This window comes from Stegodyphus dumicola, chromosome 2 (assembly GCF_044657685.1).
Source record: "Stegodyphus dumicola isolate Sdum_Otavi_A_Nest chromosome 2, ASM4465768v1".
NCBI classification, from domain to species: Eukaryota; Metazoa; Arthropoda; class Arachnida; order Araneae; family Eresidae; genus Stegodyphus; species Stegodyphus dumicola.
The window spans coordinates 226,406,123-226,543,544 of NC_140769.1; the positions used below are offsets into that span (position 1 = coordinate 226,406,123).

At 34.2% G+C, this 137,422-nt stretch overlaps 1 protein-coding gene across 3 annotated transcripts; it reads left to right on the forward strand.

Moving 5' to 3' along the window:
* Positions 1-842: 842 nt before the first annotated feature.
* mtSSB (mitochondrial single stranded DNA-binding protein) lies at positions 843-66,262 on the forward strand. 3 transcript variants are annotated; one of them, XR_015039792.1, is made up of 7 exons: positions 843-1,054; positions 1,236-1,296; positions 26,882-27,001; positions 38,898-38,985; positions 49,461-49,549; positions 65,838-65,937; positions 66,125-66,262. XR_015039792.1 is itself a non-coding variant. In XM_035350266.2 (6 exons), exons 1-6 carry the CDS (start codon positions 989-991, stop codon positions 59,107-59,109), a joined length of 456 nt encoding a protein of 151 aa, XP_035206157.2. In that variant the 5' UTR covers positions 843-988; the 3' UTR covers positions 59,110-59,963. The 3 variants fall into 3 exon arrangements, 2 of the variants coding, with proteins under 2 accessions (XP_035206157.2, XP_035206156.2); XM_035350266.2 differs by lacking the exons at positions 65,838-65,937; positions 66,125-66,262 and adding an exon at positions 59,078-59,963; XM_035350265.2 differs by lacking the exon at positions 65,838-65,937 and having other exon boundaries at positions 844-1,054.
* Positions 66,263-137,422: the final 71,160 nt, after the last annotated feature.

Here is a 137,422-nt window from a genome sequence, read left to right on the forward strand (position 1 = left end):
TTTTAGGACAGAAAATTCTAATGTCTAATTAGAACCTCCTTACATAAGAAAAATACAATTTTATAAACAAAAATGTATGCATTATTTTGTGAATAATATAGTCTGCTTAAAATTTCAGGTTATTTTTTTAACTCATAAATTTAAAAAACAAACTTTCCATGCTTTAAAACAGGAGGAAGATAAAAGAATCAGAATGAGGTAAGACATTAAAATAATCCTAGAAAACTGTTTTTTCATACATATATACTATTATAATGTGAATTTTAAGAAGAGAAACGTAATTTCTGTAATACTGCAAAAGATATTTTATTCTCAAATTACATGAAAAACGTCTTAAGTATTTAAAGAATAAAATACTTCTTTAGATAAATATGCACATAAAGTATTAAAACATTTGAAAAAATTAAACTACTTTAGAAAATACCTTTCACCGAAAGGTAATCAATAAAGTTACTACAGAGCTAAAAGTTAAACAATGGATAAATAAATTATATTCTTTTAATTTAACTTTCATCATGAAATGCAAAGTTAGCTGATATATCTCAGGTTAACTTAACTGCGATAAATATCCAGGGGAACAAAGGCAGCGAAGAATAGTAATCTCAAAGTATTAAAAATAATAACTTGAAACAAAATTATAAAATTTTTCTTATTCCAAAATATTTGCATCATTAAAAACGGAAATAAAATTAATTTTAAATATAAATTTTAAAAAATTAGATAAAAACAGATTAAATTTAAATTGTTAGAAATAACTTTTAATTTATTAATCGATTTTAGTGAGAAAAATACAGAAATAATATAATTTTTCTTTCTTTAATTAGTAATCAAGTATTTTCGTTATTTCTATGGCTGCAGCTGTAAGATTCCGAATTTCGCTGTTTTCTTTCAAATGCCAAAATCGCGGAAATTCAAAAGAGAGTCCCCTGTTGGGTATTTCGTTTCGAATAATTAATATTTTACATTTGCTGTTCAAATCTAATCAAATATGTTTCGGCAACCAATTATAAACAGTTTTTCTTTAACGCGCAGTCTTTTAAAGAACAGATATAGTGTAAGCACGCTTTTACTGCAGTGAAATTATATTTACATACGATATTCCGGTTTTTATTTATAATTTTAAATTACTTTTTCATTTCCTGAGATAATCATTTCATTATTTATGTTTATATTTGTACAAAGTCAATGATATATAATAAGAACAGTCATATGTATATGTTTGTTTTTACTCTTAGTTGTCTACTGGAAAAATTAGACAATTTTGCGATGATCCGCCAAGGATATATTTAGAAAAAAGTGAGTTATTTTTATGTTTAAAAAATTAGTATATTTCATGCAAAATTGTTTAAAAAAATATGATTTGCAACATTTAATTCTGTAAATTCTTGTTTGAAATTTGTTACTTATAAAGTGTGGGCGAAGTGCAGAATTGCACACTTATTTGGCGCTTTTTACAAGAGTAAGAAGAATTGGATTTTTGACCGTTTTAAGTGAAAATACATCGATGTGTGCAGGGACAAAGTGAAGGGCGTGAGCAATGGCGAATTTGTGCAATTCTTTGATGTTTTTTTAAGTGAAAATAGGTCGATGTGTACATGGATTTTGAGTTTGTGCAATTCTTAAAAATGCGCCAAGCAGTGGGTAAAGTGTTTCTTAAAGAAATGTGTATAATTTTTTTTAATATTTTAATGTCCAACTTAGTTATCATATGACAAACGTAATTCTGTGCTGGTCATGGTTTCACACTTATTAGTAACTTATACCATCGGTGGCCGAGTAGTCAAGACTGCTGAATACTGATAGTTCGACCTTCTTTGGGCTTTAACCTGGCAAAAGGCCTGGCTGCATTTTTGGTTTTTATGGTTTTTCAGATCTGTAATATAAATATAAGCCAGTTTCCTTTAGAAAGTTTTTCACAATATCATCCCACATCTTAGTCAGGTAGCACTTGTGGATTTGCTTCATTCAAATAACCTAACCCAAACTGGCTGGCCTTATGCTGCCCTAAAGCAGTTACACACAGCTTGCGAATTATATATTTGTAGTAAATATATAATTCGGTGCTTTTAGTTTTAGTTTTAAGAGATGTAGAGTTATGGACTGTGTTTATGTGCTCAATTGCTGTTGAATGAAAAAAAGATAGAATGGAAATGTTGGGGCTTTATCATTGTATGCTTGTTTAGCAGATTATGTAAATGAGATAAGATGGAAGAGCTTCCAATGTTGGTACAATCAGTATATTTAATTGGCCGGCTGATTGCATTGCTTCGGTATTCTGATGTTTCCAGTTTTTTCTATAGAGTTAGTTCTTCTGGTATATACTTTTCTTGAGGCAATGACTAGTTGGTTGCATCATATATGCAGTTCTTATTGCTCTATAGACAGTGCAAAACTAACATTCGACTAATAAATCCTGTTCATGCTTTTTATTAGGTATATCTTGTTTCAGTAGCGATGTTTGAAACTATACATAACTTTTCAATAAATTAAAAATGTAGTCGACAGAAATTTCTTGTAGGTACCAACCTTCAGATAAAAAATACAAATTCTTTTTTTCAGATAAAACAAATATAAATTTCAAGTTTTTCATTATGTAATTAGTGTTGTTTATGTATTTTTTAATAAATATTCAGTAAATGAAATTTTAAATTTAGTTTAATTTTTGTTGTTAAAAAACATTATTTTGCTTATGTTGAATTTTAATTTGGTAATGATGAGAGCTTTGGCATAGTGTAAAACTTAGGGTAAAACTGGACATTACGATCCAGTTTGGCGCGTTTTCAAAAAATTGCCAAGTCGCCAAATTGGTTGTTTTCGTGTGTTTTAGAAAATTGCTAACTTATCATATCGCCATATTAGATGGTTGCAAATTTGAATTAATTCTGTAAACAAGTAAAAAATAGATCATGTAAATATGCAAAAATATCTAAACAACTTGTAAACATGCAAAAATATCTAAAACAGGACTTCAAGAAAACCAACGAAAAAGGGGGGAAGTGCAGAATCACCCACTGCTTGGCGCCTTTTTAAGAATTACACATACTCGATGTACATGTACATATTGACCTATTTTCACTAAAAATAAAAAAATCTCTGGTTTGCACAAAAATGGCACTGTGCATTCCCTTGGCTTTATCCATGTACACATTTTCACTTAAAAAGTCAAAGAAAATTGACAAAAATCCAATTCTTCTTACTCTTGTAAAAAGCAGCAAACAAATGGTTAATAACTATTTTTTATAGGATCAATAATATTAAAAGTTTTCATAATATCATATCCCACTTTTAAGACAGTAGCAAAATGGAGTAAAGCGTTTTATAACAAAATTTAAGAAAATGTAGTAAGTGGTAAATAAGCAATAAATGATCGGAAAGCATTGATTTGTATTTAAGCCCCAAGACGTTACCAGAGTTGACGCGATTTCGCTTCACTTGGCGACTGGACTGTAATCTCCAGTCTAGCCGAAACTTAGTTCATTACCAAAAGAGCAAAGTGCTTAATATAAACTTGAATAGGTATTTTCCTTGAATTTAAAAAGCTGACAATCAGGGTGAAGAAGACGAGAGAATGACTTGATTACAGAAACCAATTAACTTGTTTGGTATAGCAGGTAAGTAGTTGGCAGTAACAATTCCATGCAATACTTCAAATAAATGTTGTTTGGAACATTCAGCTAGATTCTTATTTCTATTGTAATCTTCGAAAGATCCTTCCCATGTCAGAATTCTATACATCAGATTGCCATACAATACTAAACATTCTATTGAACAATGCATTTTCCCTGTTAGAATACACTTAAAATAATCATTCCCAAATAAAGTGTGCTCCTCTGCTTTGTCATTATCACTACTGTTGGATAACTCACATAACTTATTTATGACCTCTTTAGTTGGCCTCACTATTGTATTAGAACGTAAGGTTTTAATTTCGAGTGCTTCAGTAATTAGAGTTGATACGCTTTTACTTTAATGCAAGTCGTTTTGGCAGTTCTTCCTTTCTAGAAATGGATTGATACATGTAAGATCTTTTGGATGCAGAATCGCACAACGATCTAACACAAAATATGGAATTATTTCCAACGAGTTTCCTCTTAAGAGCTGTTCCCACTGGGGTTTATCTGAGCTAACACAGTTCCATGTGCCGACTAGCTCTGCTATGCCTGCAGTTCAGATTTTTCAATTTTCAACTATGGGAAAAAACTGGTTTTGGAGATGGGTTGGCTATGTCAGTTGTCTCCATTAGCTCAGATAAACCACCAGTCGAAACGGCCCTTTCAAGGTTGGTAATAAATAGAATCATTAGGAATTTATTTACTCAGCATTGCAAGGAATAGTGAGCTAATGTTTGTTTTTTTTACTCTGCACAAAATCTGCACAATTTGGTTGGTTTTGTTTTCTTCCAGGTTTCACGATTCGCTCAGGCTCTCTAAAAGCGACTGAGATTTGCAAATGTTACATTTAAAAACATTACACAAAATTTGTAATGTAAATTTGTTGCAAAATGTTTTACACAAAAAAACATTTTGCATGCAAAATGGTATTTTGTGACCTTTAAGTGATGTTTGCGCTTGAATTGGTTGCATAACCAATTCTGTAAAACTTAAGTTTCAGTCTCAGTCTTTGGAGGGGTGGGGTGATTTGGAACAAACACATATATTTTTCAGCTGATATATTAAATGTTACTGCTAAAGCCATTTCCTTTTAATTGGAATGAAATTTTTATGATAATTGTCACTATTTCTTTCATTGTTTCTCAGAGATGTTAGTTCAGACCAAGAGTTAAGGACTTTCCAAGTGCTTCTTTCTTTAGAAATAACATTAAATCTGACACTCTTGAATCTCTGCTAAAATTTTCTTCTCTAAACTCTAATATTAAATCTTGTGGTATACACTTATATAAAATGAGCAGTAGTAGATTACTATAAGTATTAAAATTAATACAGTACAAAGTCTGTAATCCAGACTCGTCGGGACTTCGACTATTCCAGATTAGGGGTTTTTCCGGATTATAGATCATCAATTTAAATCTGGTAAGATGGCATGCAGAAATAATACAATTAAAAATATGAAACCATAATTTATGAAATAAAGAGCAATTATGATCTAAAGGATATCAAAATTTACAAAAAAAAAAAAAAAAGAAGCGGTTGATCTTTGGATTATGGTAACTTGGCGATTTTTTTGTGAAAATTTGGCGACCAACTCTGCTACAGCAACCCTCTATTTTTTTTTTTTGCACCGCCATTTTGTCTTCACGAAGTAAAGACATGTTTCTTTTCTTTTTATTTACTGAACACTTTTTTTCCAACAATCTACTAGCCGAATTACACTTATGCTAGAAATTTTATGTAACAAAACTACTTAATCATGACAAATATTAACTGCAAAATTTGTAAAAAGTGCACAATCGCAAACTCCTTGCGCGTTTTTCAGAATAGCACATACACATAAACCATTTACACGTCGACTTATTTTTACTTAAAAAAAAATCCCAGGTTTGCACAAAAATGGCATTGCACACACTCTTAACTTTATGCATCTACACTGCTATTTTCTCATAAATTACAAAAATTTGCATGAAAATGCAAAAAAATTCTGTGAATCTTTAAACTCGGAAAAAGCACATATATGAAATTACCTGATCGCGAAAAAGTTATACCCTTTCCAAGGATGAACATTTCCACGTATAAAATAAATAGAATATCCAAAAATTTTTACCTCTAAATTATCTATTATATTATAAACGTCACCAACGAATTCATACCACAAACATTACAAATGGTTACAAATACTTAGTGTCAAATATTTAAATTATTTCCATACACGTTTATTTCAACTAAAACGTATACTAAATTCCTACAAACATAAAATTCACAAAATAACTATCATTTAATTAAAATATCACTAAACCATGTACACATCGACTTATTTTTACTTAAAAAAACATCCCAGAATTGTACAAAAATGGCATTGCGCACACTCTTCACTATATCCATGTACACTGCTTTTTTCTCATAAATTAGAAAAATTTCACGAAAATGCATGAAAATACTCAACTTATTCTACTCAAACGTATTCCAAAATACAACAAACATATAACTCACAAAATCACGATCATTAAATTAAAATATAATTAAATTAAAAAACACTACTTAAAAATAAATAAGCACATACATTAAATTAATAAAAATTAGATTACAATCCTAATTACTTTAAACTAAATCATTGCTAATAACAATTTTCCAATAATATCATATTAATTTATTTACTCCTTACATTTAGAACAATGCATAAAAATAATATCCTCAAATGATTAAAAATACTAACTTACCTAATCTTCAGAATCTTCATTATGTGGCACGCACACTTCAACTATTTCACACAACGCACAATGAAGCTTAATACAAAATAATACAGTACTACAGTTTTCCAAATTCCCCCCCCTTTTCCGATTAAAGAACTGTAATTCGTCCATTAATGTCACATAACATATCTCATGATCTCTCATTTCCCTCACGCAAAATAATGCGTAGTCGGAACTGAGTACTTCTCACATTATTAATTACATTTTCAAAGTCCTACTTAGGAACCTTTATCGCCTCCAAAATGTCGCCAAACTACCAGTTACCATATTCCAAAGATCAGCCAAAAAAAGCTTAATATTTATTTGTTTACTTTAGTAAACATTTCATTATGTAAGTTGTTTAAGTTGCTTCATTTTTTGTCCTAATACTTTCTCTTTAATTCTATAAACAAACATAATTTCTTGTTCAGTTATAAAGTTCCACTGTTCAAGCCCTGTAATTGCTGTGTTGAGAATACTGACTAACTTGTTAATTGAAATTTTTTTATATTCAATAACGTTCTCTGTTACTTTCTTCGCTATTGGAAGCGCGCATGGGTAAACACTTTACTGGCATTATGCGCATGCGTAAGTTTGTGGCTTTGAGGTCCGGATTATAGATCATTCCAGTTAATGGACATACGGATTAGAGACTTTGTTCTGTATCTAATATTTCTAAGCTTCAAGTTTGAACTATTATTTTATAATATAATTTTCTTAAACTGAATATATCACTGGAACAATGCTGGCTGCAAGGATAGGAGAACATTTATATGTGCATTAATTTTCTTACCAAATCGACAAGTTAAAATTTTTATGGCTTTTTGCAGTTTTTTCCTGTTTACGATAACCCACTTATACCTTTTGCAGCTGAACCACTGAGTAGTGATCTTAAGTAGTTAAATTGAATAGACATTGAAAAGTATTGTAGTTAAATACACATTGAAGTGTATTGTTTTCGTAAATGGGTAGGTTGTAAATTTACTTAAATCACCATTAAAGGTTTCTAAAATAATATGAGGTAATTTAGTATTACACTTAGTTTTAATTTCAGAAATTTATGGAATAGTTTTGGTTTTAATTACATTTTCAATGTACCTAGTAACTTTCAATTTACATCTAATGATAGTTTTGCTACATTTTAAAGAAGAATGTTCTACTTTCATTTCTAATTTTTGCACGGTGCTTTGTGCATTAATAACTTCATATTTTAATAAATTAACTTCTCTCTCGATTAACAGTGCAAGTGATTCTTGCAACAGTTATACATTTGAATTTTTATTTTGTAATTCGCCTTCAATTTTCTTAATTAATTTTTGACAGTGGCTCACATGCAACCTCTAAATTTCATATTTTATTCAACTGTTTTTTCAAGACTCATTGTAATTTCCAAAGATACACTGCTGGCCATTAAAATTGCAATACCAGGTCTTTGAGTAATACCAGCTACAACTCAGCTGTGTTTAAGTATTTATGTTTTGAAAAATAAGCTCTATCATTTTGTAAATATACTGCTTCTAAATTTTGTAAAAATCTGTAATAAAATGTTTTTTCATAGTAAATCCATAGTTATCTTTGAATCTTTTAAAATTCTGGCATCCATGCAATAGAACTATGGATAATTTAAAACGTGAAAGTACACTACTACAGCGATTGTTTACAACTTCTTTGAAAGAAGTGGAAACTGTTATAAATGATAAAGCAGTAAGTAAGATTGATATGATACCTGTATTTATTTAATATTTTTAATGACAAAGCTGACACAGATTATTTCAATTAGATGAAAAAATTAAAGTAACATGGCTAGAAATGGAAAACTTTAACCCTTTCAGGACGGGCGTCCCATATACGCATTCCCTAAGAACGTCTCTTACAGCCAGGCGTCCCATCCACACATTAGTCAAGATCGCATTCAGAGGACGGGTGATGCGTATACACATTTTAAGAAGGAACGTTTTTCTGAAGGCCACTAGATAGCATCCTGTGTCCATTACTTTTGAAATGAACACAGTTTTAGGTTTATGACCTTGAGTTTGATATATTCTGCTTGACTTCGGTATTTTACTCATCAGCTGTTCGAGAGTGGGGGGAGCGGAGGAAAAGCGTAAACAGAGGTGGGCTCTTTAAATCGCTGTGTGCTAATGAAAACATTCTCGTATCTGATTTATATTCAATTCCTTTTTTTATTCTATTTTTCCCTCTACTATGTACTGTCTTTTAGGGTTACTGTGCGGATTTTTTTTTACGTTTTGCATTGCCTTCTGATATATTTCCGTTTCTCCTTTTTTATTTAGGAAAGCCTCACCTCCAGTCTATTATGACGGGAAGGCACTATTTATCAGAGGAAGAATATCCTAGTATGGTTAGTGAACCATTTAACTAATGCACATGAGAGTACTGATTCATTTTCTAAAGAGTTAAAAAGTGATACTTTTTCTAAGAGTTACAAAGTGATACTTCTCTGTGCTTTGAGATTTACCACACTCGTTTTCATTTTAAATTTCGTTACTTCTTACTGTAAATAGTCTTTATTGTGTTCTTTTTATTAATTTTAAACTTTATTGATGGATTTTATCAATTAAAACTTTGGAATAATTTGAATAGCACTTCCGAAAGTTATTTTAGAAGATAAGCAATTTTTTAAGTATATTTTCATGTAAAATAAAGAAAAAAATGTTTTAAGGGCTAATTTTAACATATATAAGAGCTCAAGTAATAATCTAAAATGATACCAAAATTACGTTGCTAGAAGCGAAACACTTTTTTTTTTTTTTTTTTTTTTTTTCTGATTTGTGTTATAAAATTAGGCGTAGCGATGCAAAACCTCCGTCCTGTACGGTGACTGCCTTCGATTCTCTTCTGTCCCGCATGAGCGTCTTAAACAAAGGTGCGCCGTCGCGAAAAGGTTTATGAAGATTTCTAAGGATATGGATTTAACAGAAAGCAATCAAAATCAGTGGGTTGCTATGAAAACAAAAGTTGATTAAGTGTTATCAACCACTGAAAGAAAGGGCAATATTTCCAGTATAGTAAATGAAACTAAGCGAAATTTAAAGTCTTTCTAAGTGAGAATTGAAACGTTTTGACAATAACATTAAAAACTGGATAGGATTCTGGGGACAATTATAAAATTTCATGATGATGATAGCATTGACGAAGATGACAAATTTTAATACCTTTTACAACAAGCAACTGAAGAAGGTTCATTGGCCAGAGATTTATTTACAAGTTTTTCATCATTTGGCAAAAACTATTATAATGCTATTGACCAGCTGAAATCTCGTTTTGCTAAAGCTTAACTCTTAATTCAAATTTATGTTCGTGAACTTTTAACTCTAATTGTAACACAAGTGAAAAAAGGGAAAAATTTTACTTTGCGGGTTCTTTATGATAAATTGGAGACTCAGCTGCGAGCGTTAAAAATTTTAGCGGCAACATGTGAAAAATATGAAGCAATGTAGAATAGCTTCTTTACAGTGGCGTAGCTAGGGGGGCAAGGGGGTGTGTGATGCCCTGGGCGCCGCTTGCAGAGGGGTGCCAAATGGTCTCAAAACAAGATTTCATAATATCACTGTGTTTTTTCCTCGGGGGGGGCTCCAAAAAGGTATGTCTCGGGCGCCAGTTGTGCTCGCTACTCTACTGCTCCTTTAGTAGAACTTCTTTAATAGAATCAGCTCTACCAGAAGTTCTTATAAAGGAGTGGGAATGCACACATAACCATGTAGAAAATAAAGACAAGATGAACATGCTTAGGAAACTTAGTAGAATTTCTTTATTTGGAAGTCGAAAGTGAAGAGCCGTTACAACTTGCTCGATCAGTGCTTGCGAATGATCAAGAATTTGAAAAATTTATAGTGAAAGAAAAACATCCCACTGCAGCTTGCATTATATCTAATGAAAAGCTAAGATCTGAGAAAAATGGCAAGCATTGTTTATTTTATAATAAGTCGTTTCATAATTCATGAGAATGCTTTAAGGCTGCTTAGATGTCAATGGAGGCGGAAAAGGAAACTTTGAAGAAAAGGGGAGCTTGTTTCATCTGTTTGAAACCAGGACACAATTCTAAGCTTATTTAAAGTGTATTATATGAAGTAAAAAACACCACAGAGAAAAGAGATTGAGAAACTAGGATTGAAACCTGTAGATCAAGAACTGATGAGTCGTGGACTTTTGGGGGATAGCGAAATAAACAAGAGTCCCTCAATGTCTACAGTATTACATTACAAAGCTTGTGTTCAAATTTCGAGTACACAATTTCAGTTTTGGATGAAAAGAAGATATGTGGTACAATTCCATGTGTAGAGGATCCTGATATTTATCTAATTTTGATAAAGAAAAATAGACGTTTAAGTGATACAGGAGAATATATGCCTGAAAATTTATTAATAGGAGCAGATTTTCTTGGTGCATTATTGACTGGGAGAATCGAGACCTTTGATAATAATTTGGTAGCTATTAAAACAAAACATGGATGGATGCTTCAAGGTAAACAAAGAAACTAGTCAAAATCTTTGGAGACTATAGTATATGCTACTAATTTAGATTTGACAGAATTATGGAACCTAGATGTCAGTGGTATAAGATGTCCTGCAGAAGTAAAGTCAAGGTAGGTATCCGATGAAAAAACAGTAGATTTTTTTTTCTGTAAAACTAAAAAAAACGAAGAACAAAAGATATGAAGTATGTTTGTCATGAAAAAGTGTACGTCCAGAATTAGAAAGGAATAAAGAATTAGCCACTAAACAGTTAATATCAATTACCAAAAATCTCATTACATCTGGACATTTAAGAGAATACGATGATGTGTTTAACCCCTTAACGCATTTGCCTGTGCCTCACACGGGCGAAAGTTTCCGGCAAATTTGCACATGCCCGTGTCTCACACGGGCGCCCTTGTATCTCGCGTTATTTTATTTCTAATGCTTGTCTGAGATCCGTTCCAGTAAAAATAAATAGGCTAGATTATAATTAAACTTATTTGACATAGATGGCACCACTATTCAGCATTTTTCTAAACTACCCACGTTGTAAACCACGTGGCGCATTTTGATGATTAGCTATAAGTTTGCTAGGAATTCTTTGCTATAAAGTAGTCGTTTGGTGTGGAAAAGGTAATATATCCATTTTTATTACATAAATATAATAAAAGTAAGCAGTTAACTGCAAATTATATTACTAAGTGTTTTTGTAATTTAAAAAAAGTTATCTGATAATGAGCGACTCTGACTATGACAATTTTGAATATGCCAATTTATCAGACAGTTTCAGCGATGAGAGTGAGGATTTCTTGAGTGATGGAAGTGAATTGGAAGATAATGACAACGAGATTTTGGATATAGCAAGGAATTGGTATCAAATTAGTATAAATCAACCAAACGTTGCACCACCGAGATTTCGATTTGAAGCTAACCCTGGCATGATTATGCAAGAAAAAAATAGGTGATTTTTTGACCGAAAATTAGAAATTAATGTGTGCCTTAAGGGGTTAATGAGTAGTTTAGGGATGGAATTATTGAAATTGTAGATAAAGATGAGAAAAAGGACACTATTTACCACATCATCTTGATATAAAAACTGGTGTAATAACAACAAAAATTCGCCCGGTTTTTGATGCGTTGACTAAAGCTTCCAAAGGGAATTCCTTGAGTAATTGTTTAGAAAAAGTGCCAGATTTATTATAGTTGGTACCCAAATTGATATTGCAGTTTCAGAAAAACGCAATTGCCGTAACATCAGACGTTAAAAAAGCATTTTTACAAATCAGCTTGAATCCAGAGGATAGGGAATGTTTTAAATTTCTGTGGTGGAAAGTGTTATCTAGATGAGAAGAAATAATCACTCTCTGACATTGTAAAGTGGTATTTTGTGCTTCTCCTAGTCTAGTTTTACTAGAAGCAACTATAGCTTACCATCTAGAGAATGCTCCGGGTGAAAGGAAGCAAACAGCTTGTCGACTAGAAACATCTTTTAATGTGGACTACTCTATTACGAGTTTAGACACTAAAGAAAAGGCACAAAAATTTATTTCTGAAGCTAAGGAGCTGATGTCTTCAGCACAATTCGAACTATGAGACTGGCTTACGTCTGAAAAAATTGTAGAAGAGGTGAGAACTTGGGTGAAAACTGATGAACTTCTTTGCTGCAGTATTTTTGAAATTCCAGAAAAAGGAATTACCAAAATAGTTCTGTTATTGGCAGCCCAAAGATTATTTAACCCTATTGGGATAACATGTCCCATTAACATATGCAAAAGGAAAATTAATTGGGACAATTTTCTGCCAATAGATACAGTACAAAGTCCAAGAATCTGTTTAAGTTAATAGATTTCAGTATTCAAAGAGTCTTTCTGACTAGACATATTAACAATTTAATTCTCGCAACTTGTGAGTTCTTAAAATATTTACTGCTAGTAGCTTCTCGCCAAATTGCAAACAAAAATCTTTGACTACAAGCTATTTACAACTAAGCTCTTGCTATTCGCAAATTAATTTTTCTTCTCTTAAAAACTTTAGCAATTTACAACAGAAATGACATAAATTGAATTTTATTCAAAGTAAAATAAGCAAAGAAATTTTTCACTTATCTTTTTCTTTTTCTGAATTTCTCCATTCTGATCTGACAGAATTGCTGAAATGTGGGATATTTGAGGACCTTCAGCCTTCTCCTGCAACTTCGATGCTCCGTGCCATTTCCTTCACTCCTTTTCTTTCCTCTTCTGTCCTCAGTTAAAGAATCTCGGGTTTTTGCGGGACAGCTGCAGGTTTTGGAACTGCAGTCTCCTCTTGAGCTCTTGTGGGGCCATTCGTTCTTCAGGGTCTTTGAACTTCTGCTTGGACCTTCTAACTTTTTGGTCATGCGTGGCTGTATCGGCTGGTGTTTTATCTCTTTTCCATCTCAAATCTGGACCACCTTGGGCCTCCCTCAAGTCGTTGCCACTGGAAAACGGGGCTTATGTCTTGTAGATTCCGCCCGTTCTTGAGTTTGTTGCTTTGCTGGAACACCCTCAGCAGGCCTTGCTCTCTTAGCCGGCGGTACTGGTGTTTTTCTTGCATCCTCGGTTCTCGCTTGTTGGTCTGTGGGCATTACCTTCCTCCATTTCTTTGAGCCTGGACCTTTTCCAGATTGGATCCGCTTGCCCAGTTATTGTTGTGGCCTCTCCATCTGTTTCCTTTTTTGTGTTAGGGGACACCAGCTGGGCCTCTGACCTGGCGGAATTCTTTGTTCCCTTCCAGGATCCTGTAAAACTTGAAAATCATTATGGCTGTAGTAAGGTTTTGTTTGGTCAATATTTGCACAACCAGTTGTTGGCCATTTTCGGGCTTTAAATAAAAAGTGGCTTCCCATATTCTCTCAACTAAATATGGCCCTTCAAACCTGGGTTCAAACTTTGCAACCCTGTTTTTGGGTGCGGATGATAATGAGTGTTTCAACTTGAGTACTTTCTGCCCCATTGTATATTCCATTTTTGGTATAGACCCTTCTTCTTCTCCCATGGGGTCCATGTGCACCTGAAATGTATAATTCTGGAAATTAAGATTTGCGCCATCTGCACGTAAGAAATCGACTCCTAATGTTACGGATGTGAGTAAGTTTTTGACCATTAAAAAATTAAATTTGAACACATCATTTTTACTTTGTACATGCAGTGCAGTTTTCCCCAAACATACACATTGTTTGTCTTGGGCAGCTATTAATCTTTGTCCTGTGGTTCTAAATAGTCTATAACGACGAAAATGTTTCTTAAAGAAATCTTCTGAGAGAAATTAACACTGAGCTCCGGTGTCCAGGAGGGCAGTGGTTGATACATTATTTACAATAATAAGTATCTCCAGCATGGCTAGATTTTGCACCACCACTGTGTTCAGACGAATTTCTGAGGGGCTTTTCTTCACACTCGGTGACCGCGCCCCCTTCTCGATCACCGCTTGTTCCTTTAAATTTTCCTTTTCCGCCCCCTCTTCTATCCGAACGCCTTAGATTTACTAGCGCTTTTGCTATCGGCCTTTCCACCTTCTCCCGTCTGCTGATACGCACTCTGCCGAATTTGCGTTTTTTCTGCGGAGTAAACCTTCAATGTTGGCCAAACTGGTTCGCACACGCTTTCTCCGAGTTCCTTCTGCATTGGAACTTCATTGCAAGCTAGAAGAGATTTTCTAATGTTTGTGGGTTATGGACTTCAAGAAAATCTTGAACTGACGGTAGTAGACGGGGTAAAATCACCTTGATAAGTTCATTATCTGGCCTCTTCCCGTACAATAAATTGAATATTCCGTAAAAGAAACTCCGTCAAGTCATCGAAATTGCTTAGATATTTGCTAAACAATTCTGATTCTAGCTTCATACAGTCTTTAACAACTGGAAATCCTTTTGATAATGCAGACTTGGAGTTTTCCCAATCGTGCGATTCTGAACCTGGGTCTCCCAACAAAAACTTACCAATTTCTTTATACCAGGTGAGGGCTTGACCTTTTAAGGCTGTAGTCATGATTGTAATTTTCTGCAGCTGGTTCACTGGGTATAAGGTAAAATGCAGGTCCAGTTGCTCCAGGAAGGTCATCACTGAGCCTGTGCCGTCAAATGTTGCGGCTGGCTTCATAGCGGCACGTGCCGTTTCTACAATAAATCCGAATCCTTTATTATTCCAAGTAAAATTTAACAGAACTCCGTCTTTGGAGTTTTACAATAAAGCCGACATCCGGGGCTTGAACTTAGGAAACTAATAACTAAACTGAACTAATCTTAGCTAAAAAGATATAGCCCAAGCTTATCAAGATTCTAATGGAGTTGGCCCTGTGATGCTTCTTTGGCGAAATGAAGCAACTCCAATGATGGAACACAGCAATAACTTTTATTTAACACTAAAAAAAATGGCGACCTACAAACAAGAAAAGAAAACATATTCTATCATTTAAAAATAAATTACATTCTTCGTGCGAGAGTCGCACGAGGCACTCGAGTCTCAAATATTGCCATTCACAAGTACCTTAATGTTCATCTATTTAAATTATTTAAACTACAAGATTTTAATATTTTTTAAATCTGTTACAACCTATCCCCCAACGGAGAGACTTTTACCGAAGGGAAAAGTTCTGTAAATTTCGAAAGTTTATAAGCTCGGCTTGCTCAATTGCTTAAAGAGAAAAGATAACTTCTCTCATAAGTTTTCAAATTTTCAGGCCGAAAATTTTAAATTTTAAACAAATATTTTTACACCACATTTAAATAGGAAGAAAATGGAACAGTGTTCAAATTAGTCTTCTTTTTTTTTTTCTTGACGGCGCCTAGATCTCTTCCATGGTGGACCAGTTCCTCGGCTGTAATTCACAGCAAAGCCTTTCCTCAGTTCATCTGTGCCTTTCGGATAATATTCATTTGTCATTTGCTTTCAACAATTGTTTTCTTTGTCTATTAGTAGCGGCTTTGATATTAAATCAAAAGCCGAAAAATGATGATAACTCTGCAATGCAAAATGATTCTCAATATTAATTTCTTTATCGTTTTCCAATTTTTCTTGAGCATCTTCCACGCCTAATTCCGGTGATTTAACTTTCTCTTTAAAGACATCTCTGGATGCTTTATTTTCTTCCTTCATTGGTTCCAAGATCTTCTCTTCTGCTAATTTTCTTTTTCTTTGAGCTCTAGTAGAAATGGCATTAAAATGGTATCACTAAGTTTACGTTCAAATGATAAACTAATAAAATAAGGCAGTTCAGTGTTAACAGGAAGTAATAACCTGATATCACTAATATTACGTTCAGTGATGAACTAATAAAATAAGGCAATTCAATATCAACAGGAAGTAATAACCTGGTATCACTAATATTATGTTCAGTGATGAACTAACAAAATAAGACAATTCAATATCAACAGGAAGTTACGTTCAGTGATGAACTAATAAAATAAGGCAATTCAATATCAACAGGAAGTTATAATCTGGTATTGTTAATATTGCGTTCAGTGATGAACTAATAACATAAAGCAATTCAAAATTAACAGGAAGTAATAATCTGGTATCACTAATATTGTGTTCAATGATGAACTAATAAAATAAAGCAATTCAATATTAACAGGAGGTAATAATCTGGTATCACTAATATTATGTTCATTGATGAACTAATAAAATAAAAATATGCACGATTATTCGATCTCGGTCGGTGCCTCCAAAATAATTATGACTGTGATGCTTCTTTGGCGAAATGAAGCAACTCCAATGATGGAACACAGCAATAACTTTTATTTAACACTAAAAAAAATGGCGACATACAAACAAGAAAAGAAAACATATTCTATCATTTAAAAATAAAATACATTCTTCGTGCGAGAGTCGCACGAGGCACTCGAGTCTGGTTTCAAATATTGCCATTCACAAGTACCTTAATGTTCATCTATTTAAATTATTTAAACTACAAGATTTTAATATTTTTTAAATCTGTTACAGCCCCTTAATGCTAATTGACTGCAAAGCTATTAAGGGCCTAAAGTATGGCCGAGCGTAACAATAGCTTAAGAGAGAGTAGCCTAAAAAGGCAGACACGTGCCAACCAGAATCTCTGGTTCTCTGTGATTAAGACAGTAGAACTTCATGGTTAAATACCACTCTTCCTCAATTTACATTCAGATGTGATTCTAAAACTACGTTCTGGCCGGAAGTTGTAAGTTGAAATTAAGAAGCGATAGGAAAGGAAGTTTAACCCAAAATTTAACTGTTAATAAAATTAACGTAATTCTTATGATACTAAGAAGAATTTTGGGCATAAAAATCTTGACTATGAAGAGTTGGAAACCATTCTCTGTGACTCCGAAGCTACAAAAAACACTATGCCACTTACATATATTGAAGATAATTCGGAAGGTCTGAAACCATTAACTCCCGCTTGCTTCTTACGAACTATTCCCAACAGAGAAACAACTGATTTAGGCGAAATCAACGGTAAAAGCCTAAATATACGATTTCGTTTTGTACAAAAATTAAGGCAGGATTTTAAAGGATGAGATTTCAGAATGAGTATTTAGCAATGTTGAGTCATAAAGGCAAGAGCAGGGAAGAATTTTGAAGAGTTTAGGAGGTCATTCTCGTAGAAATTTATGGCAAGCGTATCAACTGGCCTTTAGGAATCATCATTGAAGTCTTTTCTGGAGCAGATGGGTACTCAAGAGTTCCCAGAGTGAGAAAAGCTGAGGAAGACAAGTTGAGACCATTCCAGAGACTTTATCCATTACAAATCAACATTTTGGAAAAGTTACCATTCATTCCTCGAGATGCTCGAAGGGATGAAAGTGACTGTACTCTCTGTAGCTAATAATTCAAATTCCAGTGAAGATGATGATTCATCACCCAAAGTCCCAGATTTTGTCACTAAAGCTGATCGACATGTTGAAATTCCCAATAGACTTGATTTATAATTTTTGTTGCAATTTATAGGTGTCCTACAAATTGAAAGGTAGGAGGTTGTTTGAGTAATACCAGCTACATCTAAACTCTGTTTGAATTTTATGTTTTGAAAAATAAGCTCTATTGTTTTGTAAATATACTACAGTCAAAAGTCGTTAATCCGGACCTCAAAGCTACAAACTTTCTGAACATGCGTCAATGCACGTGCATGTGCATTTACGCTTGCTCATAATACCTTTACGCATGCGTATATGCGTGTACGCATGCGCATAATGCATTTACGCATGCTCGTTTGATGTATAACGGACGATATAAGCTAAGCTAAAATTATCTAATTATCTATTTCAGTTAACGTTGCAGATTGCATTGTTCCTTAATCTTCGAATTGGATCCCCCTTATTATTTTTTGCAGAATGTTAGAGCAATTTTATAAAAGTAAGCTTGAACTTTCGATTATGTCAAATAGAATTTCCGATGCTGGATACTGCCAAAGGAGCGAAAGCATGTTTCGATGTCCATCAAACAGAAAGTGGAATTGCTGCAAAAAATAGATAAAGGCATGTCCTTGTTTCTCTAACCATTCCGAAATCTGTTTATCAATTTCACGCTGTTCTGCGGGGGGGGGGGACGTCGCGGCACGCAATGAACTGGAAGTTGATCTATCAGCACTATCCTTATCTTCAAGGCAGATGTTTCTATTTTATTCGGCTTACAGTTCATTACTAAATGTAATATTTCATCTTGATGTACTCTGTCTTTGATATGATTTAAATCAAATTCATTATAAATATCACGAATACACATCAAATAGTTTTCTGGTTGTAATTTTCTAATTTCGACTATGTATGCTTTACACATGCGTGCGTTGAAAGAAATGTTTAATAAAGTAAACAAATAAATATTAAGCCTTTTTTTTTTGTAAATTTTGATACCCTTTAGATCATAATTGTTCTTTATTTCATAAATTACGGTTTCATATTTTTTATTTTATAATTTCTTCATGCCATCTTACCAGATTTAAACTGATGGTCTATAATCCGGAATCGCCGAAGTCCCGACGAGTACGTATTAAAGACTTTTGACTGTGCTACTAAATTTTGTAAACATCTGTAATTAAAGTGTTTTTTCATATTAAATGCATAGTTATCTTCGAATCTTTTAAAACCAGAAAGGAATGATCTGACAAACGTCAAAATCACATGAAAGAAAGAAGTTGGGATATGCAAATGATTAGTATTTCAGCGCATTTAGATGACGCAGGAGTGAGAAACGACATCTAAAGCACTGCATAAAAGAAAAGTTGTGTTATGAATTTCTCATTCAGAAAGTGCTTTGTAAAGTTAGAGTTTGCTCAGAATATTGTGTTATGCCTCAAATAAGAAGAGCAAATGCTTACCAGCAAGTTACGAAATTCGGTAGAAGCAGGATCGTTACCTATCAAAAGTGTAAATTATCGTTTCGTGATATTGGAGGTCTCACTAGTCGACATCCAACCACTGTAATGTGAATATGGAATCAATGGATTGCTAATGGTCATACAGAACGGCATGCAGAATCTCAACATCCTCCAATGAGTAATGCCAGAGAAGAGAGACATATTGTGAGGTCTGCCTTGCAAAACTGTACGACCACATCACGGGCTGTTAGTCAGGAGATGGGCATGTTTGCAGCACACCCAATTTCAGCTCGTAAGGTGCACCGACGTTTACAGCAGCATGGACTGGGTGATCATTACTTTGGCTTCCCTTGACAATGCTCCCTCAGGATGGGTGGGGCAATCCTAGCCCTTCAGGGGGTCATCATCTTTGTGAGATGGGTGTCATTGATCCTGGAGCCCCAGTGAACTATCCTTTTTTCCGTCTCCTGTGAGCTGAAATTTTTGGTAGGGAGTGGCAAGAAAACTGCCCACGTATTTGGCATGCGTCGATAACTGTGCCGCTGGAAAGGAGGGTCCTCGTAGTTGAAGCACGAGGTATTGTCCCCAACATGCTGCCTGGGGCTCTGCTTCAGCTAAACGGGTGGCACTTTGTCATCCTCACGGGTGTCAATTGGCTGGCCACTAGTCATTGGCTTGGGGATATGCTCTCAGGAGTACCTGCTTTCAGGAATGCTGACTGTGGAGCTTCAGTTTGTGTATAAGTCTGGCTAGCCCTAACACTTGTCTTAGGGCTAGCCAGACCTTACGAATTTTTTCTTTCTTCACTATGGCTAATTCACAGACAAAGCAAAAAGATACCAGTTCACAAGGAAGACAAATTGAGCAGATAATTGAAGATCATTGCCTTTGTCTCCTGAATAATGGACAGGACACATGCTTCCATGAACTTACAAGGCCATTCTACACTTTTGATCTAAACATCTCTGTTACGATTTTGCATTTTTAGTGTTGGAAGTGAGCTTTACAGTAGCGATCATTCTCCCATTCTTGTATCTCTTGCACAAAGGGGAGCAAACTCCATGTCGAAACTCTCTGGGTTTATACTTGATAAGGCAGACGGAGAACTCGTCTCTTCCTCTGCAGAGCTCACAGAGAAAATGGTAGAAGATGTGCGTATTGATGATGCAGTGGAAGCAGTTACAAATGCTATTACTCGGGCAGCTACACTCTCAATTCTTAGAACATCAGAAAAAATGCTAAAGTCTTCTAAACCATGGTGGAATCATGACTGTCATGAAGCACAAAATAAAAGCATGGGGAATTTTTTGTAGATACCTTACTCTGCGAAACCTTATAGCATTTAAAAGAGCCGAAGCAAATGCGCAGAAAGTAAGAAGGCAGAGCCAGAGGGATTCCTGGATTTCATATGTGTCATCAATAACATCCTCTATGCCAAGTAAGCGGGTTTGGGAAAGAGTTAAGAAAACATGCAGAATATATAAAGACTACTCACTTTCCTTTTTGGAAAAAGATGGTCGAGTGATTAGCTCCATAGAAAAAATTGCGAATACTTTGGTGAGACATTTGCTGCCGTTTCTTCAAGCAGAAACTATTCACCTGCATTTCTCTCTATTAAGCAGCGCTCTGAAAGAAATCCCATCGCATTCAGCTCTTCCAACTCTGAGCCGTATAATAGAGACTGTACTGTGCTTGAGATAAGGAGAGCTTTGTTACAGACACATAGGTCTTCTCCGAGTCGTGATGGCGTCAATTACGATATGCTGAAGTATCTGTCCTCTAAGTCACTGACTGCCCTTCTCACTCTTTACAATAGTGTGTGGAAGGCATGAACTTTTCCCAGTGCATAGAGGAGAGCTGGTTGTGATTCCTATTGCTAAGCCAAGGAAAGATCCAAGGAATCCCTCCAACTATCAGCCAATTGCCCTTACGAGTTGCTTACGCAAGCTGTTTGAAAAAATGGTTAACAGCCATCCAGTCTACTTCTTGGAAAAGAATAAAGTTATATCGCCTTATCAAAGTGGTTTTCAAAAGGGGAGAACAACCATAGATAACATTAGAGACATCCATTTGAAAACCTTTTGTAAAAAGAAATCACCTTATCTTTGTATTCTTTGGCATTGAGAAAGCTTATGATAAGGCATGGAAATATAGTATACTTCGGGATCTTCACAACAGTGGCTTGCATCGGTAGTGGACACTTAACCGACACCAATTAGCCGACAGGGACACTTAGCTGACAGGACATTTAGCCGAAATGGACACTTAGCCGACAGGACATTTAACTGACACGACACTTAACCGACATGGACACTTAGCCGACAGGGACAGTTAGCCGACATGGACAGTTAGCTGACAGGACATTTAGCCAACAGGGACAGTTAACCAACAGGACATTTAGCAGACAGGACATTTGGCCGACACAGAGAGTTAGCCGTCAGGACATTTGGCTACGGGACACTTAACTGTCAACGCATTTAGTGAACAGGGCACTAAGCTGACAGTGATGTTTAGCTAACACATACCCAATAATTATTCAAACTTACTATCAATTACAAAATTTCTCGACTTCTCCATAAGTTCAATATTTAAGTTATTTTTTCATTATCAGTAAAATTTATTTTTCAATTCTTAAAGATCTGATACGTTCTTTTAATTATTGTGTTAATTTAGCATTGTTTGATATTTATCATGCCGTTTGGTGTATATTCACCAAATTGAAAAAGCGCTGAAATTTCTCGTCAGGGAATATGAATTAAATTTCAAAAGGAAAAAAGAAATTTTTTTAGCTAAGTATGGTGGTCACTTAATTACATTTTAATATGATCTTTAAAAAATATCTGTAAAGCTTGTTGATTTAATCAATTGGGTTCTTTTGAACACCTTCACATCATTAATAATTTTTCTTGTTTACTTAATGACATTAATTTTCCAATCTCGCTCTTCCAAATGCTTTCAAATTTCTAATACCTTTACATTTCATTACTATTTTACTTATCACATCATGTTACATTCTTTCCCTTACAAAAGCGTTTGGCTTCTCCCACTAATGAAATTTCCTTTCCCTGTCATGAAAAATCTGAATAATGCAATACAAATTATTTCGTATACTTTTTTAAAGAAACGTATATTGGTGAGGGTTAGTTTAGCAAGTATATTCTGTTATTAAAAACAATTATAAAAAGAGAACTTTTAAGACTAGGAAAGGTATAATTTATTTGAGACCTCTACAATCTAAAGTTCATGCCACCGTTCTTGAGATAGAAATTCTGTAACCTTTTATTGATCACGCCTCTCGCTTAAAATACTTACTTAGGTTAATGTTTACTGCACTAAATTGGTGCAAAATGTTTAATTTAGGAGTAAAATATTCTTTAAGGTTTTGTTTTATTCATAACTGAAGCTGCAAAAGGAGAGGGCCACAAACTAAGTCTGCGGCCACCTAACAGAAGTAGGTTTGGTTTACGTAATTACGGCAATGCCAAAGGGCTATCTGGCCAAAGGCAGGGATACCATCATCGAGGACTTTCTAATGAATACTGGCTCGTATACATGTTACACATGGGGAAAACCACAAAAACACCCATGCAGCCTGTCTGTTCATGAGATTCGAAATTCGGACCGAACTGCCAGGGTTCATGACTCTAAAGTTTGGCCTCTGCTGAACCTAACAGAAATAGGGTGACCGTTTTAACATATAGAGTCTTTTGCAATGAAAATTGCCTTTTTAGGCTAGAACTTTATAAATGCATTCAGAAAAATGGGCACAAAAAATTTTCCCATTACTATGTAGTTAAACCGAAAACTAGAAAGAGAAGGAATGAAAGAGGGAAAAAGAAATAAATTAATGAAAAATGAAATGAATATTTATACATTTTAACAGGTATTGCGAAAAGTTATATTTTATAAGAACAACATTAATATAAGATATTATACTGAAAATTACACATTGCCACTTTCAAAACATAGTACATAATATTATGTAGTTACATGACTAATCTAGTTAAATCCAGCATCGATAGATAGCACCACATTACGAGGATTTTTCAGGATGTGACGCTTTGCTTCACCTACTTGGTTTGTAGCCTGCTCCTTCTGCATGGATTCAGTTATGGATAAAACAAAACCTTAAAGAATATTTTACTTATTAATAAATCAAACATTATGCACCAATTTAGTGCTGTAAACATTAACATAAGTATCTTAAGCGAGAGGCGTGGTCAATAAAAGGTTACAAAATTTCTATCTCAAGAATGGTGGCATGAACTGCAAATTATAAAGGTCTCAAATAATTTATACCTTTCCTTGTCTTAAAAATTTTCTTTTTATAATTGTTTTTAATAACAAAATAAAATATATTTGCTAAACTAACCCTTACCACCATATGTTTCTATAAAAAATATAATTCAAGAATAACAATAATTTTTATCGCATTATTCAGATTTTTCATGACAGGGAAAGGAAATTTCATTAGTGGGAGAAGCCAAACGCTTTTGTAAGGGAAAGAATGTAACATGATGCAATAAGTAAAATAGTAATGAAACGTAAAGGTATTAGAAATTTGAAAACATTTCGAAGAGCGAGATTGGAAAATTAATGTCATTAAGTAAACAAGGAAAATTATTAATGATGTGAAGGTGTTCGAAACAACCCAGTTGATTAAATTAACAAGCTTTACAGATATTTTTTAAAGATCATATTAAAATGTAATTATGTGACCGCCATACTTAGCTAAAAAAAAATTCTTTTTTCCTTTCAAAATTTAATTCATATTCCCTGACGAGAAATTTCAGCGATTTTCAATTTGTTGAATATACACCAAACGGCACGATAAATATCAAACAATTCTAAAGTAACACAATAATTAAAAGAACATATCAGATCTTTAAGAATTGAAAAATGAATTTTACTGAGAATGAAAAAATAACTTAAATATTGAACTTATGAAGAAGTCGAGAAATTTTGTAATTGATAGTAAGTTTGAATAATTATTGGGTATGTGTCAGCTAAACGTCACTGTCAGCTTAGTGTCCTGTTCACTAAATGCGTTGACATTTAAGTGTGCTGTAGCCAAATGTCCTGACGGCTAACTCTTTGTGTCGCCTAACTGTCCATGTTGGCTAAATGCCCTGTCGGCTAACTGTCCGTGTTGGTTAAATGGCCTATCGGCTAAGTGTCCTTGTTGGCTAAATGTCCTGTTGGCTAACTGTTCGTGTCAGCTAAATGTCCTGTCCGCTAAATGTCTTGTCGGCTAAATGTCGTGCCTGCTAAGTATCTGTTTCAGCTAAATGTCCTGTCGGCTAAGTGTCCGTGTCGGCTTAATGCCCTGTCGGTTAAGTGTCATGGACCCGGCTTGCGTGACAATCTACAAATTTTCATTCAGAATTTCTTGAGCACTAGGATTGAAGTAAGGATTGCCTCTGTTTTGTCTTATGTTTTTGAACAGGAAGAGAATGTGCCTCAAGGCTGTGTACTTAGTAGAACCCTTTTCGGCTTAAAAATAAACTCTGTATTAAAAGAACCTTGTTCCTTTCCTGGGGTCTTTATATGTTGATGATCTACAGATTAGCTGTCGAGGGGCAGACATGAGATACATAGTTAGACAATTGCAGATCTCTTTGAGTAAGTTCCATGAATGGTCAGAAAACAGAGATTTACATTTTCGAAACAGAAGCCTTTGTGAATGCACTTTCGTAGGAAACGAGGTTTCCATCCTGAGCCTGAGTTATATCTGAATGGTACAATTATTCCAGTTGCACCTAAAGTAAAATTTTTAGGATTTATTTGTTCGGCCGAAAATTGACTTTCCTTTCTCATGTCTTAAACCTGAGAAAGACGTGTTTAAAAACACTAAATATTTTAAATTTTTTGGCGAACACCTCCTGGGGTGCAGAGCATTGCTCTGTGCTTTGCATTTACATAGCACTTATCTGCTCTAAACTGGACCGTAACTCAATTGTTTATGGATCCGCTCGGTCTTCTGTTTTTGTTAAAATTAGATCCTGTTCATCATCAAGCTCTACCAATTTGTTCTGAAACTTTCAGAACATCTCCCGTCCAGAGCCTTTATGTTGACTCTAACAAACCATCACTTCATCTGAGGCATTAGCAGTTGTTTCTTTTGCAGTATTTTAATATTTTATCGCAACCTGAACATCCTAATAAACTGTGCTTACTTAATAATGTGTAACACTTTATTTGAAACATGTTCATCCTGTGTGCCTACCTTTCCTTTAAGAGTTCATCCTGTGTGCCTACCTTTCCTTTAAGAGTTCACCCTGTAATTTAGGAACTCTTCCTCTCTGATATTTGCCCCCAAGCAGCGCAGAATTTTAAAATACGATGTTGGGAAAATGCACGGATCCAGCTTCTTGATGTTTTTGACCATCATGTGAAGGCAAACACTAATGACATTGGTTATAGACAACTCTTTGCTGAGCAGAGCCATAAATATGGTAGTTATTTTCCAGTATATACAGATGGATACAAGTCGAATGTTCATGTTGGAATGGCATTTGTAATTGGAGATCACGTAGAGGGCAGATGTTTGCATCATGCTTTCTCAGTCTTAACATCTGAACCAACTGCAATATATTATGATCTTTTGTACATCTCAAAGCTCTGCCACAAGAAGTTCATTCTATATACAGACTTGTATAGTACACTGAAAGTGTTAGAAGCTTTTTTCCAACACTCAGAATACTGTAATAGTGAACACTCTGAAGACACATATAAGCTTAATGAGTCGTGGATATGAAATCCTATACTGCTGCCCCCTTCCCAGTGTTGAGCAAGTATTGTAATTATTTTTTTGTAACAGAATAAATGTTAAATCATATTTTGTTGAATATGTCAAAAAAAAATTTTTGAGGTACTCAGTTTATCATAGAGTTATAATTAAACAAAAACTAAATTCAGTGGTATAACAGCCCTAGTGGGCCAATGCCTGCAGTGCCCCGAAATCTGCTTTCTTGACCGTGGGCCCTGGGGTGAACAAGTGGTCGGTTTGTCGCAAGACCCCCCAGTGTTTAGTCCCCAAGCGAACTTGGTACTCATTTTATCTACTCAAAGATGGAAATCAAGGAATGAAAGGCTGAGTTGATCTTGCCAGACGGGGGATTGAACCCCGGACCTGTGGTGCTGCTGTGCGATGCGCTAGCCACTGTGCCACCGGGCCTAGAGTTCTTCCTCCATTTTGTAACAAACTAATTTAAATTATGCATTTTTGGAGAATTTAATAGTTAAGGGGTAATTTTACATTTGTCAAACAATCAAGTCAAATTTATTTAAATTCAGATTCAGTTTAAATACAAATTTAATTCATTCTGATGATAAAGTTAGGAAACTTGAAATAAAAAAACTGGTAAAACATCGTGAATATTGTTAAAATTGAAAATTTTGTGGTTTACATTTGTTTGACAAACTGAAAGTGAATCTGACTGGATAGTGATTTGCCAATAAGGACAAGTGCAAAGAATGGTTCTACAGTGGTTCCATGGCTAAAAGCAAATTTTTCTTATCTACAGTCAAACATTTAATTGGATGTTTCAGAAGGTAAAGACTGAGGTCTTATACTGAAAATAGTGTAGTTTATCTATCATTTTGTATTGCTGTAATGAAATTGTATCTAATAGTAAGAATAATGCTATTGTAACAAAATTTTCTGGATCTATAATAGTCAAACATAACGTATGTTTTAATCTTTATCAGCTATTTTAAAATATTTTCATTTAAACATTTTATAACTTAGGTATAAATCAAGTTATTTTGCTGGGAAGAGTTGGGATCAATCCTCAGCTTCGAGGCACAGAAAGTAAACCTGTTGTTGTCTTTACCTTAGCCACCAATACAAATTACAAATATGATTCAGGTAGTATATTTTTGTGTAATGCATTGTTGTTAGATTTAAATTAATGATGTGCAGAGTGTTTCTGAAATGCTATAGAATTTGAATTACCTTCTAAGATCAAATAAAATTAAGAGTTTTTTTTTTACTTGACCAGCATTAAAAAATAATACAGTGCATTATACATTTAAGAGACTGCATCATTACTTTACAGAAAAACACACTGTATTGTGTAGTATAGTGTAGTATTTATCTACTTTATCTGTATAAAAACACACTCTATACATTTAAGAGACTGCATCATTACCTTACAGAAAAACACAGAATAGATAAGTTTATTAGAAAGTGCAAGTGTAAAAAAAATATGTACATTATCAAATAATATAATATTAATATTTTATATAAAAGATATTGATTTTATTTTAGTTAAGTATAGTTTTGTCATAAAGATAAATGGGTATTAAATTAAGTATTAGCACACCTAACTCACAGTGGTGTTAAATCATGCAATATTTTGCAAATTTTCTACTTTTGACAAATCTGCGCAACTAAAATTTATGTGCATGCGATTTTGCAATTTTTATGGCACTCCATCATTTCCTTGGACCACTTTTTTGCAGTTTAAAAATATCTTGATATGTCATAAAATGATTATATGCTAAATATATTAAAATAATGTATCTGTTAAAATTAATTTAAAATAAATTCATGTAGGCTTAAATAGAAATTGGCATCTGGCAATCTTAAGCTCACAGAGCATAAGCAGTTTTACAGTGCTAGTCACTGGTATTTTCATGTATTTGATTGATTGCTTTGTTTAATATTTAAAGTTAGCAGCAGGGGAAAAAAAAAAAAAAAAAAAGGATAAGCAGGAAAAAAAAGGTATTTTCAAGAGTCACCTTCGACTAAACCAAATATCAAAGTAGAATGCATTTGGAACTCTTAAATTCCAGACTTCAAATGAAGATGTCATTTGAAGAAAAAGAAATCTGCTCTGTTTACTTTGTACCCTAACCACCCAGACATACATATAGTTAAGACATACATATAGATATTTATGCATAGAAAGAAATGAGGATAACAGGCATAACAGACCGAGAAAAGAAACAGGATGATGAAGAGCTATTAAATTTATTTTTCTTTTAAATAATTGGAAAAAAATATGCATATTTTATACGACTTTTTTTTTCCTTCTAAGCACTAGTAAATGAATCATGTATGTTATGATAATATGTTTCGTAATATATTTTATTTTAGTTCAAGTCCTAATCCATTTATTTTTCAATGACACTAAATAAGATATCTTCACAATACAGTAGAATACAAATACAGTTGATTCTTTCAAGATAACCACTTCTGAAAATGGTCTGCATTTATAAGAACATAAATTTACATTAGCTCTATAAAATGGTTGCCTTCACAGAAAATCAAAATTGTCTGGAATCATGAGTCAGAGAATGTTCACTATGTTTGTTCTATAATATATTTTATTTCAAATGTTAGATTAATTTCAAAGTGAAATATTTTGAGAACTAGCCCGTACTGTTTAAGCAAACTGGAGTTTAACTTTAGAAGTTAAAAATTGAATGTCTGTATATAATTGGAATAATTATCTCATTGTACCTATAAAATTCCAAGACACCATTCTTAACCCATTTCCTATTATTAAAATCTTGTAAAAAAACAATGATAAGTACAAAGGGCAACTTTTATTTACCATGTATCTTTGGTAGAGGTGATTATATATATATGATATATGAAATTCGAAAATTAATGCTAAAAATATTGTGAAAAAGCAACTCTACTTGAGGTTGTCTTGTATATAAGGCAATTTTTCCCCTCCTCATGGAGCAAAGATTATATTGGATTGTTCATTTTATTGGGGAATTCCTGTAAAACAATAGTAATAAAAGGGAAAATATTGCAAAAGAATATAAAACAGAGTTATGCACTTTTATACTAATATTGATGATTTAATTGCTCTGCAAATTTTCTTCTGAAGTCAGTGTTCCCCCACTTCCAATTCGATGGTGATAACAAAGTGATTTGTATTCTGAATGCCATATATTAGACATTCGAACAGAGAAAAAATGAAATTTATTCTTCTGGTTATAATATTGCTAAGAACTGAAAAATCAAGATGACTTAAAAGTCAGTTTTCTGAATAACAACATGAAATTTAACAATGAAGGAACAGGGGTTTTATTAGTAATCAGAATCTGATAAAGTGGAGCAAGTCAACAAAGCAGAACAGAAAACTCACTGAAAAGCATTAACAATTAAAATAAAGCAAAAATTGGTAAAATTAAAAGAAGAAACTGCCAACTCAAAAAAATTAGTACAAAATCTGTAACAATCCAAACGTGGGAAAACACAAATTAAATTTAAAATAAAAACCTAAATTAACTTAGCAATATAGTTATAAAATTTTCATCAAAACTAAGATACATACTTAAAATGACTAAGAATCGTCTTACTGTCTGTGGCTTGTAGAACCAATGGAGAAGACTTATAAAAGAATACAGAGTGAATTTTTGATGAGATCATTTTATCTCTAATGTCATGCTTCTTTTTGCTATTTTTTTATAATCTCCTGCTACTTTAATTAAAAAATTTGACAACACTGCCACCTCAGCACACAGCGAATTTTTTGCAGGAAAAAAAAGAATCCATTACTATGGTATAACTGCATAAATTATTCATTATGTACATACAAAACTGGGTATGGTGTATAACTGCATAAATTATTATGTACATACAAAACTGGGACAAGGGAGTGGCATTTATCTCAGGTGAATAACTAGAAAAGGCACCAAATTAGTTATGACAAGTTAAAAATTTAAAGTTATGAGTGTTATCAATAAACATCAAAGAACATCAAGAAACATTGTTTAAAAATATGTTATAAGTAATAAAACTTTGTCAGCATTATTTGTTGCAGCGTAAAACCATTATATTTTTTATGTTCCTTTCATTCTCTGTAATATGTTGCTAAATGATTCCCATTAACAATTTTTAATAACCATTGGACGGCTTCTCTTATTTTACATTGGACACAGCACAGCATCGGTATAATACCAAGTTTCTTTCATACGCATTTTTATTGCAGTCTTTATTAATTCCTTGAAAGGAGTTAAGAAAAAAAAAATACTTTTTATAAGTAGTTCAGCCGTGTTAGAAAAAAAATCACATTCATTTATTCTCAAAAGTTTTAGGTTTCACAATACAGTACGCATTGAATCTAATATTAAATTATTATTATTGGATTTAAGATTTTGATGTTGATTTTTATTTATGGTAATAAATTATATTACCCAGAAAATGCCTTGCTGTGATTTTGCACTCCTCCCATTAATTTGTATTAGAGTTTTTACTGCAAGCTTCACCATAACAAAATTGCCTAGAGTTGCCATGGTTGCCTAGAGTTTGTTTCAGCAGAGCTAATGGAAAAAATTGTACTGAATAGCATCAACAGCGATGTTTGAAATTAAATTTTACCTTGTTATCAGGTTCTTGCTTTAGTCTTTGAGTAAAGTTAAACTCGCTTCATTTTTCACTATGATTTTCTACAAGGTAACAAAAAATATTCTTGCCGTTTCTGATATAACATTGGAAGAGGGAACTCCAACATAAAAATAGTTACCGAACCTGGCGATGAAGTGGTTAGGATGCAAGTCCAGACATTGGCCAAGAGTATAAAAGCGTATTGTATCGGTACTTCAAACATGACTCACACAGTTGACTTATTGAAATGGATGCTCCAAAGGCACACATTGAGTTGTTTGCTGTAGGATTTTAAAGTGGTCTTGTCAGCAGCAGAATCAAGTCGCCGAGTTCGCCAGGCCTTTGGGGATGATGCCGTTAATGAACGAACCACTAGGCTATGGTTCCAGAAGTTCAGGTCAGGGAATATGTCTCTTAGTGGATGTACCATGTAGTGGTCGGCCATAAGCGTTGGACGATGAGGCCCCGAGAGCAGCCGTACAGAGTGACAGTAGCCAAAAATGTGGTGAGCTTGCTGCATACTTCCAGGTATTTAATGAAATGATCAGACTAGACTCCATTTGCACCGCATAGGAAAGGCATACAAGCTAAGCAAGTGGGTACCCCACTCACTTTCGAATGCAAACAAGCAACAGCATGTCGCTGCCTGTTTGTCATTGCTTACTCGGCACTGCAGTGCATCCGTATTTGATCGAATACTCACCAGTGATGAAAAGTAGGTTCCATATGACCCACCCAGGTGTTCCAGACATTGATTGTCACCACAGGCCCCTGTGCCTCACACTGTGTAACCTTCTCTCCACCCGCACAAGATTGTGCTCTGTATCTGGTGGACTAGTTGCCAAGTGGTGAACTATGAGCTCCTGCAAGTGGATCAAACCATCATGGCAGGCCTGCACTCACAGCAGTTGCAACATTTGCATCAGGCCATGATGCATAAAGAGCCAGCATTAGTTAATCATAAGAGGGTACTCCTCGTTCATGACAATGCGAAGCAGTATGTTACTTGGGAGGCCAGGAACACAATCCAGCGACTGGGCTGGGAGACACTACCCCAGCTACCATACTTCCCAGATCTCGCACCAACAGACTACCACCTTTTCCATTCCCTGGGCAACCATCTTCATGGTAAATCCTTCAATAACTGGCCAGACCTGGAAAATAACCTATAAACAAAGATTAAAATAAAGGTAATGTATTGAAATATATCTTTGCGTCCAAGATTCCTGAGTTTTACTGCAATGGCATTGCACAACTAGCCACTGGTTGGCAAAAGGCACTGGGTGCCAATGGGGATTACTTTGATGATTAGAGGTGATTATTATTTGTTTTATGACTTATTTTTTTCTGACTGTCCAAAACAGCAAGAACATTTTTGGTTACCTTGTATGAGTAGTTCACTTTTCATTTTTCACTCTAATGTTCTATATAGGGTTCATATAGTCTTTAAGAGTCTTCAAAAGTCCTTAAAGGTTTTTTGGAATGGATTTTTGATTTTTAAAACTCCTTAATTTTGGTCAAAATCAACACTGTCGTTTTGAGCGTGAATTAGCATTTTAGAAGAATATTTTTGGCGATTCACTTACAAATATGGTTATCTTTTGAATGGGTTCATGGGTTATAATTTGTTCCTATTTCTAATATGAATGGTGGGATACTCGAGTTTTTGAGAAAGAAGTGAAACATATGCATTTTAAAATTATTTCATTTTTTCTAATGTAAAGCTTTTAAACAACTTTTCACTTTTGGGGATGTGAATTCTTTTATTAAACGGTTCTAAATTTGGCGACTTAATCAACATTTTGACAATTTTAAGATTAGTTATTAGGCTATACAGTCAAAAGTCGTTAATTCGGACACCCATAATCCGGACCTCAAAGCTACAAACTTTCTGCGCATGCGTCGTGTTGACACATGCGCATAAGACTACTATTTACGGCTGCGTATATCCGTGTGCGCAAAATACGTTTACGAATGCGCGTTTAATGTATAAAGGACGATATAAGCTAAGCTAAAATTATCTAATTCAGTTAATGTTGCAGATTGCACTGTTCCTTAATCTTCAAATTGGATTCGGCTTATTATTTTTTGCAGACTGTTAGAGCAATTTTATAAAAGTAAGCTTGAACTTTCGATTATGTCAAACAGAATTTCTGATATATATTTACTAATATGTAAAGGATCTACAAAGCGAAAGTATGTTTCGAAGTCCATTAAACAAGAAGTGGAATTGATGCAAAAAATGAATAAAGGCATATCCTTTGTTTATCTAAACTTTAACGTTTGTTTATCTAAACTTTCTTTATCTTTAACGCCGCAGCGCGCAATGAATTGGAAGTTGATCTGTCTGCACTATCCTTATCTTCAGGGCAGATGTTTTTATTTTATTTGGCTTATAATTCCTTACTAAATGTAGTATTTCATCTCGATGTACTCCGTCTTTGATATGATTTAAATCGAATTCCTCGTCATTATAATTCGCTTCCGATAGCAAAGAATGTGACAGAGGTTATTGAAAACAAAAAAATTTCGATTGACAAATTAGTCGCCATTCTCGACACAGCAATTATAGGACTTGAACAGCGGAACTTTGTAACTAAACAAGAAATTGTCTGTTTGTAGAATTAAAAAGAATGTATTATCACATAAAAAAACGAAACAACTTACATTGAAAGAAATGTTTAATAAAGTAAACAAATAAATACTAAGCTTTTTTTTTTTTGTAAATTTTGATATCCTTTACATCATAACTGTTCTTTATTTCATAAATTACGGTTTCATATTTTTAATTTTATTGTTTCTGCATGTCATCTTACCAGATTTAAACTGAGGATCTATAATCCGGAATCGCCAAAGTCCCAACGAGTCCGGATTAACGACTTTTGACTGTATTAATTAGACTATAGAAATTTTTAAATCCGAGATCTGGGAATTTTTCGACGATTTTTTTTTAAAACATTGTAACATTAAATTCGACTAAAATAAAGGTAATATATTGAAATTGTATTTAAAAAGTAACATTAAAATAAAAAATTTTCATTTTTCACTGTCATATTATAAAGTTCCATTTTGCCTACTTATTATACAATATTTTGAATATGAAAAATAAATAAGGCATAATGCTATAAAGCACAGTTAACAAAATAGTTCTTAGCAAAAGCAAAATAGCTATGTAATTAATTAAAAATGTCTTTTAATGTTTTCATGGTAAGCATTTTTTTTCCATGCAATTGTCTTTAAATATGCAACAGCTTTCTCTATAAAATTAATTTTGCACTTTTCCTTCTGATTTTTTTCTTTCCAAAATATTTCTGGCTTTTTGCTGTTATTGAATTGGTAGAGGTAATTTTTCTTTAGGATTTTAAACATTGCAGCCTGAAAAAGTTTAGAAGGATTTGAAGCCAAGGTTTAAAGACCCACAGTTCTAGACGATTCCAGAAAAATGTGACAGAATGAAAAATGTCTTCATGGTATTAACACATAGTGGGTGTATTTTACAGAAAGTTTGCGATGAATTTCTTACTTTTTGGAAAGCGTCTGAAAGAACAATAAAAACATAATATTTGAATATTTTACTTCTGATACTAAAAATTTTTTCTTAACATGTTTATCTTCCCTTTATTTTCTCTACTTTTTACTAGTTACAAGCATGGAAAATATCAAAAATGCTTCTAATCTTATCACATGGACAGGCATTATAGAGAGGAATTTTTTTATTAATAAAGAAATTGAAAACTGGCAATTAAATTATTTGCCATTTCTAGATGCTCGATGTGTCACTAAATTCTAAAAATGCTACCATACCAGCTCTGTAACTGGCCCTCACCATGTATAGTTAATATTTCTTCTGAATGTTCTTTTTTCTAAAAAAATAAAATTAGCAGCTTTTTCTATACATTCTAAATGTATTTAGTTTTTTTAGAATAACAGAAATCTTTAATGAAATGGAAAAATTATAAAATGAAAAGGAAAGGTGTTGAAGAAAGAAACTGAATGTATAAAGAGAAAGAAAAAGATATGTGCAGTTATTACTATGTAAATTACGCTGTTGTCTATAATTTCAGCGCTTGTCTGTAATTTCCCATTTAATATTTCCTCACCAGAATGCAAATCACTTAGACAGTTTTTAAACTGTGGATTTTGGAGTGTAAGACAGAGTGTATTTCTTACCTTCGCTTACTCGCTGCATTGGTTCCTACCAGCTCTGATAATTTGTAATTATTCATCTTTCCATTATCACTGCCGACATTTCAATTTGTTATGATAGAGTTACTGAACCAGCTTAAATTAAATTAAACTGTATGGTCTTTGACCACTAGTCCACATTTTTAGTTGGAATTTAACTGTTCTTGTTTAATTATGTTACTGTAAGCGGTAATTGATTTTGTTAGCAGAAGAACATGCTTTTATTTCATATATAGGCAAAATTTACTTCATGGCTGTCGGGTGGGAGGTGGACTATTTAACTTTTACCAGATCAAGTAAACCCTTTTAGGTGCATTATGGAGAGATTGAAAAGTTAGGAGATAAAGCTCGCAGAAACTAGTGAGAACATTGGTTTGCATATTCAAACAAATTTCTTATTTTTGGAAAATATGCTTAAAGAGAAGGAAATCGATATAAATTAGCCCAAATATCTGGGAAGGCTTCAAATTAAAAAGACGTATAAATATTTTGTTGAGTGTTGTTGCTACTACAAAACATAAATGTTTTTTAGCTTTTAAAGCATTATTATCCTAATAGCATTTAAGAATCAATGTCATAGATTACATGTATTTTAAACTGTGAAATTTTATTAGATTGTGATTTTAATAGGGCTTTTTTAACAAATATTGTTAAAAAATAAATAAAATTGGCTAATCTTTGGAATATGGTAACAGGTAATTTGGCACATTTTGGTAAGGCGATAAATGTTACTAGGTAAGACTTTAGCAATAATCTGAGAAGTACACAGTTCGAATCACAGATTATTTTATCTCAGAGAAGTGAGAGATCATGAGACATGTCATGTGACATTTTCCGGAAAATTCCGATTGTGATTTTAGCTAATAAGCACTTAGAAACAATTTTGCTGTTTAAGTGCAGAATTGCCCACTTATTTGTTTGGCACTTTTTACAAGAGTAAGAAGAATTGGATTTTTGTCAGTTTTCTTTTACTTTTTAAGTGAAAATAGGTCGATGTGTATGTGGATAAAGTCAAGCATGTGCGCAATGCCATTTTTGTGCAATTCTGGGATTTTTTTTAAGTGAAAATAGGTCGACGTGTACATGGATACCACATATGTGCAATTCTTAAAAACGCACGAAGTGGTGGGCGATTCTGCACTTTCTCCCAATTTCGCGCCTAATCTTCATCATGTTTAAGCACTTTTGTTCCATAAAAGTTCTAGCTTAAGTGTAATTCGGCTAACAGATTGTTGGAAAAAGTGTTGAGTTTAAAAAAAAAAAAAAAAAACATGCCTTTACTTCAAGAAAACAAAATGGCATCCAAAAAAAAAAAAAAAAAACTAGCAGGTTGCTGTAGGTTGGTTGCCAAATTTTTGCCAAAAAATCGCCAAGTTACCATAATTCGAAGATTCACCATAAAATTTAATAATGGCAATGTAAATCCATAATGACTAAGGTTATCTAACTACCTAATTTATTTATTTATAACTAATTGCTTACCCTTAAAAATTATCTCTGCATATTAAAGCGAATTATTGCCTTTACCTGTTGTTTATTAATCCTTACCATGGTCACAAGGTACAGCACAAAAATATAAAAATTAATGTAAAACTTAATTTTTTGCATCTAGTGAGACTAAAAATAATACAATACAACTTATCACCTCTGGACAATTCCAGGAACTCTACATGAGGTTATGACACTAACTACGTCAGACAGGCAGAGTGCAACTAACTTTCAAAACTTGCCAACCGTGCCTACATCAGACCTTTCAGGTTTGTTCTTATCAGCAGGTCTCTCTCTAACAAGTAGCTGTGGTGACATCAGCCAGTCTTTTGTTATGAATCATGCTGGTTAGGATTTTACTTCTCATTTTAACCTATGTCGCTTGACATAAAATCTACCTGCTTATTTACTGAACCTCTAGACTCAGCAAGTATGTGATAAAATGAGATATAAAAAAAAGTCAGCATAAAGCTAACTTATTGAAACACAAATGAATTGCCAATTCTTTCAAATATGTTCAAATACTATGAATGTAAAATATTTAATAAATTGGTAAATTTCATAAAGTTTATTTAGTTCTCAATTTCATTATCATCTTTGGCTTGTGTTTTCTTATGCATAAATTCGATGAGGTAGGGTTTGAGGCGATAGCATTCCTCAATATGTTTTATTCTGCCATTTTGCATTTCTTAAGATGTGTTTTATATTCTGTGTATTCATACCAGTTTCAGAATTGATGAAATTGTGATTGTGTCTCACTTGGCAGTGAATATAACCAGATTGCCCCAGTTATTCCACCTAATGCCACTTCCAGTAGTCAGAAAAAATGATCGATCCATATTTAATGTGCTTTTTTATTAGTAGTAATATTTCGTTTGTTAATGTGGTAGCACTATAATTGTGGACCATGATAAGAAATGTTTCTTTTGTTTCATGACAAGTGCCTACAAATATCTTTTGAAGAGAAAGTATTCTTTCAGTGTTATTTTTATGTTTTGTGAATTTTCTTTTGTCAGCCTTTAAAAGGCAGTCGGTAATACCATTTTTTTTATTTTCTATTTCTACCATTTCAATGATGCATATCTCCCATAAATCATTATTATTCCAATCAACAATTATTTTGTCTGCCATTCCTAGTTGCTTTAGGTAGAACTTAACTGATGTTAACGCTTCATATTAGCAGTATTGTATATGTTACACAGTTTGCTTCAAACCAATTTTTTGCACACATTCTAACACTTTTTTGGCATGTGAATGTTGCACTGCCAATAAATGCATTTTTCACAGAAATGTAACTTCACTGAATGCAAAAGACTCCAGTATCAGTTTTCAGGCAGTATGCTTTTTTCGGGAAACATCAGACAGACTTAAGCAAGTTCGACAGATTCATAATGATGAAGCATTACATAAAATTTACTTTAACGTAAATGAGTTAAAATAAAATACAAGTATTTACTGCATTTGCACACTGAACTGTTGTTCTAAAGAATGTTTTGTAAAACATTCAAGTCATTGCCCACTTCACGCAGTTCGTACCAGCAGTTTATAGCTGGCATGCAGTTAATACCTATGTACTATATAATATACTTTTGTATAGGTATTAACTTAGGGGAAAAAAGAATGATTCTTATCATATATATATATATATAAATTGTAGTAAGCTCGCCTAAAAGTTACCAAGAGCTGCTGCACCAAAAGGTTCAACACGTTTTAAAAAAATTAATACATATGAAAATCAAACCATTAGACATGTAAAACATTAAAAAAAAACAGAAACAGATAAAAAGTAAGCGGAAAATGGTAAATTAGCCCAATTCGACTTCCAAACTGGCTTTTCAAGGGAAATTTCATTTATTTGAACATATATAAGTATCATTTTTTTTCCTAAGTGCAAGCATTTTTCTTTATGTTTTTAGAAAAGATAAATTATTACACACTTTTGGGACTTACTCCCTCTTTTCAGAAATTTTTAACAGGTTATCAAAATTTAATTTTTTTTTTTTTTTTTTTTTTTTTTTTTTTTTTCCCATTATGAAAGCAGCTGTTACATAAGCCTTTTGAGGACATTTGAAAGTTTCATTTTATCGATCAGGCAGTTAAGCTTGACAATTTTTGCAACTAAGTACATGGTGTAGCTCAACAAGAAAATATCTGGTATCAACTCACCAAAAATATTATAATAAATCAGCTTTTAACTGTTTTATGAATTAACCTTAACTTTTATATCTAGCACATGAATTGAATAGATTTTGGAGAAAATACTTTTTTGGCTTAATGCATAGATTAATATACTGGAGAATATGATAATTAACAAATGTATAAATTAATTAGAACATATTTTTATACTTTTGTATAGCTTAGAATTACAATGAAAGCTGATCTCAAATTTTCAATATTGTTACAAATTATTAAAATTAGATTATTTAGCAGAGAAACATTCCCTTATTTCAGTAACAGATAATTATCTGTGGTAGTTGAAAGTTATATCCTGTATGACAAATGGTGGTTGTTTGAGAGTGTCATGCTTGTCAAAACATTTCTAGGAAATTGTGAAAGTGTTCCCCAAAGTTATCATTATTAAAATTTTGTTGATAAAAATTATAATATTTGTTTGAATAATTAAATTATGTTAAGTGTTTTAAATAAAATAGTGGTTATAATACATATTTTATCAACTCGATAACTAATATTTATATTATTTACTTTATTCCTATGATTATTGTTAAAATTTTATCTGTTTTAGGCGAGGTTCATCAAAAGACTGATTGGCACAGAATTAGTGTATTTAAACCAAACTTACGAAATTTAGTTCTGGACTATTTGAAAAAAGGGTATGAAAGTTTTTATACAGATACTTTTACTAGAAATATACAGATTCTTTTATTAGAAATTAATTTGCTTATTGAAAATTATGTTGACCTATTTTTATACATAAATGTATCTTTATTATAAACTTTGTAATTAAAAATTGTCTTTATTGGTTGACTGGCTAAAAATTTGCAAGACCATTAATGAAGTAGGAAGTGAACATATATATTTAATATAATATCAAATTTACTACTTAATAAGTTACTAATGCTTTGTTCAAAGTTCCCCTAAATATTTTCTTAGGCTATTTTTAAGACATCTGTAGTTGCTATATATATTTTATTTATTAAATTTAAGATGAAATATTCATACAAAAAATTTAGTTGAATATGTATAGGGAGTATGCTATTATATTTGTTAAATAGCATTGTGAACTTGCTAAAAGGAATTCTGAGATGCTGGGAAAATTTTTCTAGAATTTTATGTGTAGGGTGTTTAATAAAAATGATATTATTTTTTCTAAAAAAATATATTGTGCTGCAGAATTTGAGTGAATATCAATGGATATAGAACTAGTTGAGGTGTCTAGAAGTGTATAGTAGTTTTCATAGAAGAGCAGCTGGTTTATCTATTATTGTGCAGCACAACACATGTCATGTTAAATCATACTATTTTCCACTTTTTCACGAATATTGCTGTGTGAAAATTGAAGGCAGAACATTATATAGTATATATGAAATCTGAGCAAAATGATAATTTATGGAATAAAAAATGTATATCATTTACTATGAATTATTGCTTTGGTATTATTTTTACCTCCCACCAACCTATATACATAGGCAAAGGACGAAATGTTTTTGGTCCAAAAACTGAATAGTGATTTTTATTGAATAAGCACAATTAGAGTTCCGACAACATGTTTTTACTGTTTTCACAAAAATGTCTGTTTGTGTGTATATGTGCAGTTTTTTTGTTTTGTGTGTGTGTGTTTCTAGAGTAATTTTTATATTAAACTTCCAAAAATTTTTATTTTTTGTATTTAAACTTTCTGCATTCATGTAAAAGTTTGATTAGATTGTGGCTAAAATTTGGCAACTAGAAGTGTTATTTTTCAGGAAACTCACAGGAGTTTTTAATGGACTGGAAATAATACTTTATTTGAAGTTCATAACAGTTTATAATGAAAAACTATATCAAAATATAATCCAGAACTTCCCAGTTTTAGTTTAAAGACTTTTGTATAAAATGGGAACAGCATATTAGATTTTAGCTCAAAGGGATAAGTTGGAAATGATATAAATTAGAAGCTCTGAATAGATTTTCAGGAAAAAATTATATGAATAATTTATGGTATATTCTAAAACTTCTCAGATTTGGCATTCAAAACTCGTATATCTTGCCTTTATCTGAAATTATATTCTTGCTTTTATCTGAAAGAGGAGGATATATGATTTTGGTCAAGTCATGAGGGGATTAGTGAATTCTAGAAACTGAAAATCTACTTTTTAGAATTCAAAACGTCAGTAAAAAACTATGCAGATTGATAAAAATTTCTAAATATTCTAGAATTACTGAAGGGAAAATTATGTGAAGGGACAAAATGTACAAATAAATATAATAGCACTTATTTTCCAATTTAAAATGTAATTTGCTTTAAAAAAGGGTCCGTTTTTAAACAATGTTATGTCATTTAATACTACTTTTATCTTGCATAAAAGCTATAGAATTGCAATGTACTTTCAGTAATACTTCAGATATCTTCTGGGTATCATGCAATATATGTTGTTCTTGGTTTCGTATGTGTAAAAAAAATATATGAATGTAATATTTTTCACATATTTAAATTTTTATTATATATATGATTAAATATAAAATGGCCATCACAGTTTTAAAGATGTAGGTGTAATGCTTCTGTTCTTTAACCCCTTGGCAGTCAACAAAATCTTCAATCATTGCTGTTTTATTAGGCATTTGTATCCAACAGACACTGTAACCAAAAATGGCATCTTTTTCTCTTACAATTGCTTTTATAAAGATGCTAATTTTGAGCAGAAAATTAGAAGTTAATATTTTTAAAGACAGCTGTATATTGTATTTCTTAAATCGAATACCTGTCATCAACACCTAAAATACACTTAAAGATGCATTTAAAAAGGCTGGAGTACTCTGTGACCTATGAGGTTTTATTTAACGATATGAAGGGCATTCTCATCATAATTTTTAGATAGAATGGTACAGATATGTGAGAAAGAATTCTATAGTGTATAGTTGTAAACAGTATTATTTTTGTAAAATATGTTGGTTATTTCTTTATGTGTCTGTTTTTTTTATTAACTAAAAAATAGGCACTGTTTCAATTTTTTGGAAGCTATTATTTGCCAAATACAGTAGACTCCCGATTATCCATGGAGCGGATAATCCGTGCATGCCTCACAGAGTTTTTTTTTTTTTTTCCCCACAAGTGTAAAGCAAAGAAAATAAAAATGGTCACAAAACTGAGCGAAACGTTAAATTTGCTAACATCGTGTTTATTTATTGCAAAAATATCCCAGGCCTTCTTGGAACCTTCCCCTTGGTCCCTCTGATGAGTAAGTGATTTCTTACTCACCTTTGCAGTGCCCGCTCCACCGCTCTCTCTCTCGTCTTAATCTTAGTGACACGTCCACTTCCTCCCACTCGCCATTGTGAGTTTAAGCCTGACTTCCTCCCACTCGCCATTGTGAGTTTAAGCCTGATAGTGTTTGCGAACTGGTCCAAGTTAATTTCTTCTCTTTTATTGTGCTCAGTGCTTGTGCTTTTTGGTTTTGTGTTTTTCATTACCGATTTAAAATATCAGGAAAACAAAAGAAGGTTGTGTTGAGGATTGTACAAAAACTAAAATTAATTTCCAAAGTAGCAAACAGCGCTACAAGGCAGCAGATGGAACTGGATTACAGAATCGTGGAAACAACACTGTGTGACATTCTAAAGCAAAAAGACAAATTGGTGAACTTTGCATCAATGTCAGACAGTGCTTCCGCAATGAAAACGCGAAAAACTATGAAGGGTTCTACCTTTGATTAGCTAGACACTGCATTAACAGAGTGGTTAGCTCAAGTTCGAAAAGAGGGTACTCCTGTAAATGGTCCTATCATTGCGGTGAAGGCAAAAACCTTTTTTGAGTTGTTAGGCCTAAAAGGAAATTTTGATGTGTCTTCTGGCTGGTTGAATCGTTTAAGCAGCGACAGGGAATTCGAGAAATTGGACTTCATTGGGAGAAACTTAGTGGTGACCAACAAGCAGCTGCTGATTTCTACCATGAATTTGAAGAATTTGTTTTAAAAGAAGAGCTATCTTTTGAACAAATTTACAATGCCGACGAATCAGGACTTTTGTGGAAATGTCTTCCCACTGGTACTTTAGCATTTGAAAATGAAAGAAAAGCGGCGGGTCATAAAAGCATCAAGGAAAGGATCACTATCATGTTATGCAGTAACGCTACCGGTCGACATAAACTTAGACTTGTTGTCATTGGAAATTCAAAAAACCGAGATTTTTCAAAGTCACAAGGATAGAAAATTTGCCCGTTGATTACTTTAACCAAAAAAAAAAAAAAAAAAAAAAAAAAAAAAAAGGATGGATGAAGCAAAACATTTTTCAAGAATGGTTCGAAAACATCTTTGTTCTTCAAGTGCGTAAACATCTTAAATCGAAAAATCTGCCTGAAAAAGCTGTGCTATTGATCGACAACGTACCTTCTCACCCAGCAACAAGCATGCTAAAGTCTTCTGATGGACAAATTTTTGCAAAGTTTCTCCCCCCAAACGTTACTGCGCTAATCCAACCCATGGAACAAGGAGTCATTGCAACAATGAAGAGAAAATACGGAACCAAGCTGCTAATGACCAAAATTGAAGAAGGTTATGATCTGAAAGAGTTTTGGAAACACTACACAATCTTGGACAGCATCTACGATATTGCTTCTGCATGGGACTCAGTCAAACCATCAACCCTCATAAAATCATAGAGAAATCTCATGCCTAATGTTGAAGCCAAGAACAACCTAACCCCTTTGAATTGTGAAGATGAGAATGAAGATGTAGACACGCCCATGTCAATTCTTCCCGATATGGTGAAAATAGTTCTGGGTGGTGAGAACGTCGATGCTGAAAACGTTAATGAGTGGTTGGAGTGTGACGTCAACGAACCTGGCTTCGAACACTTGACAGATGACGAAATTGTAAAGAAAGCAAGGGGAGAGACCGAGAATGAAGGACAGCGAAGTGAAGGCGAAGAAGGAGCCCACTGTGCAGATACAGAAGACTCACGAAGCGGCTTTGCAATAAGTCAACGGATTGCTGAGTTATTTGGAAGAACAAGACGACGCAGAGTTGCCCAAGAAACTTATGCTACGAAAAATGCAATCTCGGATCAAGAGAAAATGCTTCCAAAGCAAGAAGCAAACACAAATGACTGATTTCTTCAAAAAGATGTAGTTTTACAGTTATGCTTTTGTAATTATGTAATACATTACAGTATTAAAACAGTACATATGTATTAATTTTTCTGTGTATCCTTGACGCCTCTTGTAAGTATACAAAGCACTTTTCTGTTTTCATTAACAAAATGCATTTTAGGTTAATTTTGAGTGACATACTAAAATATTAAGCATTAATTAAACATTTTCTGCTGTTTATTTTACATTTTATTGTATATAAAACGATTTTTCAAAGTTGGAATGACTGTTTTTTTCTTTTCCTATACCTATTTTTAGTTTTTTTCAGATTATCCGCGGCGGCTGCACCACTTAATTCCGCGGATAATCAGGAGTGTACTGTAGTGTGAAGTTTTTCTCTTTATAGCATTTGTTACTAATTTTCATTTCTCATTACTTTACCAGTTAAATTTTTTAAATTTCAGTTTTTTTTTTTTTTTTTTTTAATTTTTTTTATTTTTCATTACTACATGGTGAGGGTATAAATTCGCCATAAGCAACCCTAACTGCAAATTCGTTATGGCTCTGTATTTCACTATTCTAATTATTTTTCCTTTGTGTATAATGATGCTATTTTTTTTAATTTATTATCAAAGTACAACAGATTAAAAAATTGTAGGAGTTCTGTATTTTTAAATATTTTATAATATTTTTTATTTGAAATTTTCACTTGTATCCCATGTATAAGGACTATACCTTCCCCTTCCCCAAGGGTTAGATTTGTTCTCTAACAGAGGAGTGTTTAATTTTCACGGGAACTGAAAGTTTTTATATTAATAATCTAGTGCTTTGGATAATTTTAAACTGACAGAAACAGAATAATTCTGTCTGAAAAAAGTGTATTAGCATAAGAAGGCTTTACCTGCCCTTGATGATGTAAAAGTCTGAAGATAATACCACGTTTTAGCCATTTATACTGATTTATTTTAATTTATATGATATGGCAAATATTATTTTGACTCCATTTAGTTTTTTTATTTTATTTTAATTTTAAAAAAAACATTAATTTACACAATTAATAATATATTGTGTATTTTCTTACTTTTTTTAATTTGCCTGTTTAGTTTTAATTTTAACTTTGTATAATGATTTGAATGCTGCTGACAGATGTTGATGGTATGTTGAAGCATAAAGAAGATGGCTACAGTCACAGGAAAATTTTAATATTCCTTTTCTTTTTACTGACTAACATTTTTCTACATCAACACAGATAAAGTGATGCTGTAAGTGTGCTTGTTCTAGAATATTTAACATTTTTTGAAGAAAGGAGTAGTAGCGGCAAGTAGGCAGGCAAACAAAAGTGGGAAAGCTAATGCAATGTATTCAAGGTGAAAGCTCATTTCAGAGGATTGAGTTATCTTCCCCCGCTCCCTTTTTTCCCCTAACAAAAATTTTGATATTGGATGCTAAAAGTATCAGTTCCCAAATCCAAAATCAATCTTCATCATTAGCCTTGTGTCCCAATCATACGACATGAATTAATGTGAAAATGTTGCAGTTTAGAGAGATTTATTATAAGCAAACACTATTTGCAAATTGGAAGTGGGAAATATCCAAATTAAAATGTGAAGTTAAGGGACTATTGCAAATTAAAATTAGAATTTTCCTTTGCATATTTTTTATCTTACATAGCCCACCTTCAAAGCGAAAAGTCTTAGGAACAGAAAAAAATTAAAGCAGTAAAAAACGAAAAGAATACTATGGGAAATATAAATCATGAATTTTTTAACTAAAAAACAGTTTTTTAAATAATATAGAACCTGAATTTTAAAAGTAATAAATTTTTAGAATTCCTGTGAAATTTCGATTGACAGTCTGATTTGAAAAAGTTCTTGTTTTTGCAAAGTTCAGTTAATTATTATGGTTCTTCTGAGAAAGTTTTTCTAACTTCTTTTTTTTTATTTTAAATATTGTATTGTAAATTATAATATTATATTATAAATATTACACAAGTAAAACATATGCCTTGTAACAAATCTCAAAATTTATATTTTAATTTTCATATTTATAACTGACACTATTAAATATCATTACATCTTACTGAAATTATGGTGTCATTCTTATTTATTTTTCTTTCAATTACTTTCAATCCCCAACCCCCAAAATATCACTTTTATTAAGTAATGGAATTTTAATGGGAATAAAATTTGAAAAGACTTATTTATAAAAAATGTACATCATCTATATATATAATGAAGAATGTCAATGTTTTGTTATTGCTCGTGATTAACTCAGTCACTACTATAGCTATCATCATCAAACTTTCTACAATTCTTTTCTAGGTCCCCGGATAGGTTAACATCCACTTTTTTCAAGAAAAATTACTAAAATCAGAGATATTAATTAAAAACTCTGAAAATTCTAATTTTCACTGTAATTTTTTCCGAATGGAAATAGTCTCACAGGCTGGGGATAAAAATCTGCTGTATTTCAAGAAGTGTTGCCACTGCTCGCTTTCAAATTGTAAAGATTGTTAATAAAAAATTTCCAAGTTTTACAATGAAAAAAAATTGCATTGCCAAACATTAAATACATTATTCCCAATACCAAAAATTCATCGGAAGTCATTTTGACTATTCCTATCTTCTTAAAACTTTAATTAGCAGAGATATTAATTAAAAACTCTGAAAGCAGTAATTTTTGCACTCATTTTTCTGAGTGGCAACAGTCTGGCCTGTTGGAGATAAAAATGCTTTATTTCAAAAAGTATTGCTACTGCTTGCTTTCAAATCATAAAGTTTGTTAATCAAGAATTTGTAATTTTTACAAAATCTATATATATAAAGAAGAGTGTCTGTTTGTGTGTTTATTTTCATTACTGATTTCTGATCAATCATGATCAGTTTTTTACAAAATCAACTAAATACTTTTAAGCAACTAAAATTGAATATAGGTGCAATATTGGATGGAACTTGAGCTTTTACGACCATTTGATTAGAAAAACGAAAACCAGTAAAAACTGCGTGCCATTGTTGCTGATATAATGAGAGATAATTACAGTCAAAAGTCTTTAATCCAGACTTGTCAGAACTTCGGCGATGCCGGGTTATCGGTTTTTCCGGATTATAGATCATCAGTTTAAATCTGGTAAGATGGCATGCAGAAATTATAAAATTAAAAATTTCAAACCGTAATTTATGAAATAAAGAACAATTATGATCTAAAGGGTATCAAAATTTACAAAAAAAAAAAAGCTTAATATTTATTTCAACGTGCGCATGCATAAAGCATACATTACACATAGTCGAAATTAGAACATTGCAACCAGAAAACTATTTGATGTGTATTCGTGATATTTATAATGACGAGGAATTTGATTTAAATCCTATCAAAGACGGAGTACGTTGAGATGTAATACTACATTTAGTAAGGAATTATAAGCTGAAAAAAATAAAAACATCTGCCCTGCAGATAAGGATAGTGCTGACAGATCGACTTCCAGTTCATTGAGCCCCCCCCCCCCCGGCAGAGCAGCGTAAAATTTATAAACAGATTTCGGAATGGTTAGAGCAACAAAGGATATGCTTTTATCCATTTTTTGCAGCAATTCCACTTTTTGTTTGATGGATATCGAAACATTCTTTCGCTTTTTGGATCTTTTGACAGCTCCAGAATCAGAAATTCTTTTTGACTCAATCGAATCTGTTATTGCTAAAAATGTAAAGAATACAATTATACCCGACATTGTAATACATTTGAGACGATTGAGCGAATCATTCAATGGATATTTTTCTACCAGAAATATTACCAAAACTCAGAAATGGATATTGGATCCATTTCTATTTGACTTAAATTTGATGGCTGATAGTAATCTGAAAAAAAGATGATCTTATTGAAATGAGAGCAAGTGAACATGTTCAAATGGAATTCGAACAATTAGAATTGCAACAATTCTGGTGTTCACAGTTACAACGTTATCCAGAGTTAATGAACGGAGCACTGCAATTACTCTTACCCTTTGCTACCACCTACTTGTGTGAAATGGGATTTTCATCGCTTTTGCATATAAAAACTAAAGCGAGAAATTGCTTAAATGCAAGTGATGACTTACGCGTATGTCTTTCAAAAAAGGAACCTCGCTTCGCCAGTATAATAATGAACAAACAACAGACTAGTAATTAATAAAAATAATATTGTTTTGTATTTATATAAAATGTACAATGTTTTTCAATAAACAATAAGTTTCGCAAAAAAATGTATTTTTCTAGACTAAAAAAATTAAAACACATTTTTCAATGGGGTGCGGACATATATTTTCAGATTCAGTGGGGTGCGACTCGCTAGAAAGGTTAAGAAACACTGGACAAGTGCTTATAGAATGATTGAGCAATAAATCTTGAGGCTTCATCAACATTCCAACGATCGAGAAAGAATAGCTTATTGGTATTCATCTGACTCCACCCTGAAATCTGTCATCTTCTGTGCACAGATTTGGCTTTAGTGAGGCAGATGTATCTAGAGACAATAGTTAATGAAGATTTAAAAGATTTGATGCCTTTTGCAGAAGCACATTTTTGAGAGGCAGAATGTTCAACTCTGGCTGCTGTCAAAGTCAGAAAGTATAATATTAAGACAATCTATACATATATGTGAAAATGTACATACATGAAAAAGCAAATGGTACATTTTTTGTTTTTTCAAGAAGAGGAACAAGCGTTTATGTCTCCATCAAAATTATTAGCCCAGAAGGGATATCAGTCTCGAAACAGCATTTTGTGTCGAATCGCTATAAATGGCTGTATCACTTTTCAGATTGTTGCCACCAAATATTATCGTCCTGTATTATATTTAAAGAAATTAAATAATAAAGAATCTGCATGAATGTATGTATGTTTCTCATATTGTGAAAAAGCAATGATATCTTCTCCACCCAAATCTTGAATATCGAATTTGTTTTATTATATATTTCAAATTTTTTAAACTCTATCCAATTGAGTAAATTTCAAAGCGAGCAGTGGCAACACACTGTGATAATTAGTGTTTTCTTCTTTAGGAGGCAATCGTTTTAGCTTTTTTGCTGTAAGTTGAAGGAATTCCAGGATCATCCGTGTGTCAAATGAATTTCTCATCTTAAATAATAGTGAAAACTTTTATTCGTCCAACAATATCTGTAGACATAAGATATTTGAAAATATTCTCATTTATAACTTCATCATTTATACGTCAGCTTTTGTCTCGAGACAACTGACAGATATCAGCAAATGTTTTATTAGAAGCATCTGATAAAATCTCAAAATAAGCTTTAGTCTCTTCGACTATTACAAATTGCTTTTTATATGGCATGTCTGACACAGAATATTCTGTATTACATTCTGCAGTGACGGTGCAAAGTCTATGTTGAATGCAGCTGCACCACCACATCCCATTTGCCACCCACCCCTCTAAAGGATGGGGACTAAACAAGAAACAGACACTGTTCCATGTCATGCAGCTTCACATTCAGTGGCAACAGAAATTTCAAGTGTCATTTTTCTACAATATCAGCAAAATAATGTGAATTTAAAAATCATGGAATTTTGTACTATAAAAGATGTTTCAGTTTGGGAACATGCAAATTTGCTTTGTTATAAATAAAATTTTTGATCAGAATTTTTATAATTAATATTTTTTTCATTAAAACAAACCTTGTTAATACTGTTATTCATTCATTTTTAAATATTGATTTATTTTCCTATTTTAAGAAAATTTTTATGCAATGCAATGTCAAAAATACTAAAAAGGTTTTATATATATATATATATATATATTTACAAGACAGTTCCCTTTTAACTGAAACTTCCCTTTTAAATGAATTTTAAACTTTATCTTCCCATTTGGGAACACTGATATGTAAAATGTTAAAGATGAGTCTTTTAAAATATTTTTACAAAAGAAAAATATTTCGTTCGTGTAATAGTTGGAATTTTGTTACCAGACAAATATTGAGAAAAATTTATCATGCATCATTTAATTTATGTGTTGCTAATCTGTTGTTTCCTTTAACTGAAACATTTGATGTTGGAATTTTTCTGTTGGTTCAACCAGATCGAGGGTCTTTGTTGAAGGTCGTATTATGTATGGAGAATTTACTGATGCCAAAGGTGTTATTCATAATTCAACTAGTATAATAGCCAGTAAGTATACTTTATTTATGTAGTAGATTTAAAGTATTTTTGTATTAATATTTTAAACACAGATCAGTAAAATGTAATTTAACATTTTTGAGAAGAGTGATGTTTCTAGAGATTGACTGGATTTCATTTTCTAAATTTTTGCTGTCAATGCAACTATAATATTTATTAATTATATCAGGAGTTATCAATATGATCTTCATCCCCTTCCCCACTCCTTTCCAAAATTCTAAAAATAGACATTTATTTTAATTTAGATTATTTTTAATATGTTTTATAAATTAGGCAAGAAAAGGGATAGAAAATATTGATAAATACCAGGACCTGAATAATAGTGGTTTTTTATATTCATAAATTAAAGCTAAATACTTAACAGGTAAATAAAAGTCTGAGAACATCCCCCCCCCGAAACTGTGAAATTCCAACTGAGGGGTAAATCTTCGCTGATAATATATGCTTTCCCCTATAAATGCAAGTAGTAGAATAATGCTACTAATTTGTCATTTAGCCATTCTATCATTGTTAACACTGCGGAAAGTGCATCATAGAAATGGCTGAAATACACTCATAAGAAGTGAAAAACTATCTCAGTTTTAATGGATCCACAGTTCCTTTTTCCCTACCAACAACCTTCCAAGAGTTCTTTCAGCTTGGTGCTTGCTGTGTGTAATAAAGATACTGCACACTTACAAGCATCCATGTTTTCTCCAGAATTCAAACCTGGGCCCAAAGGTATGACAGCTGGCTCCTTTACGAAAATGACAACAGTGCAGCTATTTTAAAATGTATTATAGACATTTATTTATTAATTGCGAAGTTTGGATTTTTTAACAGTGGTTATCCATGATGGTTATAGCTAAAATTATTACCATATTTGCACACATATATAAAAAGATAGATTTGATGTTCAAGTACTATGTTTTTTAAATTAATTGCAGTTTTATTATAAATTTTTAAAAACTTTAGCTCTTTCTGATTATCCACACACTTCCTGAAATTTTGCAAAAAAGTATTTATGAGGCAAAGCAGTATGTCGCCAAAAAGTATTTATGTAACAGTCCAGGTTTTTGCACATAATGCATTTCTGTTTTGGCTAGTGTGCAATGCCGAACTTAACAGAAGTCAAATTCATGCAGTTCTCTGATGTTTTTGTAAGGGAAAATAGATCATTACATATTTATGGGAACAAGAGCATAAAAAAGATTTTTTCAAGAAAGGTGATTGTTTTATTACCAATATTTATTACTTTCCTAATTTTATTAATTGATTACTCTTGTATGGAATTCTTGGTGTATCTCTATTTTTAAAAAGCACTTTTGTCTTTCACACATTAGCTTGGCAAAAAATTAGTTGCCTTTGAGATTGAAAATGCTGTCCGAAGTTGCTAATGAGCTTGCTACTTTTTGGTGTGATATGGATATTCAGAACATACCTTTGTTTTTATCAGGGTAAAGAACAGTAGTTTTTTAAAATAATAAGTAAGCAAATCCAGAAAAAGTAAACATCATTTAATGACAGTCTGAAATTTTTCAAATTTTGAAGAAACAAAGTATTTATAAAATGGATATAAATTATTAAACATAGACTTGTTGATAATTGGCAGATATCATTAAAAATGTAGATGTTGATAAATAAAATAAAAGACACAGCTATGTTTTCACACTTTTATAATCATTTGTGGCTAAGTACCAGTTGTTGCACCATCATACTTTGATGTACAGATAGGCTTTTCCTTAAATATATGATTTTGTGAGTTTATATTTTGCATTTTCTTTATTTGTTTATTATTTATTTTAAATGGCTGTATGGATCTGCACTTCTGAATATCATTTCTGCTTATATATTAAATGAAACCTGTGGCACCCCCTATCGGCAGTATAATTAACTTTTTCTGTTCTTGTAAACTCTTGTTAATTTCAGTGGTGCTCTTATCTACCATGTTTTTTCCCCTTCATGCCAGTAGTGCATACTTCTTAAAGATAATTGTTTCAATATGTTAATTTTAGCTGATGAATCCAGTTTTCGTAGTAAAATTTGATTTGCATTTATTTCTTAACTATCAGCGCAGAAGTTGCACAATTGTTATAGATGCGATTTGATTTTCTTTAAACCAGTTTTCTTCTCTCATTGTGAAACACTTTTCTACATTTATCTACCACATTTATTGTGGAATATTTTTCTACATTTATTTTTTATTAATTGATATGCATGAGAAGAAATTACATTTTCACCAAAGTTATGCAACTGTTTTCTTCTAATTATGTTTATTTATAAAAAATAATAAAAATTATAGTTGCATTTGTATATGCAGTATGGTCATTATCCTTGTTCAATCTAGATATCAGCATTTATATGTTACAGGGAGAGCCTGATTACCCTCAAGACTTGGGCTTAGGGACCCACATTTAGAAAGCCTACAAATCATTCGTTCTGCGCTCATAATCCTATTTTTTCTTTATAAAGCATCTTCCGAAGCCTCTATGTGAGTAGTATGTCTAGGGTCATGTGCTTCTTTACTTGAGCCTTCATTGCAGTTTAACATACTGCACTTGGAAATAAATATCTTCTCTCCATCAATGGTGGAATCATATTTATTCTCACTGAGTACCAGAAATTGAGGGAAGGTTGGAGAAGAGTTTCTCATGTTATGTGATTTTTATAAGGGATGGTTGTTGAAAGTCCTGGTTTTTTAGTTTTATTGATACAGAGAAGTCAATGTTTTTATTCATCTTCTATCACTTGAAGGGTGATTCTAACTGGCTAAATACTTTAAATCAACTTCTGAGCTCTCAGTATTACCTTAAAACTATGATATGAGTTATTACTTGTAACTTAAACCAACTGTAAAAGCACAACACACAGGCAAACTTATTTAAATCTCATGGTTTGTGAGCAATAAATTAAAATATTACAAAAACAAAAGTATGTCATCTTGACTTTGCAGCAATTAGCTGGAAACACATTACAGCTAGTCTAGAGTGTTGTGACTCAAAGCCGCAACATTCTAGATTGGATAACTTAAAATCTAAATCAAGATTAATTTACAAACTAAACTAACAGCTGATGGTCTATTTCGCCAGAGCAGCAGTGTTCTCCATAAAAAAGACAAGTGTGTCAGCCATTTGCACAAACATCTATCTACAGTCAAAAGTTGTTAATTCGGACACCAATAATCCGGAATGATCTATAATCCGGACCTCAAAGCTACAAACGTTCTGCGCATGCGTCGCATTGACTCATGCGTGTAAGACCTTTACGGCTGTGAATATCTGTGTGCGCGTGCGCAAAATACATTTACGAATGCGCATTTCAACTCAAAATTTCAATCAACTCAAAATTTATGTTGGTTTTATTTTAAAAAAAGTATTTAAAAATATATCAGCCTCAAATGAGACAGTTATTGGAAAGAGCTTCAATGAGCAAAAATATTCTGAAGATTATTTTCATACAGTATTTTTGCCCCATAAGGAAGAGGGGTTTCTAAGCTTGTCTGGTTTACTAATTGTCAAGTGAAGGTTGATTTTTGCATAATTTTAACTTGTTACTGGCATGGTTTCTTCCATATGGAGCAATATAATAATTATATAATATCTTATTTAGAGAAAAAAGTGTCAATTTATGAACAAAGTCATTGTTGAATTAACATATGCCTGTCTTAACAAATTTGATTTTGATATATGTTAATATTTACATATGCAAGGTCTGTACAGAAGGTAAGCTTTATTAATTCACATAAATCTTCCAGATTAGAGTTGGGCAATATGCTTCGTAACTGATTCAAAGAACCAATTTACTTTAATGAACAAATGAAATTTGATTTCAGAAAATAGAGTGGTAGCTTGTTTCTTGAAACTGTTTTACAACTCATGGTGCTTTCTTGTTGAAAGCATGGCAGCGATAGAGATGTTGTATTACTTTCACAATCTGATTTACTATTCTGAGTCAGCAAATGCTTGATTTGTGAAAAAAAGAGTGTTTAGAGTTTATCCATCAAAAACTCCTTTTGGCAGCATGACAGGAAAACTCAATTTTTTATTTAGGGAAGAAAAGAATGTTTATTCATGTTAATTTTTATAATTTCCCAACTATTTTAAACTTTTCTAATTCTAGAATTTTATTGTTAGTTCTGTGTAGAAAGGAGATTTTAGGGAACCTCAAATCTCCAGTTGAAAGAAATCAGTTCAGAGAGTTAAACATTTATTTGAGTCGATTCTTCCAATCCCCTGGCTCATTTGATATCTTTTGCTCTGTGGTGCTCCTAGTCCCATTATTCATTCAATTCTTTCCACTCTTCACTCTATCCTCACTTACTACTGTTCATTCATTTCTCATTCCTTATGTTTTTCATCAAAGTTATTGTGAGTGAGTGATAGTCATGTAAAACACCTGATTCAGTTCAGTGAACTAGTAGTTCTTATCTGTTCTCATGAAAGTGTGGTTTTTGCCCATCTCTAGTCCAGACTGTTTATTGTTAAAATAGCTCTTCCTCAGTTTAAAAGTATTCCTCAATATACAATACTGCTGCTTATTAAACTCACAATGAAATCAACTGAATAATACATTTAAATTTCCAGTAACCAAAACAAATATATACTAATTGGTAGAAAAACTGTCATTTGTTAAATCATCTTTGATGCGTATAAAATTAAAACTGGTAAAAGACTGATTCCTCAGGGTCAAAATAAGCTTTTTATAGCTGGTGAAAACTGTTTCTATTTCATTTATTTATCTGTCAGTTATGTAATGTTTCAATAAAACAAGTCTAGCATAAATTTCAACCAGTATAATTAAAACCAAGGACCTCCTGGGGCTGTTAGGTAACCTTCCCTACTCCCTATCAGACATTGTTTGCAAAGCTTTTTGTTCAGTAAAAGCAGTCTTCTAGAGATATTTTTCATGGTAAATGAGTGTTTCTCAGGATTAAACAAAAAGAAGAAAAAAGTTCTGAATTGAGCCATATTTTTCTTTTTCGAACAGCTGATAGGAGGTGGAAGTATATACATGTATTAAGTTTGCTTTTGTTATTTGAAAATTTCATGAAATGATTCCATACAGCTGTATGTTCTCAGTCTTTCAAAAAAAAGATGGCCATCTCAGGCTGAAGAAAAAAAGAAAAAAAAGCTTTGGTTATGCTTGTAACCATGAAGTGGGAAATCAACTTGACAGAGAAAGTACAGTTTTTCTGCTGGCTAGAAACATGAATTTGAACATGCATTGAATGAGTCACCTCTGGAAATGTATTTTAATTTGCTGTATGTGTAACTTGTTATATGTCAAAAATGCCCAAGTGAAACAATTTAAACCTGAGAGAAAAGGCTAGCTTGTTGAAAGATTAGGTAAGTATAGCCAAAGAAAGTCTACATTTAAAATGGAAATTTCTTGAACAGCATTGTGCAATTTACTTAAAAAAACAAGCTGTAAGTGATGAGAAACTAATAAAAAATGCATATGTCTCATGGATCGAGATGTTCGTATTGAACTAGCAACATCATTGTCTACTGATAGTTTCATTCTAGTGTTGAGAAGATGTTTTGCATGAGGAGGTCACCCGAGTGTTATCTATTACAACAATGGAACAAATTGGGTGGGAACAACTAATGAATTAAAATCAGTTCTCTGGTTCAGATTGTAGGAATTTACGTTGTGTAAGAGAATTACCTGGAAATTCAATCCATTATCAGTGCCCTGGTATGGTGGCTTTTGGGAGCCAATAATACACGTGTTTTAGGGAATGCTCATCTAGATTATGAAGACCTACACAGAGTACTCTGTGATACTGAATATGTCAAGAATAATAGATTCTTGGCCTACGTGTCTGAAGATGGCAATGATCTTGTGCCTTTAACTTTTCTAATGTTCTTACAATAAATAAATGAAGCCGGAGTTATGGATGGAGACCTAATTGATTCAAGCAAGACTAAGCATTATGGTTAAAGAATTAGTGAATAGCACAAAAAAGGATTTAGGACAGTGAGAGAAATAACAAAAAAATAATACAGTTTAGAGGAAGGGGATGTCATTGTTCTTGGAGATGATAAGGTATAAAAAAAAAACTGATGTTTAGCCAATGTGGTTAAACTGCATCCAGGTAAAGAGATGGAAAAGTATATGTGGCGGATATCAAGACCAAAAATGGGATTTATTTGTAACCTGTCCAGAAATATATCAGTTAGAAGTCAAAGACAATGATATACTGTTAAAGGAGAATGATCCGGATATAATGACCCATGGTTATAGTAGTTCAACTACTTTCATGAATGCTCCAGGTAGTCCTGAATATCTTGAAAATGATGTTATTCAAAAATCACAATTCAGGTGATCCTTGAAAAAGATGCAACGAATGAACCTGTGAGTTTGAATATTTTTTAGCTTCAGTTATAAATCTCTGAATTTCAAAAGAGGGAGGATATCATGAAAGCTTTCTTCCTTGAATCATAACTGTGACTATCACTCACTCATAGTTCTTAGTTTTGATTTCAAACTATAGCATAGTCGACTTGTGTGCACAGTTTTTGTTTTCCTGTTAATGCTTGTGCCTATAAATTTAATATGCATTAAATATTTCAGTAATTAGAAAACTGTTGTGATTTCTGATGAACATTTGGATTTTAAGCCATCTCCAAACACAATTCACAAAAATGGTTGAAAAAACCTCTAGTTATGTAAATTCAACATTACTTATTGTTTAACATTATTGAAATTATAAAAGGGCAGGTCATCATTTGGCTGAGAACTGGATAAAAGAAGTTTTACTTGTGCTTCTAAAAGAATGCAAGCCATGTAAAATTTATAATGCAGATGAAATTGGTCTGCTTTACTGAGTATTACCAAAACATAGATTAATGTTTAAAAAGGAAACAGAAACTAAGAAAGGAACAAATTACTGTGTTAGTATCATGCAATATGGGAGCAACAATTAAGAAGACACCGTTGGTTATTAGAAAAGGGACAAAACTTCAATCTCTGAAAGGTGTCAAGAATTTAACATACCATAACAAGAACTCGTGGATGGCAAGCAATATTTTTACTGATTTTCACTAATGATGTAATATGTGCAACCTATTGCTTTTAGTTTTACTTATTATTATGATGATCTTCTTATAAGAGGCAGGCTGATTAGGATACAGTCATTGAATTGTAAACTACTGAGGAACTTTGAAAGTCCTGCAGAGGATATTGATACTTAAACAACTTAATTGTGCTGGAAGATTTTGAAGCTTAAGATTCTACACAACATACAGAGTACTATACCGCAAATGCTTTTATGTTATCTCACAGAAATGTGGTGGAGATCTGTGATTAAAAATTATGACCATTTTTTGGCCATGCTGCATGACATCTATAATATATATCAGGGTTGCCACGCTACCTGGAAAACCGGAAAAAGTCAGGGAATTCGGAAATTGACCAAAAAATTCAGGGAAGAGTCGAGGAATTTAAGTATTTTAGTCAAAATCTGGAAAAGTCAGGGAATTTCATACAACGATTCCGCCAAAAAAGGCGAGTTTTGCACTGACGTCAGAAGAGATCACTTTTTTGGCGAATTGTGTATCACATGAGTGTCATTCGGGCAGCTGGCATAGAGCCAATTTTCGCAGCTCCAATTTGATTGTCTTTATTTGATTGATAGAAAGGCAAAGCAAGTTCCCCGCAACTTTTGGTTTCCAGTAACCTCGAGAATCGCATGTGCAGTGCATGAACTAAAGAAAGTACCTGTTCTCATATAAAACAAAATGGGTTTAATCCTAGTATACGGTACCATGAAGGTTAGAATTAAAAAAATATGTATTGTAAAGAAGGAAAACCTCTCTGCAATAGACGTGGCTCGGTTCCATCATAGCGGGAAATAGCTGTGCATGCGCGATATATATGTCGCCAAAGCTCGAAACCGGTGTCGAAGTTCGAAGGTCACGTTATCAAGAGTTCATAAAATGAATATCGTTTAAAATGTCTTTAAACTGTAAAGGAAAAGAAAATATTTTTGGCGCAAGTAAATTAATTCATGGATTAGTTATTTTGAGGGGGGGGAAATCTACGAAAATCCGTTTTTAAATTTATTGCGAAAAATCCAAGAAAAAAACGTTCTTTGATAAAACATTTCTTCTTGGATTTTTCGCAATAATTTAAAAACGGATTTTCGTAGTTTTCTTTTTTGTCAAAGAACGTTTTGTCTTAACACGTGTTTCTCAATTTCCTGTACACATCGCGGAGAGGGAAATTCTGGCCGTTCCGTCTTCTAATCCCTTGGAAAATTTTCCCTCCGCTTTTTACATAGACGTTCTTTGGTCAGTATAATCTCCATGTATGGTACAGTGGGATTTGGTGACATGATGATGAGCAGGAAACGGGTCATTTTGCTCTTGGAGACAATTTTCAAAATCATGCGAAGGCCGTTTTATACTCCGTGGCCGTATCGTAAACTAGGATTTTACCGCAAAATCTTTTTTTTTTTTTTTAAATAAATACCTTGTCATTTTGCAGTAAAATAAAAAAATAGTAAACAATCATCTAGGATAACCATGTAATATAACTATATTCACTAAAATATCGTTGATTATTCTAATTAAATTTTTAAGTAATTATCTTTATTTTTATGTTATTCATATCATTTAATGTTGCTTCTTCCCTCTAAATTTATTTATCATTAGTAAATAATATTTCCAAATTTCAGGAAATTTTCTCTGGCATAATCCTGAAATTAATTCTAGCAGTATGATGACATCACGAAATTTAATGCACATATTTTTTCCGTTTGTATGCTGCGGATACCTCAATTTAGTAAAAAAATATCATTAGTCGATTTCTTTCTTTCGTTTAACTGCAGAATGTCTGCAAAAAAGCCTTATTTTATTCCAGATTGGGCAGATTCTAATCTCAATCTTCAGTGGAGAAAAAAACTCCTATTATAATTATATTTGTGTTTTTAAGTGTTAAGGTGCCTTTTAAGAATACACCTCACACAAATTAGATTTACCTAAAATCTAACCTAACTTTTAGCATCGCATTGTGATTTATAAGAACCGGATTAGCCTCATGTTGAACTGGGGATGATCATGAGTAATAATTAAATAAAACACACAGTTGTTATCCAACGTATATATCTTAAATTTTATTAAGTTTTTTAAGCGGAAAAGTAAACAAAATTATCAAACAAAGTGTACCAAGAATAATTAAGAATAAATGTCCTCTGGGATTTATTGAATAATTAAGTGAATTTGCTACACAGTACAAGTAACACCATAATTAATTTACCTCTTAGCACAGCCAACGTACATTACGCGGATAGAGTGGAATTTTCTCGAAACATACCTGGAGAACCTGCAAAAGTCAGGGAATTTCATTCTCCTGTTTGAGTGGCAACCCTGATATATGTGCTGCACTACTAATAAAAAAAGCCTTTCTAAGGGCCACTCCTGCTTTTCTTTTCTTTTTTTTTTTTTTTTTTTTTTTTAAATTGGAAGATATTTAAAATTGAATAGGTTATTAAATTAATTAACAGAATCATTTTCATTCATTCTTATTTATTTTCAGATTGTTTTAGTGGTGCCATCACAGGAAACTGAAAAATAAAAAAAAATAGCTTTACTGTTAGATAATTGTTCTGCACACTCCTCTGATATCGTTCTGAAAAACATTAAATTAGTGTTTCTTCCTGCAAATATATCCTCTATTAATTCAGCCTTTAGATGAGGACATTATAAAAATTTTCAAATGCCATTGCAAAAAAGGTGTTGCTCCAGAAAAGATAAACAGAACTGAATCTTCTGAAAATGCAAGCAAGCACTTTGAAGGAGATAACTAAATCTATGCATATTACCGTCAGTGCATGGAAAGCAGTCTCTCAAAACATGGTGTAATTGCTTTAGAAATATGGCTGTTGTTTTAGAAAAAGGCTCAGAGGAACTGCAAACTATAGCCAATGTTTTGGACATTGGTGTGGAAAATTATGAAGATTCATTTTTAGAATATATTGCAACTGGTCATTGAGATAGTGTGTGAGAACACTAATTACGAGATTATGGAAGATGTTGAAAAAAGCTGCAGAATTTGAAACAAAAGTGAAAATATCATATGGAAAAAAGTGACACTTGTATTGATTAATAAAAAGATCTGGTGAATCCATTGCATGTTTTGGGTACAGCCCTTAAAATATGACCAAAGATTTGCATGCATGAGCAAGTATATCAGCAATTAGTTTACATAATGTGGTAATTAAGCAATGAGAATGCATTTTTTAAAAAAATCCATGTAAACTTAGCAGCATTGCTTTTTGTAGAAATTATTCATCACATGGCTAGACATACTATTTTTAATGCAGCATTCCTCATCACTCAGTAGAAACTATTGTTCCAAGTGCGGTGTACAATATTGTTGTGTGCATTGAATGCACATGTCCGATGATAGGTTAATAAAATGTGTTTTATCAAAAGAAGCGCTTCAGAGTTCTGACTTTTTCCACAGAAATAGTCGTGCATGTGTTCACAATATCACAGAGTGCAATCAGTTGTTACACTTCAAACGACTAAGAACGTTAAACACACCGTTAACATTAAAAACACCTTTTAGATGCAAAGCTCATCTAAAAGGTGAAGCTTGCAATACAAGTTGCTCTGAACTAACAACTCACTACAACAACAGCTGAGAACAAATACTCTTATCTCTGGTCTTATATAGTTTGCTGAGAAGTAAAAAATACTAGAACTATCCCAGCCGCTGAGATATTTGCAGTACTTCTCAAAATTACTGGAAGGCTTATAAGGGCCGAATTATGGTTACAACTAATATAATGATCAGTTACATTTAATAAATTACAATACCTATTACAGTGATACAGGAACCGGGCCAAAGTGTCACCAAGTTTGGTGTGACTTTGGATGATTTATCACCAAATTTGGTTACAAAAATTGGTTACCAGCTTTGCGATATCTCGCTAATGTAGCGAGATAGCCATTTACTCAATTTTTAAATAGACATGCCACTGTATTCTTACTTATCTGGCAAGCTTTGCTGCTCTAGATTTTCATGTTACATTATACAAAAAATACAACAATTTCACGTAGAACTGCACTAAAATCATCCATCTGTATACAAAATTCATAACAAGACAATATACTTTCATAGAATTCGGGATGTTCGTAAAAATTTCTGGCCTTAAATTGTATACATATTCTTAGACTTACCCCTATTCTCAATTTGTTTCCTTAAAACAATATTTTTCTCTTCCAAATATCTTATTGAAATAAAATATCTTTTTTACATTGAAGAGATTCAAAAAATCTGTAACATTAGCTTGGAGAAGGTATGCTAATATTACAGCTAGGTAAAATCAGCATACCATAGGCTAAAGAAACTGTATCGAAAACATACTTCTGCATTCATTTTGTTTTATTATGCTACTGTTTGCATTTATGTAGAGGTCTATATTTCAATAATATAATACACCAGTATAAGTTTATGACCTATCCTATTTTTTAAATTCATTCTCACATTATTGATTATCACATTGGATGTTTTGCTATTTATATATTATTTATCTGAAGTTTTTTAAATCAAGAATATTTATAATTAAATGCCTGTGATAATTTATTGCATTTCTTTATTTAGGAATTTTTAAATAATTTGTAGCACAGGTGATATTTATCAGTAATTATGCAGCTAACAGTGTATAAAGAGGTTGTGGTATAACCATCTATCATTCCTCAGAGAAAGTGCTATGTCACCCCCCTGTATTATGTCTCCATTTAGAATTCATCACTAATATTTTATTGCATATTTTTTTTTTAACTTTTCAAAGTGTTCTAAATCATAATTACTGAAGGATTGGATATTTTCAGTTCAGGCAAAGCACTCAAAGGCTGCCTGCCTAAGGGTAGTGATGCCTTCAGAAATCATTTTTTAAGGGAAATCGACACATTTTTATGTTACATAGAAAGAAAAACTCATGTAGAGAGTTATCATGAAAACTTCTATGCAGCTAGCTCATTCACCAGGATTTACCACTCAGCCACTAGTAAGTCAGACATTGAATAACAACACGAAAGTAATTTAAATTCAATTAAACAAAATTGCCAAAACTTTCAGCTCAGTCTTACAACTGTAATTCTAAAAATGTTAAGCACTAAGAAATAGCATTAAATATTGTATGGGCTGCTGCAGTGACTTAAAACTTTCTCTAGATATATAAACCTGCATAATATTAAGAAAAGGATATGTGTATAGTATTCATTTTGAGTATTCTTAAAGAATTTTTGCTGCTGTTTCCAAAAGATAAATCATGTTTTTATGCTTCTTGGTTTTATCTAAAAATAATTAGATAATGAAATTTATTAGATAAAATTAATATTATCTCTTATAATTATTTTTGACTAAATGCTTTTTGGTTTGTATTTAAAAAATTAGATAATGAGAGGTTGTTGTTGGTCCCCAATTGGTCCTTTGGACAAGATTTCATGAAATGCAGTCACAATATATTTGTACAGTACAAAGTCCGAAATCCGGACTCGTCGGGACTTAGGCGATTCTAGATTAGGGATTTTTCCGGATATTAGATCATCAGTTTAAATCTAGTAAGATGGCATGTAATAAAATTAAAAATATGAAATCGTGATTTATTAAATAATGAAGTATCTAAAGGGTGATCTAAGGGTATCTAAAGGGATATCCTTTGATGATCTAAAGGGTATGATCTAAAGGGTATCAAAATTTACAAATAAAAGTTTAATATTTATTTGTTTACCTTATTAAATATTTCTTGCAATGTAAGTTGTTTAAGTTGTTTTGTTTTTTATGCTAATACTTTCTCTTTAATTCTGTAGACAGACATAATTTCTTGTTTAGTTACATTGTTGAAGTCCTGTAACTGCTGTTTGGACAATTCCAACTAACTTGTCAATCGAAATTTTCTGTTTTCAGTAACTTTCTTCACTATCGGTAGATGTATTTTCTGGATCTAGAATCATACGACAGATTTTGCCATTAATTGATTGATGATTGAGAAGCATTGTCATCACAATGAAAAACTTCTCTTATATTATCTTCATTTATTACCTCTTCTCCACATTTCTTTACAAAATCAGTTAATTGGAAAATTTCACCTCCGTTTTGTGATATCCGAAAACCTTTAAAATTAGCGGCTATCATCATCAAATTTAGCTATATTCACTATACATATTTGGCTATGCATCATGAGCTTGGCAACTAATGCCAAGTTCTTCCGTTAAATTTTATCTTGCTTCTTTTGTTGCACTGAGACAGTTAAGCCTGAATTGTATTAGTTTAGTTGTTTATTATACTTATGTCTATTTCTTGCACATGCTTAAGGCTTATCAGAGTTCTGAATAAATAAATTCCCACATATACTTAAGAATTATTGAAGGCAAACACTAGCGATCTTACTGTCCGATGCAGTCTCTGTGGGTCCTAAATTCTGCGACTCAGTGCGGCCATACAAGCCCTGGCGCTGGTTCTGGTCTTACGTGAATAACAAATCAGTTATTCTAATTCAAATATCCCTAAATGTAATCTTTGGGTCTAATGAGTATCCTCAACAAAATCTATTTTTAGCGAATTTTTCCTCGTCAACATTTTTTACTGCATTTAACTGAAACTTGTAATCATCGCCAAGTGTAATGCCAGCATAAAAGGTTACCATACTCCTTTATTATTCAGTTACTAACATTACAAAATTGTTTAGGCTTCACTACATGAGTCATTACTCAAGTTGTCATGTTTGATACACAAGCGGTGATGGAAGGAAAGTATAATAAATAATGATTTGCCAGGTTGGCATCAGATCAACGATGTATCTGTGTAGAATGTTTTGGTTTGAGATGTGTGCCAAGCACATATGCAGCAATGGAGCCAAACTACTGATGGTACAAATTTATCCTTAAGTGATTGTTTCTTCAGTAACAAGGTATCATACGACGTTCAGTCCGTAATCTAAACGTCCATTATCCGGAATGATCTAAAATCCGGACCTCAAATCCACAAACTTTTTTTTTTTTTTAGTCCAAAGGGATTTGAATCCCGAAGGACTATTAGTTTCGTTTTGGCATTTTGCATCGGACGGATAAATGTCGGTTCACTTTTCAAACTGTTGCCATAAAATGTTAGAGTCCTGCATTATATTTGAAGAAATTAAATAATGAAAATCTGCATAAATGTATGTATATTTCTCACATTGTCATAAAATAACAGTACATAGAGTCATCGAATTTTGAATAACGTAATCCTCCAACGAATATGAGCATGTGGAAGACCAAATTTGAAATTTGTTTTATGATCGATTTCCTATTTTTTAAAACTTTGACGAATTTTTGATTAACAAACTCAAGGATTTCAAAGCGAGCAATGGCAACGTTGTGCAGAAAAAACATTTTTATCTCCAGCGCGTGAGTCTCTGTATTGGAAATTCTAAAGATATGCTCGTTTTAAAACTATTTTGCGATATTGCTGTTGCACTGGATCTTATGGTTTAAGTGCGAGGAACATGATATTTAATAAAGAAAGGTAACACACAAAATGTTAAAAAATGCCCCTTTGGACGTAATTTAAAATCTGAAATATTTCAGTTTTTTTTTTTGTTTGTTTGTTTTTTTGTTTTGTTTTGTTTTGTTTTGTTTTACGCATGCGCGTTGGGAGGATGTGTCTCCAGCTACGTTAAAAAATGCTTGGAGAATTTATGGTCAGCTACCATATTTCATGGTGAGGATGATGAAGATGAAGATGATAGTTGTGAATTTGAAGGTTTTTGGACATCGCAAACTAAAGGTGAAATTTTCCAGTTATTGGATTTTATAAAGAAATGTGGAGAAGCGGTAATAAATGAAGATGATATAACATAAGTTTTTCATTGCGATGACAATGCCCCAATCATCAATCAATTAACGGTTATCGAAATCTGTAGTATGGTTCTCTAGGTCCAGAAAATACTCCTTCCGATCCGATAGTGAAGGAAGTGAGAGAGAGGTTATTGAAAACAAACAAATTTCGATTGACAAGTTAGTCGGTATTCTCAACACAGTAATTACAGGACTTGAACGGTTGAACTTTGTAACTGAACAAGAAATCATGTCTGTTTATAGAATTAAAGAGAAAGTATTAGCCCAAAAAGCGAAACAACTTAAACAACTTACATTGAAAGAAATGTTTAATAAAGTAAAATAAATAGTAAGCTTTTCTTTTTCCTTTGTAAATTTTGATACCCTTTAGATCATGCTCTTTATTTCATAAATTAGGGTTTCATATTTTTAATTGTATAATTTCTGCATGCCGTCTTATCACCGGAAAAAACCTCTAACCCGGAATCATTGACGAGTCCGGATTACAGACTTTGTACTGTATTTTATTTACTGTCAAAGTGAAATTAAGAATCGAGACTCTCCAGATGTTTTATTATGCACGTAGGGGGGAATGAAATGCGTAAAGCCTACGAGAAAAACTTTGTTGGTGGTTTTGAGGTCCAGATTTTGCATCATTCCGGACCTCGAAGCCACTTTTTTTTTTTTTTTTTTTTTGTTTGTTTGTTTGTTTGTTTGCTTTATGCATGCACATTTGATGTATAATAGACGGTATAAGCTAGGCTAAAATTATCTTTACTGATTCTCAGGCATCTCAGTTAATGTTGCAGACTGCGCTGTTCCTTAATCTTCTAATTGGATCCGGCTTATTATTTTTTGCAGACTGTTAGAGCAATTTTATAAAAATTAAGCTTGAACTTTCGATTATGTCAATAAGTTTCCAATTCTGAAGCTGCCAAAGGATCTACAAAGCAAAAGCATGTTTCGATGTCCATTAAACAAAAACTGGAATTGCTGCAAAAAATGGATAAAGGCATATCTGTCTCAAAATTATGCGAGGAGTATAACATTGGAAAGTCATCAATGAATTAACGGACGGCGAAATCTGTAGTAGGATTCTAGATCCAGAAAATACCGCTTCCGATAGCGAAGAAAGTGACAGAGAGGTTATTGAAAACGAAAAAATTTCAATTGACAAGTTAGTCAGTATTCTCAACACAGCAATTACAGGACTTGAACAGTGGAACTTTGTAACTGAACAAGAAATTATGTCTGTTTATAGAATAAAAGAGAAAGTATTAGCACAAAATGCAAAGCAACTTAAACAACTTACAAAGAAAGAAATGTTTAATAAAGTAAACAAATAAATATTAAGCGTCTTTTTTTTTTTTTTTTTAATTTTGATACCTTTTAGATCATAATTGCTCTTTATTTCATAAATTATGGTTTCATATTTTTAATTGTATAATTTCTGCATGCCATCTTACCAGATTTAAATTGATGGTCTATAATCCAGAAAAAACCTTAATCCGGAATCGCTGAAGTTCCTGACGAGTCCAGATTACGGACTTTGTACTGTATACAAGAATGGTAATATCATCAACTAATTTTAGATTTCAGAATGTTTCACTAGTTTGATAGAATTCAGATGTTTTTATGATTTGTCACATCTTTGAAATTTTAGCATGTTGTACATTCCAGTTAAAATTTAGTATGTAATTTAAACCACTTTTCGTCCTTTACTTAATTTTTTTCATTTCTTGTACATCTTTTTTAGATGACATCATATTTGTTAGTACTCCAGAAAAGAAAGAAGAATTTTATCCAGAACCTGAAGAATAGAAACTTTAATTTTGCTTCATTTTATAAATGTAAATTCAGGGGTTTATTTCATTAAAATATATTTTCTTCAGCACTTTTTTCTTTAACATATTGTTCTTTAAAGTTTTACGAATAAAGTGGGATTCCAACCTTTTATCTAACAGCTAAGTGTGTAGGTAAGCAAATTTTCACTTTAGTTCAGAACTCAAGAAGGGTTGATTACCCTTTATTTCTCAAACTAAGAACTTAACAGTTGACTTCTTTTTCAGACTGTACAGCAAAGCCTCCACTTGGGCTTGAACTCAAAGTAATAAGAAATAAAACTTAGGTAATGCTTAACTAAAAGATAAAGCTGAAGCTATCAAGATTTCTAAGTAATTGTCCCTAAATATCAACTAAACTGGCGAAGCTATCAAAGGGCGTGAGATACAGCTGAGTGTAGCAATAGCTTAGAGAGAGTGTAGCCAAAAGGCAAACGCGCGCTCATCAGAATCTCTGGCTCCCTAACGAAGTCAGTGGAACTTAAATACCATTCTTACTCATTTGCATTAACCATGATTATAAAAACACATTCTGGTAGGAAATTGTAAGCTGAAATTAGGAGGGATAGGAAAGTAGCTTTAACTAAAGATAACTCTTAAAAACGACAAACCTTACATTAAGAAATTCATTCAGGTAATTGTTGTTATTTTATAAATAATTTAGTGTAAAAATGGATGAAGTTTTTTTTTTAATTGAGTATTTAAATTTTTCTCATTTTATCAGTTTGTATAAATGGTTCTCAAACTGCATTTACAAATGAAAATGTAAAAAGGAAGTAATTAATAATTAAATATAATGGCACAAATCATCATGAATCTATCTGTTTGAAAGGTAATGAGGAAAAATCAAATTCATGTAATTTATCTGAAAATGAATCAATTGCCACGAGTTCGAAAAAGGAACCTTTAGTGTCAAATGTTAATGCTAACACTTTGGTTTCTCAGTGTAATATTTCTGTTTCAAAAAATACTTTATTACAAACATGTACTGGTTTAGTTTGCAACGAAAACGAAACTAAAGTTGTTCGTATCCTTCTTGATCAAGGTTGCGAAAGATAGTTTATTAAAGATACCTTAACTAGATCTTTAAAATTAAAACCTATCCGAAATGAAAAATTGTCTGTTTTTTTCGTTTGGAACTAAGAAACCAATAGTTCAGAATTATCTTGCGGTCGTAATTGAATTAAGAGATAGAAATCAAAAGAATAAAATAAAATTGGAATGCCTAGTGAGTAATACGATATCAGCTTGTCCCGTAAGTAGTCCCAGATATAACACGCTCAAAAAAATGAAGCGCTTAGGTTTGCATTCAGCTGATTTAAGTGTAAACAACAATGAAGAATTACAACATGTGGGAATATTAATTGGCGCCGGTCGATTCTGGGATGTAGTACTTACAAGCCGGAAACGCATAAACAAACACATCCAAGCTGTAAATTCCATTTTTCGATGGCTGTTAGCGGAAAATGAAAATACAAACGAATGGAAGGTAACGATTCGAAGCACTTAGCAGTAATGGTAGGGAATGCCTCGGTGGTCGGAGGATTCAAGCGTGTTTTGGCAACTCGAAGGTAACGATTCGAAGCACTTGGCAGTAATGGTAGGGAATGCCTCGGTGGTTGGAGGATTCAAGCGTGTTTTGGCAACTCGATTCAATGGGAATAATAAATGAAGGACAAAAACTGATAAAAAAAAGTCAAACTGATAACGATCTAATCAGCCGTTTTGAAACAGATATGCGGTTTAAAAACGGACGATACGAATGTAAACTATTGTAGAAATCTACTACGGAAGAATTAGGAAATAATTTTGATATGCAAAAAATCGAATTTTTAAAGCAAAAATTACAGGAAACCCCAGAAATATTGCTAAAATATAGAGGAATTATTGAAGAGCAGTTAAGGGAAAAAATAGTCGAAAAATGCCCTAATGAAATCAAACTTTCACAATATTATATGCCTGTAATTCGCGATTCTGAGACTACTAGTGTCCGTGTAGTTTTCGGTGCTTCTTCGAAGATCGGAAACTTCAAATCCTTAAACGAATGTGTAGAAACCGGTCCAAATTTGAATCCGAATGTTCTGGACATGAACCTGAAATAGCATTTTGTGAGGACATAGACAAGGCATTTTTAATGATTTGCATTGGAGAAGAAGATAGGGATTACTTAAGATTTCTTTGGTTTGTGAATGATGAGAAATCATTTAATATTATGCGCATGTATGGAGTTCCGTTCGGGACAGCGGTTAGTCCTTTTCTGTTGGCTGCCACAATAAAATATCACATTAAAGAGTGTAAGAGGACCATCCCGAGAGTTTTAAAATGCTTAATTCTTCTATTTACGTTGATGACGTATTTTATGGAGGTAAAACTATAGAAGGTGCATACCGATTGTCTGTAGATGCTGTGAATATTTTTCGGGATGCGGGTATGAATTTGAGAAAACTGAATCGAATTCAGATGAATTAAATACATTATGGATGAAGTCAAATATTAAAGGGGAAGATGATTTCAATAAAGAAACAAAATTTTTCGGCATGATTTGGGATCCTAGTAACGATGTAAGAAGAATAAACACCAAACCAGTTCAGGGGTCAATTGGAAATGGTGAAGGCGACACAAAAAGACTGATATTGAAAACTGTCGCCAAAATATTCAACCCTATCGGATATTTGCAACCATTTATAGTTCGGGTTAAGATTATATTACAAGACATTTGTCTTCTGTGTTTAGAGTAGAATACTGCACGTCCCACTGATATCAAGAAACGGTGGATGAACTGGTGTGCAGAAATGAAATGTTTAAAAACTCCTGAATTTCCTAGAAAATTCTTTCACAACATTAATTACACGCAGCTAAACGTTCGTATATTTTGTGATGCGACACCTAGAGCTTTTGGAGCAGTGTGATATTTTAGATACACTGATGAAAATAAGGAAATTAAAACCAGTTTCATAATGGCAAAAAGTAGAATAGCTCCCCTCAAATCTTTAACCCTCCCCAGATGGGAGCTGTTGTAGCTGCTCGCTTAGCTAAATATTTAAAACACGTCTTGCCTATGTTAGGCAACAATATTATCTTTTAGAGTGACTCCCAAATAACGCTACATTGGATAAGGAAATCACCAAATGTCTGGAAGCCATTCGTTGGCAACCGTGTAGTAGAAATCCTGGCAATTTGCAAAGCTAACCAGTAGTACCATTGCAGTGGCAAGGAAAACCCTGCAGATCTATTAGCTTGAAGGGCAAACAGAGAGCATCATCTCCAGTCCATTGTGCCAAAACGGACCAAGTTAGCTTCTCCAGCCCCAAAAGACTGAGCATGGAGGTAAATGAGGAAGAGATATCCGTAGAAAAGAGAAAGACTCATAATGTCCTGCAAGCTGCCATCAGCAAGGACACTGAGCAAAAATCTAATTCATTGCTCGATTTAAATCAGTTTAGTGAATTAAACAGGGTATACCGAATAACGGCGTGGATATATAGGTTCATCAACAATTCTAACCCTAGATCCGAAAGGCTTCGTGGACCATTAACCGCTTCTGAAATAATGAATGTAGAATACTGGATCAAAACTACTCAAATTCAATATTTCGAAAAGGAAATCCTCGATTTATCTTAAGGAAAGTCAGTTGACAAAGGGTCCCATATTTACTCGCAGAATCCTGAGCTCGATGAACACGGACTTCTATGATTAAAAGGCAAAATACAATTTGCATACTGTCTGGAATATGCCAAGCATCCAAAGATACTTCCGTCAAAGTGTCGATACGTTAATTTTCAACGCACATGAAAGGGTATTTCATTCGGGAGTGTACTCAACTCTGACGCACCTGCGCAAAAAATTTTGGGTTGCCAAAGGCATACAGCGAATTAAATCCTTGTTGAGAAGATGCGTGATTTGCAAAAGATACAGTGTTCGCCCTGGAGTTCAAGACGTAACTCCACTTCCTCCGGATTGAATCCTTCAGTCACCACCGTTCGCTGTAACTGGATTGGGCTATGCTGGACCATTTTTCTCTAAAGAGAGCAACAATAAACATTACCTTTTAGTATACACTTGTGCAGTAACGCCTGCGATTCATTTAGAACTGGTAACTTCGATGAATACTAGAGTGATCTTCTTGGCCTTTAGAAGATTTACAGAGCGGCGAGGATTGTGTTCAATTATATACAGTGACAACGCAAAATCATTCAAACGCACAGACATTGAACTCCAAACACTATGAAACTGTATTTCTGATTCTTCTCTAAAGAATTTCTTCTCTTCCTACAATATTCATTGGAAACATATAATTGAAAGGGGAGGATTCTGGAAAAGAATAATCAGAACGATCAAAACAAGCCTTGGAAAAACTGTTGGCCGTTCATCGCTCTCTATCAATGAACTAGAAACAGTGTTCGTTGAGATTGAAGTCATGATCAATTTAAGGCCTATTACTTACTTATATAGTGAACACTCTCCACTCATTCCTGCACATTTTTGATAGTTTGGACGTTTGCTATCCCTTCCTCCAACTAGAATATCTAAGGATGATTTATCAGGATCGAGAAAATCTACTGTGAAAAAATTCAAACATGAGCAGAATATATTAAATAATTTTTGGAAATGCTGGCGAAAGGGTTATTTATTTATTAAATTTAAGATCTGCTATTATGAAGCAAAGTAGAGATAAACATTAGCAGCAGTTCTAAAGCCGGCATTTTTGTTCGCAAAAATGGAAGCTGCAAAGATATCAGTTAAGCCATTATGCGGAAAAAGTGATTGGCCTATTTGGAAATATCGAATTAAGTTCGTATTAAATTATCACCAAAACGCTTTAGAATTCGTAGAAGGAAAATTGAAGAAGCCAGTGGAGCCTGATCATACGGCCGCCGAAGAGATTCAGAGATGACATGAAGGTTTTTAATAAAGCCGATAATTGCGCTATGATGGTTCTTACGAACTCCATGACTGAAGATACTTTACAAAAGGTAATGAGATTCGACAGCGCAAGAGACATTTGGCTGAAACTTCACAAAGTATTCGAAGATTCGTCCGATAATCAACTTTATAAAATATGTTTACAGTTCTTCAAATTCAGTTGGTCAAATGATGATATGGCAGCTCATTTATCGAAAGTGAAAAATCTATGTAATGAACTGAAAAGTGGACTCAGAAATAAGGAAGAAAACAGACTGCCAGAAATGCTGTTGATTTGTAAAATATTGGATAATCTTCCTCTCAGTAATCGTACTTTCAAATCGAGTTGGTTACTTTTTAGTGATGAAAAGAGAACTTTAGACGAATTAACCACACAATTGTGCACCCATGAAAGAGAACTAAGGAAAGATCCAAATTTTTTAGAAACTTTAGATCAGGAAGCATTGATAGCAAATTCGGAATTTAAGCGGAAATCATCTATTAACAAGAAAAACAATGGCAAGTGCAATTATTGCCACCAGAGAGGACATTGTGTTAGAACATGCAAGAAATGGGTAGCTGATGGGAAACCACCAAAACCTAGTCCACATACAGGGCCAAACAAAGGAGCTAAGAACAGTGTTGCTGAAATATGTCACTTCTAGCCGTAGATGATGCAATATTTTCTGCAGAAACAAATTCTGATGATTGGTTTATTGATAATGGGGCCTCAAAGCATGTCGTCAATAACAGTCAATACTTTATGGACTTTCCCATAGCATCACTGTAGCAAATGGAAAGTCATTACCAGCAATTGGAAAAGGCACTATCAAGGTAATGATCATTGTAAATGGGAGGAATCACATCAAAAATCTTGAAAATGTATGGTATGTTCCAAAAATAAGTAAAAATCTATTTTTTCCGTGTTAGCATCTCAAGACAGAAACCAGAACAGTGTATTTGAATCAACATTTAGGGATTTCTATTTAAAAATAGAAGGTGAAATAGTTCTGCATGGTACAAGAAATGCTCGTGGGGTCTCTTCAAAGCCTTATGATGAAGACCTTAGTTTCTGAAACTCACATTGACATAATCATGACTGAGAATAATCAGTCAACTCTCCAAATTTATCATGAACGTTGGGGTCACCAAGATAAAAAGCATGTAAAGGCCATTGTTGAGAAAGGGGTTACAAAAGCTGGAGAATTGTTCTCGACAGACATTTGCGGGCCATTTGATCAATCATTTAGGAAATACCGTTGCTTTGCAATCTTCAAGATGCCTACACCAAATTTCGATACTGTTTTTTTTTTTTAAGCACAAATCAGAAGTAAAAGATGTGCTTGAAAATTTCATAGCTCATGCTAAGAACTTAGGGCATAATCTTCAGTGACAATGGTGGAAAACTTGACAACCAAGCCATCCGAAAGATCTTGAACAAGCATGGAATCTCCCAGAGGGCAGTGCTGAACGAGAGAACAGAACAGTTCTAGAAATGGTCAGAACTCTCAAATACTCGAATGAAGAAGTGGACTTTCCAGCTTCCCTATGGGCAGAGTTCGTTAGTACTTCAGTTTATAGGACAGGCCAGTCTTCAGTTCCTAATTTAAGTCCTTATGGATGGGAAAGAAACCCAAAGTAAAACACATCCGTATCATTGGATCGACTTGCTATGCTCATGTCCCAGTTCAAAAGAGGAGAAAGATGGATAAAAAGGCAACTAAAGGGACATAAAATTAGGATATAAAGTATTTTCTCATTCAGGTGCGTGTGGGCAGCAGAAAGGAGACTTAAAAACTTTTGATTTGTCGGACCCAGGTAGTTGGCCAATTGCAGAAAAAAATTAACGATCACCAACGATCTTTCTTAAGCATTCAAGCTGTATTATTAGCCGAAAGTCATCCAGAAAACTTAGACTTTAGGTCTACTGAACGTGGTGGAAGGCATCTGATATCTTCATTGTGGCACAGAATTAAAAAATAAGGAAAAGATTAACACATCTTGGCTTATATATTCTAAACTTTAAAATGCAATTTTTGTACACCCTGTGAGATTTAACAGAAACATGCCACTGCCGCTACATCAGCATTGTGTACTACAGGATTCATTAACTGAAAAAAAGCTTCAGAAAGGTTAATTGAGCACGAAGCATCTGAAATCCACAGAGAGTGCATGATTCGACATTCGAAGTGGAAAACAAATCGACTACAACAAATGAAACAGTGTCAAGGCATCGATCATGATATTAAGTGACTAATTCACACAGATAAAAGAAAATGGAGGAGATCCTACAGGTAGTTATGGATGCGGCATTGTATCTTTCAACAAACTGTCTTTCTTTCCGTGGGTGTGATGAAACCCCTAGCAGTCTGTTCACAAAGTGTCCTCGGCCTAGTCAAGGCAATTTTTTTAATTTAATGACTCTGCTAGCCAAACGTAACTCAATTTTCAAGTACCAGTTAGAACACCTAAAAAAGGGACAAGTATCATATTTAACAAAGTTAATTCAAAATGAAATTACTGATATAATGGCGAAAACAGTTCGCAATAGCATTTTAAATTATATTAAAGAAGCCAAATATGATACAATAATGTTCGATTGCATTCCAGATGTGTCGCATACAGAACAAATGAGCCAGTTGATAGATACGTAAAAAATATATGGTGATGTGTGTGAAATAAAGGAGAGCTTCATTGATTTCATAGAAGTTGGTGGAAAGACAGGCGAATGCATTTCTCAACGGATTGTGGGAAAACTTGCAGAGAGAGAGGCACTTGCAGTTCTGTTAGCAGTGCAAAAGTTCCGAGTCTATTTTGGAAGGGCGCCAATGACAGTGTATTCTGATCATGCGGCGGTAACTAGATTGTACTCAGGGAAAAACTTATCCCTAAGGTTAATAAGATGGGCACTCAAGCTACAAGAATATAATCTGGTAATCAAGCATACCCCCGGAAAGGAAAATATCGTAGCAGATGCCCTATCCAGAATAAAAATAGATGAAGAAGGTAATACTGTAAAGGTGGCAATGCTCACAGCATGTACAATAAATTCCCGAGAAACTGTAATAACCAAACTGGGTAAGGATCCTGAGTTTGGAAACATTTATGAGTATTTAAAGGATCCTGAAAATTAAAATAGCCACCAAGATATTGTGGCGATAAGAAATAGAGCGGCCCATTACGAACTAATAGATGGTCTATTATTTTATACAAAAACTACAAATTCCAACAACGAATTTCGACCTGTTATCACAGCTAGTCTTAGATTAAATATACTGCAGGAGTTACACGACTGCCCATTAGCTTCTCATGCTGGTATTCGAAAAACTATCCAACGCGTACGCGAAGCAGTTTATTTTCCTGAGCTGCAAAGGTTAACAAGGGCGTATGTCCAGTCCTGCCCAACATGTCAAGCAGTTGATTATATTAATTTCCGCCCGGCCGGGTTTCTAAATAGCATTAAATCGGAATTTCCAAATGAAATAATTGGCATCGATTTATCGGGCCCTTTCCCGAAAAGTCAGTTAAATAAAAGTCAATATCTCCTTGTTATGGTTGATCATTTTAGTAAGTGGACCGAAATTGTTCCCTTAAAACGAGCCTCCGAGAAGTTAGTTACTGATTCTATTTTAAATATATATATTTTAAAATACGGGCGCCCCTAAAAGTTATATCGGATAATTGTCCTCAATTTGTAAGTAATATGTTTGAAGACATGTGCCAAAAACTGGGCATACGTCATTTAAAAATGGTCCCGTATCGGCCGCAATCAAATATAGCGGAATGGGTCAATAGAAATATAGTGAAAATTATCCGTAGTTATGTTAAAAATTTTCATAAAAGCTGGGATAACTATGTCAATGAATTAGCTTTCGCCCTTAGGACCGAAAAACATGATACGACGGGCAAAACTCCTGCTGAGTTATTTTTAGGCAGAAAGATTATAACGCTGTTAGATAAATTATTTCATGTTCAACGAAGAGCCCCAGAATTTAAAATGGGCGATACAGAAAAATTAATTAAAGAAGCAAAAAAGAACACTGAAGTAGCACAAAGAAAACAAAAGCTGTATTATGATATGAAACGACGGGGAGTAACTTATAAAGTAGGGGGTGAAGTGTTAAAAATTAAGCGTTCACTTTCTTCAACACCAGAAGATAAAACTGCCAAATTTTATCCACGATTTGAAGGACTATATGTCATAGAAAAAGTAACTCAGGCTGTAGTGGTGTTAAAAGCCAGGAGTGGTGAAACCTGCACCGCAAACGTTGACCAGATAAAACCGTTTTATAATAGTAATAAAATGCCAATATTTCAAGATCTTTTGCAGGATCCGGCACGGCAGGCACAATCTCCAGAGGTGGAACAACGACAATCACAAGGGCAAGCCATTAGTAGAAAGGAGCAATTGAAAAGAAAGTTTCCCCGTTGGAAAACTGAAGGTAACAAGAAAAAGAAGCCGTTCCACGGACCAGAAAAGAGAGGGCACGACCACCCCCAGAATGAAGAAGAGAGAAGTTCGACTAATGCAAAGAGAGCCATGAGAAATGGCAGCAACTATAACACGGCTCCAAAACGGAAGATCTACCCATCGGATAGGGTCTACGCAGCAAATGTCGACGAATTGATGAAGGAAAACCAGCTGCAGATGCAAAGAAGCAAGAAAAGTTTGAGCAGCCAGCAACGAGATCCAGGCAACAACGAGAGAGTGTTCTCCCGGTTCCGCCAAGACCAGCTGCCATCAAACAGCCGAGACCACAAGCAGATGCTAAAAAGAAGGTCTTGAAGGGTGACTGAATTGGAGAAAAAGAAAGCTCATGGAGGAAGGAACCGAAGGGCGAACCCGCACAAGACGGAAGATCAACCAGACTGTAGTCTTCACTACTTTCCAGGACTGGACAGAGAAAAGGATGTCTGAATATCACAAAGATAAGTAAAACTTTATGTTACTTTGAAACGTTTAAGTTAATTTTTCATTCTTACTGCAAGTGGCAGAATTGAAGAAGTTTTACCTCATGTGAGGCCTACCTTTATCGCCAAAAAGGCGAGAAATGAGTTATTACCTATTTTGGTATATGTTTTTCAATTACTCGCGAGGAAAACTAAAATTAATGTATAATAGGAATGTGTAAATACTTGAACATTGTAAAAGCATTGATAATCTTTGAGAAAGGTACCTTAAGAAAATTGTAAAAATTATTGTATAAAATTTTATTTAAAAGATTCTGGCAAGAAAGAAGTTTTAGTCTGGAAGACTTTTGAAATGTACTATTTCAATGTAGAAGAATTGGCACTTGCTTGGAAAAGAATAGAAGTTAACAAACAATGTACTACTAATGTATGTTTTAAAATGCGTAAAATTAACGGCATGTTAATATGTCCTTATATACAATGTGAACTGTTATCTTAAAAGTTAAGAAATATTGTGATATGTTAAAAGTGAAAATATTAGAGTAATGCCAAAAATTTTTATTGGTGTGACTGTAAAAAGAGCAAATTATTGTGAATATGTGTTAAAGGTTGAATGAATGTAGTTAGGCTCTCTGACGCTACACTTCAGAGTTAGCCACTTTTCAGGATAGTACCTCAGGGTTTAGAGATGAATATAAGGTGTGTTCTGAGGTCTTGTTATGTTGAATTTTAACACGTTAGTGTTTTGATTGCAGGCGGTAGTGTTGAACACTTGTACAAAGACACGCACGTGTTTGGTGTTTTTCTTTACCACACATGTCAGAGAGCACGGGGAGATAATTAAATAACGTCATGAATGAAATAAGAATTTTAAAAGAGAAATATAAGTATTCATCTTATTTGCCATTCGATTGTGTAACATTTCATTAAACAAGTTTTCCTTCCAGATCTCTGGAAGGAACCAGATTCAACTAAGAAACTCCTGTTTATAGATGCAGTACAGATGAAAAGTAATTGTCCATGGAGTTGATAATGTAAAAACGACTTTTAATTTCTAGATTAGATTCCAGTGAGAAATGTTTGTAAAAGATTGGCCTCGCGTTAGATTCTAGAGCTAAAAGTTTTCAACAAGGTCATTTTAGACCTCAGTTTCAAACTAATTAACTCTGGCGGGAAGTATGTAAGGTTCCTAAGTTTTACTAACGTTTATTTTATTTTAAATCTTTACTATCACTTCTTATTTTCTACTTCCGGCCAAAATTAAAAGCTTTAACTTATTTACGCAAATTTGTCTTGTTAACGCCAAGTACTTAAGTTGCGGCTTTTTGGCAAGCAAGAGAGAGGAAAGATTTGTTGCATGCCACTTGCTATAGTAGTTTTACTCGGTTGCTGGTTGCCTTCAAGGCCAGAGGTTTAGTCCTCTTGATAATTTTAAACGTATCGTAGTTTTAGCAGCTCTCTGTACTACATACGGATTTTGTTAAATAACGGCCAGTCTTAAAGCTAGGCACTTGTATATTAATCCAAAGTTAGTTTTAGTTAGTAGTTTTATATTCTTACGTTCAGACCACAAGTGGTTGGTCTCTGTATTCCGAAGTTCCGGAAATCTCTGTAAAGTAGAAAAATAAAGGGTTTCGTATACCCTTCCTGTGTGTATTGTCTACTTCACAATTTATTGAACATAGCTTGAGTAAGCTCCCTGTTCCGAGTCAGAACAGTTCATGTTTCCAAAGCAAGTGAAGAGGAATACAAGTCCTGATAACGTTAATTAAAATAATTTGCTTTATACTATCCCCTAATAAGCTAATTGTTTCATTTTGAATTTTATTTTCAACGTAATGAAACATATTATTTTGAGTTTGAATTTTATTAATATATACAGACATGATAGGGTCAAATTTTGTGATCATTTCTATAACTTTAAAAAATCATTATTTCTTTCGAATAACTTGTTACTGGAACCACGGTAGGCTAAGTTTTGTTTGGCTAAAACTGAATGGCGTAGATAATTCTTTCAATAACATCGCGCCAATGCTTAGTCCTTTTTTTTTAATAAATTTTGAAATTCCGAATCAACAGGTTTATTCTTTCTTAATCGTTCCAAGAAATCGGATCAAAGATGCAGATTCCGGAAATGCATTTTATTTTTTCCATGAAGTTTTAAGTACTTATTTAAGTGATTCCATTCGTTAAGTTCAGAACTACACATTTTTGCTTTGCTGAAAATGTTAAAAATTTTGCAGCAGAAACAATAAACAGAATTTTTTTCAGCAGAATTTAGCAACCTTTTAACTCTTTCATTGTGTGGCAAGATTAGACAAAATACATCTGAAACAAATTACGTCCATTTTTGTCTTTTGGGAAACGGAAACTCGAAATCAGGTTATACAAGACCAATATCTATTAAGGCTTGAACTTGTGATGGCAATAATGGACTTCTGCATAATCCGGAATCATCAGGCACAGGAAAATACGTATCTGCTACAGAAAGTGTAGATTTGACTAGTATTTCTTCTGTTTTTTCGACCGGCTGCATTGACGTTAAAGGTTATTCCCGCGTGAAAGCACTTTCTAACTCTTTGTGATTATTAGTTTCTTTTGGCAATTTCATTGGCAGCTGAGACGATGACAAGCAGTGCTAGTAGCGTCAGCCTCTGTGTTTTGAAAAAACTAAGTAATTTTAAACTAAGTAAGTTCTTGTTTATTAAGTCTTCCTCTCACTTTCTTTTTCCTCATTGCATTCTGATACTGAGACTTTTTCTGTTTTTTCTTCCAACATCTGGGAAAAGTGAAAAACGGAAAATGCGGAAGTAAAAATAAAAATAGAAAATTACTATTATAAGAACTATTGCATAAAACACTCCTTCTTAAAAACACTCGGAAAGTCATTGTTTGAAATATTTTACCTTACTTCTGAAAAACTGAATATATCTTAAACCATTGCTTGGAAAATATATGAACTATTAGACCAATACCAAATAAATCGAGGAGGTGGTAGTACTCTTTTGTTTATTAAAGTAAATAAATCAAATTTAAAGTACGTATTTAAGACGTAATCAAATAACGGAACATTTTCCTTCGGTTTTCCATATTACTAAAAATCGGAAAATGGCCAATTTTTGATTTCAGAATACCTTGCATATTTTTGAACCTCAAATCTCAAATAGGTATATTTTAAATTCAGTGGTACTCCGTAAATATGTCAATCCCTTCTTCTCGAAAGATAATAATTTTTAGTTTAATAAACAAATGGTTCATGTAAAAAACATTTTTCCAGTAATTATGCTCAAATCGTCGCTTTTCTGAATCAAAAAGCTAACCTAAGTTTAACATAATATGTAACTACACTTACCTTTTTCATGTAGAATACCAGTAACAACAAGAAATCACAAAAAAGATAAATGTTGCACAAATTACTACGATTGCAACAGTAGACACAAAATAAGGACTAAAAGGAATTTGTCTATCGCGTCTACGGCGCCGGCGTCTATCCTTCCATACGCATCGGCATCACGTATTTTCGTTCACATATATTTACAAAATCGGCTCAACTTATGCTAAAAAAGCATTAACTGATAAAAATCAAAGCAATATAAATAGTATAGATCTCATTCATAAACTGCAGTTTTTGCAAACTTTTGGAGGAAATGTAGAATCGCCGGTTGAAATTCTAAGCTACATTGTTGTTAACAACATAGGGATATATCCGTAGATATCAGCCCTAAAGCATTTTTTGTGCCCTATTGTAATCACAGGTTGAACCTTGTAGTAAACTACGCTGCGAGCAACAACAGAGCCGTAGCTAAAGTTTTCAGCGCCCGGGCACAACTGAAGATTTCGCGCCCCCTCCTGTTTGGCAAGAATGGAAAACATTTCCTTCTAAAATATTTTAACATCAATTTAGCGAGCATCCGGGGCGCCCTAAATTGACATAGATGGACGGGACAGATAAATTGACGAGAACAGATATCCCCCCTTGCTCCCCCCCAGCTACGCCTCTGAGAAGAAATGAAAAGAGAAATTACTGCCATAGGAAACACATTTGAAGTTATAGAAGGCAGAATAAACACTGTTGAAAACAGAGTTGGAGAAACAAGAAAAAACTTCTGCCGTTTAACAACAAATTAATGACAGGGTTTCTGCTGCTATCGCGAATAAAGTTTAAAGAAATCCATAACAACAGCTGGCCACAATTCTAATGACTTTAAATTAAAAAATATATCTACGGCCCTCTCTGAAGCTATCCACATATGATGGAAAGATCTCTTGGCAAGTATATAAGACGCAGTTCTGTATGGTAGCAAGCGATTGCTATCAATGCGCAAAAATCGCAATTGCTCATTATCCATAAGAAGACTCCTAAGACCCCTTTAAATGTGACTCTAAAACTTTTTGACATAGATGTGCCTATTGTGAAAAAGGCTGTTTATCTTGGTGTCGTCATGAATAATAAACTCAGCTGGAAATATCATGTGACTAAGGCTAGAAGTAAAGCCATGACTGCACTCACTAGTATTTCTTCCATTATGGGAAAAAAACTCAAAGCTAAACCTTTCTAAAAAGAGACATTTATATACGGCAGTTATCCGTCTCATTTTCTCGTACGCGTCCCCGGTATGGGCGGCGGCCACTCAAAGAGATCTACATAGATTACAAATTCTCCAAAACAAGGCCCTGCGTTTAATGACAAACGCCCACTACTTTGTCTCCAATGACACACTTCACAGAGACCTAAATTTGAGCCTTTTGAAAAATTCCTTCATCGCATCAACAGCAGTTTCTTCGATAGAGCAGCCAACTGCTCGTACCTTGCTCACTTTCACGTTTGATTATATACCACTACAAGAAGACTGTAAAATTAAACCATAGCTGAACATATTACGAGAAATGCAAATTTCCCTACTTAATTATGATAGTTCACGAGCGCTTTGTACATATGTATATATTTATTTTGATTGTATTTATATTTTATTATGTACCTTTTTAGAGTATTTATATATCTTGTAAATAATTTTATTTTATTTTACATGTACATGTCACAAACAGACACTTATTAGATTGCGCCATACCAGCCTCTCCTTGGACTCCTTGAACTCTCCCCTTGTGACGCATGGCCACCTCCTCTTACCTACCTCCGATGCCTCCTTGCTCCGTCCAGTTTCTATCGTCATGTGCCCACGCGGCGAATTTGTCATTGAGCAGGAAACTCCGCGCGATATCCCTGCAATACCGGTATGAATGAATAGCGAACGATTCCGAAGCTAAAGCTTGCTATCTATCCGCTTAATTGTGAGCACACGCAGTGGATATTCTTCAAACTGTTCCCAAAAATTAGATGCTAGACTTTGAAGCTCTGTCCATTGCGTTGGAGCTGCGCTTTGGGGAGAGGAGTTTAAAAAACTCTAGCAGGCTTCATTTAAAATCTCTTCAAAAGGAAGACCACGGAAACACTCCAGAAGCACGGATGTTGAAAAGCTGCCTCAGCTCACTTTTTCGGGCTGCCCAACAAAAACAAGTCTCTGCAATATTTCATTGATGGCATCCGGGATCCTGAGATACAGAAAGCCCTCAGAATGGCGGATGTCAAGGATTTAAAAAGCGCTTTACCGTGTATCATGAAATTTGAGGCAGCTCAGCAAGTAACTCGTAGATACCACCACCCAGTCAGAGCTGCTTTGTCCAAGAGCCATTGGATCAAGTGACTTTCTTTCCACCGACAGCGAGGCAGCCGGTCCACTGGGTAGTTAGCATATCGGCCAGGTAGCCCCGCTGACGGAAATAACTTGAACAAAATAACACACTTATAAATACATATTGTCCTCAAGACGACTGCTGGGGGCAGTGCAAACAAATGCGGGACGAAGACGATAGTTCATGATGGAAGAAGGGTGCATTGCGGGTGAGAAGAACAATTTCAGTTACATATTTACAGAGTTATGGATAGGTGGTTACAAATACTAAAATTATTAAGAAGTAAAATACTAGAAAGTGAAATAATACATAAAATAAAAAAAAAGGCAAAACAGTGGAAACAATACATAAAATAAGGCAAAATGCATAATTCAAGGTTCATAATTCAAGATTTACAGTTCAAGGAGATAAATATATACAGGGAATAAGAAAAGCCGAATAAGCTAACTTAAGATAAAATTAGTTCACTACAGGTACAGACCATACAGGGGCTGTGCTGGTGACGAGGACGGTAGCTGAGAATTACTTCAGCATGTCTGAGATTTTGCATGCAATGTTTATGCAATCGCATATGCGTTTCAATGCATTGCGATTTTTTGAAGTAGCTTTGGCCCATGCATGGATGTGGTTTGCTACTGGTTGCCTAAGATGATATTTGGCGGTCTCTCTGCAAGCGAACAGATAGTGATCCGGATCTCCTACCACCCAGCATGAACAATGCTCGTTTTCGCGTCGTCTGAAGCGATGCAGGTAAGTCATGAAGGGACCATGTCCTGTTAGATACTGAGTGAAGTGAGACGAGCTAGATTTTAGAAGCCGGCAGACTTTTGGAAACAATCTGTAACCTCTTCTGCCGGTGGTCTCTGTCTCCCACAGATGTTGCCAACGTTTGAGTAATTCTCTCTCGAGCTTAGCTTTTAAGAACGAACCCGGGAGAGGCACATCAAGTGTGCGAACGTGGGGGTCAGTTGCTGCTCTTTTGGCTATTGCATCTGCAACTTCATTACCAAGTATTCCAGTGTGGGCAGGTACCCACTGGAGTTCAGGCCTATAGTATTTAGGTGTTCTTAGTAAGAGTTTTTGTATGGCCCTGACGAGTGGATTTTTACTACATGTGCCTTGGATTGCCTGGAGGCTAGAGGCTGAGTCTGAATATATACTGGAATAGTTATTTTCCAGTGCGTAGACAAGTGCAGCTTTTAATGCAATCAGTTCAGCCTGAAAAAAAACTGAGTTGTGGTGCTTAAGCTTTCTTTCCCAGGTCTTTAAGATCTGGTTACCAAGTAGAACACAGTATCCGCTACCGGTGCCACATTCTCCTTTGGAACCATCGGTGTAGATTGCAGTGGCGTTGAACCACGTTGGTGACCTGCAGTTAATCGAGATGTTGAATTCGGCCGGGTGGCAAGGTGGCTCGGGAATGCTTTGCTCATAGTCAGTATAAACATAAGTCCTGTCCCATAAACTTATTGTCTCATTGAGTCGGAGCACTCGCACTATTGCACTCTCGCGCTGAGCTAAGAGATGCAGAGGCGGTAGTCCTGAAATCACGTTTAGAGCATTAGTGGGCAAGGTTTTATATCCTCCGGTAATGCTTAGGAGGAATAGTCTTTGTGCTGAGCGTAGCAGATTCTTCATTTTAGTAGTGATCGTTATGCCCACATGGAGGCCCCATACAGTGCAATACGTTCAGCAACTACAGAGTACCACGTCTTAAGCATCCTCGAAGAAACTCTCCAGGTTGGTGCTGCTGTTCTGAGCATGGAATGAAATATCCTGTGAAGTGCCTTGACCTCCTTTAAATGTGGCATCCAAGTGAATGTGTCGTCAATTATAACTCCAAGGTACCTCAAGATTCTGACTATTTTAATATTTTTCCCATGAAGGTTGATGCACGGGGTTCTTCGATGGCGCTTACCTGGGCAAATAAGCATACCGTGGGTTTTTGAGTTGGCAATAATTAACTTATGGTCATTGGCCTATTTGGCCATCTTGTCCATTGCTTGTTGTGTCCTAGTCTCATATGCGTTGCGGCTGTGCCCTTTGGTTACCAGCAAAAAGTCATCGGCATAAGCCAGTATTTCCGTATGAGGATCTGTGTTAGAGAGAGTCAGTGCTGTGTCCGCTACAAGATTCCAGAGCAGTAGACCCAGACAGGATCCTTGAGGACAGCCTCTGTTGATGGAACGTGAGTGCACTCCTGCGTCCGTAGTGGCTTGTAAGTGGCGATCATTAGGTAGCTGTAAATGAGGTCAAAGAGAATCTTAGGGCAACCCATGTCCTGTAATCTCTTCAGTACACCGGGCCACCACAACGAGTCGAAAACGCCCTGTATGTCCAAAGAGATAATGAGATTATGTTGGTTATTTCTTCTGTTATTTGCTATTAATTTTCGTAGGTGCTGCAGCGCGTGATCCACCGATCTGCCAGGAATGAAGCCGTATTGTTTGTCATTTATGCTTTGTCCAGACAGGATATAGTGTTTAAGTCTTTGAAGGACGACTCTCTCTAGTACTTTACTCAAGGCAGGAAGAAGGCAAATAGGCCGGTAAGACGTTGGTACATTAGGGTCCTTTTTTCGCTTTGAGGAACAACACCACCTCACCAAGTTTCGTGCGGGCTGGGAAATATCTGTTGCGCCAACACGCAGTAATGTAGGCATACAGTAACTCCGGATGCGTACTGTTAATGGCTTGCAGAATGCCATTATCTATGCCATCAGGACCTGGGGCTTTATTGGTGTTTAACGCTTTAACAATGTCGCTCATTTCTTTGGCGTTTGGCAGCGGTTCAAAATCTGTTTTCTTGGTATTGTAATATTGCTCAACACTGGCTCTGATATTTCTTTGTGCGGGATTATCTGAGTCTGCGTTATCAGGTCTAAAGATATTGTCTAGAATGTGCACGACTACTGTGCTAGTTGCTGCTCCGTGGCTTATTGTGGCAGTAAGATTAGTAGGTGTAAACATCTTATCATGTGCAATACGGAAGACAGTTCCGAACTTTTCGCAGTGTTGGTACAGTACTCTTTCCAGGATGAAAACTTCGCTTTTGCAATCTGTCTTTTGTAAGCAGCTCTGTGCTTTCGAAAATTAGCGAGTGTGTCTCTTTTTCTAAGGGATCCTTGCATGCTTGCATTCTGCACCTTAGGGAACGGACTTTGCTGCGTTCAGCAGTCAGCGTGGTGCTCCACCAAGGAGTGCATTTCGAGGCTGCGTAATGTTTCCTTTTCAAGACTTTTTCGCACTCTGAGAGCAGTGTTTGCATAAGATCTTCATGCATGACGTCGATGTCTTTACTACTGTTGCAATTGTTACATTGTGCGACGAGACTTTCAATATGGGTTGAGAGTGCATCTTTACATTTGTTGAGGTTTATATACTTCGTTTTCCATTTGTTCTTTGTTATAAATTGGTGCTCGAATCAATTCTGAACTCAATGTAGCTATTCTGAATCAATTCTGAACTCAATGTAGCTATTCTGAATCAATTCTGAACTCAATGTAGTGATGGTCACTGAACGAGGGGGTTCCGCTAACCTTCCAATTGTGAATATTATTAAGTACACCAGTGGTGGCTAAAGTGATATCAGGCCACCCCTGAGCCCTGGTACTCCAGTATGTAGGAGGGCTGTAGGTGGAGTTGACGACTGCAAGGTTATGAGAAGTGATGAAGTCAAGGACAGGGCAAGCACGCCTGTTTTCCTCTGGCGCACCCCATAGAGGGCTAGCAGCGTTAAAGTCCCCAGCGATTATCTTATTCCTAGTCGGAATCATCATGACTTGTTCCAGCTCCTGGAGTGCAGTGACAATGTCGTGCGAAGGAGGAAAATACACGCTGGTGATGGCAATCTGACCATAAGGCCCTTCCAGTTGTACAGTAACTGAGTAATCTCCTTTATGCATTAGCAGGGGCGTGGGTGGACCATTGTAGGCGATGGCTGCTTGATTGCCTACGGAATGGTAAGTTTTGAAGTTACTGAATCCTGTGATCCTGTTGTTAATGGAATGAAACTGTTGTAGTGCGGCTAGATCTACATTGTTTAGGTGATTTAACCAGACAAATTAGTGCCTTAAGACGGAATAGGAGTGACAAGAAACTGACCCTAAAGTGCTGGAACTGCGGTGCTGAAGGCCACGTACAAAGGAACTGCAGAACACTCAGGGCACGGAAACAAGACCACTTCCCAGCAAGGGCGCAAGGAACAAATTAGTGGTCGTCTCGCGGAGCGGAGGTTGTCAGATTTCTGCAATGAGTGGTGGCCGTAATAGACTCTTCATTATGGGACATATCAATGGAGTTAGTTTCTTTCAATATAACCATCGACACTGGAGCCAATGTTACCATCATCCGGAAAGATTTAGCTCAACAGACAGAAGGTAAACTCATTTGGACGCCGCCCTGCGCTACCCGCCAGACTGTGTCCGGGGATAAAATAGATATGGATGATCGATGAAAAATCAAATGTTAACATCATGTTTGGAATTGCCACCTACTATCACACTGCATATGTAGCAAATATTACGTACCCTTGCTTTCTCGTATGAGACTTTCTACGGAAATATAATTTTCCTTGGACTTTAGAAATAACAAACTGCATTCTGCCTCTATTCTACCTCTATGACAACACAACACTATTCGAAATTATTGATCAAAGAGTTGTCCACCAAATCATAGCTTAAGACGATATCACAGTATCAACAAGAACATAATTTTTACTTCCTGGATTCATTGCGGAAAACAGAAATTCCCAGTACGGTGTAATAAAATATCCTAAAAATTGTAACACTCCGCGAGGCCTCGGCACTCGTCGACTTATCAAGAACAGTTATTCCAGTGAGAGTAGCCAACGTATAAAATGAAATTATTAGTAAAAGCCAAGTGGTTGCAGTATTTACTTCAGTGACCTGCATTAAAGGAAACAGTTACCCTCCAGAACTGATATCTTTGGAGAGCCTAAATCGGAGTTATTTTAGGATGCGCAACTAAGCAATAAAGAGAGAAATGCTGCGGAACATATCATTCAAGAATTTCAAGGTGTTTTCTCTCGTTTATCTTCTGATGTAAGCCGAACTAGTTTGTCTCAACATAGAATTGATACGGAAGTTTATCCACCAGTCATGCAACATCCAACATCCAGTCTACTGTTTCTAAACAGGAAGAGGTAGGAAAACTTCTAAAGGGCATTCAAAAAAGCGAAGTTATTGAGTCTTCAACAAGTTCTTGAGCTTCTACCATCATCCTAGTCAGAAAGAAAACTGGTTCAACGAGATTTTGCGTTAACTAACGCCGCTTGAACGAGGTTACGAAGAAAGACCTTCTTCCTAGCAAGTGATTTTCGACACATGATCTAAAGAGTGGATATTGGCAGGTAGGTATATTTATCTCGATGACTGAGAAAAGACGGCTGTGACTACTTTGGCAATTTAAGTTGATGTCATTTGGATTATGTAATGCGCCGGCAACGTTGGAACCCCTCATGGAGATAGTGCTGAGAGGTCTTTCCTATGAAGCCTCATTCATATACTTCTCTGCCATCATCGTCGGGAAAATTTTTGAAGAATATTTAGAAAATCTTAGAAAGGGTCTTCAGAAACTGAAAAACGTCAATATAAAATTAAGTCACGGAAAATGTAAACTGTTCAGATAGGAAGAGACTTACATTGGGCATGCCATCTCTGCCGAAGGTCTACGTATGGATCCAAAAATGTATGAACAGTTAAAGACTGGAGACGCCCCGAAAATGTCCATCAGCTGAGAAGTTTCCTGGGGCTTTCCACATACTACCAATAGCGGCCACCAAGTTTCCGGATCGAAGGCTCTGAAAAAGTACCAAAATGTTGGCAGAAAATCATAGATTTGGGTAGTGGTTACTACCCTAACTAAAGCTACTGCTTTCATTTTTTTTCTAACTTTATTAAGAACGTTTTTAGCGGAAAACTTACATTATAACTAGGTATATTTTCTGATCGGTCTATCAAGTTAGCATACACGTATATCCCTTTCCATAGAAAACTTTTTGTAGTATGTTGTCTTGTAATGGAAAAATAAATATTCAAATCGGTTTTTAGCTTAAACAGTATTTTCAAACAGTTTTCAAACGCATCGTGGTCTGGGTTGCAAAGTATTCTTCCGAAAGAAACGCAATTCAAATAAATAAAATCAAATTCTGGAAAATTTATATTAATAAATATATTTAAAATGCTCAGTTCGAAGGAATAAATAGAAAACTTTAAAATCTGAAAAAATTATCTGAAGAGACAATGCAACACAAACAATTAAAATAAAAGTATAAAAATTTAAAAATTACCTAAAATAATAACTATGACAAAAATATATATATAAAGAAAACTATTTGAAAAAAAATAAACGCTGCATTTTTATTTACGCAGTTCGAATAGGTAAATAGAAATTTTTAAAACAGTTATTCGAAAAAACCATGCAACTTAAACAATTAAAATGAAATTCGAAAAAGAAAAAAATACTTAAAATTATAACAGTTATAATTAAAAATATAATATAAAGAATATTATTTGGAAAAAAGGAACGATGGTGACTTTGTTTCCTCTAACGGGAAAGGAAACTAAATTGCCATATATTAAGAAGTTCGCCAAGTGAACTATTTTTGGAGCAAACTGAAAAAAAGTGCCAACATAAATTTGTGAATTTCTCCGTAAATTTCGCTCCAAATTTTACAAAATTTCATATTTAGGCGCAATTTGAGTTGTAGAATCGAAATATGTACAAAAAATTGGTATGTTATTTCAGAAAAAGTCCGTTTTTGTGTCAGAATACCTATGTTAGAATAGTGTTATATATAAGTCTAATATATATCCTAAGTCGCGCTTTCGAGACATGAAGAACGCAATTTAAATTTTGTCAATCGGCCCAATAGAACGAGAAATATAGAACTGCCCCCCCCTTTTTTTTTTAGCAGTGTACCTTTTGATAGCTTGATCGCCGGCTAGTTTAAATTAAGGGCCAACTGCGTTAGATGTGTTTAGCTTCTGCTAAGTCTTTCTCAATTAATTATTTATATTATTATACTCTTTTAATTTAATTAGAGCTTAGTTCTTATTTCTCATTTTGAGTTAAATCTTGAGTGGAGACTTTGTTGTAACCCTAGAAAGTGGCCAACTGTTCACCTTATTTTGACTGAAATAAAGGGTAGTTGACCCTTCTTGAGTCTACGTCTTTAGTTATTTGAACACAGCGATAAATCGCTAAGTAGTTCTCTAAGTTCCTCGACATTTACTTTAGCCAAAAAGAGTGAGGAACCCTACAGACTTTTCTTGACTATTAGAATTTTCATGACTACGTCTTTAAGTCGGTAAAGGCGGGAAGTTTTCACTATCGTTTGGCGGAGTGCTGGAAGTTTTACCTGTTGTTTTTAAATGTTCTTTGGGTACTTCTCGCAACCCCTGTAAGACGAAACATGCAAGACTCCGCAGAGATGGCACTTTCCTAGTAAAGATTTTTCTTTTTTACAGAGATGTTATGTCTCATGGCTTTCAACGCATTTGAGACATCGTGTCTTGTGATGTCACTGTGCACGACAGTAGTAAGCGGCCGTCCTCGTGTGACTCCCGAGGCTATAGGGGGCGTGGTCTCCGCCATCTTGGATCACGTGACAACCGGAAGTGACGTAGATGGATGGGATGACGTCATGCATAGTTTCGTTTTTATTCTGTGGCAACGACCCTATTTTTCAAAGTTTTTATTTTCTATGGCATCGAATATAATTTTTTAGGTTTTGTGGCAACGAGCTCTTGAACCACGTGTTTGGAATGACATCACTATTATTATTTCAATTATTTACGCTTTTTAATTATTTAGTACGTCATAAATTTTAATTATTTACTCTTTTTAATAACTAATTTAATTATTAGTACGTCATTATTTTAATTATTACCTTTAATTAATTTAATATTATTTTCCCTGAATTTTAAAAATAATCCCCCACGGACAGGATTCGAACCTGCTATCTCTTGCACAGGAGACCGAATTTTAACCACAAGGCTATGCTTTATCTCTTGAATCTTGTTATTTGAAACCCTCTTTGTCCCTTTGACTTATTTGCACCATTCATGTCATGAGGCTGAAAGTCTGCGCATGCGCTTTGACATGAAAACCGCGTCACACATTTGTTTTTACACGACAGCTAGGATTTCCTTTGGCTTCTAAATCATTACTTTATTCATTGCTGTTTTAAATGTAAGATTTTCCCACATTTTAAATTTCTCTTTTTTATTTTGTTGGGATATTTTTAATTTTCTTTTTCCTTCTCATTCTTACTAAAGTTAATTTATTAATTTTTCATTTAATACGGTTTCTTTTTCCAAACATAAATTTTATTTCTAACTTTCGCAAATTGACGTTTATTTCTACAAACAAAAGTGAATTTACATTTTCTTTTTACTTTTTATTTTGCAAAAGTTTTTTTTTCCAAATTTATTCCTTTTCGTATTTTTACGAATTTAAATTTTTCTTTTTACTTTTTTATTTTGCAAAAGTTTTTTTTTCTTTTTTTATTCCTCTACTATGATTCTAAACTAATGAGTGGACTGTATAGCAAAAGAACTAATTTATTGACGGTAATTAACTGTCAAGACCTAATACATGCTCTGGCATGTTGCTTAGCCGAAACCAGATGGCCAAGTGAGAGTTTCTCTCCTTATTCAATAGGTGGTGCTGTATTCTAACTTAACATGCCGCCGCCCGTTGAAATTACAAATTTCAACATGTAAATTACAAACAAAAACACAATTTAACATTCCAAGAATAACTAATTCTACAATACAATACGAAAGCTAATAGATAATCTTTCATCATGAATATAATATAAAATATTATAAACATTTAAGAACATTAACATTCACTGTGCTACAGTCGAGCTGCCCACCAGCGGCCGAGCGGTAAAGTCGCTGAACACTGGTAGTTCGGTCCGAGGTTCGAATCCCGCGAACAGGCTGGCTGCATGGGCGTTTTCGTGGTTTTCCCTATGTGTAACGTGTATATTACGAGCCAGTTTCCCTTAGAAAGCCCTCCACGAAGGCATCCCTTCTCTTAGGCAGATAGCCCTCGAGGTTTTACCATAATCACACACACACACACCTGCTACAATCGAACTTACTCTTTAAACAGTTCCATTTTAATGTAAGCACAATTTTCAATAAGAACATAATAATGTAAACTAAGCATTATTATCCTGGATAGGTAATAAACAAATTTTACTAATACATCGAACATACACACCATTTGATGTTTTCACTTTAACAACTCTGGCCTTATTATCTTTACCAGGTAAAACTTCTAGAATTCTAGCTAAAGACCATTTAAATGGGGGAAGATCATCTTCCTTTAACACAACTAACATACCTGCCTTTAAATTTTCTTTATTAATAAACCATTTGGTGCGTTGTTGGAGATGATTTAAATAATCAGTTTGCCAACGTTTCCAAATAACTTGAATAAACTTGGTAATAACTTGCCATTTAGAAAGTCTGTTATCTGTAAGATGAGACAAATCTGGTTCAGGATATGAAGTAATGGAACGTCCAATTAAAAAATGACCCGGCGTTAAGGCTTCAAAGTCATTTGCATCTGTTGATAAAGGTAAAATTGGACGAGAATTGAGAATACCTTCAATCTGTGTGACAACAGTCCAAAATTCTTCTAAAGTCAATTTATAACTGTCGATTGTACGTTGAAGATGATATTTAAATGACTTAATACTTGCTTTCCATAAACCACCAAAATTTGGTGCTCTAGGTGGAATTAGTTTCCAATTTATACCTTCAGATGTTAAGAAATCTGTTATGTCAGAATTAGATTTAAGGACTAAATTATGCAATTTTTTTAGATCTGATTTTGCACCAACCATATTAGTACCGTTACCTAACATTATGGTATTATATTTTCCACGTCTAGCAATAAATCTTTTAATAGTAGCAAGTAATGAATCTGTGGTTAAATCAGTTACTAGTTACCTCTAAATGTACTGCTTTAGTAGCTAAACATATGAATATAGCAACGTACACTTTTTCATAATTACCCTTTCTCTGATTTTTATACTTGATGAGGAATGGACCAGAAAAATCGAGTCCACAAGTATTAAATACAAACCCTGGGTTAACTCTTTCACCTGGTAAATTTACATGGTGATACTGAAAAATTAATCTAGTAAATACATGATCTTTTGGCATTACATAAGGAAATTTTTGGTTGTAATTAAGATTACTATTGGCAAGTCTGCCTCCTACTCTCAGAAGAGAATCATTATCTAGAAATGGACATAAAAATTTTAACTTACTTTTGGAAGAAACACCATTCTTATTTTTTAAAGATAGAATATTATCCTTGCTAAAATGTTGTAACTGTACATACCTGATCATGATTTTCTCAGCGTCATCCAATTCTTTAACAGTTAGATAACCTATTAAATTTTTTCCCTTACAATTGGCTATAAATCTACAAACAAAACTTAATACACGAATAATACGAATATAGTTATTACTACTGTTAAGAATATGATCTAATACAAGAGAATTGGAGTTCACATTTAAATTAACTAAGTCATTATCCTTAAGTTTTAGTTCTTTGACGTATTCCACATCATCCATATCAGATGACATTACTTCACAAGGATTAGTCAAAAACCTCTCCTTAGTCAAGAAAGTTGGTCTATACCACCATAAATCATTATGAAGAAGATCTTTAGGTTCAGCTCCACGTGATATCAAATCAGCTGGATTATTGTGAGTGCTAACATGGTACCACTCAACACAGCAGTCATGCTGCGAATAACAGATACTCTATTAGCAACAAATGTCTTTAGTTGATGGGGTTCCTTCTTAATCCATGCTAACACTATGAACGAATCAGTGAAGTAATACACCTTGACTATAGGCAGCTGAATGGCCTCTAATATTCTTTTCATTAGTTTTACCAACAGAACTGCACCACAAAGGTCCAAACGAGAAATGGTAATTGACTTCAAAAGTGACACACGAGACTTGCTGCACAGAAGTCTTGATGAACATTCATTTGAAGATGACATACATTTCACATAAATTGCAGCACCATAGGCTTCCTGACTAGCATCACAGAATCCTATGATTTCTATTTGTTGTAATCCATTGGTTAGAACAAATCTAGGAATGCGATAATCGTTGACTATTTTTAGACTATGCAGAAATTCCTTCCATTCTTCAAAGTAATTTTTAGGAAGAGGTGTATTCCAATTTAATTTTAGAAGCCAAAGGTTTTGTAGAAATATTTTAGCTTTTGTCGTAACAGGTCCAATGAAACCTAACGGGTCAAAGAGGTTACCTATTGTTGATAAGACATCTCTTTTCGTTCCTGTTTCTAGTATCTTTAATCGTAAGTCTAGTATCTTTAAATCGTAAGAAAAACAGTCTGTAGACGTATTCCATGACATTCCTAAGGCCTTTGTAATCTGAGGCTTATCCGTGAAACGAGTAATCCTGAGTTGCACTTTCTTTATTCTTCAATAGTTCTGGATTATTTGAACACCATTTGTGTAACTGCATTCCACCACGTTCTAGAAGATAGGTTAACTGTGTCTGCAACTCCTTGGCTTCATGCAGCGTATTAGCTCCAGTGATAATGTCGTCCACGTAACAGTCCTTCAGTATGGCTCTTGAGGCATGAGAAAAGTCAGTTGCTTCATCCATTCCTAACTGCTTCAGGACCCTTGTTGCAAGGAATGGTGCACTTGCTGTTCCGTATGTTACAGTCCTTAGACGATAAGTCTGCACAGGACTAGGAACTGATTCTTTGCACAAGATCAACTGCAGGCTTCGTTGAGATGGTTCAATAAGTATTTGTCTGTACATCTTCTGAACATCAGCTCCTAATGTATAGTTGTACTTTCGAAATCTAATAATAACAGAAAATAAATCTTGAGGTACTCGCCCTTTCATTAATATTGAATTAAGTGATTTTCCATTGCTAGTAGCCGCTGATGCATTAAACACAACGCGAAGCTTGCTAGAGGCTTTCTCTGGCCGATAAACTCCATGATGAATAAGATAATTGCATGTCGATGTTTCAATTTCTTGAACTTCTTCAAGATCCTTATATTCCTTGATAAAATTCTTATATAATGTTTTCATATTCGAATCACTTTCTAGTCGATTCCACACTTGATGCAATCTTTTCTCAGCCAGCGTTTTCGATTCTCCTAATTTTACACCTTCCCTTATGGGTAACTGAACTACATATCTTCCATCATTTTGTCTATAGTGAGTACGCTTGAAATGTTCTTCACAGTATTTTTCTTCTTCACTCAAAGCATCCTCGATATTTTCAGTGGACTCAACTTTCCAAAATCTTTGCAAAATTTCTTCAACTGTTTCTTCACTATTTAGAACTAAACCACAATAATTTACTTCTGAGTTACTCTTGCATGCACCAGACGCGATATATCCAAAAACTGTTTCATGTAATATCAACGGTTGATTTTCTAATTGAAATTTTCCTTGTTTCAAAATCAAAGAACAATTCGGCCCCTAGTAACATATCTATTTTGTTAGGTGTTCCAAATTGCGAATCCGCTAATTCAATATCAATGGGAATATTTAATGACTGCACATCTAAACTCCTTGAAGGAGTTACATTGATTATTTTAGAAATAATTAAACAATTAACTGATCTTACATATGTTAAATTCTTATTCGAAATCTGTACATCTAGTTGATAATTAGTATTTATAACGTTCTCATTTATTCCGGATACAGATGCATAAATTCTTTCTTTCTTTATATTTAACAAATTAGCAACACCTTCACGCAGAAAACAACTCATGCTGCCGTTATCAAGTATTGCTCGAACTGGAATTCTTTTTCCGTCTGAATTGCAAACATATATTATTGCAGTCGCCAATAAGACGTTTTTTCTGCGTGTCAAAAGACAACTTGATTGATTTTTATTAGAGACATCTGCGTTCTTGTTTATAATTTCGTCACTCGCTGCTTCCTTTTTTGTTTTGTCTAACTTATGTTCGATAGCGCCATTTCTGAGCAGGCGATGGATTAATGAATGGTGTTTTTTATGGCATTCCGAACGTCTGATCTTAGAATTGCATTTAGCAATTTAATGTTCCTCACTGAGACAGTTTAGACACAGTTTATGGCTTTTAACTATTTCATATCTTTGATTCGGATTTAGTTGTAAAAATTTTATGCAGCGGGTGTTATTTTTACATATAACACAAATCGAAACACTATCGGTTTTAACCATCAGAGCCTTTGATTTCGAACTTTTTTCTAACGGTACGGTTAATGTTATCCGAAAACTGACATCTTTTCTCTAAAAACGAAATTAATTCATCAAACGTACATAGGAAATTTCGTAGCATTAATATAGAGTTCAAATTGTTTGCGCGTTTCATAATCTAGTTTCTGAAGTACGATATTTACTAACAGAATGTCCGATAAATTATTTTTCTCATATTTTAAAACATTCGAAGCCCTAACGTTTTTAGTAACATTATCTACTACATATCTTATTCGTTTAGACGATTCGAATGTTAAAGTACGTACAGTGTCTCACAAAAGTGATGGGACACTTGTGCTTTACAAAAGGAAACTGTAATAAAATTAATTAAAAAAACATGCAAAATGTTTTTGTGGGTGTGTTTCATACTTAAATTTAGTAACAATTATTGCATAACATACATTTTCTCAAAATATTAAAATAATAATTTAATAAAAATACAATTGTTTAGAACGGAGCAAAAAAATGGCTCACATAAGTGATGGGACAACATTAGATACTACTACGTACTACAATAAAAATATTTTTTGGGGTTTTTATTTTTACTCAAAAGCAATTAGCAATAATTTATAAAATCGTCCTCAGTCTTTCTCTCCAGTTTGTTTTGGAATTTTTGTGTTTTTTAGCTCTGTGCAGCCATGAATGCTAAACGAAAAGAAACTTTGCCTGAAATTCGAAAATTAGTTATTAATTTGCATATTGAACGTGAAAAATCTATTAGAGAAACTGCTGAAACAGTTAACATGAGTCATTCAACAGTTTTCAATATCATTAAACGGTATAAAAAGAATCATATGATTTAGGATAAAAGAAGACCTGGCCGATCATCAAAGCTATCCAATGGAATAAAGTGAATTATTGTTCAAAATATTAAAAAAAATCGAAGAATGAGTGCTCCTAAAGTTGCTGCTGATTTACAAGCATTATATGGAATAATTGTTAATCCTGAGACTATTAGAAGAGTAATTCGATCTGCTGGGTATCACGGTAGAGCAGCCGGGAAAAACTTCTTCGTAAGTGAAAAGAATAGAAAACTCAGACTGGCTTTCGCAAAATCCAACATAAAAAAGAATGATTACTGGAATGAAGTTATATTTGCTGATGAGAATAAATTTAATATATTTGGTTCTGACGGTAGAATCTTGGTGTGGAGAAAACCCAGGAAAGAATTTCGCAAACAGAACTTGGTGCCAACAGTAAAACATGGTGGAGGAGGAGTTATGGTATGGGGGTGTATGTCGTCCGCTGGAGTTGGTAATCTTGTTTTTATTGACAGTATAATGGATCATTACAAGTATATTGACATTTTAAATTAAAATTTGAAATCTTCAGTACGAAAATTGACCCTTCATAACGATTTTAAATTCTACCATTACAATGACCCCAAGCACACTGCTTTGAACGTTAGACTCTGGCTGCTGTATAACTGTCCTGAAATAATAAAAACACCACCACAATCTCCAGACTTAAATCCCATAGAGAATATTTGGCAAGAATTGGAATCAAGAATTCGCAAACACACCATTTCTTCAAAACAACAATTAAAATCATTGCTTCAAGAACAATGGGGTAAAATCACTCCATAAATCACAAAAAAATTAGTCGAATCCATCCCAAGAAGATTAAATCACGTTTTAAAAGTAAAAGGAAATCCAACAAAATATTAAAACATTTTAAGAAGTAAAATTTTTAGATAAATATTTGATGGAAAAGTAAGTGTCCCATCACTTATGTGAGCCATGTTTTGCTCCGTTCTAAACAATTGTATTTTTATTAAATTACTATTTTAATATTTTGAGAAAATGTATGTTACGTAATAATTGTTACTAAATTTAAGTATGAAACACACCCACAAAAAATTTTTACATGTTTTTTAAATTTATTTTACTACAGTTTCCTTTCGTAAAGCACAAGTGTCCCATCACTTTTGTGAGACACTGTATATCCATTATTGACATTATATGCGTCTCAATTAATATTCTTTTATTTTCATACCTATCTTGAAGAGCTTTAAATAGAGAACTAAAAGTATCATCAACAGTTTCAAGATTTTTTGCTTCATCAGTTAATGCAGCCTTTAAATAGTAGAGTTTCTGAACTTCTGTCAGTTGAGTGTTATTCACTATAATGTTTTCGAATTGAAGCTTAAAATTATTCCATTCGGTATATTTACCAGAAAACTTAGGAATTGGTAATTCTGGCAAACGTATTTGTACTTTAGAATCAAATTTATTACAATCATTTTCATTTTCAGAATGTGCGATAGATGAGAGAATTTCCATAATTCTTACCTCCAGAACTTCCGTTCTTTCTTCCATTTCAGCGATTTCTTCATCGATGGCTGTGACATCTTTTTCATCAACGCTTTCGAAATACCATCTATTCCTTAAGTTTCTAATATCCATTTGAATGCTTTGAAGGGATCTATAGTTTATTTGAATTTCGTTCTTATTCGAACTATCTTCATATTCCTTCACTACATTTTCTAACTGTGAGAACACAGAATTCTCTAGTTAGTTTCGCTTTTAACGAAGTTTTATTTATTTCTTTATTATTTTTTTTACAAAAGTAATATTTATTTTTATAAATTTAATTTTTCTTTTCGCTTTTTATTTAAAAAAAAGTTGTTACTACATTTCTAACTTTATTTTTTTTACAAAAGTAATATTTATTTTTACAAATTTAATATTTCCTTTTCGCTTTTTATTTTAAAAAAAAGTTGTTGCTACATTTTTAACTTTATTTTTCTTTTACAAAAGTAATACTTATTTTCACAAGTTTAATTTTTTTTCAGTTTTTTGTTTACACAAATACAGTTTTTTTTTTCCCCCTTATGTATTTACTTCCAAAAGTAAATTTTAATTTTTTTTTCTTTCCTTTAAATATTTTTTGTTGCATTTTTATTTTACCCTTAACTTTTTTTTTTTTTCTTGTTTTAAATGCAACATGATGTCACATCTCCATTTCTCCAAAAGTAAACTTACTTACTTTTTTCTTTCTGTCTACGAAATTTTAAGCTGGAATTTACATGCATATAACTTCACTCTGAATGGATAATATTTTCTGTAACTTTAAACCAGTACACACAATGTTCATTCTATATAATTTAACTGGAATACTACGTTTCTTACTTTTTGTACTACTAAGTTGGAGATACTCAGAACTTTCTCTTCTAATGTATTGTACTAACTATTAATGAGTCAAAATGTCCTATATGTAATGAATACCAGAATAAAAACATAAGAGACTGTGATAAGGTCACGAGACTGAAGATTTATATGGACAAGGATGTCTCGTGAGCATAAGCTGAAAATTATTATTTTTTAACTTACAAATACGTTTTCAATAGTTGTTAAAATAGTCTTTATTAAAATAATTAAATCGTTGGCAATGTTAAAAACGCAAGCTCAAGAGCCACGAATTGCTCTCGCACGTAAAATGTATAGAATTTGATTTTAAGAAAAGAGTTTTAGGTTTTTCTCTTCTGAATTGCACGTAGCCATTTTTTTTTGGGGGGGGGGGGTGCGTTCAATAAAATTTTTATGTAGTGTTCCGTCATTAGCGTTTTCATTGGAGTTCAACATCACACTGTTGAAGCATTAACCCTACACCACAGCAGTAAATATTAAAAATTGGTGGCAGCTGTTAGGGTTTGTTCCTGAGAGTAAATTTAGGAACGGACTTTTTCGCCTGTAAACTTGAGTTTTATGCGAACAGTCAAGACTTTCTTCTCTTCAAGAACGATCTAATTTTACGTGCAAGGACAGTTCGCGTGGTGAAGACTCTTCAGTGACAAGTGACAAAGTGTCAGAAGGGAACGCCGGAGGAAGCGTGATGTAATGCCGCAAAATAGTGAAATTTCCCGGAAGAATATCGAAGTAGTGCCAGGAGAGTCAATCGAAGGTGTCTTCGGCTAAATCGCAGAATAGGCTGCATCAGTCGATGCTGTGTTTACTTCTCTTATGCTTGGACACGCCTTTTTATGACGTAATATGGGTTACGCCTATTCTTAAAAACAAGTTATAAGTATGCTATAGTTTCGTATTTAAAGAAAACTTAAATTATATTTTAACTGAGTTGAAATGGTAGGTTTATAATGTTTTGCGCCAGATTTTTTTTAATTATAAATCTACTTTTGTGTGTTGTGTGGTAGTGTTAGCATTTAACGCAAGGAATTATCTCTCACAGATGTATTATTAAGATACCAAACGATTGAAAACGATCATTAGCAAACGACTGAAAATATTGAATGCATGAATTAAAAATTATAACCGTAACTTCTGAAAATACAGAAAAGAATTCTTTTGCTTAAAGAATGTTTCGATTATTGATGAGTGTCTTAAAATCGGTGCTTACTGCAGAATGGATGAGTATCTGAATCTGGATTTTTTTAATCAGTTGGAGCGAAGAGGCAAAAAAGAGCGTTATTGAGCGGTGTATGGAGAAAAGTTTTCTTGCAATATCGTATAAGTGCCCAATTTGTGGAACAAATATGAAACTAGTAGAGAGACGGTTTTGAGACGTATAGACGATTTTGAGTGGTGCGCAGTGCCGAGTTTGTGCAACTGTGAGATGTTTTTTTAAGTGAAAATTGATCGATGTGCACATAGGCAAAGCCAATGCTGTCCGCGACGCCGAGTTTGTGCAATTCTGGAATGTTTTTTTAAGTGAAAATAGATCGATGTGCACATGGGCAAAGCCAGTGTGGCGCGCAATGCCGAGTTTGTGCAATTCTGGGATTTTTTAAGTGAAAATAGATCGATGTGTACATGGGCAAAGCCAATGTGGTGCGCAATGCCAAGGTTGTGCGCGATGCCGAGTTTGTGCAATTCTGGGATGTTTTTTTTAAGTGAAAATAAATCGATGTGCACATCGGCAAGCCAATGTGGTGCGCAATGCCGAGGTTGTGCGCGATGCCGAGTTTGTGCAATTCTGAGATGTTTTTTTAAGTGAAAATAGATCGATGTGCACATGGTCAAAGTCAATGTGGTGCGCAATGCCGAGTTTGAGCAATTCTCTGATTTCCACACCGAGTTTGTGGAATTCTTTGATGGCTTTCGAGCGAATACTGATCGTTGTGTAGAAGAGAAAACGAGGTTGTGTCATGACGAGCAGTAATGTAACTTTATTTATGTGCAATGTTTAACATATCGTTAGTGTATTTTAAATTCGTATTGTTGTTTTAACTGTGAATTATATTTAAGACGTCATTTTTCATTTAAATTGTATTTTTAATTTGTTGGCTTTGATATGTTTATAACGCTTTCCGACTTAAGACGTATATCGATAGCCGGACGATCTACTCAACAGTAGCAAAATTGTTAACTTTAACTCTTGAAGTAACGTTTACCTCATATTTTAATACGTAGTGTTTGGTATCGTAATTGCACTTGATAATATGAGTTCATTGATAATATGTGTGTGTGTGCGTATGTGAAGCATTGCTTAGTGTTCCAAGTTTGTAGTATTTATTTTATTATATTATTTTCTTTCATTCTAAGAAATTATATTTTTTTATTTATTAATGCGTAGAATTCTAGCATGCCTACACAGAATATGGCGTTAGTTAGAAATTTTAGAAACTGATATGAAAGTTGTGTAATGATGTTCATATGCAATAAAAAATATTCTTCTTTTTTTATTAATGTTATCAGGTTCAATGTTCCGCCTTACTTGCTTTGGGAACATTCAAGAACCTGACTCGGAACAGGGAGCTTACTAAAGCTATGTTCAATAAATGTGGGAAGTAGACAAGATACACAGGAAGGGTATACGAAACCCTTTATTTTTCACTCTTTACAATGATTTCCGGACTTCGGAATACAGAGACCAACCACTTGTCTGAACGTAAGAATATAAAAATATTAACTAAACTCTAACTTAACTTTGGAATAACAAACAAGGGCCTCCGAGAAGATTGGCCGTATATTAACAGGAAGCCGTATGTAGTACAGAGAACTGTTAACACTACAATACGTTTAAAATTATTAAGAGGATTAAACCTCTGGCCTGGAAGGCAACCAGCAACCGAGTAAAACTGCTAAGGCAAGCGGCCTGCTTCTACTAACTCTTTCCTCTCTTTTGCTTGGCAAAAAGCCACAATTTAAGTACTTGGCGTTCGCCAGACAAATTTGCATAAATAAGTTAAAGCTTTTAATTCTGGCCGGAAGTAGAAAATAAGAAGTGATAGTAAAGATTTCAAATAAAATAAACGTTAGTAAAACTTAAGATCCTTACATACTTCCCGCCAGAGTTAATTAGTTTGAAACTGAGGTCTAAAACGACCTTGTTGAAAACTTTTAGCTCTAGAATCTAACGCGAGGCCAGTCTTTTACAAACATTCCTCACTAGAAACTAGAATTTTTTTTAAAAAAATTGTTTTTACATTATCAGCTCCATGGACAATTACTTGTCATCTGTACTGCATCTAAACAGGAGCTTTTAGTTGAAATCTCGTTCCTTCCAGAGATCTGGAAGGAAAACTAGTTTAATGAAATGTTACACAGTTAGATGGCAAGTAACATGAATATTTCTTATTTCATTCATGACTTTACTTAATTCTCTCCCCGTGCTCTCTGACATGTGTTGTAAAAGAAAACACCAAACACGAATGTGTTCATGTACAAGTATTCAACACTGCCGCCTACAATCAAAACACTAACGTGTTAAAATTCAACATAACAAGACCTCGTAACACACCTTATCTTCATCTCTAAACCCTGAGGTACTATTCTGAAAGTGGCTAACTCTGAAGTGTAGCGTCAGAGAGCCTAACTACATTCATTCAAGCTTTAACACATATTCACAATAATTTGGCCTTTTTACAGTCACACGAATAAGTTAAAAAATTTTTTGGCATTACTTTCACTTTTAACATATCACAGTATTTCTTAACGCTTAAAATAACAGTTCACATTGTATATAAGAACATATTAACATGCCGTTAATTTTACGCATTTTAAAACATACATTAGAAGTACATTGTTAACTTCTATTCTTTTCCAAGCAAGTGCCAATTCTTCTACATTGAAATACTACATTTCAAAAGTCTTTCAGACTAAAACTTCTTTCTTGCCAGAATGTTTTAAATAAAATTTATACAATAACTTTTACAATATTCAAGTATTTACATATTCCTATTATACATCAACTTTAGTTTTACTCGCGAGTAATTGAAAAACATAATACCAAAATAGGTAACAACTCATTTCTCGCCTTTTTGGCGATAAAGGTAGACCTCACATGAGGTAAAACGTCTTGAAACCTGCCACTTGCAGTAAGAATGAAAGATTAACTTAAGTTTGCAAAGTAACATAAAGTTTTACTTATCTTTGTGATATTCGGACATTCTTTTCTCTGCCCAGTCCTGGAAGGTAGCTAAGATTCGTGTTTGATTTATCATCCTTCTTGCGCGGGCTCGCCCTTCAGTTCCTTCCTCTAGGAGCTTTCCTTTCCCTCCAGTTCGGTCACCCTTGAATACCTTCTTTTTCGCCTATGCCTGTGGTCTCGGCCGTTTGATGGCCGCTGGTCTTGGCGGAACCGGGACACTTCTCTCTCGTTCCTGCTTGGATCTCGTTGCTGGCCGTTCAAGTTTTCCTTGTATATTTTCCTCCGCCGCTGGTGTTCCTTCCGCAATTCGGCGACTTTTGCTGCGTAGAGTTCTGTCCGATGAGTAGATCTTCCGTTTGGGAGCCGTGTTATAGTTGCCGTTATTTCTCCTGGCTCTCTTTGCATTCGTCGTACTTCTCCCTTCTTCATTCTGGGGGTGGTCGTGCGCTCTCTTTTCTGGTCGGTGTAACGGCTTCTTTTTCTTGTTACCTTCAATTTTCCAACGGGGAAACTTTCTTTTCAATTGCTCCTGCGTCCCAATGGCTTGCCCTTGTGCTTGTCGTTGTTCCACCTCTGGAGCTTGTGCCTGCGGTGTCTGCCGTGCCGGATCCTGCAAAAGATCTGTAAATATTTGCATTTTATTACGATCATAGTAGGGTTTGATTTGATCAATGTTTGCGGAGCAGGTTTCACCATTTCTATCTTTTAACACTACTACAGCGTGAGTTATTTTTTCTATGACATATGGTCCTTCAAATCGTGGAAAAAATTTGGCAGTTTTATCTTCTGGTGCTGAAGAAAGTGAATGCTTAATTTTTAATACTTCATCCCCTACTTTATAAGTTACTCCCCGTCGTTTCAAGTCATAATATAGCTTTTGTTTTCTCTGTGCTACTTCAGTATTCTTTTTTGCTTCTTTAATTAGTTTTTCTATATCGCCCATTTTAAATTCTGGGGCTCTTTGTTGCAAATAAAATAATTTATCTAACGGCGTTATAATCTTTCTGCCTAAAAATAACTCAGCAGGAGTTTTGCCCGTTGTATCATGTTTTGCGGTCCTAAGGGCGAAAGCAAATTCATTGACATAGTTATCTCAGCTTTTATGAAAATTTTTAACATAACTACGGATAATTTTCACTATATTTCTGTTGACCCGTTCCGCTATATTTGATTGCGGCCGATACGGGACCATTTTTAAATGACGTATGCCCAGTTTTTGGCACATGTCTTCAAATATATTACTTACAAATTGAGGAACATTATCCGATATAACTTTTAGGGGCGCCGCGTATTTTAAAATATATTTATTTAAAATAGAATCAGTAACTAATTTCGCGGAGGCTCCTTTTAAGGGAACAATTTCGGTCCACTTACTAAAATGATCAACCATAACAAGGAGATAGCGACTCTTATTTAACTGACTTTTTGGGAAAGGGCCCAATAAATCGATGCCAATTATTTCATTTGGAAAATCGGATTTAATACTCTTTAGAATCCCGGCCGGGCGGAAATTAATATAATTTGTAGGGTTTTTATTTATTTTAACTAACATTTATTTTAAGTTTAAACTATCTTTCCTGTCAAGCCTTACTTTCCCCTGGAACTGCCAATTCCAGAATATGTAAATTTTTGTAGAACGCGCAAGCATTCAAATTATCAGCGGAAGTATTCTGATTTAAATAGAGAGGAAACAAGTTCGGTGTGTGATTTTCTTACTCAGCGAGCGCGGAGGTAGTTAGCGAGAATTGAAGAACCCCGCGTTGCGGCCTATGTGCTTGGCGGGAAGTAGTGGTAATTGTTCCAGTGAGCTTCAAGTCTGCTGAATTAGCAGCAGTATTGTAAAACACGGTGAGTTAGTTATTTTAGAGAGCCTCGTAGTTAGAATCTTGTCTTTACTTTCTTTTCAGGTTATTATTTTTATTTGACTGCCAAGTTGGCACAGTCTGTAAGCGTCAAGAGGACGCAATTGTAATTTATTACGTTGAATAAAAAGGGACTTAAACCCTTCACAAGGCTCTATCTTTTAATCAAGCTTTCACAGTCACCTCTTGGTTGCGTGCAAGTTAGAGGCGCGCAACGTTATATTGGCGCCCGAACACTTATCGAACTGAAATGGCCGAAAATCGGATGGAAGCCGCTGGACAACACCAAGAAATGACAACTCAGTTAGAAGGATTTGGATACCTGGTCCAGACTTTGAGAGCATCAATCAAGCCAAACGTCTATTTCGACGGAAAAAATTCGGTGGCGGTATTTCTCGAAGGTCTAGAAAACCACTTTCAGCTCTACCCTGTGCCTGAAAGACAAAAAGTTGCCATCGCCACATCAGCACTAAGAGGACATGCCGCGCTATGGTGGAAAAATATAGGCAAATTTCTTCTAGGTGAATATGGAAGCCCGACGTATACATTTGAAAATTTCAAAAAAATCGTTAGTAAAGGCCTTCCCCATAGTGAAAGATCGCGCACGGCTGGAAGCCGAACTATATAGTTTCTATCAACGGGATACAGCAGAATTGACGGACTTTATTTTACGAAAAATCAAGCTAACGGATATGCTGTATGGGAAAAAACCCGATGCGGAGATAATTGAAATAATATTACCAAGATTATTACCCGCTGTCCAAGACTACTTTGAAATTAGAAACCCAAGCACACTGCAGGAACTTTTCGAATTGGCGGTGAAGTTTCAAAATCGCAGAATAGCGGAAAAAGCGAGAGGGGAAACATATTCTCAAAGTACCCGAAGGAAGGAGGAAACCAGAAATGGAAATCGCTCGTATGGGGGAAAGAACTATCAAGCTAACGCATCGAAACTCGAAGGTCAAGGCCCAAAAAGAAAATTTGAAAATAAACATCCGCGTACCCAGAAGACACAGATTGAAAGGAAAGTTTTAAACGACTAGAGGGGCCTGTGAAACGGAGGGTCCAGAGCCCGGAAGTTTTAAAAAAACCCTCAAATACACATTTAAACACGGTCATCGTAAAAAACTCACAGCTACAGAGTATACAAGTCCTGGTTGGCGATGTACCAGTAGAAGCCCTCATCGATACAGGAGCAGAAGGAAATTTTATGAGTGAAAAGTTCTTCAAAAAGAATTTTTATAGGATACGACTATTTAAAACCAGAAATACGGAAATTATAGCGGCGCAAGGAAAAACATGTCACTGCATCGGGAAATTATCATTAAACTTACAGGTAAAAGAGGAAAATCTCAAAGTATTAATTTTTGTGGTGAAAGACCTACAACACTCTCTTATTTTAGGTATGGACTTTTTAAGGGCCGCGAGGGCCAAATTAAATTTTCAAGATAGTTCCGTGGTGTTGGAGATGGACCAGAGGGTGGTGGAACCTGTGGAGACACCTGAATTGGACCTTAGCCATTTGAATGACCAGGAAAGTAAAGCAATACAGCAAGTGGTGAGTAATTTTTCTCATTTGTTTTCAGAAAAACCAGGAAACTGCCAGATCGTGACTCACAAGATTCAATTAAATGCCGAAAAACCTTGTAGGACTAAACCTTACCGCTATGACAAACAAAAAGACGTAATCATCGAAGAACATATTCAGGAGATGTTAAAGAATAAAATAATAACGCCCATAAATAGTGAATACGCGAGTCCAGTCGTACTATGTAGGAAAAAGAACGAGTTTCCTCCTTCGGATAAAAGGGCTTGGAGGTTTGCTATCGATTACAGAAAACTAAATAGCATTACTAAATTTCGAGTTTACCCTTTGCCGGTTATAGACGAGATCATTAGACAGATCAAATCGACAAGATATATGTCTACTTTGGACTTAACGTCTGGCTACTATCAAATAGCTATGAGACCCGAAGATATACATAAAACCGCGTTTATAACAAAATCGGTCACTTATGCATTTTTACGCATGCCCTTTGGATTGTGTGGGGCCCCATCAACATTCCAGAGAGCTATGGACATTGTTCTAAAGCCTGTCCTAGGAAAATCAACTTTAATTTATCTAGATGATATAATTATAACGAGTAGTACGTTGGAACAACACATTAATGACCTCGAAGAAGTTTTTAAATTATTAAAAGAGGCCGGTCTTACAATTAACGCCTCAAAATGCAAGTTCGCAACTAAAGAACTTAAATATCTCGGTTATAAAATTTCGCAAAAGGGTATAGAAACGCAAGATTCAAAAATAAAAGCTATTAAGAATTTCCCACCGCCAAACACCGCCAAGAAACTTTCGTCTTTCCTTGGATTATGTTCTTACTATCGATCTTTCATAAAAGATTTCGCTAATATTGTTGAACCACTCTTAGTAATCAAAAGAAAAAAGAGTAAGTTTACGTGGACAGCGGAAGCTAACACAGCTTTTGAAAGATTAAAAGAAGCGCTTATTAATGCCCCTGTTTTAAAATTCCCTGAGGGGGACGAAAACCTGGAAATTGCAGCAGATGCGTCAGACTATGCGGTGGGTGCGGTTCTTATGCAAAATAACCATCTGCTGGCATTTTTTAGTAAAACATTGAATCAGACACAAAGGAATTATACAGCTACAGAAAGAGAAACATTAGCCGTATTAATGGCTGTACACAAATTTCGAGTTTATTTCGGCAAATCGCCAGTAACAGTCTTTTCGGATCATGCGGCTGTTGGTAGACTTTACTCGGGAAAAAACCTAACGCCCAGGTTAATAAGATGGGCTTTAAAACTCCAAGAATATAATATCACAATAAAATATAAACCGGGTAAGGAAAACAATGTAGCTGACGCACTTTCTCGTATAAAACTGGACGACGAAGGAAATGAACTTAAATGCGCTGTGTTGACTTCAAAAATTTTAGATTCTAGAGATACGGTTATTACTGAACTGAAAGCTGATCCTGAATTTGGAAATATCTATGCTTATTTGAAAGACCCCGAAAGCTTTGAGCATACAGATATCGATGCGATAAGAAATAGAGCAAAAAACTATGAAATAATAGATAATTTATTATTCTATACGAAAACAACAAACGAAAATCTTGAGTATAAGCCAGTCATCCCAGCCTCGCTTCGATTAAGCATTTTGAAGGAGTTGCACGAAGAAAAAACAGCGGGCCACCTCGGGGTCAGAAAGACTATAAAAAGGGTACGCGAGGCGGTATATTTCCCGCAATTATACAAAATAGTAACGGCGTATGTCAGGTCCTGCAATCAATGTCAGTTAATAAATGATATTAATTACAGCCCGGCCGGGTATTTAAATAGCATTCGCGCTACATTTCCGAATGAAATTTTAGGCATAGATCTCCTTGGTCCCTTCCCCCAGAGCGAGTTAAATAAAAATCGTTTTCTTTTAGTAATAGTAGATCATTTTTCAAAATGGATAGAAATTATTCCACTTAAACGCGCGTCAGCCAAAACAGTCGCAGATGCATTCTTACACAGATACATTTTAAAATACGGTGCACCGATAAAAGTCATTAGCGATAACGGAAAACAATTCATTAGTCAAATATTTGAAAACATATGCAATGGACTTGGCATACGCCATATCAAAATGGTTCCGTATAGACCACAGGCTAACATAGCAGAAAGAGTTAATAAAAATATAGTAAAAATAATTCGCAGTTACGTGAGCACACATCACAAGCGCTGGGATGGCTACATAAATGAATTAGCTTATGCTTTAAGAACGGCACATCATGATACTACGGGAAAAACTCCAGCAGAATTATTTTTAGGCAGAAAGTTAATTACGCCTTTAGATAAATTATTCTTTGTGCAACAAAGAGAGCAGGAGTTTAAACAACAAGATGTGCAAAAGTTGATTGATCAGGCGCTTAAAACCTCGGATACGGCAAGAAATAGGCAGAAACTTTATTATGATAGAAAACGCCGTGAAGCAGATTTTAAAGTTGGGGATAAAGTATTGAAGCGGAAATTTTCTTTATCAAGTGCCCCAGACAATTTTATGGCAAAGCTAGCTCCAAAGTTTGAAGGCCCCTATATAATTCAGGAAATCAAAGGGGTAGTATTATATCTTAAGAACGACAGAGGGGAAATCTGTAAAGCAAGTCCCGACCAGGTGAAAAAATACTATAATCCAAATGATTTTGAAATCCTTAAAAGTTTCTTGCAGGACTCAAGTCTAAACGAAGTAGAAGAATCAGAGACTACAACAACTATTCCACCACCCAAGAAACAGAGAACTGAAGAGAGACCTAGCACTTCTACAACCCGGACGTCGGTATCAAAAAGAAAAAATGATTTTCAAACTCCGGCGTTTAAGAAAAACAAAAATACAGATGAACCGGGTAAAGAAACCGTGGTAAAGAGAAAAACACCACCTACAAAGGATAGCAGGAGAAATTACACATCAAGGAGAACGCGCACACGGCCACAGAGTCAGGTGCCAGCAAGGCCGCCGTTCCGGAAACTGAAACGCCAACAGGAGGCACAAAAATACGAGGAACAGAAGAAATTCAAGAAGGAATCCAGACCGGAGGACGTCAAGACCAGCCGTCCCAGGCAGAAACGGAAAGGCCAACAACCAGACGATTACTCCGTCAAGAGGCCAGCATGTAGAGGACGCAAAAGAAAAAGCAACGTGGACGACACTCGGAGATCAATAAGGAGAAGATTGACATCCATGAAACCTCTAACTTGGGATCAATTTTGCCAAAAACGGATGACGGAGTTTCAAGCATCGAAAACTCAAAGATAAGTTAAAACCTTCTATAAATATTTTTCTCTTTTGTTCCGAAATGTTATGCATAAGTAAGAAGTTCTATGTTTTGACGAAAGTCAATATGTCTCGGTTGAGACTTACTTTTGTTTTACTTTATTTAGCTAAGGCAAAAGTATTATTTTCTTTAAGTGTAAAAGCTAAAAACAAGCATTTTCTGTTGGTCGAAAGACTAATTCTGTTATGTTAAAGCCAAAATTTGGCCGGAGATAAAAATAACTTCGTATTCTTGTATTAATAAGAATTTTACTTTCAGTGCCGCCAGCTTGGCGAAGAATGAGTAAAGTAAAAATTTATTTTCTCTTATTCATTTTATGCTAAATTGTAAAAAGCATATGCATTAAAATTTTGTAAATGTATTTAAATACTTGAAGGTTATGTAAAATTAGGATTTAGTCTAGAAGCATAAAATTGTAGATGCTAAAAGTTAATGCTTAAAAGCAATGAAGTCAAAATTTAAGTATTAAACTGTAAAGTCATGCTTTACAGCGAAAGCCTGCATGTTTAAAGATGAATGAGGGGGAAGTTAGAATGAATGTGTTTTGTAGGGTTCTCCACCTACATTTGAATTTTTAAGAATATTAAAGTAGCTCATTGAGTTGTAGAATGTCGAGTAAGGTGTGTCTATTTGGTCGTTGAATTCTAACAAATCGTGGTGGTTAGGGGAAGTGTTGTAAGACTAAAACACGAATATTCCCGTTTGACACCACACACGGTGGAGAGCCAGGGTAAAGTTAAATTAATGCTTGAAAAATTGAATGAATGTGAAGTAAGCAATAACTAAGAAAAACGAATCGTTTAAAAACAAAAATTTATTGTGTCAAGAAAGTGTAAATTATAATGTATGTAGAAAGATACTGATACTTATTCCTTCCAGATGCTGGAAGGAAAGACCAAGATTGATTGATGAAGTCCAGGAAAAGTTGCTGTAAGAAGAAAGCTTTGTAACGAGCAACAGAATTTTAGTATAATTGTTACATAAGATTTTTTTTTTTTTTTTTTTTTTTGTGTGTAAACGAAGTTCTCGCCAGTTAGTTCAGAATTAGAGAAACTTACAACAGGTCGTTTGTAGGACCTGCTTCCAAGTTTTCCAAATTCTGGCAGCGGCAAATGTAGGGTTTATATTTATTTTAACTAACATTTATTTTAAGTTTAAACTATCTTTCCTGTCAAGCCTTACTTTCCCCTGGAACTGCCAATGCCAGAATATGTAAATTTTAGTAGAACGCGCAAGCATTCAAATTATCAGCGGAAGTATTCTGATTTAAATAGAGAGGAAACAAGTTCGGTGTGTGATTTTCTTACTTAGCGAGCGCGGAGGTAGTTAGCGAGAATTGAAGAACCCCGCGTTGCGGCCTATGTGCTTGGCGGGAAGTAGTGGTAATTGTTCCAGTGAGCTTCAAGTCTGCTGAATTAGCAGCAGTATTGTAAAACACGGTGAGTTAGTTATTTTAGAGAGCCTCGTAGTTAGAATCTTGTCTTTACTTTCTTTTCAGGTTATTATTTTTATTTGACTGCCAAGTTGGCACAGTCTGTAAGCGTCAAGAGGACGCAATTGTAATTTATTACGTTGAATAAAAAGGGACTTAAACCCTCCACAAGGCTCTATCTTTTATACAAGCTTTCACAGTCACCTCTTGGTTGCGTGCAAGTTAGAGGCGCGCAACGTTATAAATTAACTGCTTGACATGTTGGGCAGGACTGGACATACGCCCTTGTTAACTTTTGCAGTTCAGGAAAATAGACTGCCTCGCGTACGCGTTGTTTTTCGAATACCAGCATGAGAAGCTAATGGGCTGTCGTGTAACTCCTGCAGGATATTTAATCTAAGACTAGCTGTGATAACAGGTCGAAATTCGTTGATGGAATTTGTAGTTTTTGTATAAAATAATAAACCATCTATTAGTTCGTAATGGGCCGCCCTATTTCTTATCGCCGCAATATCTTGGTGGCTAAAATTTTCAGGATCCTTTAAATACTCATAAATGTTTCCAAACTCAAGATCCTTACCCAGTTCGGTTATTACAGTTTCTCGGGACTTTATTGTACTTGCTGTGAGCATTGCCACCTTTACAGTATTACCTTCTTCATCTATTTTTATTCTGGATAGGGCATCTGCTACGATATTTTCCTTTCCGGGGGTATGCTTGATTACCAGATTATGTTCTTGTAGCTTGAGTGCCCATCTTATTAACCTTGGGGATAAGTTTTTCCCTGAGTACAATCTAGTTACCGCCGCATGATCAGAATACACTGTTATTGGCGCCCTTCCAAAATAGACTCGGAACTTTTGCACCGCTAACAGAACTGCAAGTGCCTCTCTCTCGATCGCGGAATAATTTCTTTGTGTTTGATTTAAAGTTCGACTAAAAAATGCCACGGGTTGCTGATTTTGCGAAAGTACCGCTCCTACCGCATAATCCGAAGCATCCGCTGAAATTTCTAAATTCTCATTCTTTTCAGGAAATTTCAACACAGGGGCTTGCGTTAATGCTTGCTTTAATTTTTCGAAAGCACTATTAGCTTCGGCTGTCCACGAGAATCTTGTCTTTTTCCTTTTTAATTTTAACGATGGTTCAGCAATAGCTGCAAAATCTTTTATAAAGGACCTATAATATGAACAAAGTTCTAGAAAAGAAGAGAGCTTCTTCGCCGTATTTGGCGGCGGATACTTTTGCACAGCGATTATTTTTGATTCGTCTGTCTCGATTCCTTTCTGAGATATTTTGTAACCTGAGTATTTTAATTCAGGGGCTGCAAATTTGCACTTTTCGACATTAACTTTTAGACCGGCCTCATTTAATAATGAAAACACCTGTCTTAAATCCTGTACATGTTGGTCCATATTGTCACTAGTAACAATGATATCGTCTAAATAGATAAATGTGGACTTTCCAAGAACAGGCCTTAGCACAATGTCCACACATCGCTGAAATGTTGCCGGTGCCCCTGAAAGGCCAAACGGCATACGCAAAAATGCATAAGTGCCAGACTTGTTATAAAAGCAGTCTTAGGCACGTCCTCCGGTCTAACCCCTATTTGAAAATAACCAGTCGTTAAGTCTAAAGTCGTCATGTATTTGGTAGACGTTATGTTCCTTAAATTTTCTTCAATAATAGGTAACGGATATACAGTATATTTAGTCATGGAGTTTAATTTACGATAGTGAATCGCGAAACGCCACCTTTTTGGATGTGTTAATGGATAGTCATTGTTTTTCTTACATAAAACCACCGGGCTAGCATAACTACTTGAGATGGGCGTTATGATCTTTTTACGTAACATATCGCTAATGTGCCATTCTATAATTTTTCTTTATTCTTATCATACCGGTATGCTTTGTGGCGAACTGGCAGTGAATCTCCGGTGTCGATACTATGGTTAGTAACTTGAGTAAATCCTGGAATATCACTAAATAACGAAGCAAATTCACTTACCACTTGTCGGATTCTTTTTTGCTCTTCCTTATGCAGGTGGTCAAGGTTTAACATTGGCGGTTCCGTTTTTACTTCTCGAACTGGTTTCATCGTCAGCTTAAGGGACGCTTCATTAAAATCCAGCGTTGCTTCTGCCTCTGAAAGAAAATCTATTCCTAAGATAATATGTGCTTGCAGATTCTTTACTATAAAAAACATAATTTTTACTTGTTCGTCCTTGATACGAACGTATAGCGGTAATTTACCTATGCACTTACATCTTTCTCCCTGCGCAGCTAATACTGTCGTATTATCCGAATTATATATGCGGTATTTCCGAAAATACTTCCTAAAAAAATCTTCTGCCACACAGGAACGCTGCGCGCCTGTATCCAGGAGTGCGGTGGCTGGGATGTTATTCACCAACACTTCAATCTTTGGAAGAGTCAAATTTTTCACCATCACTGTATTTAACTTGAAGGAAGAGGGGTTTTCTTGGCCTTCGGATTTCCGCACACTCCCGTCAGCAGAAATCCGTTTTAGTTTAAATCTTTTTTCCTTTTCATGCTTTCCTTCTTTTTCCACTGGCCTTGAGACTTTTTCCTGGATTGCTATTGAACTGTCGACGTTCGCCGGCTGTTTTTGGGTGCTCGGGGTTCCTTGCCCACTGATTCGCTTTGCTTCCGTAGCCGTGTGCTTCACTTTGCTGTGGTCTTGGCTCACCAAATTGGTTTCGTTGTTGATATTGGCGTCTTCTTTCAATGTCCGCCGTTCTTCGACTTTCAAACTGGATTGCTAGCTCAAATAACTTTTCCAGTTTAGTCGGATTCCTTAATTCAATAAAGTCTTGTACTTGGGGAAGTAACCTCGGCAAAATCACTTGAATTATCTCAGGATCCGGACGGTTTCCATACAAGAGTTTGAAGACGTGAATTTTTCTTAAAATAAAGCTTGAGAGATTTTCAATTCGTTTCTGGTATATGCTGTAAAGTTCCGTTTCTAATTTCGCAAGATCCCTTACGACAGGGAAGGCTTCTACTAGGGAAGTCTTGAAATTTTCGTAAGTATAGGTGGGACTTTCCGCTTGACCCAAGAGACTTCTGCCTACCAATTAAGATTTGAACCAATTAAGCGCTTGGCCCCTCAAAGCGCTTGTAGCTAAGGTGACTTTTTGGAACTCATGCACGGGATACATCATGAAGTGGTCATCTAGTTTTTCCAAAAAACTGGTTACCGGTGAGTTTCCATTAAATGTTGCTTCTGGTTTCATCGCTGTGCGCATGGTCTGGACGATGTAACCAAATACTTCCAGGGCGGCAGCTGGCATTTCTGGATTCTGAGCCGCTTCTGCAGGCAGCACAGGTTCTTCTTGAAACTCGGCCATGGTTATTCTTCTTCGTCGGGGCCACTATCAGTTTCAATGTTCCGCCTTACTTGCTTTGGGAACATTCAAGAACCTGACTCGGAACAGGGAGCTTACTAAAGCTATGTTCAATAAATGTGGGAAGTAGACAAAATACACAGGAAGGGCATACGAAACCCTTTATTTTTCGCTCTTTACAATGATTTCCGGACTTCGGAATACAGAGACCAACCACTTGTGGTCTGAACGTAAGAATATAAAAATATTAACTAAACTCTAACTTAACTTTGGAATAAAAAACAAGGGCCTCCGAGAAGATTGGCCGTATATTAACAGGAAGCCGTATGTAGTACAGAGAACTGTTAACACTACAATACGTTTAAAATTATTAAGAGGATTAAACCTCTGGCCTGGAAGGCAACCAGCAACCGAGTAAAACTGCTAAGGCAAGCGGCCTGCTTCTACTAACTCCTTCCTCTCTCTCGCTTGGCAAAAAGCCACAACTTAAGTACTTGGCGTTCGCCAGACAAATTTGCATAAATAAGTTAAAGCTTTTAATTCTGGCCGCAAGTAGAAAATAAGAAGTGATAGTAAAGATTTATAATAAAATAAACGTTAGTAAAACTTAAGATCCTTACAATGTAAAGTTTAAAATTTTTAGAAATAATGAAAATTGTCTAATTATTGGTGTGTAAGGAATTATGTTGTTACGTAGCAAGAAGGTAATTTGTAAAAATGATAAAATTGAAATGTTCCACAATATGAATTTAAATTTAAAAAAAATTATTTTGTTTGTATAAAAAAATTATTTTGTTTGTATAAAAAAATTATTTTGTTTGTATAAATAAAAAAATTAATAAAAATAATAATAATAATTTAATAAAAATCTTAGAAAATATCGAAGCTCTACAAGTAGACTGCGACGTTGTTTATCGTTTTACTAATTGGTAGAATTCGCTCACTGTATCATGGTAATTTTAAATATAAACAATTTATTATACTTATTATCAGTAACGTCTAAGCTTAAATGTTATAAATGTAAATTAAAAGTAAAGAATTTGATATTAATTTACAATAATAAACAATTTATTATTGTTATTTTTAAGAGAAAATAGAAAGTACACGTAGTGTAAATGCGAGACTACCATGGACCCTATAAGAGATAGACTAACCTAGTGGGCGGGGCGCGCGTCACCGACATGTCGGCAGAAAGAGTAGAGACGATCTTGTGACGATCTGGTTTACTTTAACACTGAAACCTATGGCGTTTGTATCACATAACTGTTTTTAATTATTAAATGTGATACGTGGTATAGTGATGAGATTATGAAAGCCACAGTTTTTTTCAAATAGGATCTCATTAAAGCACTTTTTACTTCATTTCGCGCGTTTTTACTGCATTTCGCGTAATTCTTGTACAAATATCTTTACTTTAATAAAACGGTAAAAACTTTAGGCACAAAATTCATGGACTTAATTTTGCGTACAAATAACGTAAAATTAAATAACAATGACAGTACGTGATGCTTTGAAGTAAAAAAGGTAAAATTAAACAAGATCTGATAACTTTATTTTTTTTATTTATTTAATGACCATTTTCAGGCAGTGATTTTCAAAACTATAATAACATTACAAAACAATCATTTGTTTGATTATATCATCATTAACTTCTCATTAACTTCCAACTCCAACTTGCTTTATTTGCCGCGATTAACCTGCGAAATTGCAGGTTGTGTTCCGGCTATCGAACTTTGGTGCTTCTAGGAGCGCTGCAGGTAAGGAAATGCCGAACGTAGTTCTCGTGGAGACAGGATAGCAGATGCAGGGGGTGTGACCAATGTCACGTGATGAGCGATAAGACATCTGGTTGGCGATGAGGTATCCAGGCATCGTAGCGCTGTAAATCTGAAGTTTTACAATAGTTATACATAAAATAGTACTAAATCAGTTCATAAAAGGTGTGTGTTGCAGTCATAAATGCAGAAAATAAAATACGATTCCAAAAAGTAAAATAGTATATACAGGAAAAATATAAGTAATATCTTGTGGGCGTGGCTGTGTGTGTCACATGATCATCCGGCTAAGATTTCTAAACATCATTATTTACAATCATCATTAACTTGTTAACATTAAAATGGAATATTTATTTTAGTGATTTATAAAAATCAGTGAATAAAATTTTCTGCGTTTCCTTTCATTACGAAGGGGAAAAAAAGGGTAAAATAAAATATAGAAGCTCTCAGATTTTATATTATGCCCAAAAGGAACCTTTTTTTAAGGTTTTGTGTGTTACCTATATTTACTGAATATCATGTTCTTCGCCCGTAAACCACATGCATTTGAAAACAGCATATCTTTAGAATTTCCGCACTAGAGATAAAACTGTTATTTTCTGTACAGTGCTCGCTCTGAACTCGTTGAGTTTGCTAATGAAACATTCGTCAAAGTTTTAGAAAATATGAAATAGATTAAAACAAATTCGAAATTCCGCCTTCCAGATGCCGATGTTCGGATGGAGGATTACATTATTCAAAATTTGATGGCTCTAGATACTGTAGTTTTTGTCACAGGGCGAGAAACGTACATGTATTCATGCAGATTCTTCATTATTTAATTTCTTTACATTTAATACAGGGCGATAATATTTGGTAACAACAATTTGCAAGGAGACACGGACATTTATAGTAAAATAGGACAAAATGCCGCTTCGAAACTAACAACCTTTCTAGGCTACCGCCCCTTTGGGCTAATAAATTAAATTAACAGTAAATAAAAAAAAAATCTTATGCAGAACTAAAAATAAATTTTTTAAAAAAAATATTCACTATAAAATACAAGCAAAATTAATTATTACGGTTAAATACAATTTTAATATCAGAATTAAATGTATAAAAATTATTAAGGAGTCAAAAGTTTTTATCACTATGATGTATTATGAAATATAATTGAAATAAAATTCCTTTATAAAAATTGTGGTATAATATTCATCTATAATTTTAAAAAAGCAGCACAATGTAGAATTTAAAAAAAAAAACTTTCAAAAATTCGTTTTTAAATAATTTTGTATTTTTTACTTATTTACACCAATAAAAAGCATAAAAATTGCAACAGAAAATTTCGTGTTTGAAATTTTCTATTAGTTCAGATTTAAAATATTATTTTCTAAAAGAAGTAGGTCCCACCAGCGGCCGAGCGGTAAAGTCGCTGAACACTGGTAGTTCGGTCCGAGGTTCGAATCCCGCGAACGGGCTGGCTACATGGGTGTTTTCGTGGTTTTCCCCATGTGTAACGTGTATACTAGCTAGTTTCCCTTAGAAAGTCCTCCTCGAAGGCATCCCTCCCCTTAGGCAGATAGCCCTAGTGTGCTTTGCCGTAATTAAATACACACCTAAAAGAAGTAGTTACAAATTTCCTTACAGCATAGGAAAAGCTAAAAAAAAATAATCCAGCCCTGAAAGCATGCAATAGCTTTATAATTATTTGGAACGTTAATTATACTTGATATATATGCTAAACTTTTAAAAATCAATCTCAATGTGATTTCTGCAAGTCGTCCCTACTCCCCCGGATGTGATCAAGATGACAGCCGGAAACACCTCAGACGAAGGAGAAACCCATTTGGGTATTTGGATTAGTCTATTTCTTATAAGGTCCATGGAGACTACATTGTGACGTCATAAGCTTAGTTCCACCCATTTATGGACGTCACACAGCTCCTCCTACTGAACTTTATTGATGCAGCCTATTCTGCGCTTTTACCGCGTCTTAAAAACTGGTGAGTACCATTTTTGTGATTTTGGAGAAGTTATGCCAGTTATTCGAGACTAGGTTTATTTTGGTTATAGTTATGTTTTTGGGGATCAAAAGTTTTCTGGTGGTTATTGAAAGTTAAGCTTGTGGTTACTGTTGCTAACTGAAATTAAATTGTTTGTTCTATTGTTTTAGTAACTGTTTAAATTGTATGAAGTATTGTAACGGTATGCTTTAGAAAAATTTAGTTTTTAAATCAGTCCAAAGTTAGAAGACAATATTTATATAGTTGATATAGAGCAGGAAAAGGTTGCCACTTAATTAGCATTTTTTTTTATATACGCTTTGTATGTAGGTATTATCATTAAGTGTTGTAAGGCAATTTGTGTTCAGAATTGTTAGGGAATTATTCAGTTTTGAAGAGATAGACCTGTTGTTTTTGTGTTATTGTATTTCGGGGTAGGTTATTTTTCTTTAATTTTCCATAATGAGTGAGTTTATGAGGAAATTTACTAAAGCTCTGCTATTGGAGTTAGCGGAGGAGTTTGAAACAAATGTGTCTCAGGCAAATAGAGTAAGAGATATTAGGCAGGCTATTCTAAATGCCGAAGACTATGAAGAAGAAGCTGCGAAAGAATACGCGGCAAGAATTTGGGTTGCGGCTGAGCAGAGAAAAGCAGAAGAAATAGCCGAACAAGAGAGAGTAGAACGGGAACGTGAACAAGAGAGAGCAGAGCGGGAACGTGAACAAGAGAGAGCAGAACGGGAACGTGAACAAGAGAGAGCAGAGCGGGAACGTGAACAAGAGAGAGCAGAACGGGAACGTGAACAAGAGAGAGCAGAACGGGAACGCGAACAAGAGAGAGCGGAACGGGAACGGGAGTGGGAGCGAGTTTTTGAATTGGAAAGGTTAAAACTGGTGAATGTGGTTCAGACTAATAGCCTAGCTTCCACGGTTTCGAAAGTTGAACAATCTAGAGAAAAAAAGGTTAATTTGAAAAATCTAGTACCGCGTTTTGAACCGAGTAATATAAATATTTCATTATTCTTTATGCTATTTTAGAAACAAGCTCAAAAAGAGAACGTTAATGAGATTGATTGGGTCTCGCAATTAATTCCTTTATTACCTCACGATGTAGCCCAGTTAATAGTGAAAGAAACAGCGTATAAAGGGGATTATTATCAGCATGTTAAGAAATTACTCATGCAGAGATTCAAGCTTAGTTCTTGGGCACTAAAAACAAAATTTGAAGAACATTCTAGAAAAAACAGAATGTTATGGGTGGATTTAGTGTATGAATTGAGAGTGTATTTAGAGAATTGGTTGGATTCAGTAGAAGTTCAAGATTTTGAAAGTCTTAAGGAACTTATGCTCTCTGAGCAAATTAGGCGGCGAGTCCCTCTAGAAATAAGAAAGCACTACTTAGACAATTGGGAAGAATTTAAAACAGCTTCCATTTTAGCAGAGAAATGCGACAAGTATGAGGGTTTGCGAAGAGATACGAGGAAGTAAGAACAGAGAGCGGGGTTAAAGAAACCACTTGAGAAAGATAGAGAGCGGTATATAAATTCTAACTGTAGTTATAATCAGAAAAGTAGTGGTCATCGAAGAATTAAATCAGAGGAGCATAGAAAAGTGGAGGCTCCTAAAAAAAGCAAGTTTTCAATGAAGCAGGTTTCGAGAAAATAGAGGAAAATAAGGTGTTACCAATGTGGAAAGGACGGACATATCCGACCTAATTGTCCATCGCTGGAAAAGAATAAGGCTAATCTGGTGAATAATCTAGGAACGGAGAGTTTAGGAAAATGTTTTGAGCCGTGTTTCAAGAAATCAGTAATTAATGGGATAGAGAGAGAATATCTGAGAGATACTGGAGCTGGTATAGATCTGTGTAATAGTACTTGGATTAATACTAGTGACTTATTAGGGGAAACTGTATGGGTGAAACAGCGTTTGGACACAGAATGTAAATGTTTACCTTTGGAGAAAGTCACCATTGAAGGTGATATTGGTGTGGTCACCACAAAGGCAGCGGTTACTCCGGTAGAGTTAGATAAAGAGTACTATTTGTTAGGGAATAAAACTGCACAGTTGATTGAGGAAATTAGGAAACGACCGGTTCTCTTGAATGCTGTGGAGACTCGTAGTCAGGCGCATGCGCGCATGAGTTTACAGAGAGTGAGTGCAAAAGACTTAGATTCCAGATCGGAAGAAAAGAAAGAGATAGAAAGTGAAAGGGCCGTCAATAATGAGCATTCGGAAGAAAAGAAGTTAACCAGTAATACGGAGGAGGCAATTAAAATTGCAGACATCAGTTTAGAAGAAAGGTCGGCTAAATCGCAGAATAGGCTGCATCAGTTGATGCTGTATTTACTTCTCTTATGCTTGGACACGCCTTTTTATGACGTATTATGGGTTACGCCTATTCTTAAAAACAAGTTATAAGTATGCTATAGTTTCGTATTTAAAGAAAACTTAAATTATATTTTAACTGAGTTGAAATGGTAGGTTTATAATGTTCTACGCGAGATTTTTTTAATTATAAATCTACTTTTGTGTGCTGTGTGGTAGTGTTAGCATTTAACGCAACGAATTATCTCTCACAAATGTATTATTAAGATACCAAACGATTGAAAACGATCATTAGCAAACGATTGAAAATATTGAATGCATGAATTAAAAATTATAACAGTAACTTCTGAAAATACAGAAAAGAATTCTTTTGCTTAAAGAATGTTTTGATTATTGATGAGTGTGTCAAAATCGGTGCTTACTGCAGAATGGATGAGTATCTGAATTTGGATTTTTTTTATCAGCTGGAGCGAAGAGGTATAAAGAGCGTTATTGAGTGGTGTATGGAGAAAAGTTTTCTTGCAATATCGTATAAGTGCCCAATTTGTGGAATAAATATGAAACTGGTAGAGTGAAAAAAATCGTATAGGCGGTTTTGAGTGGATGTGTAGAGTTACTGGAGGCGAATGTAGGCATCGAATTTCAAGGTCTGTTCGAAAGAACTCCTGGTTTGTGAAGAGTATATTCGACAACTCAAATCAATGCAGTTGGTTAAGCGAGAGTTTCTGCAATTCTCTGATTTTTTTAAGTGAAAGCAGATTTCTGAGTTTATGAGCAATGGATAATTTATTCAATGCCTGTTTTTCAAGTAAAAATAGATCGAAGTGCACATGGGCAAAGCCGATGTGATGTGCGATGCCGAGTTTGTGCAATTCTGGGATGTTTTCTTAAGTGAAAATAGATCGATGTGCACATGGGCAAAGCCAGTGTGGTGCGCAATGCCGAGGTTGTGCGCGATGCCGAATTTGTGCAATTCTGGGATGTTTTTTTAACCCTCCGAGCGTTACGGCTTTTTTCAGGAAACGACGTAAAAATAATCGTGTTTTCTTACCAGGTCTGTCTCAAAAAAGGCAAGCATTTTTACTCAAACTACTTCAAAAGCGGGCCCCCCTTACCATGTGGATATAATTAAGCTAATTCTCCCCTCCGTTGAATTTAGCGAGTGAAATTAGTTTTTCTCCCTATGGTATTTTCGTCACAAGACTGGTTGCTAAAATAGTATTTTATCTCCTATTTGGCTATTTTATAATTTGCACACTAACACATATGCTGTATATTACTCGTACCTTAAATCAAGATATGTGCCGAATACAGAAAGTTAGTCAATATACATTAGTAAGAGAATCTACGTAAAATGCTTTAAATTTCCAGTTTCTTTAAGGAATTGCTTCGATAATGGTGAAAAGTTAATCTTGCATTTTTTTATCCTTATTTTCTGAGGAAATACTTTTTAATATACAAAGGGAATTTGGAAGAATTCTCTCGTGTTCCAATGTTTCGAATACAAATTATTCGCAATTCATTTTAATATTATGTTTATATTTAATTTTCAAATATTATAAGTTTATTCCAGTTTAAAGTATTAGATTTAAATAATTTAGATTGCATCATAAATTTATTAGTAGTTAGTTATTTATGACACCGTTTTGACTTGTGAGAAATAAATAAAGTATTGTAATCCCGAAACATTTCGATTTTCATATTTCAAAGGAAATTTCCATTTTGAATAGTTCCAACATGACGTTTACACGTACGTATGTCGCATAACTTAACATAAAATGTTGAAATTTTATATTTGGGACTTATGACTAGTTTTAGCTCGAAGTATGTCCGAACGTATGTATGCATGTATATCGCATCACTCAAAAACGGTTACCGTAGAATGTTGAAAGTTTCTGTATGGGCCATCTGTATAACATCTAATTGTGCACTTCCCTTTTTTATTGCAATCGGCAGTGCCAAAGGGGCATTTTGAAATGGAAGATCATATCTCATTTTCAAACGAAATAGGTTTAAATGAAGTTTAGAAAAAATTGCGTTTAATTTATTTGTCGTATAAGGAAGTCATGTGGTGTCCGCATCAGATTTTTTAAGATGTTTCAAAATAAATAAATATATGGTTTGAATATCAAATGATCTCAAATGTATCAGCTTTATTTGTTTGTAAATATTCTACAAGGAAGACAAGAAATAATCTAAATAGCATACCTTAAGAAGAAACGCATTAAATACATTGTCTTTTCAAGGAAAGTTGAAATTTTAAAGAATAACTGATTAAATTTTCTTTAAATCCTTTTATAAAATATTACATATAAAACCAGTTATGGTTTTCAGAACGACCATTTAAGGAGGAAAATATTGTTTTAGAATGCATATCGCACAATATTTCCACCTTAAATTGTTTTTCTGAAAAATATTTGTGTAATATTCATTCTAAAGTAATATTTTTACTCATAAATTTGGTATACTTAAAATTATGTTATCTACCTGTATATAATATAAGCAGTCAGTTCAAACACAATGTAACAATTGTACAAGCTCTGTGTAAAGATCGATTTCTATTATCTATGTCCATCTGTTCTATAATCTATTTCTAACTCTATAATCAGCCAAATTAGTGTTATAATTATCCTTTTGAATATTGGAACGGGTAAAACATATCAATATGAAATATGCGATCAAGTAAAATTATCTCATTGCTGTTACAGGAGGATGTTGTGTGTAAAACGTCCTTTAAAAGGTGGCAAAAACACATAAGTGTTTTAGGTTTAGTTTTATTTATTTGATTGCGGCAAAACAAGTATTCGTAAGTATTATCTGCCTAATGAAGGCATGCTTTCGTGGAGAACTGCCTAAGGAAAACTGGCTGGCACTGATGTTAACACATAAGGAAAACCATGAAAGCCTCCATGAAAATAGATCGATGTGCTCGTGAGCAAAGCCAATGTGGTGCGCAATGCCGAGGTTGTGCGCGATGCCGACTTTGTGCAACTCTGGGATATTTTTTTAAGTGAAAATGGATCGATGTGCACTTGGGCAAAGCCAGTGTGGTGCGCAATGCCGAGGTTGTACGCGATGCCGATATTGGGCAATTCTTGGATGTTTTTTTAAGTGAAAATGGATCGATGTGCACGTGGGCAAAGCCATTGTGGTGCGCAATGCCGAGGTTATGCGCGATGCCGATATTGTGCAATTCTCGGATGTTTTTTTAAGTGAAAATAGATCCATGTGCACATGGGCAAAGCCAGTGTGGTGCGCAATGCCGAGGTTGTTCGCGGTGCCGAGTTTGTACAATTCTGAGATTTTTTTTTTTTAAGTGAAAATAAATAGATGAGCACATGGACACCGAGTTTGTGGAATTCTTTGATGTTTTTCGAGCGAATACTGATCGTTGTGTAAAAGGGAAAACGAGGTTGTGTGTGATGCCGAGCAGTAATATAACTTTATTTATGTGCAATGTTTAACATATCGTTTGTGTATTTTAAATTTGTATTGCTGTTTAAATTGTGAATTATATTTAAGACATCATTTTTCATTTAAATTGTATTTTTAATTTTTGGGTTTTGATATGTTTATAACGCTTTCCGACTCTCGATATATATCGATAGCCCGACGATCTACTCAACAGTAGCAAAACTGTAAACTTTAACCCTTTAAGTAACGTTTACCTCATATTTTAATACGTAGTGTTTGGTATCGTAATTGCACTTGATAATACGAGTTCATTGATAATATGTGTAAATGTGCGTATCTGAAGAATTGCTTAGTGTTCCAAGTTTGTGGTATTTATTTTATTATATTATTTTCTTTCATTCTGAGAAATCAGGTTTTTTTATTTATTAATGCGTAGAATTCTAGTATGCCTACACAGAATACGGCGTAATTTAGGAATTTTAGAAACTGATATGAAAGCTGTGTAATGATGTTCATATGCAATAAAAAATATTCTTCTTTTTTTATTAATGTTAAGTTTAAAATTTTTAAAAAATAATGAAAATTGTCTAATTATTGGTATGTCAGGAATTATGTCGTTACGTAGCAGGAAGGTAATTTGTAAAAATGATAAAATTGAAATGTTCCACAATATGAATTTAAATTTAAAAAAATTTATTTGTATAAATGCTTTAATAAAAATCTTTGAAAATATTGAAGCTCTAGAAGTATTAGAGACTGCGAAGTTGTTTATCGTTTTAATAATTGGTGGAATTCGCTCACTGTATCATGGTAATTTTAAATATAAACAATTTATTATACTTATTATCAGTAACGCCTAAGCTTAAATGTTATAAATGTAAATTAAAAGTAAAGAATTTGATATTAATTTATAATAATAAACAATTTATTATTGTTATTTTTAAGAGAAAATAGAAAGTGCGCGTAGTGTAAATGTGAGACTACCATGGACCTTACAAGAGATAGACTAACCCAGTGGGCGGGGCGCGCGTCACCGACATGTCGGCGAGAAAGAGTAGGGACGATCTGGTTTACTTTAACACTGAAACCTACAGCGTTTGTATCACATAACTCTTTTTAATTATCAAATGTGATATGTTATATAGGAATGAGATTATGAAAGCCTCAGTTTTTTCCAAATAGGATTTAATATATCCCATTAAAGCACTTTTTACTACATTTCGCGCATTTTTTTCACGAGTATTTCTTGTGCAAACGTCTTTACTTTGGTAAAACGGTAAAAACTCTGATCACAAAATTTATGAACTTAATTTTGCGTAAAAATAAATTAAAATTAAATAAGATTGATAGTATGCGATGCTTTGAAATAAATAAGGTAACATTAAACAAGATCTGATAATTTTTTTAAAAATTAAGACACAATAACACGCCGAATAAATACTAATTCAGAAGTCAAACAACAAAAATCAGCGTAATATTTTCAAAATTTTTACAGGACTAGTTTCGATGGTTTTACCGAACCACCATCCTCAGCTGCAAAACCGCCAACCTATAATAACATTACAAAACGATCATATTTATTTGGTTATATGACCATTAAATTATTGACATTAAAGTGGATTAGTTATTTTAATAATTCATAAAATTTTCTGAGCGTAATGAAGGAAAAAAAAGGTAAAATAAAATCTAGAAGCACACTTTTTTAAAAATTTTGTGTGTTACCTATATTTATTGAATATCATGTTCCTCGCCCGTAAATCACATACATTTGAAACAGCATATCTTAAGAATTTTCGCACTGGAGATAAACTGTTATTTTCCGTACAGTGCTCGCTCTGAACTCGTTGAGTTTGTTAATCAAAAATTCGTTAAAAGTTTACAAAATATGAAATAGATTAAAATAAATTCGAAATTCGGCCGTCCAGATGCCCATGTTCGGTTGGAGGATTACATTATTCAAAATTTGATGGCTCTAGATACTGTCGTTTTTGTCACAGGGCGAGAAACGTACATGTATTCATGCAGATTCTTCATTATTTAATTTCTTTACATTTAATACAGGGCGATAATATTTGGTAAAAACAATTTGCAAGGAGACACGGACATTTATAGTAAAACAGCACAAAATGCCGCTTCGAAACTAACAACCTTTCTAGGCTACCGCCCCTTTGGGCTAATAAATTAAATTAACAGTAAATAAAAAAAAAAATCTAATGCAGAATTAAAAATAAATTTAAAAAATAATGACTATAAAATACAAGCAAAATTAATTATTACAGTTAAATACAATTTTAATATTAGAATTAAATGTATAAAAATTATTAAGGAGTCAAAAGTTTTTATCACTATGATGTATTATGAAATATAATTGAAATAAAATTCCTCTATAAAAATTGTGGTATAATATTCATCTATAATTTTAAAAAAGCAGCACAATGTAGAATTTAAAAAAAAAACTTTCAAAAATTCGTTTTTAAATAATTTTGTACTTTTTACTTATTTACACCAATAAAAAGCATAAAATTTGCAACAGAAAATTGCTTATTTGAAATTTTCTATTAGTTCAGATTTAAAGTATTATTTTCTAAAAGAAGTAGTTACAAATTTCCTTACAGAATAGGAAAAACTAAAAAAATACCTAGTCCTGAAAGCATGAAATAGCTTTATAATTATTTGGAACGTTAATTATGCTTGATAAATAAGCTACATTTTTAAAAATCAATCTCAATTTCCAAAATAAAAATATGAAGGAATTCTAATTTGGGAAATGAGGCGCTACAACCACCTTTTTCTTGACAATTATACACGTTGCAATAGGCAACCAATGTTAAATTTCTGCATGTCGTCCCTACTCCTCGGGATATGATCAAGGTGACAGCCGGCAACGCCTCAGAAGAGGGAGAAAACCCGTTTGGATTAGTCTATTTCTTATAAGGTCCATGCTTATACCACCCATTTATGGACGTCACACAGCTCCGCCTACTGAACTTTGTTGATGCAGCCTATTCTGCGCTTTTACCGAAAGGTTTATCTTTCCGGATGTTTCGCCAGCAGAATTCTTGGAAGCACAAAAAACTTGCGCTAGTTTTCGACCCTGTGGAAGAAAGGGGAAAGTGAAAATGAAAAAGAGTTTATAATAGACAATGTCAAGGAAAGACTATTCAGAGTGGCAGGTTCTAAAAAAGGGGAAGATAAGCGTCAGCTGTGTGCCTCTCGTTTTTAGGAAAGGGATCTTGAAGTTATGCCACGAGGAAATATCTGGTCATTTAGGGGTAACAAAAACCAAAGATAGAGTTTTGACACACTATTTCTGGCCTAATTGCTACCAGGAAATTGAAGAATTTGTGAGAACGTGCGATATTTGTCAGCGTGTAGGTCACGATAAGGATAAAAAGAAAGCCCCTATGAAGTTTGTGCCTGTTATATCAGAAGTGTTTAGCAGATTAAATATTGATGCAGTAGGACCTCTGATCCCTAGTTCGCGTGAAAATAAATACTTAATTACGTCTATTTGTGTTGCTTCCAAATATCTAGATGCCATTCCTGTACAGAATTTAAACTCTAAATGTCTGATTCAAGCCTTGATAAAAATCTTTTTTAGATCAGTTTAGCCTAAGGAAATTCAGTGTGATTTGGGTAGATTGTTTACCAGTGAACTTACATCTGATTTTTTTAGTAAGTTCGGAATTAAGGTGTATCATTCTTCTGTGTATCACCCTCAAAGCAATCCTGTTGAAAGGTTGCATTTCACCTTGAAAAGGGTATTGAAGGCTTTGTGCTTGCAAAGCGGGAAGAACTGGGAAGAATGTTTGCCATGTGCTTTGTTCGCCCTCAGAACTGTTAGCCATGAGAGCACAGGTTTTAGTCCCTGCGAGTTAGTACATGGAAAAAATTTGAGAATGCCTCAAACGATTGTGTATGAAAACTGGCTAGAGGAAGAAAGTTAAGACCCCACTGTGGTCGAGTATGTTCTAGACTTAATAAACAGATTAAAGAAATGTCAGGAGCTGGCTGTAGAGAGGATGAAAGAGTGTCAGAGTAAAAAGAAACTCTGGTATGATCGCAATGCTGTTACGAGAAGGTTTAAGGTCGAAGATCTCGTGCCTGTTTTAGCCACGTCTAAACCACACAAAATGGCTGTGAAATGAATAGAGCCAGGTAAAGTAACTAGTGTGATTTCCGAAACCAATTATACGGTAGAGATTCCGGGTAAGCGTAGCAGTGACACTATTTATCATGTAAATTTGATGAAACCTTATTATCAGCGCCCCGAGTTTGTGAATCTTGTGATGGAGGAGGTCATGGAAGATATTGAGGGAGAAGTAGATATTCCTTATCCCTTGGATAATCCAACTCAGGTAGATTTTTGGAAAATAGTTGGAGATAGTTAGCTAGAAGAAAGAGATTCGGCAGAGGAAATAGGAAAATTCCAAGAAGTTATAAGGAAGTATGGAGCGGTGTTTTCGTCCGACCTCGGCTGTACGTTTTTGGTCGAAATGGATATTAAATTGTTGGATGAGACTCCGGTTAGAGTCAGACCTTATCGAATGTCGGCGAGACAAACCGACATCCTAAAAGAGGAAATTAGGCGGTTGTTTGAGTTAGGAGTCATAGAAGTCGGGCAATCTGATTATGCTTCGCCTATGATCTTAGTAGAGGTCCCAGGTAAAGATCCTCGTCCTTGTATAGACTACAGAAAATTAAATTCAAAAACTATGACCGAATTTTTCCCTCTTCCCAATATTGAAGTAGTGGTAGAAAACGTCAGGGCAGCTCCATTTATCACAATCATGGATCTAACAAAGGATACTTCCAGATAAAACTCACAGAGCGTGCACGGAGGTATGCCGCATTTGTGACGCCTTTTGAATCTTTCATCCCGAAGAAAAGGATGTTTGGGCTTTTAAATGCGCCTTTCTATTTTTGTAAATTGATCGCTCAAGTTTTAGGAGGGCTGGGCAATTTTGTTCTACCATATATTGACGACATCGCAGTCTTTTCGCCGACTTGGGACAGGCATATGAAGTATTTGGATGTGGTTTTAGGTCGCCTTCAGGAGGTTTAATTGCCTGTTAAGCCCTCGAAATGCAAATTCGCACAAGACCATGTGAAATTTCTGGGTCATGAAGTAGGGTTTGGGATAAGGTCGCCTAGTGAGGCCAAGATTCAAGCAATCAGAGATTTTCCGATCCCCATTACTAAAACACAGATACGTAGCTACCTTGGTACTGTGGGCTACTATGCAAGGTACATAAAAGACTACGGCCGTATTGCGGCACCTTTGACAGACGCTTTGAAGGGAAAAAGCAAAAAAGAAAAAGTGATTTGGATAAAAGAATGCGACGAGGCTTTCAATAAACTGAAGACCAAACTAGTAAAAAGTCCGGTTTTATTTGCACCAGATTATTCTAAAGAATTTATTGTGCAGACAGATGCCAGCTTATATGGTGCGGGTATTGAGTTGTCTCAAATTCATGATGGGGAGGAACACCCTATACTGTATCTTAGCAAAAAGTTTACTAAAGCGGAGCGAAATTATAGCACCATTGAAAGAGAAATAGCGGCTATTATTTATGGACTGAAGAAACTAAGTCATTACTTAAACGGACAAAAATTCAAGATCCAGACGGATCATAATCCGTTGCCCTTTTTAAACAAAATGATGGGATCAAATTCTCGTCTGACTCGCTGGGCATTGTGTCTCCAACAGTACATCTTTGAAATTGTTCATAGGCCAGGAAAATTACACGGTAATGTAGATGGCTTGAGTCGTGCCCTAGTCTAGTTACTGAATATCACTAGTGGATATAAAGTAAGGTAAAAAGTAATGAAAATGGGTGAAAATGATTTTTGTAGAGTTTGGGAATTATATTTGTGTAGATTCAAAATTGTTTGCATTGTGTGTTTCATTTTCAAAAAAAATTGTTTGAATTAAATGTTTTATCTTAAGTATTAGCATTGTGTAAAATTTGAGGAATATGCTTTGTATAAGGCAGACTTTAGGAGTAGTTTAAATTATTTTTGTTGTATTTATGCGGTTATGTTATGTAGAAATAAGTGCAGGGTAATGTAACTGGCTTCTCTATTATCACTTAAATGGTTACCACTTGTGTTTTGAAAGCAGTGAAAAGTATTTAGAATTTTTCCTTCCATAGTCAAGAAAAATTTCTTTATGAGGGAAGGAGTTGTGATAAGGTCACATAAAAGAAGAAGAGACTGAAGATTTATATGGACAATAATGTCTCGTGAGCATAAGCTGAAAATTATTATTTTTTAACTTACAAATACGTTTTCAATAGTTGTTAAAATAGTCTTTATTAAAATAATTAAGTCGTTGGCAATGTTAAAAACGCAAGCTCGAGAGCCACGAATTGCTCTCGCGCATAAAATGTATAGAATTTGATTTTAAGAAAAGAGTTTTAGGTTTTTCTCTTCTGAATTGCATATAGCCATTTGGGGGGGGGTTTCAATAAAATTTTCATGTGGTGTTCCGTCATTAGCGTTTTCATTGGAGTTCAACATCACACCGTTGAAGCATTAACACTACACCACAAGAGCCTATGATACCATGAAGTTCCCAATTTACCTTGGTATAAAGTTGCAACAGATTTATTTGAGATTAACAAACATGTATACTTATTAATTGTAGTTTACTATTCCAACCATTTTTTAAATCTCTAAACTACCGGATACTCGAAGTCAGTCAGTGATCAGTTACATGAAATCTCATTTTGCTACATACGGTATTGTTCGCTTATGCGTCAAAATAAACTATTACGCTACCAGCGTATCACTGACTCTAAGAAACTACTAAAAATATTATAAATTAAAATATTCATTTATTAACTTAAGTAAAACACCACTCATGTAAAATAACATGTCATTCTTCTTTAATAAGCCTAACTTAACTACAAAAACATAATTTCCTAATTGTATAAATTGTTTTGTTGCTACTTCTAAGAAACTAAACTAACAATATTTATTAGTGGCCAAACGACATTAAATAAAAAATTAAAGGAAGGTAAGTAACGTTAAATTGAAGCACGTATAAAATAAAAACTACATTCATTTGAAATCCAACAGGTATACCATTGATAGTGATTCTGATAATGGACCTCAGTTTGCAAGTAAGAATTTGCAAAGAAATATCAACTTAAATATATAACAAGCAGTCCATACCATCCACAGTCAAAAAGATTAGCAGAGCGTTCAGTACAAACGACGAAGAAATTGCTAAGGTATGTGCCCTACTCTAAATTCGTCGCTTTCGTGAAAATTTTCGAAATTTTTTTTATTTATTCATTTTTTAGGCCATACATTTAGGTTTCCAAAAATGCTTTATTTTTGTTTTTACGATAACTAGAAGCATAGTTACAGTATAAAAAATAAACCGGAAATGAATTTTTGGATGCCGGAGTTGGCATTTAAATGGTCGTGTAAATGTAAACAATAAGTTTAAACACCTATTTTCGAATTATTAAACAGTATAAAAGCTGTAAAAGCAACACATCTTTCACTGTGTGACACTTTGCTGATAAAATACCTACATGGGAAGACTCAAAACAATAATGAATGTTTTAATAACCTTTTGAGGACTATTTTACCTAAAGAATTTTTTGTCCAACTGAAAACATTGTTTTTAGGTGCACATATTGCTGCATTATTATTTAATTCAAGATATTTAGGACTTTTACTTATTTTCATGTATATAGAAATAGAAATTAATCCCATTATGCTTGAAAGCTACATGGGAATAGACAAACAGCGGATTCAGAAATCGAAACGCCAAGCTCTACAAGCAACGAAGTTATCAAGAAAAGTGCTAAAAGAAAGTCAAAATTAGTTAAGAATGAAATAAAAGAGGGCCTAACATACAAATATGGTGAGTTTTAAAGGTCTAAAAGTTGTTACAAAATTTTTTGTGCTGTACTAAAATCTTTAAATGCATTTTCTGAAAAATTGTGTTTTTCGTTACTTTTGATTGCGATTACGTTAACAGTATTTTGAAGAAAAGAGGATTTTTTTTTGTTTTAATCTTGAGTTTTTGTACCGAGTTTTGAATATTTCAAAAAATTTTATAAGTATAGTAAATCTTTTGCTACAGAACACAGGTAAGTATGTTATTTATATACTGTGTAAAGATTGTTGAAGTATATTCATTAGAATCTGTTGTAAGAGATCTGGCGTAAATGAAAATTTTCATTAAAATTTTACTAAATATTGCCTATATTTAAAAAATTAATGAAACGTTTTATAAGATCCCATTCAAATTCATAGTTTTATATCCCATCTTACTCAAAAACATGTGTGTTTAATTAAAATTTTATATATTTAAAAAAAAAGTGCTTCGTATGTAGGCACATACCTTAAAGAAAGCTCAAGCAGATGATGCTGATCCTTATTTAGCATTGTTAGCTCATAGGAACATTCGAACTAATGGGATGTAGGGATTACTAGCAATACGACTTATGAGTATAAGAACAAGAACGCTTCTTCCTACATCCGAAGAACTACTAAAACCTTAAGTTGTGAAAAATGTAACAGAGAAAAATCAACCAAAAAAGAACAGAGCAGAAGCCATATTATGATCGTCATACAAAAACATTACCATCGCTAAACAAAGGAGATTGCGTTTGGGTATATCAAGATAATCGCTGGAAACCAGCAATTGTAGAAGAAGTACATAAGACGCCTAGATCATATATATACTGAGATGAGGTGGATCAGTATTGAGAAGAAATAGAAAATACATTAGAGAAAACAGTTCCGCTGTTGAAGAGAATATCAGAGGAACAGAACAAGGAGTTAATGCACAGAAAACAGAGGTAAAATGGACATGATTCCAGATATTCTCAAGGGCAAAGTTTAGAAGATCGACTACCAAACTCTGCTAACTCAGACACAACGAATGGTGAGCAAAGAACTAAAAATGGGAGAGTAATTAGAAAGCCGGCCAGGTATTTGGACTGACTTTTACACTAAAAGAAAAAAAAAAAAAAAAAAAAAAAAAAAAAAAAAAAAAACCTTTTAAACTCTTTAAAAAAAACGGAAGATGTAACATTAAATATTTAGTAACTTCTAATTGGAACACTTTGGATAAAGATAAGAAATTAGAAACTATGCTGGTATTGCAGTTCTCTGTAATATATGTAATACATTCTATGATTATAAATAAATAGGTTCTAAAAATTAAAAGTGCACCCTATATATATATATATATTGTGTGTGCCTTCAAGATAAATAACATGGATATATTTATATTGAAATATAAATCATTAAGGCCCGTCCACACGAGTACGCTCGCGACGTAGTTGACGCTACTTTTTTGATCCCGGGGTAAATTCGCGTGACTCAGAAGACGTAAAACTGAATTCGCTCCTGTTCAGCTTTTTCGCCCGCGACGCGCGCGTATAGCCAATAGCCGACCGAGTTCTTATCACGTGTCATAATTAGAAAACCTTCTTGCTTACCTGTTTCAATATGGCGTCAGAACCACACAGAGGTGAGTTTTTGCTTAGAAATATCATAACTGTATACAGCAATAAAATAATCAGCATTGTTCGCGCCATCTTCAGATTTCTCAAACAGTATATATTGGCATAAATTTAAAATTCTTATTAAAGGGGAAAACTGTATATTTATAAAGCAATGATCCGACCAGTATATCCATATGTTTCACCTATTTATAACACCGTAACCTAATAAAATAGTAATAGGAACCTAAATAAATTACAGTTTCTACGAAATCAAAGTTTCTGCCTTACAAAATTCTCCTTAATTATTATAAATATTAGCTACATCATGTGTAATAAAAAGCTCTATAAATATCCCAATATTAAAAACACGAAAAACTAACTTCAGCAATATAACAACTTCTAAAATAAAGCAGTTGACTGTGAAAGAGTATTCAATAAAATACAATTACGGGTACAACTCTGATATACGCCCTAATTTCACCAAATGTGGCGACATGTGTTCTGTGCTGCTTTTTGGCACGATCCTTGTTGTATGGCAACCCTGCTGACGTTGAAAAATCTTTCGCTGGAGCTCGTTGGTTCGCGTCTGTGTCTGAGAAGGTGGGGGAAAAGATAAAATGGTGAAGTTGTTGAATTGAAGTTCGGCAAAAGGAAATATCATTGTGGCCATCCTGTTGAGGGGTAGTGGGTATTTGGAGGTGTGGAAAGAGGGTCTGTGAGATTATTATTAATGGCTGTGCATGATAAAAGTAGGGATTTGTGATTTCATTTATTTGTAAATTATAGTATGAATTTTCTGGATAGTGTGTCTGGCTATCATATAAATACGATAGTGATTACGTGGCGGCATGCTAAAGGCGGTATGAAATTGGTATTTCTGCTGTTCGAAAAAGGATTGATTAATGGTAAGTGCATTTTATTTTATTCTTGTTCTTATTTTGTAAAATGTTATGTTCATTGGTTCTTTAGTATGAATTTCTGTCGTTATTGTTGTTTTTTTTAATTGTTTGAAATTTATTTTAGTTTATTTTGTTGATTAGTGTTTAGTGTCTAGATTGTGCAATTCGTAGATGTTTTTTAAAGTTGAAACAGAACGCTGTGTACATGGTATTATTTGAAATTTATTGTTGTTATGTTATTTTATTAAAGCGAGGTGTGTGTAGTTCGTAGATTCCTTCGTTGCCTAAATTGTGCAATTTGTAGATTTTTTTTAAGTTTAAACAGGATGCTGTGTACATGGTATTCTTTGAAATTTATTGTTGTTATGTTAATTTATTAAAGCGAGGTGTGCGTAGTTCGTAGATTCGTTCGTTGCATACATTGTACCATTCGTAGACTTTTTTAATGTTAAAACGTGTCGCTGTGTACATGGATTCTTGTCAAATATTTTTGGTTAGAAACTTTACGCTTTTGCTATCTAAATTTTTTGTTTTTGTTTCGGATTTTTAGCTTAAATTGTGTGCTCAAAGCGTAGATTTTGCATGTGCGAAAACCGCGCTTTTGGAGACATTTTAGGCTTAAAGTTGGAAATGTAGACAAAAAAATTTAGATAGTTATATGGCAGTGTGTATATTTTCTCCAAAATGTTTGGCGACTGGAGGGCGCATATCAGAGTAGTTCCCAATTACGAAATTTTGGAGGAAAGTTACAACTTGTGTCATACAGCAATCATTTATTGAAGTTTAATTAAATTACCTTTGCAGCGACTTCTACTTGTTACATGATTTTTCACACATTCTCACATTTTTGAGTGGTCAACGCGCTGCTTTGCAAATGGAAAGGTGGCGAGTTCGAACCTCAGCCGTAGACAGAATATAAGTAGTTAGCTTTTCTCATTATGAAACGTGTTTCTTTCTTATTTTACCTATTATTATCGTTTTCATTTCTTATTTTATTCATTATTATTATTGTTTTTAATTTAGTTTAAAAATGTGCATTGCAAATAGAAATCCATATGTAATAACATATCTGCATCTTTTTATCATATATCATCTATAAATTCTCTCTTAATTTTTCCTTTATTGCATATTTTATCATGCACATAATTTCTCATAAGCTGTATAAAGTTTGAACCTCATTGTAAATTCAAAAATAAATAAAAAGAAAAACAAAAGACTAAGGGAGGGGGAGTTAAAAAAATATGAAGTTGGTTTTATTATATGGTGGATGGTGTATATAAAGAGAATTAAGTAATTTAATTACTTACAGAAATAATTTAATGCAAGAGATTTAGATTTAAAAATTTGCACACACAAATCAGATTTATTTATCAGATTTTGTAAGGTTTTATTTCATAAATAACTTTGATTTTAAAATATGGCATTGGAACCTATAAACCTGTGTGGATACTGAAAAAGTGATGAATACATAAGAATATTATCATTTTCAGTAAGTTTTCTTATTGAATAATAAATTCTGACAGTCCTATGCTATAAGAATAGGGTCTACGTTTGCATAAAAATTCCTCTGTTAAATAAAAGAATTTAAGTAATTTCTGTAGCTTTTTTGTCAATACACTAAAGATTTTTTAACTAATTACTCGTCCTCGCTTGCAATTAGAACCATCATTAAATCCCTATTTTATCTAATAATTTCCTGAACATTATTTATCATGTATATAGATTGACTTCGTCTTTGTAACTGATAATTATTACCTGCAAATTATTCTCTTGCTGGTGAACTATTAACAACCCTTTCTATTGCTGAGTTAGGGTTAACAACCTTCGCTCTCACTACCGCTTGCCGCCCACCAGCGGCCGAGCGGTAATGTCGCTGAACACTGGTAGTTCGGTCCGAGGTTCGAATCCCGCGAACGGGCTGGCTGCATGGGCGTTTTCGTGGTTTTCCCCATGTGTAACGTGTATACGAGCCAGTTTCCCTTAGAAAGTCCTCCACGAAAGGCATCCCTCCTCTTAGGCAGATAGCCCTCGTGTGCTTTGCCATAATTAAATACACCACCAACACCACTACCGCTTGCCTTACGGAAATCGGCGTAAAATGCTGGTACCTGGGCTGCTTGTGCGCATGCGCGAACGTAGGTGGTGTGAATAGCAACGACTTCATATAACAGGTAGACGGCTCACCGACAGAGAATTCGTCTGCTAGGGTGTCTCCAACATATACCACGTGACTAATGCTCTTGGGGAGTGATAGCTTAAGCTGTTCATCGCCAGTTTGGCCCGCTTTTGATTTGGCAGGTAGTACTTTTTATTTCCGTCTGCTAGCAGTCAGCAGACAACGGCCTCGAATTAGGTTGTTCGATTTTTTACAATTATATTTAGATATAACTTAACCCCTTTTTTCCTGAATATTTTATCTATATTTTTAATAATTGCTTTAAATTATTTGCACCATTGTTTAAGATGTTTAGGTTAAATAATTTTAGGAAGAAAATCTAAAATAAATAATAAAAAATTGAGATGGGAACTTTAATTTTTAATAACGTTAAAAAATTAATTGCACTACTGTTATAATATTTGAGAAGGTAAAAAAAATCTCGTTTAATTTTAATGCATTGCATCCTAAAGAGAAAAAGAAAATCACATTGTATTATATGTATTTATGCCATTGATTGCCTTTCTTTTCTTGAGATTATATTACTGGAACAAAATAATGCAATCTTAATTACTGATTTCCACACTCATGTGTATGTCAAGGGGGGATCAATACATCTTATTAACTATAAAAATTATTTTATATTGAATATGTATCAAACGGTAACAAACTTCAACTCAGTATTTATTATTAGGATCAAAACGATATTACAGTTAAAAATTTTCTCACTCTCCTTTTTTTTTAAATACTATTTAAAATATGGTAAGTTTTTCACATCGCATTTTTTCAATTACAATAAATTTCTAACAGCATCGTAGATGAGACAGAATTATAATCCAGATTATTTTTATTTTAATTGATTTTATAGAAAATAATGATAAAGCATTGAGCTTTATAAAAGTAATCTGATTTTTAAAATAATGCTGTTTAACTGTTTATGTTCAATGTTGCATGAATCAAGATCTTTAGCTTTTTTTTTAACAAAGTAAACATATCGCACAATCTTTTCTCAATAATTTAATGCTAATAATAGCGTTTTTCTTTTTTTATCGCAGGCAGTAGTTGTTTATGAAATCAAAACGCGTACGACTTGGCGAAAAAAGGTTAACGCCAATTGGCGCAGCTTTCTATTTCAACGGAATACACGGAAAAAAACATATAAAATTCAATTATTTGTAAAGGCTGATTCCAGTAAATAGTGTCACAGTATTTAATACATTTTGATGCTAATAATACATGCTGAAAATGTCATATACGGAGGCAATTTTCTTATACAATATGGCTGAAATTTTCCAACCAATTCAACAGAGATAGTAAAATGACAAAAATACTGAAAATAAAATAATAAATCATGCAGTTTTAACTTACCTATGAAAGGTTACAAGTCCTCCTTTCACGAAACTTTCTTTACATCCGTAGGCGCTGCAGCGAATAACCATTTTTACTTAAATTTTATGTGACCAAGCAGAGCAGCAGTCTTTCGTCCCATAGAAAGCAATGTAAAGTATTTCCGCACTTTCGGAATTCGCGCAGCAGTCACGTGACACTAAT

Bases quoted from the DNA above. Each gene is read 5' to 3' on its own strand.
- mtSSB (XM_035350265.2), top strand. From the start codon at position 989: ATGTTTCGGCAACCAATTATAAACAGTTTTTCTTTAACGCGCAGTCTT. The intron at 27,002-38,897 runs GTAGTATATTTT...TATCTGTTTTAG, and splicing joins AAATTACAAATATGATTCAG to GCGAGGTTCATCAAAAGACT. The intron at 49,550-66,124 runs GTAAGTATACTT...CATCTTTTTTAG, and splicing joins TTCAACTAGTATAATAGCCA to ATGACATCATATTTGTTAGT.